Here is a 144,179-nt window from a genome sequence, read left to right as displayed (position 1 = left end):
AGTGTAGTTCAAGAAGTCCCTGTTTCATAACCATATACCCTCTTCAATAGATCCTGTTAAAATGTTTTTCAACCCAATGCACTGTAAGAAACAATAGGATATATCATCATTTCATATACAAAACAATGAACAATTGGGTTTAACTATGCTCTTAGCACAAAATCAACAAACTGCAGTAGAGAAGCAGTTACATTTTGCAGAATTTGTGCATTTGACAAAAGATTTTTTTTCCATGTTCCAAGATCTACATGTGATACGAAATGTATGAATTCTTGCAATGGAAACCTCACTGTATTTTACCAAGGCAGATAAAGGACATCCTTCGCACCCCTTATACTTATAAGGAGGGTTTGGTTGCTGAACATGCATTGCTTTGATGGTGATTGCATGTTGCTTCCACTTTGTACATATTACTGAATAAATAAAAGTGAACATTTCAGAACTGGGGGTGTAGCTCAGGGGTAGAGCATTTCACTGCAGATCAAAAGGTCCCTAGTCCAAATCTGGGTGCCCACTTGTGCAACTGTTTTACCTGTAGAAATATTTTTTAATTAAATAAATTGAAGTAAACATTTACAATCTTAGCATTTTATGTAATGAGCAACACATTTCTACATTTGAAATACTCCTGATCATCACCTGAAACATAGGGTAAACACCATTAAGCTGTTTAGGATTTCTTCATATGATACAAGCTGTGTTTTACATTCACCCAAGTTCTACTGGTGATATGATTAGTTTGAAATAGTCCATTGGAAGCTCATATGAATGTTATAAAACTGTGGTGGAAACCAATAATATGCCCTTAATGAAATGTATTAATTTGTAGAGCTGACCTGAAGTGCACTGATGTCATTAGTTCTACAAGTTCCATAGAGTCACCCACTATATCACCTTTTTAAAAAAGGGCAGTTTTCAACATTGAAGGGTTTATGTCAGTGGTAGAGCGTAGGAGTGTACTTCAAGAAGTCCCTGTTTCATAACCATATACCCTCTTAAATAGATCCTGTTAAAATGTTTTTCAACCCAATGCACTGTAAGAAACAATAGGATATATCATCATTTCATATACAAACCAATGAACAATTGGGTTTAACTATGCTCTTAGCACAAAATCAACAAACTGCTGTAGAGAAGCAGTTACATTTTGCAGAATTTGTGCATTTGACAAAAGTTTTTTTTCCATGTTCCAAGATCTACATGTGATACGAAATGTATGAATTCTTGCAATGGAAACCTCACTGTATTTTACCAAGGCAGATAAAGGACCACTTTTGTTCCCCTTATCCTTATAAGGAGGGTTTGGTGGCTGAAAATACATTGCAATGATGGTGACTGCATGTTGCGTGCACTTTGTACATATTACTGAATTAATAAAGGTGAATTTTTAAGAAGTGGGGGTATAGCTCAGTGGTAGAGCATTTGACTGCAGATCAAGAAGTCCCTAGTTCAAATCTGGGTGCCCCCTTGTCCAACTGTTTTACCTGTAGAAATATTTTTTTAATTAAATACATTTTAGAAAACATTTACAATCTTAGCATTTTATGTAATGAGCAACACATTTCTACATTTGAAATACTCCTGATCATCTCCTGAAACATAGGGTAAGCACCATGAAACTGTTTAGGATTTCTTAGTATGATACAAGCTGTGTTTTACATTCACCCAAGTTCTACTGGTGATATTATCAGTTTGAAATAGTCCATTGGAAGCTCATATGAATGCTATAAAACTGTGGTGGAAACAAATAATATGCCCTTAATGAAATGTATTAATTTGTACAGCCGACCAGAAGTGCACTGATGTCATTAGATCTACAAGTTCCATACAGGCACCCACTCTATCACCTTTTTAAAAAAGGGCAGTTTTCAGCAATCAAGGGTTTATGTCAGTGGTAGAGCGTACGAGTGCTTTTCAAGAAGTTCCTGTTTCATGACCATATACCCTCTTCAATAGATCCTGATAAAATGTATTTTTTAACCCAATGCACTGTAAGAAACAATAAGATATATCATAATTTCATATACAAAACAATGAACAATTGGGTTTAACTATGCTCTTTGCACAAAATCAACAAAATGCAGTAGAGAAACAGTTACGTTTTGCAGAATTTGTGCATTTGACAAAAGTTTTTTTCCATGTTCCAAGATCTACATGTGATATGAAATGTATGAATTCTTGCAATGGAAACATCGCTGTATTTTACCAAGGCAGATAAAGGACATCTTTTGTACCCCTGATACTTATAAGGAGGGTTTGGTGGCTGAAATGCATTGCTTTGATGGTGATTGCATGTTGGTTCCACTTTGTACATATTACTGAATAAATAAAGGTGAACATTTCAGAAATGGGGGTATAGCTAAGGGGTAGAGCATTTCACTACAGATCAAAATGTCCCTAGTTCAAATCTGGGTGCCCCCTTGTCCAACTGTTTTACCTGTAGAAATATTTTTTTAATTAAATAAAATGAAGTAAACATTTACAATCTTAGCATTTTATGTAATGAGCAACACATTTCTACATTTGAAATACTCCTGATCATCACCTGAAACATAGGGTAAACACCATTAAGCTGTTTAGGATTTCTTCATATGATACAAGCTGTGTTTTACATTCACCCAAGTTCTACTGGTGATATGATTAGTTTGAAATAGTCCATTGGAAGCTCATATGAATGTTTTAAAACTGTGGTGGAAACCAATAATATGCCCCTAATTAAATGTATTAATTTGTACAGCTGACCTGAAGTGCACTGATGTTATTAGTTCTACAAGTTCCATAGAGTCACCCACTATATCACCTTTTTAAAAAAAGGGCAGTTTTCAACATTGAAGGGTTTATGTCAGTGGTAGAGCGTAGGAGTGTAGTTCAAGAAGTCCCTGTTTCATAACCATATACCCTCTTCAATAGATCCTGTTAAAATGTTTTTCAACCCAATGCACTGTAAGAAACAATAGGATATATCATCATTTCATATACAAAACAATGAACAATTGGGTTTAACTATGCTCTTAGCACAAAATCAACAAACTGCAGTAGAGAAGCAGTTACATTTTGCAGAATTTGTGCATTTGACAAAAGATTTATTTTCCATGTTCCAAGATCTACATGTGATACGAAATGTATGAATTCTTGCAATGGAAACCTCACTGTATTTTACCAAGGCAGATAAAGGACATCTTTTGTACCCCTTATACTCATAAGGAGGGTTTCGTGGCTGAAAATGCATTGCATTGATGGTGACTGCATGTTGCTTGCACTTTGTACATATTACTGAATTAATAAAGGTGAACATTTAAGAACTGGGGTTATAGCTCAGTGGTAGAGCATTTGACTGCAAATCAAGAGGTCCCTAGTTCAAACCTGGGTGCTCCCTTGTCCAACTGTTTTACCTGTAGAAATATTTTTTTAATTAAATACATTTTAGAAAACATTTACAATCTTAGCATTTTCTGTAATGAGCAACACATTTCTACATTTGAAATACTCCTGATCATCTCCTGAAACATAGGGTAAGCACCATGAAACTGTTTAGGATTTCTTCGTATGATACAAGCTGTTTTACATTCACCCACATTCTACTGGTGATATTATCAGTTTGAAATAGTCCATTGGAAGCTCATATGAATGCTATAAAACTGTGGTGGAAACCAATAACATGCCCTTAATGAAATGTATTAATTTGTACAGCTGACGAAAAGTGCACTGATGTCATTAGTTCTACAAGTTCCATACAGTCACCCACCCACTCTATCACCTTTTTAAAAAAGGGCAGTTTTCAGCATTCAAGGGTTTATGTCAGTGGTACAGCGTAGGAGTGCTTTTCAAGAAGTTCCAGTTTCATAACCATATACCCTCTTCGATAGATCCTGTTAAAATGTATTTTTTAACCCAATGCACTGTAAGAAACAATAAGATATATCATAATTTCATATACAAAACAATGAACAATTGGGTTTAACTATGCTCTTGGCACAAAATCAACAAAATGCAGTAGAGAAACAGTTATGTTTTGCAGAATTTGTGCATTTGACAAAAGTTTTTTTCCATGTTCCAAGATCTACATGTGATACGAAATGTATGAATTCTTGCAATCGAAACATCACTGTATTTTACCAAGGCAGATAAAGGACATCTTTTGTACCCCTTATACTTATAAGGCGGGTTTGGTGGCTGAAAATGCATTGCTTTGATGGTGATTGCATGTTGCTTCCACTTTTTACATATTACTGAATAAATAAAGGTGAACATTTCAGAAATGGGGGTATAGCTCAGTGGTAGAGCATTTCACTACAGATCAAAAGGTCCCTAGTTCAAATCTGGGTGCCCCCTTGTCCAACTGTTTTACCTGTAGAAATATTTTTTTAATTAAATAAATTGAAGTAAACATTTACAATCTTAGCATTTTATGTAATGAGCAACACATTTCTACATTTGAAATACTCCTGATCATCACCTGAAACATAGGGTAAACACCATTAAGCTGTTCAGGGTTTCTTCATATGATACAAGCTGTGTTTTACATTCACCCAAGTTCTACTGGTGATATGATTAGTTTGAAATAGTCCATTGGAAGCTCATATGAATGTTATAAAACTGTGGTGGAAACCAATAATATGCCCTTAATGAAATGTATTAATTTGTACAGCTGACCAGAAGTGCACTGATGTCATTAGTTCTACAAGTTCCATAGAGTCACCCACTCTATCACCTTTTTAAAAAAGGGCAGTTTTCAACATTGAAGGGTTTATGTCAGTGGTAGAGAGTAGGAGTGTAGTTCAAGAAGTCCCTGTTTCATAACCATATACCCTCTTCAATAGATCCTGTTAAAATGTTTTTCAACCCAATGCACTGTAAGAAACAATAGGATATATCATCATTTCATATACAAAACAATGAACAATTGGGTTTAACTATGCTCTTAGCACAAAATCAACAAAGTGTAGTAGAGAAGCAGTTACATTTTGCAGAATTTGTGCATATGACAAAAGATTTTTTTTCCATGTTCCAAGATCTACATGTGATACGAAATGTTTGAATTCTTGCAATGGAAACCTCACTGTATTTTACCAAGGCAGATAAAGGATATCCTTCGCACCCCTTATACTTATAAGCAGGGTTTAGTGGCTGAGCATGCATTGCTTTGATGGTGATTGCATGTTGCTTCCACTTTGTACATATTACTGATTAAATAAAGGTGAACATTTCAGAAATGGGGTATAGCTCAGGGGTAGATCATTTCACTACAGATCAAAAGGTCCTAAGTTCAAATCTGGGTGCCCCCTTGTCCAACTGTTTTACTTGTAGAAATATTTTTTTAATTAAATAAATTGAAGTAAACATTTACAATCTTAGCATTTTATGTAATGAGCAACATATTTCTACATTTGAAATACTCCTGATCGTCACCTGAAACATAGGGTAAACACCGTTAGGCTGTTTAGGTTTTCTTCATATGGTACAAGCTGTGTTTTACATTCACCCAAGTTCTACTGGTGATATGATTTGTTTGAAATAGTCCATTGGAAGCTCATATGAATGCTATAAAACTGTGGTGGAAACCAATAATATGCCCACAATGAAATGTATTAATTTGTACAGCTGACCAGAAGTGCACTGATGTCATTAGTTCTACAAGTACCATACAGTCACCCACCCACTCTATCACCTTTTTAAAAAAAGGGCAGTTTTCAGCATTCAAGGGTTTATGTCAGTGGTACAGCGTAGGAGTGCTTTTCAAGAAGTTCCTGTTTCATAACCATATACCCTCTTCGATAGATCCTGTTAAAATGTATTTTTTAACCCAATGCACTGTAAGAAACAATAAAATATATCATCATTTCATATACAAAACTATGAACAATTGGGTTTAACTATGCTCTTAGCACAAAATCAACAAACTGCTGTAGAGAAGCAGTTACATTTTGCAGAATTTGTGCATTTGGCAAAAGATTTTTTTTCCATGTTCCAAGAGCTACATGTGATACGAAATGTATGAATTCTTGCAATGGAAACCTCACTGTATTTTACCAAGGCAGATAAAGGACATCCTTAGCACCCCATATACTTATAAGGAGGGTTTGGTGGCTGAAAATGCATTGCTTTGATGGTGATTGCATGTTGCTGACACTTTGTACATATTACTGAATTAATAAAGGTGAGCTTTTCAGAACTGGGGGTATAGCTCAGTGGTAGAGCATTTGGCTGCAGATCAAGAAGTCCCTAGTTCAAATCTGGGTGCCCCCTTGTCCAACTGTTTCACCTGTAGAAATATTGTTTTAATTAAATACATTTTAGAAAACATTTACAATCTTAGCATTTTATGTAATGAACAACACATTTCTACATTTGAAAAACTCCCGATCATCTCCTGAAACGTAGGGTAAACACCATGAAACTGTTTAGGATTTCTTCGTATGATACAAGCTGTGTTTTACATTCACCCAAGTTCTACTGGTGATATTATCAGTTTGAAATAGTCCATTGGAAGCTCATATGAATGTTATAAAACTGTGGTGGAAACCAATAATATGCCTTTAATGAAATGTATTAATTTGTCTAGATGACCAGAAGTGCACTGATGTCATTAGTTCTACAAGTTCCATACAGACACCCACTCTATCACCTTTTTAAAAAAGGGCAGTTTTCAGCATTCAAGGGTTTATGTCAGTGGTAGAGCGTAGGAGTGCTTTTCAAGAAGTTCCTGTTTCATGACCATATACCCTCTTCAATAGATCCTGTTAAAATGTATTTCTTAACCCAATGCACTGTAAGAAACAATAAAATATATCATCATTTCATGTATAAAACTATGAACATGTGGGTTTAACTATGCTCTTAGCACAAAATCAACAAACTGCTGTAGAGAAGCAGTTACATTTTGCAGAATTTGTGCATTTGGCAAAAGATTTTTTTCCATGTTCCAAGAGCTACATGTGATACGAAATGTATGAATTCTTGCAATGGAAACCTCACTGTATTTTACCAAGGCAGATAAAGGACATCCTTAGCACCCCATATACTTATAAGGAGGGTTTGGTGGCTGAAAATGCATTGCTTTGATGGTGATTGCATGTTGCTTGCACTTTGTACATATTACTGAATTAATAAAGGTGAACTTTTCAGAACTGGGAGTATAGCTCAGTGGTAGAGCATTTGGCTGCAGATCAAGAGGTCCCTAGTTCAAATCTGGTTGCCCCCTTGTCCAACTGTTTCACCTGTAGAAATATTGTTTTAATTAAATAAATTTTAGAAAACATTTACAATCTTAGCATTTTATGTAATGAGCAACACATTTCTACATTTGAAAAACTCCCGATCATCTCCTGAAACGTAGGGTAAACACCATGAAACTGTTTAGGATTTCTTCGTATGATACAAGCTGTGTTTTACATTCACCCAAGTTCTACTGGTGATATTATCAGTTTGAAATAGTCCATTGGAAGCTCATATGAATGCTATAAAACTGTGGTGGAAACCAATAATATGCCCTTAAGGAAATGTATTCATTTGTCTAGATGACCAGAAGTGCACTGATGTCATTAGTTCTACAAGTTCCATACAGACACCCACTCTATCACCTTTTTAAAAAAGGGCAGTTTTCAGCATTCAAGGGTTTATGTCAGTGGTAGAGCGTAGGAGTGCTTTTCAAGAAGTTCCTGTTTCATGACCATATACCCTCTTCAATAGATCCTGTTAAAATGTATTTTTTAACCCAATGCACTGTAAGAAACAATAAGATATATCATAATTTCATATACAAAACAATGAACAATTGGGTTTAACTATGCTCTTGGCACAAAATCAACAAACTGCAGTAGAGAAGCAGTTACATTTTGCAGAATTTGTGCATTTGACAAAAGTTTTTTTTCCATGTTCCAAGATCTACATGTGATACGAAATGTATGAATTCTTGCAATGGAAACCTCACTGTATTTTACCAAGGCAGATAAAAGATATCCTTCGCACCCCTTATACTTATAAGCAGGGTTTAGTGGCTGAGCATGCATTGCTTTGATGGTGATTGCATGTTGCTTCCACTTTGTACATATTACTGAATAAATAAAGGTGAACATTTCAGAAATGGGGTATAGCTCAGGGGTAGATCATTTCACTTCAGATCAAAAGGTCCCTAGTTCAAATCTGGGTGCCCCCTTGTCCAACTGTTTTACTTGTAGAAATATTTTTTTAATTAAATAAATTGAAGTAAACATTTACAATCTTAGCATTTTATGTAATGAGCAACATATTTCTACATTTGAAATACTCCTGATCATCACCTGAAACATAGGGTAAACACCATTAAGCTGTTTAGGATTTCTTCATATGGTACAAGCTGTGTTTTACATTCACCCAAGTTCTACTGGTGATATGATTTGTTTGAAATAGTCCAATGGAAGCTCATATGAATGCTATAAAACTGTGGTTGAAACCAATAATATGCCCACAATGAAATGTATTAATTTGTACAGCTGACCAGAAGTGCACTGATGTCATTAGTTCTACAAGTTCCATACAGTCACCCACCCACTCTATCACCTTTTTAAAAAAGGGCAGTTTTCAGCATTCAAGGGTTTATGTCAGTGGTACAGCGTAGGAGTGCTTTTCAAGAAGTTCCTGTTTCATAACCATATACCCTCTTCGATAGATCATGTTAAAATGTATTTTTTAACCCAATGCACTGTAAGAAACAATAAAATATATCATCATTTCATATACAAAACTATGAACAATTGGGTTTAACTATGCTCTTAGCACAAAATCTACAAACTGCTGTAGAGAAGCAGTTACATTTTGCAGAATTTGTGCATTTGGCAAAAGATTTTTTTTCCATGTTCCAAGAGCTACATGTGATACGAAATGTATGAATTCTTGCAATGGAAACCTCACTGTATTTTACCAAGGCAGATAAAGGACATCCTTAGCACCCCATATACTTATAAGGAGGGTTTGGAGGCTGAAAATGCATTGCTTTGATGGTGATTGCATGTTGCTTGCACTTTGTACATATTACTGAATTAATAAACGAGAACTTTTCTGAACTGGGGGTATAGCTCAGTGGTAGAGCATTTGGCTGCAGATCAAGAAGTCCCTAATTCAAATCTGGGTGCCCCCTTGTCCAACTGTTTCACCTGTAGAAATATTGTTTTAATTAAATACATTTTAGAAAACATTTACAATCTTAGCATTTTATGTAATGAGCAACACATTTGTACATTTGAAATACTCCTGATCATCACCTGAAACATAGGGTAAACACCATTAAGCTGTTTAGGATTTATTCATATGGTACAAGCTGTGTTTTACATTCACCCAAGTTCTACTGGTGATATGATTTGTTTGAAATAGTCCATTGGAAGCTCATATGAATGCTATAAAACTGTGGTGGAAACCAATAATATGCCCACAATGAAATGTATTAATTTGTACAGCTGACCAGAAGTGCACTGATGTCATTAGTTCTACAAGTTCCATACAGTCACCCACCCACTCTATCACCTTTTTAAAAAAGGGCAGTTTTCAGCATTCAAGGGTTTATGTCAGTGGTACAGCGTAGGAGTGCTTTTCAAGAAGTTCCTGTTTCATAACCATATACCCTCTTCGATAGATCCTGTTAAAATGTATTTTTTAACCCAATGCACTGTAAGAAACAATAAAATATATCATCATTTCATATACAAAACTATGAACAATTGGGTTTAACTATGGTCTTAGCACAAAATCAACAAACTGCAGTAGAGAAGCAGTTACATTTTGCAGAATTTGTGCATTTGGAAACCTCACTGTATTTTACCATGGCAGATAAAGGACATCCTTAGCACTCCATATACTTATAAGGAGGGTTTGGTGGCTGAAAATGCATTGCTTTGATGGTGATCGCATGTTGCTTGCACTTTGTACATATTACTGAATTGATAAAGGTGAACTTTTCAGAAATGGGGGTATAGCTCAGTGGTAGAGCATTTGACTACAAATCTAGAGGTCCCTAATTCAAATCTGGTTGCCCCCTTGTCCAACTGTTTCACCTGTAGAAATATTGTTTTAATTAAATAAATTTTAGAAAACATTTACAATCTTAGCATTTTATGTAATGAGCAACACATTTCTACATTTGAAATACTCCTGATCATCTCCTGAAACATAGGGTAAACACCATGAAACTGTTTAGGATTTCTTAGTATGATACAAGCTGTGTTTTACATTCACCCAAGTTCTACTGGTGATATTATCAGTTTGAAATAGTCCATTGGAAGCTCATATGAATGTTATAAAACTGTGGTGGAAACCAATAATATGCCCTTAATGAAATGTATTAATTTGTACAGCTGACCAGAAGTGCACTGATGTCATTAGTTCTACAAGTTCCATACAGTCACCCACTCTATCACCTTTTTAAAAAAGGGCAGTTTTCAGCATTCAAGGGTTTAACTCAGTGGTAGAGCGTAGGAATGCAGTTCAAGAACTCCCTGTTTCATAACCATATACCCTCTTCAATAGATCCTGTTAAAATGTTTTTCAACCCAATGCACTGTAAGAAACAATAGGATATATCATCATTTCATATACAAAACAATGAACAATTGGGTTTAACTATGCTCTTAGCACAAAATCAACAAACTGCAGTAGAGAAGCAGTTACATTTTGCAGAATTTGTGCATTTGACAAAAGATTTTTTTTCCATGTTCCAAGATCTACATGTGATACGAAATGTATGAATTCTTGCAATGGAAACTTCACTGTATTTTACCAAGTCAGATAAAGGACATCCTTCGCACCCCTTATACTTATAAGGAGGGTTTTGGTGGCTGAACATGCATTGCTTTGATGGTGATTGCATGTTGCTTCCACTTTGTACATATTACTGAATAAATAAAGGTGACAATTTCAGAAATGGGGTTATAGCTCAGAGGTAGAGCATTTCACTGCAGATCAAAAGGTCCCTAGTTCAAATCTGGGTGCCCCCTTGTCCAACTGTTTAACCTGTAGAAATATTTTTTTAATTAAATAAATTGAAGTAAACATTTACAATCTTAGCATTTTATGTAATGAGCAACACATTTCTACATTTGAAATACTCCTGATCATCACCTGAAACATAGGGTAAACACCATTAAGCTGTTTAGGATTTCTTCATATGATACAAGCTGTGTTTTAGATTCACCCAAGTTCTACTGGTGATATGATTAGTTTGAAATAGTCCATTGGAAGCTCATATGAATGTTATAAAACTGTGGTGGAAACCAATAATATGCCCTTAATGAAATGTATTAATTTGTACAGCTGACCAGAAGTTCACTGATGTCATTAGTTCTACAAGTTCCATACAGTCACCCACTCTATCCTTTTTATAAAAGGACAGTTTTCAGCATTCAAGGGTTTAACTCAGTGATAGAGCGTAGGAGTGCAGTTCAAGAAGTCCCTGTTTCATAACCATATACCCTCGTCAATAGATCCTGTTAAAATGTTTTTCAACCCAATGCACTGTAAGAAACAATAGGATATATCATCATTTCATATACAAAACAATGAACAATTGGGTTTAACTATGCTCTTAGCACAAAATCAACAAACTGCAGTAGAGAAGCAGTTACATTTTGCAGAATTTGTGCATTTGACATAAGATTTTTTTTCCATGTTCCAAGATCTACATGTGATTCGCAATGTATGAATTCTTGCAATGGAAACCTCACTGTATTTTACCAAGGCAGATAAAGGACATCCTTCGCACCCCATATACTTATAAGGAGGGTTTGGTGGCTGAAAATGCATTGCTTTGATGGTGATTGCATGTTGCTTGCGCTTTGTGCATATTACTGAATTAATAAAGGTGAACTTTTCAGAGCTTTGGGTATAGCTCAGTGGTAGAGCATTTGACTGCAAATCAAGAGGTCCCTAGTTCAAATCTGGTTGCCCCCTTGTCCAACTGTTTCACCTGTAGAAATATTGTTTAATTAAATAAATTTTAGAAAACATTTACAATCTTAGCATTTTATGTAATGAGCAACACATTTCTACATTTGAAATACTCCTGATCATCTCCTGAAACATAGGGTAAACACCATGAAACTGTTTAGGATTTCTTAGTATGATACAAGCTGTGTTTTACATTCACCCAAGTTCTACTGGTGATATTATCAGTTTGAAATAGTCCATTGGAAGCTCATATGAATGTTATAAAACTGTGGTGGAAACCAATAATATGCCCTTAATGAAATGTATTAATTTGTACAGCTGACCAGAAGTGCACTGATGTCATTAGTTCTACAAGTTCCATACAGTCACCCACTCTATCACCTTTTTAAAAAAGGGCAGTTTTCAGCATTCAAGGGTTTAACTCAGTGGTAGAGCGTAGGAATGCAGTTCAAGAACTCCCTGTTTCATAACCATATACCCTCTTCAATAGATCCTGTTAAAATGTTTTTCAACCCAATGCACTGTAAGAAACAATAGGATATATCATCATTTCATATACAAAACAATGAACAATTGGGTTTAACTATGCTCTTAGCACAAAATCAACAAACTGCAGTAGAGAAGCAGTTACATTTTGCAGAATTTGTGCATTTGACAAAAGATTTTTTTTCCATGTTCCAAGATCTACATGTGATACGAAATGTATGAATTCTTGCAATGGAAACTTCACTGTATTTTACCAAGTCAGATAAAGGACATCCTTCGCACCCCTTATACTTATAAGGAGGGTTTTGGTGGCTGAACATGCATTGCTTTGATGGTGATTGCATGTTGCTTCCACTTTGTACATATTACTGAATAAATAAAGGTGAAAATTTCAGAAATGGGGTTATAGCTCAGAGGTAGAGCATTTCACTGCAGATCAAAAGGTCCCTAGTTCAAATCTGGGTGCCCCCTTGTCCAACTGTTTAACCTGTAGAAATATTTTTTTAATTAAATAAATTGAAGTAAACATTTACAATCTTAGCATTTTATGTAATGAGCAACACATTTCTACATTTGAAATACTCCTGATCATCACCTGAAACATAGGGTAAACACCATTAAGCTGTTTAGGATTTCTTCATATGATACAAGCTGTGTTTTAGATTCACCCAAGTTCTACTGGTGATATGATTAGTTTGAAATAGTCCATTGGAAGCTCATATGAATGTTATAAAACTGTGGTGGAAACCAATAATATGCCCTTAATGAAATGTATTAATTTGTACAGCTGACCAGAAGTTCACTGATGTCATTAGTTCTACAAGTTCCATACAGTCACCCACTCTATCCTTTTTATAAAAGGACAGTTTTCAGCATTCAAGGGTTTAACTCAGTGATAGAGCGTAGGAGTGCAGTTCAAGAAGTCCCTGTTTCATAACCATATACCCTCGTCAATAGATCCTGTTAAAATGTTTTTCAACCCAATGCACTGTAAGAAACAATAGGATATATCATCATTTCATATACAAAACAATGAACAATTGGGTTTAACTATGCTCTTAGCACAAAATCAACAAACTGCAGTAGAGAAGCAGTTACATTTTGCAGAATTTGTGCATTTGACATAAGATTTTTTTTCCATGTTCCAAGATCTACATGTGATTCGCAATGTATGAATTCTTGCAATGGAAACCTCACTGTATTTTACCAAGGCAGATAAAGGACATCCTTCGCACCCCATATACTTATAAGGAGGGTTTGGTGGCTGAAAATGCATTGCTTTGATGGTGATTGCATGTTGCTTGCGCTTTGTGCATATTACTGAATTAATAAAGGTGAACTTTTCAGAGCTTTGGGTATAGCTCAGTGGTAGAGCATTTGACTGCAAATCAAGAGGTCCCTAGTTCAAATCTGGTTGCCCCCTTGTCCAACTGTTTCACCTGTAGAAATATTGTTTAATTATATAAATTTTAGAAAACATTTACAATCTTAGCATTTTATGTAATGAGCAACACATTTCTACATTTGAAATACTCCTGATCATCTCCTGAAACATAGGGTAAACACCATGAAACTGTTTAGGATTTCTTAGTATGATACAAGCTGTGTTTTACATTCACCCAAGTTCTACTGGTGATATTATCAGTTTGAAATAGTCCATTGGAAGCTCATATGAATGTTATAAAACTGTGGTGGAAACCAATAATATGCCCTTAATGAAATGTATTAATTTGTACAGCTGACCAGAAGTGCACTGATGTCATTAGTTCTACAAGTTCCATACAGTCACCCACTCTATCACCTTTTTAAAAAAGGGCAGTTTTCAGCATTCAAGGGTTTAACTCAGTGGTAGAGCGTAGGAATGCAGTTCAAGAAGTCCCTGTTTCATAACCATATACCCTCTTCAATAGATCCTGTTAAAATGTTTTTCAACCCAATGCACTGTAAGAAACAATAGGATATATCATCATTTCATATACAAAACAATGAACAATTGGGTTTAACTATGCTCTTAGCACAAAATCAACAAACTGCAGTAGAGAAGCAGTTACATTTTGCAGAATTTGTGCATTTGACATAAGATTTTTTTTCCATGTTCCAAGATCTACATGTGATTCGCAATGTATGAATTCTTGCAATGGAAACCTCACTGTATTTTACCAAGGCAGATAAAGGACATCCTTCGCACCCCATATACTTATAAGGAGGGTTTGGTGGCTGAAAATGCATAGCTTTGATGGTGATTGCATGTTGCTTGCGCTTTGTGCATATTACTGAATTAATAAAGGAGAACTTTTCAGAGCTTGGGTATAGCTCAGTGGTAGAGCAATTGACTGCAGATCAAGAGGTCCATAGTTCAAGTCTGGGTGCCCCTTTGTTCAACTGATTTACCTGTAAAATATGTTTTTAATTAAATAAATTGAAGAAAACATTTACAATCTTAGCATTTTATGTAATGAGCAACACATTTCTACATTAGAAATACTCCTGATCATCTCCTGAAACATAGGGTAAACACCATGAAACTGTTTAGGATTTCTTCATATGATACAGGCTGTGTTTTACATTCACCCAAGTTCTACTGGTGATATTATCAGTTTGAAATAGTCCATTGGAAGCTCATATGAATGTTATAAAACTGTGGTGGAAACCAATAATATGCCCTTAATGAAATGTATTAATTTGTACAGCTGACTAGAAGTGCACTGATGTCATTAGTTCTACAAGATCCATACAGTAACCCACTCTATCACCTTTTTAAAAAAGGGCAGTTTTCAGCATTCAAGGGTTTATGTCAGTGGTAGAGCGTACGAGTGCTTTTCAAGAAGTTCCAGTTTCATGACCATATACCCTCTTCAATAGATCCTGTTAAAATGTATTTTTTTAACCCAATGCACTGTAAGAAACAATAGGATATATCATCATTTCATATAAAAAACAATGAACAATTGGGTTTAACTATGCTCTTAGCACAAAATCAACAAACTGCAGTAGAGAAGCAGTTACGTTTTGCAGAATTTGTGCATTTGACAAAAGTTTTTTTTCCATGTTCCAAGATCTACATGTGATACGAAATGTATGTATTCTTGCTATGGAAACCTCACTGTATTTTACCAAGGCAGATAAAGGACATCTTTTGTACCCCTTATACTTATAAGGAGGGTTTGGTGGCTGAAAATGCATTGCTTTGATGGTGATTGCATGTTGCTTCCACTTTGTACATATTACTGAATAAATATAGGTGAAAATTTCAGAAATTGGGTTAGTGCTCAGGGGTAGAGCATGTCACTGCAAATCAAGAGGTCCCTAGTTCAAATCTGGGTGTCCCCTTGTCCAACTGTTATACCTGTAGAAATATTTTTTTAATTAAATACATTGAAGTAAACATTTACAATCTTAGCATTTTATGTAATGAGCAACACATTTCTACATTTGAAATACTCCTGATCATCACCTGAAACATAGGGTAAACACTATTAAGCTGTTTAGGATTTCTTCATATGATACAAGCTGTGTTTTACATTCACCCAAGTTCTACTGGTGATATGATCAGTTTGAAATAGTCCATTGGAAGCTCATATGAATGTTATAAAACTGTGGTGGAAACCAATAATATGCTCTTAATGAAATGTATTAATTTGTACAGCTGACCAGAAGTGCACTGATGTCATTAGTTCTACAAGTTCCATACAGTCACCCACTCTATCACCTTTTTAAAAAAGGGCAGTTTTCAGCATTCAAGGGTTTAACTCAGTGGTAGAGCGTAGGAGTGCAGTTCAAGAAGTCCCTGTTTCATAACCATATACCCTCTTCAATAGATCCTGTTAAAATGTTTTTCAACCCAATGCACTGTAAGAAACAATGAGATATATCATCATTTCATATACAAAACAATGAACAATTGGGTTTAACTATGCTGTTAGCACAAAATCAACAAACTGCAGTAGAGAAGCAGTTACGTTTTGCAGAATTTGTGCATTTGACAAAAGTTTTTTTTCCATGTTCCAAGATCTACATGTGATACGAAATGTATGAATTCTTGCAATGGAAACCTCACTGTATTTTACCAAGGCAGATAAAGGACATCTTGTGTACCCCTTATAGTTATGAGGAGGGTTTGGTGGCTGAAAATGCATTGCTTTGATGGTGATTGCATGTTGCTTCCACTTTGTACATATTACTGAATTAAAATAGATGGGGGTATAGCTCCGTGGTAGAGCGTTTGGCTGCAGATCAAGAGGTCCCTAGTTCAAATCTGGGTGCCCCCTTGTCCACTTGTTTTACCTGTAGAAATATTTTTTTAATTAAATAAATTGAAGAACACATTTACAATCTTAGCATTTTATGTAATGAGCAACACATTTCTACATTTGAAATACTCCTGATCGTCACCTGAAACATAGGGTAAACACCATTAAGCTGTTTCGGATTTCTTCGTATGATACAAGCTGTGTATTATGAAGTGGGAGAATGGGAGAAAAGACTCCCCCCAGTCTCCTCGCGCCCCTGACCTAGAGGATCGTGACCCAGACACCCGCCACGAGATGAATTTGCCTATCTACCAGACGACCAAATACCCTGGTACAGGAACATACGGATGTGCCCATCAGCCTGCCCACCAGCCTGCCCTGCTCAAGCCGACACCTGCGGCATGGATGAACTCGACTAAACCCTTCAACGGTAAATAAACACATCGTTAGAGATGCCATGACGACCTAGCCAACTGTCAGAACACTCGTGCAACCATGCACACTGGACACCCCCACACCAATCTACATGAAGAACATACTCAGTGCTATGACGTAGGTGACAGACTCACCCACTGACGCGCATCTTTATTATTTTTCACATAGGTTTTTCAAAATGCAGAAACGCAAGACGCACAAAGCACTCATCTAAATGCTTGCAGACGCTTCTCCTAACCCTTGCATTGTGATGAAAATACAACGTAGACATGGTTCTGCCTATGAAGCAATGTGATACCGCAACTTAAAGTGCCGTGCATTAAACATCCCCACCTATGCACCAGGCCCAAGTAGGCCGCAAGCAAGAGCCTCCATGAACATTGAACGAGCAAGAGTACAATTGCTGACCCTGCAGAACGCGCCCAGCGAGAACTGACAGCCAAGGGAGCGATGTTGCAACTCGCATGCCACCAGCCGACGCCAAGGTCGCACCTGCAAGCTAAGCCAGACACACAGTGGAAAGTACAACTTAAATGTGCAGAATTCTGCCTCAACCACGGTCTCTCCTCACGTGACCAAGCCAAACCTGACAGGGCGCTAGACCCAGGAGGGAGAAGTCGCCTGGGTCCCACGTTTCAGATACAGGCTGCAACAATGAAATGACCTAATGGACACCTACATCAATGGGAATGGTCTGCTCTCAGGCATATGAGCAAATCCACGCATTGTCTGCACAAACACATAGTTACATATTGTTGCAAATGACAGGTACACCGCGAGTAGGGAACAACGATGGTCCCTGGCTGGGGGGCTCCGAGTCGACCAATCAGAACATGGGGCACTCATCACTGACGCCACTAACATTAGCCAATCATTAGGGGTCTTTGTGTAACAATTTTCAAGTATCTAATAGAAGGGACAACCTAAGTATACCACCTGACTGACCCTTAACCACTAACAGCGTTCTCTATACGTATGCTATACTAACCCTACCACTCTAGCGACCAATCCAGAGTGGCGATAGGTTTTTTGCTAACTTTCCCAGGTGACGCAAGTAGCGCGTCATACTGAGGCAAAAAGGGGCCTGCGAGCCCCCCGAATTTCGAGAGTCTGGACGGACGCGTACGATCCTAGACCCATCCCTGCCGTTATTCAATAAACAGCAGTAACACCTTGCTTCTTGTGTGTGTCTCATACTCATTTTTGGGATACGCGGGAGGAGTTGGGGCCTCCCAGCCCGGAGGTCCGCGGAAGGCCCAGCCGACCCCGGGAGAAACCCCCCGACAATTACATTCACCCAGGTTCTACTGGTGATATTATCAGTTTGAAATAGCCCATTGGAAGCTCATATGAATGTTATAAAACTGTGGTGGAAACCAATAATATGCCCTTAATGAAATGTATTAATTTGAGCAGTTTTCAGCATTCAAGGGTTTATGTCAGTGGTAGAGGGTAGGAGTGCAGTTCAAGAAGTCCCTGTTTCATAACCATATAACCTCTTCAATAGATCCTGATAAAATGTTTTTCAACCCAATGCACTGTAAGAAACAATAAGATATATCATCATTTCATACAAAAAACAATGAACAATTGGGTTTAACTTTGCTCTTAGCACAAAATCAAAAAACTGCAGTAGAGAAACAGTTACGTTTTGCAGAATTTGTGCATTTGACAAAAGTTTTTTTCCATGTTCCAAGATCTACATGTGATACGAAATCTATGAATTCTTGCAATGGAAACCTCACTGTATTTTACCATGGCAGATAAAGGACATCTTTTGTACCCCTTATACTTATAAGGAGGGTTTGGTGGCGGCTGAAAATGCATTGCTTTGATGGTGATTGCATGTTGCTTCCACTTTGTACATATTACTGAATAAATAAACGTGAGCATTTCAGAACTGGGGGTATAGCTCAGTGGTAGTGCATTTGACTGCAGATCAAGAGGTCCCTAGCTCAAATCTGGGTGCCCCCTTGTCCAGCTCTTTTACCTGTAGAAATATTTTTTTAAATAAATTGAAGAAAACATTTACAATCTTAGCATTTTATGTAATGAGCAACACATTTCTACACTTGAAATACTCATGATCATCACCTGAAACATAGGGTAAACACAATGAAGCTGTTTAGGATTTCTTCATATGATACAAGCTGTGTTTTACATTCACCCAAGTTCTACTGGTGATATGATCAGTTTGAAATAGTCCATTGGAAGCTCATATGAATGTTATAAAACTGTGGTGGAAACCAATAATATGCCCTTAATGAAATGTATTAATTTGTACAGCTGACCAGAAGTGCACTGATGTCATTAGTTCTACAAGTTCCATAGAGTCACCCACTCTAACACCTTTTTCAAAAAGGGCAGTTTTCAGCATTCCAGGGTTTAACTCAGTGGTAGAGCATAGGAGTGCAGTTCAAGAAGTCCCTGTTTCATAACCATATACCCTCGTCAATAGATCCTGTTAAAATGTTTTTCAACCCAATGCACTGTAAGAAACAATAGGATATATCATCATTTCATATACAAAACAATGAACAATTGGGTTTAACTATGCTCTTAGCACAAAATCAACAAACTGCAGTAGAGAAGCAGTTACATTTTGCAGAATTTGTGCATTTGACAAAAGATTTTTTTTCCATGTTCCAAGATCTACATGTGATACGAAATGTATGAATTCTTGCAATGGAAACTTCACTGTATTTTACCAAGTCAGATAAAGGACATCCTTCGCACCCCTTATACTTATAAGGAGGGTTTTGGTGGCTGAACATGCATTGCTTTGATGGTGATTGCATGTTGCTTCCACTTTGTACATATTACTGAATAAATAAAGGTGAAATTTACAGAAATGGGGTTATAGCTCAGGGGTAGAGCGTTTCACTGCAGATCAAAAGGTCCCTAGTTCAAATCTGGGTGGCCCCTTGTCCAACTGTTTAACCTGTAGAAATATGTTTTTAATTAAATAAATTGAAGTAAACATTTACAATCTTAGCATTTTATGTAATGAGCAACACATTTCTACATTTGAAATACTCCTGATCATCACCTGAAACATAGGGTAAACACCATTAAGCTGTTTCAGATTTCTTTGTATTATACAAGTTGTGTATTACATTCACACAACTTCTACTGGTGATATTATCAGTTTGAAATAGTCCATTGGAAGCTCATATGAATGTTATAAAACTGTGGTGGAAACCAATAATATGCCCTTAATGAAATGTATTAATTTGTACAGCTGACCAGAAGTTCACTGATGTCATTAGTTTGACAAGTTCCATACAGTCACCCACTCTATCACTTTTTTAAAAAAGGGCAGTTTTCAGCATTCAAGGGTTTATGTCAGTGGTAGAGGGTAGGAGTGCAGTTCAAGAAGTCCCTGTTTCATAACCCTATACCCTCTTCAATAGATCCTGTTAAAATGTTTTTGAACCCAATGCACTGTAAGAAACAATAAGATATATCATCATTTCATATACAAAACAATGAACAATTGGGTTTAACTATGCTCTTAGCACAAAATCAACAAACTGCAGTAGAGAAGCAGTTACGTTTTGCAGAATTTGTGCATTTGACAAAAGTTTTTTTTCCATGTTCCAAGATCTACATGTGATACAACATGTATGAATTCTTGCAATGGAAACCTCACTGTATTTTACCAAGGCAGATAAAGGAAATTTTTTGTACCCCTTATACTTATAAGGAGGGTTTGGTGGCTGAAATTGCATTGCTTTGATGGTGATTGCATGTTGCTTCCACTTTTTACATATTACTGAATTAATATAGGGGAATATTTCGGAATTGGGGGTATAGCTCAGTGGTAGAGCATTTGACTGCAGATCAGGAGGTCCCTAGTTCAAACCTGGGTGCCCCCTTCTTCAACTGTTTTACCTGTAGAAATAAATTGAAGAAAACATTTACAATCTTAGCATTTTATGTAATGAGCAACACATTTCTACATGTGAAAGACTCCTGATCATCTCCTGAAACATAGGGTAAACACCATTAAGCTGTTTAGGATTTCTTCATATGATACAAGCTGTGTTTTACATTCACCCAAGTTCTACTGGTGATATTATCAGTTTGAAATAGTCCATTGAAGGCTCATATGAATGTTATAAACTGGGGTGGAAACCAATAATATGCCCTTAATGAAATGTATTAATTTGTACAGCTGACCAGAAAGTGCACTGATGTCATTAGTTCTACAAGTTCCATACAGTCACCCAATCTATCACCTTTTTTAAAAAGGGCAGTTTTCAGCATTCAAGGGTTTAACTCAGTGGTAGAGTGTAGGAGTGCAGTTCAGGAAGACCCTGTTTCATAATCATATACCCTCTTCAATAGATCCTGTTAAAATGTTTTTAACCCAATGCACTGTAAGAAACAATAAGATATATCATCATTTCATAAACAAAACAATGAACAATTGGGTTTAACTATGCTCTTAGCACAAAATCAACAAACTGCAGTAGAGAAGCAGTTACGTTTTGCAGAATTTGTGCATTTGACAAACGATTTTTTTTCCATGTTCCAAGATCTACATGTGATACGAAATGTATGAATTATTGCAATGGAAACCTCACTGTATTTTACCAAGGCAGATAAAGGACATCCTTCGCAACCCTTATACTTATAAGGAGGGTTTAGTGGCTGAATTTGCATTGCTTTGATGGTGATTGCATGTTGCTTGCACTTTGTACATATTACTGAATAAATAAAGGCGAACATTTCAGAAAGGGGGTATAGCTCAGTTGTAGAGCATTTGACTGCAGATCAAGAAGTCCCTAGTTTAAATCTGGGTGCCCTCTTCTCCAACTGTTTTACCTGTAGAAATAAATTGAAGAAAACATTTACAATCTTAGCATTTTATGTAATGAGCAACACATTTCTACATTTGAAAGACTCCTGACCATCTCCCGAAACATAGGGTAAACACCATGAAACTGTCTAGGATTTCTTCATATGATACAAGCTGTGTTTTACATTCACCCAAGTTCTACTGGTGATATTATCAGTTTGAAATAGTCCATTGGAAGCTCATATGAATGTTATAAAACTGTGGTGGAAACCAAAATTATGCCCTTAATGAAATGTATTAATTTGTACAGCTGACCAGAAGTGCACTGATGTCATTAGTTCTACAAGATCCATACAGTCACCCACTCTATCACCTTTTTAAAAAAGGGCAGTTTTCAGAATTCAAGGGTTTATGTCAGTGGTAGAGCGTACGAGTGCTTTTCAAGAAGTTCCGGTATCATGACCATATACCCTCTTCAATAGATCCTGTTAAAATGTATTTTTTTAACCCAATGCACTGTAAGAAACCATAAGATATATAATAATTTCATATACAAAACAATGAACAATTGGGTTTAACTATGCTCTTAGCACAAAATCAACAAAATGCAGTAGAGAAACAGTTACGTTTTGCAGAATTTGTGCATTGACAAAAGGTTTTTTCCAGGTTCCAAGATCTACATGTGATACGAAATGTATGAATTCTTGCAATGGAAACCTCACTGTATTTTACCAAGGCAGATAAATGACATCTTTTGTACCCCTTATACTTATAAGGAGGGTTTAGTGGCTGAAAATGCATTGCTTTGATGGTGATTGCATGTTGCTTCCACTTTGTACATATTACTGAATAAATAAAGGTGAACATTTAAGAAATTGGGTTATAACTCAGGGGTAGAGCATTTCACTGCAGATCAAGAGGTCCCTAGTTCAAATCTGGGTGCCCCCTTGTCCAACTGTTTTACCTGTAGAAATATTTTTTTAATTAAATAAATTGAAGAAAACATTTACAATCTTAGCATTTTATGTAATGAGCAACACATTTCTACATTTGAAATACTCCTGATCATCACTTGAAACATAGGGTAAACACTATTAAGCTGTTTAGGATTTCTTCATATGATACAAGCTGTGCTTTACATTCACCCAAGTTCTACTGTTGATATGATTAGTTTGAAATAGTCCATTGGAAGCTCATATGAATGTTATAAAACTGTGGTGGAAACCAATAATATGCCCTTAATGAAATGTATTAATTTGTACAGCTGACCAGAAGTGCACTGATGTCATTAGTTCTACAAGTTCCATACAGTCACCCACTCTATCACCTTTTTAAAAAAGGGCAGTTTTCAGCATTCAAGGGTTTAACTCAGTGGTAGAGCGTAGGAGTGCAGTTCAAGAAGTCCCTGTTTCATAACCATATACCCTCGTCAATAGATCCAGTTAAAATGTTTTTCAACCCAATGCACTGTAAGAAACAATAGGATATATCATCATTTCATATAAAAAAAAAATGAACAATTGGGTTTAACTATACTCTTAGCACAAAATTAACAAACTGCAGTAGAGAAGCAGTTACGTTTTGCAGAATTTGTGCATTTGACATAAGATTTTTTTCCATGTTCCAAGATCTACATGTGATACGAAATGTATGAATTCTTGCAATGGAAACCTCACTGTATTTTACCAAGGCAGATAAAGGACATCCTTCGCACCCCATATACTTATAAGGAGGGTTTGGTGGCTGAAAATGCATAGCTTTGATGGTGATTGCATGTTGCTTGCACTTTGTACATATTACTGAATTAATAAAGGTGTACTTTTCAGAGCTTGGGTATAGCTCAGTGGTAGAGCATTTGACTGCAGATCAAGAGGTCCCTAGTTCAAAACTGGGTGCCCCTTTGTTCAACTGATTTACCTGTAGAAATATTTTTTTAAATAAATTGAAGAAAACATTTACAATCTTAGCATTTTATGTAATGGGCAACACATTTCTACATTAGAAATACTCCTGATCATCTCCTGAAACATAGGGTAAACACCATGAAACTGTTTAGGATTTCTTCATATGATACAAGCTGTGTTTTACATTCACCCAAGTTCTACTGGTGATATTATCAGTTTGAAATAGTCCATTGGAAGCTCATATGAATGTTATAAAACTGTGGTGGAAACCAATAATATGCCCTTAATGAAATGTATTAATTTGTACAGCTGACCAGAAGTTCAATGATGTCATTAGTTTGACAAGTTCCATACAGTCACCCACTCTATCACTTTTTTAAAAAAGGGCAGTTTTCAGCATCCAAGGGTTTATGTCAGTGGTAGAGGGTAGGAGTGCAGTTCAAGAAGTCCCTGTTTCATAACCCTATACCCTCTTCAATAGATCCTGTTAAAATGTTTTTGAACCCAATGCACTGTAAGAAACAATAAGATATATCATCATTTCATATACAAAACAATGAACAATTGGGTTTAACTATGCTCTTAGCACAAAATCAACAAACTGCAGTAGAGAAGCAGTTACGTTTTGCAGAATTTGTGCATTTGACAAAAGTTTTTCTTCCATGTTCCAAGATCTACATGTGATACAACATGTATGAATTCTTGCAATGGAAACCTCACTGTATTTTACCAAGGCAGATAAAGGAAATCTTTTGTACCCCTTATACTTATAAGGAGGGTTTGGTGGCTGAAATTGCATTGCTTTGATGGTGATTGCATGTTGCTTCCACTTTGTACATATTACTGAATTAATATAGGGTAATATTTCAGAATTGGGGGTATAGCTCAGTGGTAGAGCATTTGACTGCAGATCAAGAAGTCCCTAGTTTAAATCTTGGTGCCCTCTTCTCCAACTGTTTTACCTGTAGAAATAAATTGAAGAAAACATTTACAATCTTAGCATTTTATGTAATGAGCAACACATTTCTACATTTGAAAGACTCCTGACCATCTCCCGAAACATAGGGTAAACACCATGAAACTGTCTAGGATTTCTTCATATGATACAAGCTGTGTTTTACATTCACCCAAGTTCTACTGGTGATATTATCAGTTTGAAATAGTCCATTGGAAGCTCATATGAATGTTATAAAACTGTGGTGGAAACCAATAATATGCCCTTAATGAAATGTATTAATTTGTACAGCTGACCAGAAGTGCACTGATGTCATTAGTTCTACAAGATCCATACAGTCACCCACTCTATCACCTTTTTAAAAAAGGGCAGTTTTCAGAATTCAAGGGTTTATGTCAGTGGTAGAGCGTACAAGTGCTTTTCAAGAAGTTCCGGTTTCATGACCATATACCCTCTTCAATAGATCCTGTTAAAATGTATTTTTTTAACATAATGCACTGTAAGAAACCATAAGATATATAATAATTTCATATACAAAACAATGAACAATTGGGTTTAACTATGCTCTTAGCACAAAATCAACAAAATGCAGTAGAGAAACAGTTACGTTTTGCAGAATTTGTGCATTGACAAAAGGTTTTTTCCAGGTTCCAAGATCTACATGTGATACGAAATGTATGAATTCTTGCAATGGAAACCTCACTGTATTTTACCAAGGCAGATAAATGACATCTTTTGTACCCCTTATACTTATAAGGAGGGTTTGGTGGCTGAAAATGCATTGCTTTGATGGTGATTGCATGTTGCTTCCACTTTGTACATATTACTGAATAAATAAAGGTGAACATTTCAGAAATTGGGTTATAACTCAGGGGTAGAGCATGTCACTGCAGATCAAGAGGTCCCTAGTTCAAATCTGGGTGCCCCCTTGTCCAACTGTTTTACCTGTAGAAATATTTTTTTAATTAAATAAATTGAAGAAAACATTTACAATCTTAGCATTTTATGTAATGAGCAACACATTTCTACATTTGAAATACTCCTGATCATCACTTGAAACATAGGGTAAACACTATCAAGCTGTTTAGGATTTCTTCATATGATACAAGCTGTGCTTTACATTCACCCAAGTTCTACTGTTGATATGATTATTTTGAAATAGTCCATTGGAAGCTCATATGAATGTTATAAAACTGTGGTGGAAACCAATAATATGCCCTTAATGAAATGTATTAATTTGTACAGCTGACCAGAAGTGCACTGATGTCATTAGTTCTACAAGTTCCATACAGTCACCCACTCTATCACCTTTTTAAAAAAGGGCAGTTTTCAGCATTCAAGGGTTTAACTCAGTGGTAGAGCATAGGAGTGCAGTTCAAGAAGTCCCTGTTTCATAACCATATACCCTCGTCAATAGATCCTGTTAAAATGTTTTTCAACCCAATGCACTGTAAGAAACAATAGGATATATCATCATTTCATATAAAAAAAAATGAACAATTGGGTTTAACTATACTCTTAGCACAAAATTAACAAACGGCAGTAGAGAAGCAGTTACGTTTTGCAGAATTTGTGCATTTGACATAAGATTTTTTTCCATGTTCCAAGATCTACATGTGATACGAAATGTATGAATTCTTGCAATGGAAACCTCACTGTATTTTACCAAGGCAGATAAAGGACATCCTTCGCACCCCATATACTTATAAGGAGGGTTTGGTGGCTGAAAATGCATAGCTTTGATGGTGATTGCATGTTGCTTGCACTTTGTACATATTACTGAATTAATAAAGGTGTACTTTTCAGAGCTTGGGTATAGCTCAGTGGTAGAGCATTTGACTGCAGATCAAGAGGTCCCTAGTTCAAAACTGGGTGCCCCCTTGTCCAACTGTTTTACCTGTAGAAATATTTTTTTAATTAAATAAATTGAAGAAAACATTTACAATCTTAGCATTTTATGTAATGGGCAACACATTTCTACATTAGAAATACTCCTGATCATCTCCTGAAACATAGGGTAAACACCATGAAACTGTTTAGGATTTCTTCATATGATACAAGCTGTGTTTTACATTCACCCAAGTTCTACTGGTGATATTATCAGTTTGAAATAGTCCATTGGAAGCTCATATGAATGTTATAAAACTGTGGTGGAAACCAATAATATGCCCTTAATGAAATGTATTAATTTGTACAGCTGACCAGAAGTTCACTGATGTCATTAGTTTGACAAGTTCCATACAGTCACCCACTCTATCACTTTTTTAAAAAAGGGCAGTTTTCAGCATTCAAGGGTTTATGTCAGTGGTAGAGGGTAGGAGTGCAGTTCAAGAAGTCCCTGTTTCATAACCCTATACCCTCTTCAATAGATCCTGTTAAAATGTTTTTGAACCCAATGCACTGTAAGAAACAATAAGATATATCATCATTTCATATACAAAACAATGAACAATTGGGTTTAACTATGCTCTTAGCACAAAATCAACAAACTGCAGTAGAGAAGCAGTTACGTTTTGCAGAATTTGTGCATTTGACAAAAGTTTTTCTTCCATGTTCCAAGATCTACATGTGATACAACATGTATGAATTCTTGCAATGGAAACCTCACTGTATTTTACCAAGGCAGATAAAGGAAATCTTTTGTACCCCTTATACTTATAAGGAGGGTTTGGTGGCTGAAATTGCATTGCTTTGATGGTGATTGCATGTTGCTTCCACTTTGTACATATTACTGAATTAATATAGGGGAATATTTCAGAATTGGGGGTATAGCTCAGTGGTAGAGCATTTGACTGCAGATCAGGAGGTCCCTAGTTCAAACCTGGGTGCCCCCTTCTCCAACTGTTTTACCTGTAGAAATAAATTGAAGAAAACATTTACAATCTTAGCATTTTATGTAATGAGCAACACATTTCTACATGTGAAAGACTCCTGATCATCTCCTGAAACATAGGGTAAACACCATTAAGCTGTTTAGGATTTCTTCATATGATACAAGCTGTGTTTTACATTCACCCAAGTTCTACTGGTGATATTATCAGTTTGAAATAGTCCATTGAAGGCTCATATGAATGTTATAAACTGTGGTGGAAACCAATAATATGCCCTTAATGAAATGTATTAATTTGTACAGCTGACCAGAAAGTGCACTGATGTCATTAGTTCTACAAGTTCCATACAGTCACCCAATCTATCACCTTTTTTAAAAAGGGCAGTTTTCAGCATTCAAGGGTTTAACTCAGTGGTAGAGTGTAGGAGTGCAGTTCAAGAAGACCCTGTTTCATAATCATATACCCTCTTCAATAGATCCTGTTAAAATGTTTTTTAACCCAATTCACTGTAAGAACCAATAAGATATATCATCATTTCATACACAAAACAATGAACAATTGGGTTTAACTATGCTCTTAGCACAAAATCAACAAACTGCAGTACAGAAGCAGTTACGTTTTGCAGAATTTGTGCATTTGACAAAAGATTTTTTTTCCATGTTCCAAGATCTACATGTGATACGAAATGTATGAATTATTGCAATGGAAACCTCACTGTATTTTACCAAGGCAGATAAAGGACATCCTTCGCAACCCTTATACTTATAAGGAGGGTTTAGTGGCTGAATTTGCATTGCTTTGATGGTGATTGCATGTTGCTTGCACTTTGTACATATTACTGAATAAATAAAGGCGAACATTTCAGAAAGGGGGTATAGCTCAGTTGTAGAGCATTTGACTGCAGATCAAGAAGTCCCTAGTTTAAATCTGGGTGCCCTCTTCTCCAACTGTTTTACCTGTAGAAATAAATTGAAGAAAACATTTACAATCTTAGCATTTTATGTAATGAGCAACACATTTCTACATTTGAAAGACTCCTGACCATCTCCCGAAACATAGGGTAAACACCATGAAACTGTCTAGGATTTCTTCATATGATACAAGCTGTGTTTTACATTCACCCAAGTTCTACTGGTGATATTATCAGTTTGAAATAGTCCATTGGAAGCTCATATGAATGTTATAAAACTGTGGTGGAAACCAATAATATGCCCTTAATGAAATGTATTAATTTCTACAGCTGACCAGAAGTGCACTGATGTCATTAGTTCTACAAGATCCATACAGTCACCCACTCTATCACCTTTTTAAAAAAGGGCAGTTTTCAGAATTCAAGGGTTTATGTCAGTGGTAGAGCGTACGAGTGCTTTTCAAGAAGTTCCGGTTTCATGACCGTATACCCTCTTCAATAGATCCTGTTAAAATGTATTTTTTTAACCCAATGCACTGTAAGAAACCATAAGATATATAATAATTTCATATACAAAACAATGAACAATTGGGTTTAACTATGCTCTTAGCACAAAATCAACAAACTGCAGTAGAGAAGCAGTTACGTTTTGCAGAATTTGTGCATTTGACAAAAGTTTTTCTTCCATGTTCCAAGATCTACATGTGATACAACATGTATGAATTCTTGCAATGGAAACCTCACTGTATTTTACCAAGGCAGATAAAGGAAATCTTTTGTACCCCTTATACTTATAAGGAGGGTTTGGTGGCTGAAATTGCATTGCTTTGATGGTGATTGCATGTTGCTTCCACTTTGTACATATTACTGAATTAATATAGGGGAATATTTCAGAATTGGGGGTATAGCTCAGTGGTAGAGCATTTGACTGCAGATCAAGAAGTCCCTAGTTTAAATCTTGGTGCCCTCTTCTCCAACTGTTTTACCTGTAGAAATAAATTGAAGAAAACATTTACAATCTTAGCATTTTATGTAATGAGCAACACATTTCTACATTTGAAAGACTCCTGACCATCTCCCGAAACATAGGGTAAACACCATGAAACTGTCTAGGATTTCTTCATATGATACAAGCTGTGTTTTACATTCACCCAAGTTCTACTGGTGATATTATCAGTTTGAAATAGTCCATTGGAAGCTCATATGAATGTTATAAAACTGTGGTGGAAACCAATAATATGCCCTTAATGAAATGTATTAATTTGTACAGCTGACCAGAAGTGCACTGATGTCATTAGTTCTACAAGATCCATACAGTCACCCACTCTATCACCTTTTTAAAAAAGGGCAGTTTTCAGAATTCAAGGGTTTATGTCAGTGGTAGAGCGTACAAGTGCTTTTCAAGAAGTTCCGGTTTCATGACCATATACCCTCTTCAATAGATCCTGTTAAAATGTATTTTTTTAACATAATGCACTGTAAGAAACCATAAGATATATAATAATTTCATATACAAAACAATGAACAATTGGGTTTAACTATGCTCTTAGCACAAAATCAACAAAATGCAGTAGAGAAACAGTTACGTTTTGCAGAATTTGTGCATTGACAAAAGGTTTTTTCCAGGTTCCAAGATCTACATGTGATACGAAATGTATGAATTCTTGCAATGGAAACCTCACTGTATTTTACCAAGGCAGATAAATGACATCTTTTGTACCCCTTATACTTATAAGGAGGGTTTGGTGGCTGAAAATGCATTGCTTTGATGGTGATTGCATGTTGCTTCCACTTTGTACATATTACTGAATAAATAAAGGTGAACATTTCAGAAATTGGGTTATAACTCAGGGGTAGAGCATTTCACTGCAGATCAAGAGGTCCCTAGTTCAAATCTGGGTGCCCCCTTGTCCAACTGTTTTACCTGTAGAAATATTTTTTTAATTAAATAAATTGAAGAAAACATTTACAATCTTAGCATTTTATGTAATGAGCAACACATTTCTACATTTGAAATACTCCTGATCATCACTTGAAACATAGGATAAACACTATCAAGCTGTTTAGGATTTCTTCATATGATACAAGCTGTGCTTTACATTCACCCAAGTTCTACTGTTGATATGATTATTTTGAAATAGTCCATTGGAAGCTCATATGAATGTTATAAAACTGTGGTGGAAACCAATAATATGCCCTTAATGAAATGTATTAATTTGTACAGCTGACCAGAAGTGCACTGATGTCATTAGTTCTACAAGTTCCATACAGTCACCCACTCTATCACCTTTTTAAAAAAGGGCAGTTTTCAGCATTCAAGGGTTTAACTCAGTGGTAGAGCATAGGAGTGCAGTTCAAGAAGTCCCTGTTTCATAACCATATACCCTCGTCAATAGATCCTGTTAAAATATTTTTCAACCCAATGCACTGTAAGAAACAATAGGATATATCATCATTTCATATAAAAAAAAATGAACAATTGGGTTTAACTATACTCTTAGCACAAAATTAACAAACGGCAGTAGAGAAGCAGTTACGTTTTGCAGAATTTGTGCATTTGACATAAGATTTTTTTCCATGTTCCAAGATCTACATGTGATACGAAATGTATGAATTCTTGCAATGGAAACCTCACTGTATTTTACCAAGGCAGATAAAGGACATCCTTCGCACCCCATATACTTATAAGGAGGGTTTGGTGGCTGAAAATGCATAGCTTTGATGGTGATTGCATGTTGCTTGCACTTTGTACATATTACTGAATTAATAAAGGTGTACTTTTCAGAGCTTGGGTATAGCTCAGTGGTAGAGCATTTGACTGCAGATCAAGAGGTCCCTAGTTCAAAACTGGGTGCCCCCTTGTCCAACTGTTTTACCTGTAGAAATATTTTTTTAATTAAATAAATTGAAGAAAACATTTACAATCTTAGCATTTTATGTAATGGGCAACACATTTCTACATTAGAAATACTCCTGATCATCTCCTGAAACATAGGGTAAACACCATGAAACTGTTTAGGATTTCTTCATATGATACAAGCTGTGTTTTACATTCACCCAAGTTCTACTGGTGATATTATCAGTTTGAAATAGTCCATTGGAAGCTCATATGAATGTTATAAAACTGTGGTGGAAACCAATAATATGCCCTTAATGAAATGTATTAATTTGTACAGCTGACCAGAAGTTCACTGATGTCATTAGTTTGACAAGTTCCATACAGTCACCCACTCTATCACTTTTTTAAAAAAGGGCAGTTTTCAGCATTCAAGGGTTTATGTCAGTGGTAGAGGGTAGGAGTGCAGTTCAAGAAGTCCCTGTTTCATAACCCTATACCCTCTTCAATAGATCCTGTTAAAATGTTTTTGAACCCAATGCACTGTAAGAAACAATAAGATATATCATCATTTCATATACAAAACAATGAACAATTGGGTTTAACTATGCTCTTAGCACAAAATCAACAAATTGCAGTAGAGAAGCAGTTACGTTTTGCAGAATTTGTGCATTTGACAAAAGTTTTTCTTCCATGTTCCAAGATCTACATGTGATACAACATGTATGAATTCTTGCAATGGAAACCTCACTGTATTTTACCAAGGCAGATAAAGGAAATCTTTTGTACCCCTTATACTTATAAGGAGGGTTTGGTGGCTGAAATTGCATTGCTTTGATGGTGATTGCATGTTGCTTCCACTTTGTACATATTACTGAATTAATATAGGGGAATATTTCAGAATTGGGGGTATAGCTCAGTGGTAGAGCATTTGACTGCAGATCAGGAGGTCCCTAGTTCAAACCTGGGTGCCCCCTTCTCCAACTGTTTTACCTGTAGAAATAAATTGAAGAAAACATTTACAATCTTAGCATTTTATGTAATGAGCAACACATTTCTACATGTGAAAGACTCCTGATCATCTCCTGAAACATAGGGTAAACACCATTAAGCTGTTTAGGATTTCTTCATATGATACAAGCTGTGTTTTACATTCACCCAAGTTCTACTGGTGATATTATCAGTTTGAAATAGTCCATTGAAGGCTCATATGAATGTTATAAACTGTGGTGGAAACCAATAATATGCCCTTAATGAAATGTATTAATTTGTACAGCTGACCAGAAAGTGCACTGATGTCATTAGTTCTACAAGTTCCATACAGTCACCCAATCTATCACCTTTTTTAAAAAGGGCAGTTTTCAGCATTCAAGGGTTTAACTCAGTGGTAGAGTGTAGGAGTGCAGTTCAAGAAGACCCTGTTTCATAATCATATACCCTCTTCAATAGATCCTGTTAAAATGTTTTTTAACCCAATTCACTGTAAGAACCAATAAGATATATCATCATTTCATAAACAAAACAATGAACAATTGGGTTTAACTATGCTCTTAGCACAAAATCAACAAACTGCAGTACAGAAGCAGTTACGTTTTGCAGAATTTGTGCATTTGACAAAAGATTTTTTTTCCATGTTCCAAGATCTACATGTGATACGAAATGTATGAATTATTGCAATGGAAACCTCACTGTATTTTACCAAGGCAGATAAAGGACATCCTTCGCAACCCTTATACTTATAAGGAGGGTTTAGTGGCTGAATTTGCATTGCTTTGATGGTGATTGCATGTTGCTTGCACTTTGTACATATTACTGAATAAATAAAGGCGAACATTTCAGAAAGGGGGTATAGCTCAGTTGTAGAGCATTTGACTGCAGATCAAGAAGTCCCTAGTTTAAATCTGGATGCCCTCTTCTCCAACTGTTTTACCTGTAGAAATAAATTGAAGAAAACATTTACAATCTTAGCATTTTATGTAATGAGCAACACATTTCTACATTTGAAAGACTCCTGACCATCTCCCGAAACATAGGGTAAACACCATGAAACTGTCTAGGATTTCTTCATATGATACAAGCTGTGTTTTACATTCACCCAAGTTCTACTGGTGATATTATCAGTTTGAAATAGTCCATTGGAAGCTCATATGAATGTTATAAAACTGTGGTGGAAACCAATAATATGCCCTTAATGAAATGTATTAATTTGTACAGCTGACCAGAAGTGCACTGATGTCATTAGTTCTACAAGATCCATACAGTCACCCACTCTATCACCTTTTTAAAAAAGGGCAGTTTTCAGAATTCAAGGGTTTATGTCAGTGGTAGAGCGTACGAGTGCTTTTCAAGAAGTTCCGGTTTCATGACCGTATACCCTCTTCAATAGATCCTGTTAAAATGTATTTTTTTAACCCAATGCACTGTAAGAAACCATAAGATATATAATAATTTCATATACAAAACAATGAACAATTGGGTTTAACTATGCTCTTAGCACAAAATCAACAAAATGCAGTAGAGAAACAGTTACGTTTTGCAGAATTTGTGCATTGACAAAAGGTTTTTTCCAGGTTCCAAGATCTACATGTGATACGAAATGTATGAATTCTTGCAATGGAAACCTCACTGTATTTTACCAAGGCAGATAAATGACATCTTTTGTACCCCTTATACTTATAAGGAGGGTTTGGTGGCTGAAAATGCATTGCTTTGATGGTGATTGCATGTTGCTTCCACTTTGTACATATTACTGAATAAATAAAGGTGAACATTTCAGAAATTGGGTTATAACTCAGGGGTAGAGCATTTCACTGCAGATCAAGAGGTCCCTAGTTCAAATCTGGGTGCCCCCTTGTCCAACTGTTTTACCTGTAGAAATATTTTTTTAATTAAATAAATTGAAGAAAACATTTACAATCTTAGCATTTTATGTAATGAGCAACACATTTCTACATTTGAAATACTCCTGATCATCACTTGAAACATAGGGTAAACACTATTAAGCTGTTTAGGATTTCTTCATATGATACAAGCTGTGCTTTACATTCACCCAAGTTCTACTGTTGATATGATTAGTTTGAAATAGTCCATTGGAAGCTCATATGAATGTTATAAAACTGTGGTGGAAACCAATAATATGCCCTTAATGAAATGTATTAATTTGTACAGCTGACCAGAAGTGCACTGATGTCATTAGTTCTACAAGTTCCATACAGTCACCCACTCTATCACCTTTTTAAAAAAGGGCAGTTTTCAGCATTCAAGGGTTTAACTCAGTGGTAGAGCGTAGGAGTGCAGTTCAAGAAGTCCCTGTTTCATAACCATATACCCTCGTCAATAGATCCTGTTAAAATGTTTTTCAACCCAATGCACTGTAAGAAACAATAGGATATATCATCATTTCATATAAAAAAAAAATGAACAATTGGGTTTAACTATACTCTTAGCACAAAATTAACAAACTGCAGTAGAGAAGCAGTTACGTTTTGCAGAATTTGTGCATTTGACATAAGATTTTTTTCCATGTTCCAAGATCTACATGTGATACGAAATGTATGAATTCTTGCAATGGAAACCTCACTGTATTTTACCAAGGCAGATAAAGGACATCCTTCGCACCCCATATACTTATAAGGAGGGTTTGGTGGCTGAAAATGCATAGCTTTGATGGTGATTGCATGTTGCTTGCACTTTGTACATATTACTGAATTAATAAAGGTGTACTTTTCAGAGCTTGGGTATAGCTCAGTGGTAGAGCATTTGACTGCAGATCAAGAGGTCCCTAGTTCAAAACTGGGTGCCCCTTTGTTCAACTGATTTACCTGTAGAAATATTTTTTTAAATAAATTGAAGAAAACATTTACAATCTTAGCATTTTATGTAATGGGCAACACATTTCTACATTAGAAATACTCCTGATCATCTCCTGAAACATAGGGTACACACCATGAAACTGTTTAGGATTTCTTCATATGATACAAGCTGTGTTTTACATTCACCCAAGTTCTACTGGTGATATTATCAGTTTGAAATAGTCCATTGGAAGCTCATATGAATGTTATAAAACTGTGGTGGAAACCAATAATATGCCCTTAATGAAATGTATTAATTTGTACAGCTGACCAGAAGTGCACTGATGTCATTAGTTCTACAAGTTCCATACAGTCACCCACTCTATCACCTTTATAAAAACAGGGCAGTTTTCAGCATTGAAGGGTTTATGTCAGTGGTAGAGCGTAGGAGTGTAGTTCAAGAAGTCCCTGTTTCATAACCATATACCCTCGTCAATAGATCCTGTTAAAATGTTTTTCAACCCAATGCACTTTAAGAAACAGTAGGATATATCATCATTTCATATACAAAACAATGAACAATTGGGTTTAACTATGCTCTTAGCACAAAATCAACAAACTGCAGTAGAGAAGCAGTTACATTTTTCAGAATTTGTGCATTTGACAAAAGATTTTTTTTCCATGTTCCAAGATCTACATGTGATACGAAATGTATGAATTCTTGCAATGGAAACCTCACTGTATTTTACCAAGGCAGATAAAGGACATCCTTCGCACCCCATATACTTATAAGGAGGGTTTGGTGACTGAAAATGCATTACTTTGATGGTGATTGCATGTTGCTTGCACTTTGTACATATTACTGAATTAATAAAGGTGAACTTTTCAGAACTGGGGTATAGCTCAGTGGTAGAGCATTCGACTGCAGATCAAGCGGTCCCTAGTTCAAATCTGGGTGCCCCCCTTGTTCAACTGTGTTACCTGTAGAAATATGTTTTTTATTAAATAAATTGAAGAAAACATTTACAATCTTAGCATTTTATGTAATGAGCAACACATTTCTACATTAGAAATACTCCTGATCATCTCCTGAAACATAGGGTAAACACCATGAAACTGTTTAGGATTTCTTCATATGATACAAGCTGTGTTTTACATTCTCCCAAGTTCTACTGGTGATATTTTCAGTTTGAAATAGTCCATCGGAAGCTCATATGAATGTTATAAAACTGTGGTGGAAACCAATAATATGCTCTTAATGAAATGTATTAATTTGTACAGCTGACCAGAAGTGCACTGATGTCATTAGTTCTACAAGTTCCATACAGTCACCCACTCTATCACCTTTTTAAAAAAGGGCAGTTTTCAGCATTCAAGGGTTTAACTCAGTGGTAGAGCGTAGGAGTGCAGTTCAAGAAGTCCCTGTTTCATAACCATATACCCTCGTCAATAGATCCTGTTAAAATGTTTTTCAACCCAATGCACTGTAAGAAACAATAGGATATATCATCATTTCATATACAAAACAATGAACAATTGGGTTTAACTATGCTCTTAGCACAAAATCAATAAACTGCAGTAGAGAAGCAGTTACATTTTGCAGAATTTGTGCATTTGACATAAGATTTTTTTCCATGTTCCAAGATCTACATGTGATACGAAATGTATGAATTCTTGCAATGGAAACCTCACTGTATTTTACCAAGGCAGATAAAGGACATCCTTCGCACCCCATATACTTATAAGGAGGGTTTGGTGGCTGAAAATGCATAGCTTTGATGGTGATTGCATGTTGCTTGCACTTTGTACATATTACTGAATTAATAAAGGTGAACTTTTCAGAGCTTGGGTGTAGCTCAGTGGTAGAGCATTTGACTGCAGATCAAGAGGTCCCTAGTTCAAAACTGGGTGCCCCTTTGTTCAACTGATTTACCTGTAGAAATATTTTTTTAAATAAATTGAAGAAAACATTTACAATCTTAGCATTTTATGTAATGAGCAACACATTTCTACATTAGAAATACTCCTGATCATCTCCTGAAACATAGGGTAAACACCATGAAACTGTTTAGGATGTCTTCATATGATACAAGCTGTGTTTTACATTCACCCAAGTTCTACTGGTGATATTATCAGTTTGAAATAGTCCATTGGAATCTCATATGAATGTTATAAAACTGTGGTGGAAACCAATAATATGCCCTTAATGAAAGGTATTAATTTGTACAGCTGACCAGAAGTGCACTGATGTCATTAGTTCTACAAGTTCCATACAGTCACCCACTCTATCACCTTTATAAAAAAAAGGGCAGTTTTCAGCATTGACGGGTTTATGTCAGTGGTAGAGCGTAGGAGTGTAGTTCAAGAAGTCCCTGTTTCATAACCATATACCCTCGTCAATAGATCCTGTTAAAATGTTTTTCAACCCAATGCACTTTAAGAAACAGTAGGATATATCATCATTTCATATACAAAACAATGAACAATTGGGTTTAACTATGCTCTTAGCACAAAATCAACAAACTGCAGTAGAGAAGCAGTTACATTTTGCAGAATGTGTGCATTTGACAAAAGATTTTTTTTCCATGTTCCAAGATCTACATGTGATACGAAATGTATGAATTCTTGCAATGGAAACCTCACTGTATTTTACCAAGGCAGATAAAGGACATCCTTCGCACCCCATATACTTATAAGGAGGGTTTGGTGGCTGAAAATGCATTACTTTGATGGTGATTGCATGTTGCTTGCACTTTGTACATATTACTGAATTAATAAAGGTGAACTTTTCAGAACTGGGGTATAGCTCAGTGGTAGAGCATTTGACTGCAGATCAAGCGGTCCCTAGTTCAAATCTGGGTGCCCCCCTTGTTCAACTGTGTTACCAGTAGAAATATTTTTTAATTAAATAAATTGGAGAAAACATTTACAATCTTAGCATTTTATGTAATGAGCAACACATTTCTACTTTAGAAATACTCCTGATCATCTCCTGAAACATAGGGTAAACACCATGAAACTGTTTAGGATGTCTTCATATGATACAAGCTGTGTTTTACATTCACCTAATTTCTACTGGTGATATTATCAGTTTGAAATAGTCCATTGGAATCTCATATGAATGTTATAAAACTGTGGTGGAAACCAATAATATGCCCTTAATGAAATGTATTAATTTGTACAGCTGACCAGAAGTGCACTGATGTCATTAGTTCTACAAGTTCCATAGAGTCACCCACTCTATCACCTTTTTTAAAAAGGGCAGTTTTCAACATTCAAGGGTTTAACTCAGTGGTAGAGCGTAGGAATGCAGTTCAAGAAGTCCCCGTTTCATAATCATATACCCTCTTCAATAGATCCTGTTAAAATGTTTTTCAACCCAATGCACTGTAAGAAACAATAAGATATATCATCATTTCATATACAAAAGAATTAAGAATTGGGTTTAACTATGCTCTTTTTTTTTTTTTTTTTTTAACTTCTTTTTATTGGTTTTACAACATAAAAGGAATGGGAGAGAACAAACAAAACAGAAACAAAAGTCCCCCTCCCATTTTCCTTTCCCCCTTCCCCCCCCTCCCTCTCCCCAAAGGCTGCCGCAGTATGTTCGTGGTCCGTTGCCGCCTCGGGGCCGGCGCCGGCCGTTGTCAAGTTCGTAGCGGAGGGGCCAGTCTCCCGGTGGCCTCCCTCCTTTCCCTGGGAATTTCCCTTGGTCTTGTCTTTGCATGTGTTTGCTGGTCTTTCCCAGTTGGAGTTGCACTGTTCAGAGTCTGCGCTGGTCACGACCTCGTCTCTCTCTTCCCGTTAGTTCTCTTCTTCTGAATTATGTAGTGCCTCCCGACGTGGGCGGTTCAATTTCATCGTTTCCTGAGTCACCTGGATCGGTAATGTCAGTCGTATCGTCCTCGCCTCCGCTGCCAAACAGGTCTTGCACCAGGGAGTTCCATGCTTGTAGTCTGGCTCCACTGTCGCTCTCTCCCCCTTGTGTAGCTCTCGCCCAGACTGCCGTCTCTGCTATTGCCCATTTTTGTAGGTCGGCCCACCATCCTTCCTTCGAGGGGCCTTCGCTCTTGTTCCATGCCATCGATATGCGGCGTTTCGCTAGTATTGTCATTAAATCCTTCATTTTTGCCACGTGTGTCATCTACCGGTGCCCCCTTGGGAACAGTCCCAATAGGTATGTTGCTGGCGTTCTTGCTGGCATCTGTATGTCTGCTGTCAACGCCTTTTCTCTCACCGTGTTCCAGAAGTCTGCTATTTGCGGGCACGACCAGAACATGTGCACCATGTCGGCCTGTTCGTCTCCGCACCGCGGGCAGCTCCGGGTTTGTCCTTCTCCCATCTTTGACATTCTCTTGGGGGTTAGATATGCTCTGTGTACTATGTATATCTGCAGTTGTCTGAACCTGGCGTTTCTGGACACCTTTTTTGCGTACATGAGGACTTTGTTCCATTCCTCGTCTTCGAAGGGTTGTTGCAGTTGCTCTTCCCACTTCATCCGTGCTGTTAGTGTTTTTTTGTTGGTGTGTCCCAGTATTTGCTCATAGAGTCTGGACACCGTATGACCTCCTTCGGATATATCGTACCATGCCTCTAGTTCCCCTTCGGTGTCCTCAGGCTCTGGCATAGTGCTCCACCTCTTCTTTATTGTCTGAACTAGGCTATTGTGCAGGATGAATTGGCCCCTGTGTACATCTTGTTCGTCCATCAGGGTCTGGAATTCAACCCACTGTCCATCACGCCACAGGTCCCCAATTTGGGCCACACCTTTGTCTTCCCATTGTGCCCTGTACGTGGTCAGGCTGGCCACTCGGGTGTCCACCAGCCCCGCCAGTGGGATATGTCTTGAGCAGGGGTCTCGTATGCCCTGTGTCTTCCAGGCTCTTTTCCATAGTGTTCGGCCTAGTTGGGCTATTTTGGGTAGGTCTTTGGCTTGGGCGGCATTGACCCATAATAATTCTCTCAGGTGGTACCTCCGGAGTGCTGGCCCAATAATTATTGCATCTATTGAGGTCTCCTCGCCCAGCCATCGCACCACAAATTGGAGTTGTGCTGCCAAATAGTAATATTCAAAATCTGGGAGTTTGATGCCCCCCCACTCATAGCTTCTCTGTAGTGTGCTTAGTGCCACCCTGTTTCGTCCCCCTCCCCATAGGAAGGTTCTCGCCATAGTGTGTAGGCGCTTGAAGAAGGGCCTTGGTATGTTGTATGGGATGTTCGTGAAGTAATATAAGAGTCGGGGTAGGACTGTCATTTTTAGTAGTGCCGCCCGGCCTATCATGCCCAACGGTAGCGTCTGCCAGAATTTCATAGCCTTTTCAATTTTGTCTAAAGCTATTTGTGTGTTACCTGCGTGTGTTTCCCTGGTGTCGTGATAGATCTCCACTCCTAGGTATTTGAAGGTGTTCGGGGCCCACGTGATGCCCAGAGGCGGTAATTGATCTGACGGCACTGCGCGTAGGCCTGCCAGGGGAAACAGCACGGATTTTTCTCTGTTGACCACTATTCCGGATAACCTACCAAACGCGCGCAGCGCCTCTAGTAAGTCCTGCAGGTGGGTGCGTGGGTTCTGTATGTAAAGGAGTATATCGTCTGCGTATATGGATATCTGGTGTGTTTCTCCGTCTATCTCTATGCCCGTGTCTTTGTAATCCGTTCTTAGGAATACTGCGAACGGCTCCAGGGCCAGGATATATAACATTGGGGACAGGGGGCATCCCTGCTTTGTGCCTCGCTCTATGCCCCATTCCCTAGAAACTTGTCTACCCGTCTTGACTCTCGCTCTCGGGTCTTTGTATAGTAGTTCTATCCATCTTGTAAACCCTTGTCCAATCCCATAGTGGGTGAGCGTTCCCAGGAGCCAGTCCCATCCCACCGAATCGAATGCTTTGATTGCATCCAGTGAGGCTACAGCACACTCCCCTCCCTCCTGGTTTGTCCTTTCTATAACATAGTGGAGTCTGCGCAGGTTCCAGGACGTGTTCCGTTCTGGCACGTACCCTGTCTGGTCCGTGTGGATCAGGGTGGGTAGCACTCTTTTCAGGCGGTTGGCTAGTGCCGCCGTCAGGATCTTGGAGTCCTGGTTTATTAGGGAAATCGGTCTATAGGAACCGCATTCGAGGGGGGGCTTGTCCGGTTTAAGGATCGGGATTATTATAGATTCTGACATACTACTCGGGAGTCTTCCTTTCTCGTATGCTTCCTCTAGTGTTTCTAGCAGTCTCGGGGCTATGTCATTTTTATATTGTTTGTAAAATTCCCCCGGGAGCCCATCTGGCCCCGGAGATTTCCCTGTCGGGAGCTGGGCGATTACCTCCGTTAGTTCCTCTACAGTGAGAGGGGCGTCTAATATTTGGGCCTGTTCCTCCGTCAATTGTGGGAGTCTAATTTCCGCGAGGGCTTCCTTCAGGTCCCCCTCCTCTGCCTCCTGGACCCTGGAGTATAAGTCCTCGTAAAACTGCGAGAACACCTCGTTTATTCCCTCTTGGGACCTTATCACCTCTCCTTTGCTGTTCTGAATTTCATTGATTGGCTCCCGCTTAGTCTCCTGCTTGGTTAGCCAGGCCAGGAGTCTGCTAGGCTTGTCCCCCTCAGCATGTAGTTTCTGTATATATTTCCCGTAGTCTAGTCGTCCCAATCTTTCCCAGGTCTCCACGCACTGTTGTCGCAGGGTGGTGAGGTTCTCTTGTTCCGCCCCCTTCTCCCCCGCTTGTCTCTCAGCCTTCTCGATTTTCCTTTCTAACTCATCTAGTTGTGCTAGGGTTTCTCGTCTGAGACCTCCCATTTTCCCCATCGCCTCCCCTCTGACTACCACCTTGAAGGCCTCCCAGACCGTTCCTGTGCTTTCCACACTACCCTCATTATGTTCAAAATAGTCTTCTATTACGCTTTGGATGTGTTCCTGGAAGCCCGCGTCCAATAATGCCTCTGCCCTCAACCTCCATGTTGGTATAGGGGCTCTCCTGTGTGTGTGCGCCCATGTGATCGTCTGGGGGGCGTGGTCAGATAGGGTTCGCGCGTGTATGTATGCCTCAGTGAATTCCCCCAGTGTCTCCTTGCCCGTAAACAGGTAGTCTATCCGTGTGAATGTCTTGTGTGGGGCACTATAATGCGTGTATCCCCTCTCTTCCCCATGTACCTTCCTCCAGACGTCCTCGAGTCCGAGCTGGTCTAGTATCTGTTGTAGTGCTCTCGCTGGCGGCGCCGCTCTCTTGTGCTTATTATCCGACCTGTCCAGCCGGGGGTCCAGTGTGCAATTATGGTCGCCTGCCCAAATCATCGTTGCATTCCTGTACGGGGCCAGCCGGGGCGGGAGCGTTCTGAAGAAGGCCGTAGCGTCGTGATTAGGGGCATAGGTGTTCACGAGGCATATCTCCCGATTTTCTAGCATCCCATGGACTACCAGGATTCTCCCTTCCGTGTCTTTCTCTTGGTTGATGAGCTGGAATGGGACGCCCGGGGCGACCCAGGTTATGACTCCTCTGGCGTAGTTGGAGTATGTTGCACTATACATCTGGCCTCCCCATTTTTTCTTTATTTTGGCCTGTTTTTCCGCCGTCAGGTGCGTCTCTTGCAACAGTGCAATGTGGGTCCTTGTTTTATTTAACCAGGTATAAATCCTTAGCCTCTTGACGTATGCGTTCATCCCCCTGACATTCCACATGACAATTCTTAAGACATCTCGGTCCTTGTGGGGACTAGCGCTTGCGGCCTGTTCTTTCCCATGGGCTCGCTCGGTGTCTTATTCTCTCGGTGTGTTCCTGCCGGGGATCTGTGTCCCTTCTTCTGGCTGTTGAGTTTTGAATCGTCCGTTCGTTTTCTCTCTCGGGTCGGTTCTCTCTCTGTTGGCCGCTCTTTGTTGTGGGCGGTCTTGCCTCGTGCTTCCCGCCAGCTTTTTGTTTGTGGGTACTGTCCCCTGAATTTGTTTTCCTTGCCGATTCTTTGTGTGTGACAACTGTTATTTCCTCTTCCGCTCTCCTCCTCTCTTTGCGGGCTTTGCCTTAACTTCCCAACTGTTATAACTGTTAACCCAAATAACGTCAACAAACGCCCAGCCTCCCCTCCTCTGCTCGGGCTCCACCGCTTTCCAGGTGCCGCTTTTTCCTCCTCGGCCTTGCCTGTCGCGGCGTAGTGTCTTGAAACTGACACTATAAACATTGTTTTTACTGGGGCTTCTCTGTGGGTCTTGGCGGTTCCCTCTCCCCGAGTCTTGTGCTCCCTTTGTAAGTCTCTTTACTGTGGGCTTTTCAACTTGGTGGCTGTCGGTTGCTCCTTTTCGTTACTTCCCGGTAGGGCATCTCTACCGTCTTGTTCTTGCTCCTGTAGCGTTGGGTATACTTGTCGTGCCCGGTTCTAGTCTCTATTTTGCTGGGGGTGGTTTCTGTTTCGCTCGTTCCTCTCTGCCGACTGTGGAATCCCACGCTGGTCCATCCACTCCTGGGCGTCGGTCGTTGTCTCGAAGATCTGTGTTTTTCCGTCATGCAGTATTTTTAGTTTGGCTGGATACAGCAGCATGAATTTCACCCCTGCCGCTCGAAGGCGCTCTTTGGTCTGCCAGAACTGGGCTCTCTGCTTTTGCACAAGTACCGTATAGTCTGGATATATCGTTATCCTGGCCCCGTTCCTTGTGATGTTCCCTCCTTCTCTCGAGAAAGTCAGGATTTTTTCCCTATCCTTAAAGTTCATAATTTTTGCGATCATTGGTCTTGGTGGTGCTCCTGGGCGCGGTCTTCTAGTCAGCGCCCGGTGTGCCCTTTCTACCACGAAGCCTTGGGATAGGGTCTCTGCTCCCACTTCTTGGATCAGGAGGTTCTCTATGTAGTTCGTGGGGTCCCTTCCTTCCTCCCCCTCTGGCAGCCCCACTATTCGTACGTTGTTGCGCCGGGCCCTGCCTTCTGCGTCTTCAGCTCTGCGTTCTAGTATATTAATTCTTTCCAGTGCTTCCGACATTTGTGTTCGCGAGGCGGACACTTCCACTGAGTTACTCTGTGCTTGTTGTTCCACTGTTGTCATCCTTTCCGCCAGGTTTCTCGTATCTTGTCTAAGAAGTCCCACAACTACCATCACTGCGTCTAACTTGCCTTCTATCGACGTCTTTAACGCCCCTATGGCTTCCAGTATGCTGCTTTCCACTTGCCTGATCTCTCCTTGCGTGGCGTATGACTCCGGCGTGTCTTTCTCCCCAGCCCCTGGCTGCTGGTCGTCGTTCTTCCGGGTGAATGTCTCCATGACTGTTTGTCTCCCTCTGCCGCTTTTAGGCTTGTCTGGCATGTTAGTACCCACTGCTCTTGGCCTGTAGTTGGGCCCTATTCAGTCTGGTTTCGTTTGTGCTTCAGTGGGTCCTTGCTCAATTCCCACACTCGCTTCCACTCTTCCTGCGTGTGTTACCTTTTCATTAAGCGATTTCTCTCTGTGTCTTTACCCTCTTTGTCCGTTTGCCGTGTCTCTCTCCGGTGTTCTCTTCCCTCTCGCTTTTGGGTGGTTGGAGTCTGTGCCTTGCGTGAGGCGGCTCTTCCCCCAGCTTCTGCCTGTGTGGGGGGGGGTCTGTTTGTGCTGGGTGGATTTGTGGTTTGTAGTGACTGTTACGTTCTCTCCCCCGCTTGCTGGTTATCTGTGAGGCAGCTGGTTGGGGTGGTGTCCGGGTCTATATGTAATTCTTTTGCTCTCCTCGTTACTACGGCGGCTACCTTCTTCTCTTATGTCGTCTCTGTTAGGTCTCGGGTTTCCTGACCCGCCCCGCGGTATGTCTCTTGTTCCCTGGGCCTGGTTCCTGTGTCTCGGCGTTACCTCCCTGCTCGGGATCTCCCGCTGCTTTGCCGGCTCTGCTAGTCACCTCTGCGGCAGGGAAGGGCTCTTCTTCGGTTCGATCTGTGGGCCGCTTCCTGTCCGTGGGTCTCGGCGCCTTCTTCCTTCCCCGTTTGGTGTCGCGCTGTTTCTGTAGTGCTGTCTCGGGCTTCTCTTCCTGTTGCTGCCGTCGGTGCCTTGTCTCGCTGCCGGTCGGGTGATGCTCCGATCCTGCTTGGGCTGGGCGTTGATCTGCTGTCTCCCTCGGTTCCGCTCCGGACTGGCAGGTTAGGGCTCTTCTTCAACGATCCGATCTGTGGGCTGCCTCGTATTCTTCCCTGCTTCTCCTATCGGGTTCCGCTGCTGCTGCTACGCACCTCCGCGTTGGCAGGGGGAGGGTTGTTTTGGGTCTAGTCTGTGGGCCGCCTCTCGTTCTCCGCTGTCTCTCCTCTCGAGGTCCCTCGTTGCACTGCTGGGTCTCCGTCGTTGCTGCTCACTTCCGTGTCGGTCGGGAGAGGCTCTTCTGCGGTCCGGCCTATGGATCGCTCTTCGCTCTCCGTTTCTTCTCGTTGTGGGATCCCTCGTTGCTCTGCTGCTGCTCACCTCCGCTTCGACGCGAGGGAATCTGCCTCGGTTCAGTCTGTAGGCCGCTTTCGATCCGTTCTGCCTCGCCTTCCGGGCTCTCCGGTTGTTCTGATGGGCCTCCGCCGCTTCTACACTCCTCCGCGTCAGGGGAGGGCTCTCTTGGTCCGGTCCACGGGTCGTCTCCCAGTCTCCGCCGCCTCGTCTCTCGGGGTCCTGCGTCGCTCTGTTGGCTCTCCGCCGTTGACGCTCACCTCCGCTCTTCTGGGGCTCGGTCTGTGGGTCGCCCCTCGCCTCCGCTGCCTCACCGCTCAGGTTCTTTCGTTGTTCCGCTAGGCCCCCGCTGCCGCTGCTCGTCTCCGCATCGGCTGGGGAAAGCTGTTCTCCAGCTCCGGTCCGTGGGCCGCTTCCTGTTCTTGAGCCGCGCCGTCTTCACCTTCTCCGGGTCGGTGTCGCGCGGCTATCTCTGCAGTTGGCGTCTCGGATTTCTGCCACTCTGGTGGTATTTCGGTCCTGCCTGCGCTGGATGTTAATCAGCTATCTCGCCCGGTTCTACTCCTTCCCTTCGGCCTTCTTCGTGTGTTGAGACGCGGGTCTCTTTTTCAGCGCTGCGCGCCCGCCATTTTGTTGGTGGTGCCGCGCGTCTCTGTCTCTTCTCGTTTTCGCTCTTCTGGCCTCCGTTTTTCGTCGGGTCTTCTCCCGTGTGTGCCTTGGGTCTTCCGACGCCTTTCCCTGGCGTTTGTTTGGGTTTTTTTTTTCCTAATATACGCCTTTCTCAGGATCTTTGGTCGGATCTGGTGGGAGCCTCTCGGAGTCTGCTCACTCTCGCATGGCCGCCAAGCCACGCCCCCGGGTTTAACTATGCTCTTAGCACAAAATCAACAAACTGCAGTAGAGAAGCAGTTACATTTTGCAGAATTTGTGCATTTGACAAAAGATTTTTTTTCCATGTTCCAAGACCTACATGTGATACGAAATGTATGAATTCTTGCAATGGAAACCTCACTGTATTTTACCAAGGCAGATAAAGGACATCCTTTGCACCCCATATACTTATAAGGAGGGTTTGGTGGCTGAAAATGCTTTGCTTTGATGGTGATTGCATGTTGCTTCCACTTTGTACATATTACTGAATAAATAAAGGTGAACATTTCAAAAATGGGGGTATAGCTCAGGGGTAGTGCATTTCACTGCAGATCAAAAGGTCCCTAGATCAAATCTGGGTGCCCCCTTGTCCAACTGTTTTACCTGTAGAAATATGTTTTTAATTAAATAAATGGAAGTAAACATTTACAATCTTAGCATTTTATGTAATGAGCAACACATTCCTACATTTGAAATACTCCTGATCATCTCCTGAAACATAGGGTAAACACTCTTAAGCTGTTTAGGATTTCTTCATATGATACAAGCTGTGTTATACATTCACCCAAGTTCTACTGGTGATATTATCAGTTTGCAATAGTCCATTGGAAGCTCATATGAATGCTATAAAACTGTGGTGGAAACCAATAATATGCCCTTAATGAAATGTATTAATTTGTACAGCTGACCAGAAGTGCACTGATGTCATTAGTTCTACAAGTTCCATAGAGTCACCCACTCTATCACCTTTTTTAAAAAGGGCAGTTTTCAACATTCAAGGGTTTATGTCAGTGGTAGAGCGTAGGAGTGTAGTTCAAGAAGTCCCTGTTTCATAACCATATACTCTCTTCAATAGATCCTGTTAAATGTTTTTCAACCGAATGCACTGTAAGAAACAATAAAATATATCATCATTTCATATACAAAACAATGAACAATTGGGTTTAACTATGCTCTTAGCACAAAATCAACAAAATGCAGTAGAGAAACAGTTACGTTTTGCAGAATTTGTGCATTTGACAAAGTTTTTTTTCCATGTTCCAAGATCTACATGTGATACGAAATGTATGAATTCTTGCAATGAAAACCTCACTGTATTTTACCAAGGCAGATAAAGGACATCTTTTGTACCCCTTATACTTATAAGGAGGGTTTGGTGGCTGAAAATGCATTGATTTGATGGTGATTGCATGTTGCTTCCACTTTGTACATATTACTGAATAAATAAAGGTAAACATTTCAGAAATGGGGGTATAGCTCAGGGGTAGTGCATTTCACTGCAAATCAAAAGGTCCCCAGTTCAAATCTAGGTGCCCCCTTGTCCAACTGTTTTACCTGTAGAAATATTTTTTTAATTAAATAAATGGAAGTAAACATTTACAATCTTAGCATTTTATGTAATGAGCAACACATTTCTACATTTGAAATACTCCTGATGATCGCCTGAAACATAGGGTAAACACCATTAAGCTGTTTAGGATTTCTTCATATGATACAAGCTGTGTTATACATTCACCCAAGTTCTACTGGTGATATTATCAGTTTGCAATAGTCCATTGGAAGCTCATATGAATGCTATAAAACTGTGGTGGAAACCAATAATATGCCCTTAATGAAATGTATTAATTTGGACAGCTGACCAGAAGTGCACTGATGTCATTAGTTCTACAAGTTCCATAGAGTCACCCACTCTATCACCTTTTTTAAAAAGGGCAGTTTTCAACATTCAAGGGTTTATGTCAGTGGTAGAGCGTAGGAGTGTAGTTCAAGAAGTCCCTGTTTCATAACCATATACTCTCTTCAATAGATCCTGTTAAATGTTTTTCAACCCAATGCACTGTAAGAAACAATAAGATATATCATCATTTCATATACAAAACAATGAACAATTGGGTTTAACTATGCTCTTAGCACAAAATCAACAAAATGCAGTAGAGAAACAGTTACGTTTTGCAGAATTTGTGCATTTGACAAAGTTTTTTTTCCATGTTCCAAGATCTACATGTGATACGAAATGTATGAATTCTTGCAATGAAAACCTCACTGTATTTTACCAAGGCAGATAAAGGACATCTTTTGTACCCCTTATACTTATAAGGAGGGTTTGGTGGCTGAAAATGCATTGATTTGATGGTGATTGCATGTTGCTTCCACTTTGTACATATTACTGAATAAATAAAGGTAAACATTTCAGAAATGGGGGTATAGCTCAGGGGTAGTGCATTTCACTGCAAATCAAAAGGTCCCCAGTTCAAATCTAGGTGCCCCCTTGTCCAACTGTTTTACCTGTAGAAATATTTTTTTAATTAAATAAATGGAAGTAAACATTTACAATCTTAGCATTTTATGTAATGAGCAACACATTTCTACATTTGAAATACTCCTGATGATCGCCTGAAACATAGGGTAAACACCATTAAGCTGTTTAGGATTTCTTCATATGATACAAGCTGTGTTATACATTCACCCAAGTTCTACTGGTGATATTATCAGTTTGCAATAGTCCATTGGAAGCTCATATGAATGCTATAAAACTGTGGTGGAAACCAATAATATGCCCTTAATGAAATGTATTAATTTGTACAGCTGACCAGAAGTGCACTGATGTCATTAGTTCTACAAGTTCCATAGAGTCACCCACTCTATCACCTTTTTTAAAAAGGGCAGTTTTCAACATTCAAGGGTTTATGTCAGTGGTAGAGCGTAGGAGTGTAGTTCAAGAAGTCCCTGTTTCATAACCATATACTCTCTTCAATAGATCCTGTTAAATGTTTTTCAACCCAATGCACTGTAAGAAACAATAAGATATATCATCATTTCATATACAAAACAATGAACAATTGGGTTTAACTATGCTCTTAGCACAAAATCAACAAAATGCAGTAGAGAAACAGTTACGTTTTGCAGAATTTGTGCATTTGACAAAGTTTTTTTTCCATGTTCCAAGATCTACATGTGATACGAAATGTATGAATTCTTGCAATGAAAACCTCACTGTATTTTACCAAGGCAGATAAAGGACATCTTTTGTACCCCTTATACTTATAAGGAGGGTTTGGTGGCTGAAAATGCATTGCTTTGATGGTGATTGCATGTTGCTTGCACTTTGTACATATTACTGAATTAAATAAAGGGGAATTTTTCAGTAATGGGGGTATAGCTCAGTGGTAGAGCATTTGACTGCAGATCAAGAGGTCCCTAGTTCAAATCTGGGTGCCCCCCTTGTTCAACTGTTTTACCTGTAGAAATATTTTTTTAAATAAATTGAAGAAAACATTTACAATCTTAGCATTTTATGTAATGAGCAACACATTTCTACATTTGAAATACTCCTGATCATCTCCTGAAACATAGGGTAAACACCATTAAGCTGTTTAGGATTTCTTCATATGATACAAGCTGTGTTGTGCATTCACCCAAGTTCTACTGGAGATATTATCAGTTTGAAATAGTCCATTGGAAGCTCATATGAATGTTATAAAACTGTGGTGGAAACCAATAATATGCCCTTAATGAAATGTATTGATTTGTACAGCTGACTAGAAGTGCACTGATGTCATTAGTTCTACAAGCTCCAAACAGTGACCCACTCTATCACCTTTTTAAAAAAGGGCAGTTTTCAGCATTCAATGGTTTAACTCAGTGGTAGAGCGTAGGAGTGCAGTTCAAGAAATCCCTGTTTCATAACCATATACCTTCTTCAATAGATCCTGTTAAAATGTTTTTCAACCCAATGCACTGTAAGAAACAATAAGATATATAATCATTTCATATACAAAACAATGAACAAATGGGTTTAACTATGCTCTTAGCACAAAATCAACAAACTGCAGTGGAGAAGCAGTTCCGTTTTGCAGAATTTGTGCATTTCACAAATGTTTTTTTTCATGTTCCAAGATCTACATGTGATACAAAATGTATGAATTCTTGCAATGGAAACCTCACTGTATTTTACCATGGCAGATAAAGGACATCTTTTCTACCCCTTATTCTTATAAGGAAGGAGGGTTTGGTGGCTGAAATTGCATTGCTTTGATGGTGATTGCATGTTGCTTCCACTTTGTACATATTACTGAATATATAAAGGTGAACATTTCAGAAAGGGGGGTATAGCTCAGTGGTAGAGCATTTTACTGCAGATTAAGAGGTCCCTAGTTCAAATCAGGGTGCCCCCTTATCCAACTGTTTTACCTGTAGAAATAAATTGAAGAAAACATTTACAATCTTAGCATTTTATGTAATGAGCAACACATTTCTACATTTGAAATACTCCTGATCGTCTCCTGAAAGATAGGGTAAACACCATTAAGCTGTTTAGGATTTCTTCATATGATACAAGCTGTGTTTTACATTCACCCAAGTTCTACTGGTGATATTATCAGTTTGAATTAGTCCATTGGAAGCTCATATGAATGTTATAAAACTGTGGTGGAAACCAATAATATGCCCTTAATGAAATGTATTACTTTGTACAGCTGATCAGAAGTGCACTGATGTCATTAGTTCTACAAGTTCCATACAGTCACCCACTCTATCACCTTTTTAAAAAAGGACAGTTTTCAGCATTCAAGGGTTTAACTCAGTGGTAGAGCGTAGTAGTGCAGTTCAAGAAGTCCCTGTTTCATAACCATATACCCTCTTCAATAGATCCTGTTAAAATGTTTTTCAACCTAATGCACTGTAAGAAACAATAGAATATATCATCATTTCATATACAAAACAATGAACAATTGGGTTTAACTATGCTCTTAGCACAAAATCAACAAACTGCAGTAGAGAAGCAGTTACGTTTTGCAGAATTTGTGCATTTGACAAAAGATTTTTTTCCATGTTCCAAGATCTACATGTGATATGAAATGTATGAATTCTTGCAATGGAAACCTCACTGTATTTTAACAAGGCAGATAAAGGACATCTTTTGTACCCCTTATACTTACAAGGAGGGTTTGGTGGCTGAAAATGCATTGCTTTGATGGTGATTGCATGTTGCTTCCACTTTGTACATATTACTGAATAAATAAAGGTGAACATTTCAGAACTGGGGGTATAGCTCAGTGGTAGAGCATTTGACTGCGGGTCAAGAGGTCCCTAGTTCAAATCTGGGTGCCCCTGTGTCCAACTGCTTTACCTGTAGAAAGAAATTGAAGAAAACATGTACAATCTTAGCATTTTATGTAATGAGCAACACATTTCTACATTTGAAATTCTCCTGATCATCTCCTGAAACATAGGGTAAACACCATTAAGCTGTTTTGGATTTCTTTGTATGATACAAGTTGTGTATTACATTCACCCAAGTTCTACTGGTGATATTATCAGTTTGAAATAGTCCATTGGAAGCTCATATGAATGTTATAAAACTGTGGTGAAAACCAATAATATGCCCTTAATGAAATGTATTAATTTGTACAGCTGACCAGAAGTGCACTGATGTCATTAGTTCTACAAGTTCCATACAGTCACCCACTCTATCACCTATTTAAAAAAGGGCAGTTTTCAGCATTCAAGGGTTTATGTCAGTGGTAGAGCATAGGAGTGCAGTTCAAGAAGTCCCTGTTTCATAACCATATACCCTCTTCAATAGATCCTGTTAAGAGGTTTTTCAACCCAATGCACTGTAAGAAACAATAAGATATATCATCATTTCATATACAAAACAATGAACAATTGGGTTTAACTATGCTCTTAGCACAAAATCAACAAACTGCAGTAGAGAAGCAGTTACGTTTTGCAGAATTTGTGCATTTGACAAAACTTTTTTTCCATGTTCCCAGATCTACATGTGATACGAAATCTATGAATTCTTGCAATGGAAACCTCACTGTATTTTACCAAGGCAGATAAAGGACATCTTTTGTACCCCTTATACTTACAAGGAGGGTTTGGTGGCTGAAAATGCATTGCTTTGATGGTGATTGCATGTTGCGTGCACTTTGTACTTATTTCTGAATACCTAAAGGAGAACAGTTCGGAAATGGGGCTAAAGCTCAGTTGTAGAGCATTTGACTGCAGATCAAGAGGTCCCTAGTTCAAATCTGGGTGCCCCCTTGCCCAACTGTTTTACCTGTAGAAATAAATTGAAGAAAACATTTACAATCTTAGCATTTTATGTAATGAGCAACACATTTCTACATTTGAAATACTCCTGATCATCTCCTGAAACATAGGGTAAACACCATTAAGCTGTTTAGGATTTCTTCATATGATGCAAGCTGTGTTGTACATTCACCCAAGTTCTACTGGTGATATTATCAGTTTGAAATAGTCCATTGGAAGCTCATATGAATGTTATACAACTGTGGTGGAAACCAATACTATGCCCTTAATGAAATGTATTGATTTGTACAGATGACCAGAAGTGCACTGATGTCATTAGTTCTACAAGTTCCATAAAGTCACCCACTCTATCACCTTTTTAAAAAAGGGCAGTTTTCAGCATTCAAGGGTTTAACTCAGTGGTAGAGCGTAGGAGTGCAGTTCAAGAAGTCCCTGTTTCATAACCATATACCCTCTTCAATAGATCCTGTTAAAATGTTTTTCAACCCAATGCACTGTAAGAAACAATAAGATATATCATCATTTCATATACAAAACAATGAACAATTGGGTTTAACTAAGCTCTTAGCACAAATTCAACAAACTGCAGTAGAGAAGCAGTTACGTTTTGCAGAATTTGTGCATTTGACAAAACTTTTTTTCCATGTTCCCAGATCTACATGTGATACAAAATGTATGAATTCTTGCAATGGAAACCTCACTGTATTTTACCAAGGCAGATAAAGGACATTTTTTCTACCCCTTATTCTTATAAGGAGGGTTTGGTGGCTGAAATTGCATTGCTTTGATGGTGATTGCATGTTGCTTCCACTTTGTACATATTACTGAATAAATAAAGGTGAACATTTCAGAAAGGTGGGTATAGCTCACTGGTAGAGCATTTGACTGCAGATCAAGAAGTCTCTAGTTCAAATCTGGGTGCCCCTTTGTCCAACTGTTTTACCTGTAGAAATAATTTGCAGAAAACATTTACAATCTTAGCATTTTATGTAATGAGCAACACATTTCTACATTTGAAATACTCCTAATCATATCCTGAAACATAGGGTAAACACCATTAAGCTGTTTAGGATTTCTTGTTATGATACAAGCTGTGTTTTACATTCACCCAAGTTCTACTGGTGATATGATCAGTTTGAAATAGTCCATTGGAAGCTCATATGAATGTTATAAAACTGTGGTGGAAACCAATAATATGCCCTTAATGAAATGTATTAATTTGTACAGCTGAACAGAAGTGCACTGATGTCATTAGTTCTACAAGTTCCATAGAGTCACCCACTCTAACACCTTTTTCAAAAAGGGCAGTTTTCAGCATTCCAGGGTTTAACTCAGTGGTAGAGCATAGGAGTGCAGTTCAAGAAGTCCCTGTTTCATAACCATATACCCTCGTCAATAGATCCTGTTAAAATGTTTTTCAACCCAATGCACTGTAAGAAACAATAAAATATATCATCATTTCATATACAAAACAATGAACAATTGGGTTTAACTATACTCTTAGCACAAAATCAACAAACTGCAGTAGAGAAGCAGTTACATTTTGCAGAATTTGTGCATTTGACAAAAGATTTTTTTTCCATGTTCCAAGATCTACATGTGATACGAAATGTATGAATTCTTGCAATGGAAACCTCACTGTATTTTACCAAGGCAGATAAAGGACATCCTTCGCACCCCATATACTTATAAGGAGGGTTTGGTGGCTGAAAATGCATTGCTTTGATGGTGATTGCATGTTGCTTGCACTTTGTACATATTACTGAATTAATAAAGGTGAATTTTTCAGAACTGGGGGTATAGCTCAGTGGTAGAGCATTTGACTGCAGATCAAGAGGTCCCTAGTTCAAATCTGGGTGTCCCCTTGTTCAATTGCTTTACCTGTAGAAATATTTTTTTCATTAAATAAATTGAAGAAAACATTTACAATCTTAGCATTTTATGTAATGAGCAACACATTTCTACATTTGAAATACTCCTGATCATCTCCTGAAACATAGGGTAAACACCATGAAACTGTTTAGGATTTCTTCATATGATACAAGCTGTGTTTTACATTCACCCAAGTTCTACTGGTGATATTATCAGTTTGAAATAGTCCATTGGAAGCTCATATGAATGTTATAAAACTGTGGTGGAAACCAATAATATGCCCTTAATGAACTGTATTAATTTGTACAGCTGACCAGAAGTGCACTGATGTCATTAGTTCTACAAGTTCCATACAGTCACCCACTCTATCACCTTTTTTAAAAAGGGCAGTTTTCAACATTGAAGGGTTTATGTCAGTGGTAGAGCGTAGGAGTGTAGTTCAAGAAGTCCCTGTTTCATAACCATATACCCTCTTCAATAGATCGTGTTAAAATGTTTTTCAACCCAATGCACTGTAAGAAACAATAGGATATATCATCATTTCATATACCAAAAAATGAACAATTGGGTTTAACTATGCTCTTAGCACAAAATCAACAAACTGCAGTAGAGAAGCAGTTACATTTTGCAGAATTTGTGCATTTGACAAAAGATTTTTTTCCATGTTCCAAGATCTACATGTGATACGAAATGTAGGAATTCTTGCAATGGAAACCTCACTGTATTTTACCAAGGCAGATAAAGGACATCCTTCGCACCCCATATACTTATAAGGAGGGTTTGGTGGCTGAAAATGCATTGCTTTGATGGTGATTGCATGTTGCTTGCACTTTGTACATATTACTGAATTAATAAAGATGGACTTTTCAGAACTGGGGGTATAGCTCAGTGGTAGAGCATTTGACTGCAGATCAAGAGGTCCCTAGTTCAAATCTGGGTGTCCCCTTGTTCAACTGTTTTACCTGTAGAAATATTTTTTTATTAAATAAATTGAAAAAAACATTTACAATCTTAGCATTTTATGTAATGAGCAACACATTTCTACATTTGAAATACTCCTGATCATCTCCCGAAACATAGGGTAAACACCATGAAACTGTTTAGGATTTCTTCTTATGATACAAGCTGTGTTTTACATTCACCCAAGTTCTACTGGTGATATGACCAGTTTGAAATAGTCCATTGGAAGCTCATATGAATGTTATAAAACTGTGGTGGAAACCAATAATATACCCTTTATGAAATGTATTAGTTTGTACAGCTGACCAGAAGTGCATTGATGTCATTAGTTCTACAGGTTCCATACAGTCACCCACTCTATCACCTTTTTAAAAAAGGGCAGTTTTCAGCATTCAAGGGTTTAACTCAGTGGTAGAGCATAGGAGTGCAGTTCAAGAAGTCCCTGTTTCACAAGCATATACCCTCGTCAATATATCCTGTTAAAATCTTTTTCAACCCAATGCACTGTAAGAAACAATAGGATATATCATCATTTCATATACAAAACAATGAACAATTGGGTTTAACTATGCTCCTAGCACAAAATCAACAAACTGCAGTAGACAAGCATTTACATTTTGCAGAATTTGTGCATTTGACAAAAGATTTTTTTTCCATGTTCCAAGATCTACATGTGATACGAAATGTATGAATTCTTGCAATGGAAACCTCACTGTATTTTACCAATGCAGATAAAGGACATCCTTCGCACCCCATATACTTATAAGGAGGGTTTGGTGGCTGAAAATGCATTGCTTTGATGGTGATTGCATGTTGCTTGCACTTTGTACATATTACTGAATTAATAAAGGTGAATTTTTCAGAACTGGTGGTATAGCTCAGTGGTAGAGCATTTGACTGCAGATCAAGAGGTCCCTAGTTCAAATCTGGGTGCCCCCTTGTTCAACTGTTTTACCTGTAGAAATATTTTTTTAATTAAATAAATTGAAGAAAACATTTACAATCTTAGCATTTTATGTAATGAGCAACACATTTCTACATTTGAAATACTCCTGATCATATCCTGAAACATAGGGTAAACACCATGAAACTGTTTAGGATTTCTTCATATGATACAAGCTGTGTTTTACATTCACCCAAGTTCTACTGGTGATATTATCAGTTTGAAATAGTCCATTGGAAGCTCAAATGAATGTTATAAAACTGTGGTGGAAACCAATAATATGCCCTTAATGAACTGTATTAATTTGTACAGCTGACCAGAAGTGCACTGATGTCATTAGTTCTACAAGTTCCATACAGTCACCCACTCTATCACCTTTTTAAAAAAGGGCAGTTTTCAACATTGAAGGGTTTATGTCAGTGGTAGAGCGTAGGAGTGTAGTTCAAGACGTCCCTGTTTCATAACCATATACCCTTTTCAATAGATCCTGTTTAAATGTTTTTCAACCCAATGCACTGTAAGAAACAATAGGATATATCATCATTTCATATACAAAAAAATGAACAATTGGGTTTAACTATGCTCTTAGCACAAAATCAACAAACTGCAGTAGAGAGGCAGTTACATTTTGCAGAATTTGTGTATTTGACAAAAGATTTTTTTTCCATGTTCCAAGATCTACATGTGATACGAAATGTATGAATTCTTGCAATGGAAACCTCACTGTATTTTACCAAGGCAGATAAAGGACATCCTTCGCACCCCATATACTTATAAGGAGGGTTTGGTGGCTGAAAATGCATTGCTTTGATGGTGATTGCATGTTGCTTGCACTTTGTACATATTACTGAATTAATAAAGGTGGACTTTTCAGAACTGGGGGTATAGCTCAGTGGTAGAGCATTTGACTGCAGATCAAGAGATCCCTAGTTCAAATCTGGGTGTCCCCTTGTTCAACTGTTTTACCTGTAGAAATATTTTTTTATTAAATAAATTGAAAAAAACATTTACAATCTTAGCATTTTATGTAATGAAGCAACACATTTCTACATTTGAAATACTCCTGATCATCACCTGAAACATAGGGTAAACACCATTAAGCTGTTTAGGATTTCTTCATATGATACAAGCTGTGTTTTACATTCACCCAATTTCTACTGGTGATATGATCAGTTTAAAATAGTCCATTGGAAGCTCATATGAATGTTATAAAACTGTGGTGGAAACCAATAATATGCCCTTAATGAAATGGATTAATTTGTACAGCTGACCAGAAGTGCACTGATGTCATTAGTTCCACAAGTTCCATAGAGTCACCCACTCTATCACCTTTTTAAAAAAGGGCAGTTTTCAACATTCAAGGGTTTATGTCAGTGGTAGAGCGTAGGAGTGTAGTTCAAGAAGTCCCTGTTTCATAACCATATACCCTCTTCAATAGATCCTGTTAAAATGTTTTTCAACCCAATGCACTGTAAGAAACAATAGGATATATCATCATTTCATATACAAAACAATGAAAAATTGGGTTTAACTATGCTCTTAGCACAAAATCAACAAACTGCAGTAGACAAGCATTTACATTTTGCAGAATTTGTGCATTTGACAAAAGATTTTTTTTCCATGTTCCAAGATCTACATGTGATACAAAATGTATGAATTCTTGCAATGGAAACCTCACTGTATTTTACCAAGGCAGATAAAGACATCCTTCGCACCCCATATACTTATAAGGAGGGGTTGGTGGCTGAAAATGCATTGCTTTGATGGTGATTGCATGTTGCTTGCACTTTGTACATATTACTGATTTAATAAAGGTGAACTTTTCATAACTGGAGGTATAGCTCAGTGGTAGAGCATTTGACTGCAGATCAAGAGGTCCCTAGTTCAAATATGGGTGCCCCCTTGTTCAACTGTTTTACCTGTAGAAATATTTTTTTAATGAAATAAATTGAAGAAAACATTTACAATCTTAGCATTTTATGTAATGAGCAACACATTTCTACATTTGAAATACTCCTGATCATCTCCTGAAACATAGGGTAAACACCATTAAGCTGTTTAGGATTTCTTCATATGATACACGCTGTGTTTTACATTCACCCAAGTTCTACTGGTGATATGATCAGTTTAAAATAGTCCATTGGAAGCTCATATGAATGTTATAAAACTGTGGTGGAAACCAATAATATGCCCTTAATGAAATGTATTAATTTGTACAGCTGACCAGAAGTGCACTGATGTCATTAGTTCTACAAGTTCCATACAGTCACCCCCTCTATCACCTTTTTAAAAAAGGGCAGTTTTCAGCATTCAAGGGTTTATGTCAGTGGTAGAGCGTAGGAGTGTAGTTCAAGAAGTCCCTGTTTCATAACCATATACCCTCTTCAATAGATCCTGTTAAAATGTTTTTCAACCCAATGCACTCTAAGAAACAATAGGATATATCATCATTTCATATACAAAACAATGAACAATTGGGTTTAACTATGCTCTTAGCACAAAATCAACAAACTGCAGTAGACAAGCATTTACATTTTGCAGAATTTGTGCATTTGACAAAAGATTTTTTTTCCATGTTCCAAGATCTACATGTGATACCAAATGTATGAATTCTTGCAATGGAAACCTCACTGTATTTTACCAAGGCAGATAAAGGACATCCTTCGCACCCCATATACTTATAATGAGGGTTTGGTGGCTGAAAATGCATTGCTTTGATGGTGATTGCATGTTGCTTGCACTTTGTACATATTACTGAATTAATAAAGGTGAACTTTTCAGAACTGGGGGTATAGCTCAGTGGTAGAGCATTTGACTGTAGATCAAGAGGTCCCTAGTTCAAATCTGGGTGCCCCCTTGTTCAACTGTTTTACCTGTAGAAATATTTTTTTAATTAAATACATTGAAGAAAACATTTACAATCTTAGCATTTTATGTAATGAGCAACACATTTCTACATTTGAAATACTCCTGATCATCTCCTGAAACATAGGGTAAACACCATGAAACTGTTTAGGATTTCTTCATATGATACAAGCTGTGTTTTACATTCACCCAAGTTCTACTGGTGATATTATCAGTTTGAAATAGTCCATTGGAAGCTCATATGAATGTTATAAAACTGTGGTGGAAACCAATAATATGCCCTTAATGAACTGTATTAATTTGTACAGCTGACCAGAAGTGCACTGATGTCATTAGTTCTACAAGTTCCATACAGTCACCCACTCTATCACCTTTTTAAAAAAGGGCAGTTTTCAATATTGAAGGGTTTATGTCAGTGGTAGAGCGTAGGAGTGTAGTTCAAGAAGTCCCTGTTTCATAACCATATACCCTCTTCAATAGATCCTGTTAAAATGTTTTTCAACCCAACGCACTGTAAGAAACAATAGGATATATCATCATTTCATATACAAAAAAATGAACAATTGGGTTTAACTATGCTCTTAGCACAAAATCAACAAACTGCAGTAGAGAAGCAGTTACATTTTGCAGAATTTGTGCATTTGACAAAAGATTTTTTTTCCATGTTCCAAGATCTACATGTGATATGAAATGTATGAATTCTTGCAATGGAAACCTCACTGTATTTTACCAAGGCAGATAAAGGACATCCTTCGCACCCCATATACTTATAAGGAGGGTTTGGTGGCTGAAAATGCATTGCTTTGATGGTGATTGCATGTTGCTTGTACTTTGTACATATTACTGAATTAATAAAGGTGAATTTTTCAGAACTGGGGGTATAGCTCAGTGGTAGAGCATTTGACTACAAATCAAGAGGTCCCTAGTTCAAATCTGGGTGCCCCCTTGTTCAACTGTTTTACCTGTAGAAATATTTTTTTAAATAAATTGAAGAAAACATTTACAATCTTAGCATTTAATGTAATGAGCAACACATTTCTACATTTGAAATACTCCTGATCATCTCCTGAAACATAGGGTAAACACCATGAAAATGTTTAGGATTTCTTCATATGATGCAAGCTGTGTTTTACATTCACCCAAGTTCTACTGGTGATATTATCAGTTTGAAATAGTCCATTGGAAGCTCATATGAATGTTATAAAACTGTGGTGGAAACCAATAATATGCCCTTAATGAACTGTATTAATTTGTACAGCTGACCAGAAGTGCACTGATGTCATTAGTTCTACAAGTTCCATACAGTCACCCACTCTATCACCTTTTTAAAAAAGGGCAGTTTTCAGCATTCAAGGGTTTAACTCAGTGGTAGAGCATAGGAGTGTAGTTCAAGAAGTCCCTGTTTCATAACCATATACCCTCTTCAATAGATCCTGTTAAAATGTTTTTCAACCCAATGCACTGTAAGAAACAATAGGATATATCATCATTTCATATACAAAACAATGAACAATTGGGTTTAACTATGCTCTTAGCACAAAATCAACAAACTGCAGTAGAGAAGCAGTAACATTTTGCAGAATTTGTGCATTTGACAAAAGATTTTTTTCCATGTTCCAAGATCTACATGTGATACGAAATGTATGAATGCTTGCAATGGAAACCTCACTGTATTTTACCAAGGCAGATAAAGGATATCCTTCGCACCCCATTTATAAGGATGGTTTGGTGGCTGAAAATGCATTGCTTTGATGGTGATTGCATGTTGCTTGCACTTTGTACATATTACTGAATTAATAAAGGTGAACTTTTCCGAACTGGGGGTATAACTCAGTGGTAGAGCATTTGACTGCAGCTCAAGAGGTCCCTAGTTCAAATCTGGGTGTCCCCTTGTTCAACTGTTTTACCTGTAGAAATATTTATTTTATTAAATAAATTGAAGAAAACATTTACAATGTTACCATTCTATGTAATGAGCAACACATTTCTACATTTGAAATACTCCTGATCATCACCTGAAACATAGGGTAAACACCATTAAGCTGTTTAGGATTTCTTCATATGATACAAGCTGGGTTTTACATTCACCCAAGTTCTACTGGTGATATGATCAGTTTGAAATAGTCCATTGGAAGCTCATATGAATGTTATAAAACTGTGGTGGAAACCAATAATATGCCCTTAATGAAATGTATTAATTTGTACAGCTGACCAGAAGTGCACTGATGTCATTAGTTCTACAAGTTCCATAGAGTCACCCACTCTATCACCTTTTTAAAAAGGGCAGTTTTCAACATTCAAGGGTTTATGTCAGTGGTAGAGCGTAGGAGTGCAGTTCAAGAAGTCCCTGTTTCATAACCATATACCCTCTTCAATAGATCCTGTTAAATGTTTTTCAACCCAATGCACTGTAAGAAACAATAGGATATATCATCATTTCATATACAAAACAATGAACAATTGGGTTTAACTATGCTCTTAGCACAAAATCAACAAACTGCAGTAGAGAAGCAGTTACATTTTGCAGAATTTGTGCATTTGACAAAAGATTTTTTTTCCATGTTCCAAGATCTACATGTGATACGAAATGTATGAATGCTTGCAATGGAAACCTCACTGTATTTTACCAAGGCAGATAAAGGATATCCTTCGCACCCCATTTATAAGGATGGTTTGGTGGCTGAAAATGCATTGCTTTGATGGTGATTGCATGTTGCTTGCACTTTGTACATATTACTGAATTAATAAAGGTGAACTTTTCCAAACTGGGGGTATAGCTCAGTGGTAGAGCATTTGACTGCAGATCAAGAAGTCCTTAGATCAAATCTGGGTGCCCCCTTGTTCAACTGTTTTACCTGTAGGAAAAAAACATTTACAATCTTAGCATTTTATGTAATGAGCAACACATTTCTACATTTGAAATACTCCTGATCATCTCCTGAAACATAAGGTAAACACCATGAAACTGTTTAGGATTTCTTCATATGATACAAGCTGTGTTTTACATTCACCCAAGTTCTACTGGTGATATTATCAGTTTGAAATAGTCCATTGGAAGCTCATATGAATGTTATAAAACTGTGGTGGAAACCAATAATATGCCCTTAATGAACTGTATTAATTTGTACAGCTGACCAGAAGTGCACTGATGTCATTAGTTCTACAAGTTCCATACAGTCACCCACTCTATCACCTTTTTAAAAAAGGGCCGTTTTCAGCATTGAAGGGTTTAACTCAGTGGTAGAGCGTAGGGATGCAGTTCAAGAAGTCACTGTTTCATAACCATATACCCTCTTCAATAGATCCTGTTAAAATGTTTTTCAACCCAATGCACTGTAAGAAACAATAAAATATATCATCATTTCATATACAAAACAATGAACAATTGGGTTTAACTATACTCTTAGCACAAAATCAACAAACTGCAGTAGAGAAGCAGTTACATTTTGCAGAATTTGTGCATTTGACAAAAGATTTTCTTTCCATGTTCCAAGATCTACATGTGATACGAAATGTATGAATTCTTGCAATGGAAACCTCACTGTATTTTACCAAGGCAGATAAAGGACATCCTTCGCACCCCATATACTTATAAGGAGGGTTTGGTGGGTGAAAATGCATTGCTTTGATGGTAATTGCATGTTGCTTGCACTTTGTACATATTACTGAATTAATAAAGGTGAATTTTTCAGAACTGGGGGTATAGCTCAGTGGTAGAGCATTTGACTGTAGATCAAGAGGTCCCTAGTTCAAATCAGGGTGCCCCCTTGTTCAACTGTTTTACCTGTAGAAATATTTTTTTAATTAAATAAATTGAAGAAAACATTTACAATCTTAGCATTTTATGTAATGAGCAACACATTTCTACATTTGAAATACTCCTGATCATATCCTGAAACATAGGGTAAACACCATGAAACTGTTTGGGATTTCTTCATATGATACAAGCTGTGTTTTACATTCACCCAAGTTCTACTGGTGATATTATCAGTTTGAAATAGTCCATTGGAAGCTCATATGAATGTTATAAAACTGTGGTGGAAACCAATAATATGCCCTTAATGAACTGTATTAATTTGTACAGCTGACCAGAAGTGCACTGATGTCATTAGTTCTACAAGTTCCATACAGTCACCCACTCTATCACCTTTTTAAAAAAGGGCAGTTTTCAATATTGAAGGGTTTATGTCAGTGGTAGAGCGTAGGAGTGTAGTTCAAGAAGTCCCTGTTTCATAACCATATACCCTCTTCAATAGATCCTGTTAAAATGTTTTTCAACCCAACGCACTGTAAGAAACAATAGGATATATCATCATTTCATATACAAAAAAATGAACAATTGGGTTTAACTATGCTCTTAGCACAAAATCAACAAACTGCAGTAGAGAAGCAGTTACATTTTGCAGAATTTGTGCATTTGACAAAAGATTTTTTTTCCATGTTCCAAGATCTACATGTGATACGAAATGTATGAATTCTTGCAATGGAAACCTCACTGTATTTTACCAAGGCAGATAAAGGACATCCTTCGCACCCCATATACTTATAAGGAGGGTTTGGTGGCTGAAAATGCATTGCTTTGATGGTGATTGCATGTTGCTTGTACTTTGTACATATTACTGAATTAATAAAGGTGAATTTTTCAGAACTGGGGGTATAGCTCAGTGGTAGAGCATTTGACTACAAATCAAGAGGTCCCTAGTTCAAATCTGGGTGCCCCCTTGTTCAACTGTTCTACCTGTAGAAATATTTTTTTAAATAAATTGAAGAAAACATTTACAATCTTAGCATTTAATGTAATGAGCAACACATTTCTACATTTGAAATACTCCTGATCATCTCCTGAAACATAGGGTAAACACCATGAAAATATTTAGGATTTCTTCATATGATGCAAGCTGTGTTTTACATTCACCCAAGTTCTACTGGTGATATTATCAGTTTGAAATAGTCCATTGGAAGCTCATATGAATGTTATAAAACTGTGGTGGAAACCAATAATATGCCCTTAATGAACTGTATTAATTTGTACAGCTGACCAGAAGTGCACTGATGTCATTAGTTCTACAAGTTCCATACAGTCACCCACTCTATCACCTTTTTAAAAAAGGGCAGTTTTCAGCATTCAAGGGTTTAACTCAGTGGTAGAGCATAGGAGTGTAGTTCAAGAAGTCCCTGTTTCATAACCATATACCCTCTTCAATAGATCCTGTTAAAATGTTTTTCAACCCAATGCACTGTAAGAAACAATAGGATATATCATCATTTCATATACAAAACAATGAACAATTGGGTTTAACTATGCTCTTAGCACAAAATCAACAAACTGCAGTAGAGAAGCAGTAACATTTTGCAGAATTTGTGCATTTGACAAAAGATTTTTTTCCATGTTCCAAGATCTACATGTGATACGAAATGTATGAATGCTTGCAATGGAAACCTCACTGTATTTTACCAAGGCAGATAAAGGATATCCTTCGCACCCCATTTATAAGGATGGTTTGGTGGCTGAAAATGCATTGCTTTGATGGTGATTGCATGTTGCTTGCACTTTGTACATATTACTGAATTAATAAAGGTGAACTTTTCCAAACTGGGGGTATAGCTCAGTGGTAGAGCATTTGACTGCAGCTCAAGAGGTCCCTAGTTCAAATCTGGGTGTCCCCTTGTTCAACTGTTTTACCTGTAGAAATATTTATTTTATTAAATAAATTGAAGAAAACATTTACAATGTTACCATTTTATGTAATGAGCAACACATTTCTACATTTGAAATACTCCTGATCATCACCTGAAACATAGGGTAAACACCATTAAGCTGTTTAGGATTTCTTCATATGATACAAGCTGGGTTTTACATTCACCCAAGTTCTACTGGTGATATGATCAGTTTGAAATAGTCCATTGGAAGCTCATATGAATGTTATAAAACTGTGGTGGAAACCAATAATATGCCCTTAATGAAATGTATTAATTTGTAGAGCTGACCAGAAGTGCACTGATGTCATTAGTTCTACAAGTTCCATACAGTCACCCACTCTATCACCTTTTTAAAAAAAGGGCAGTTTTCAGCATTCAAGGGTTTAACTCAGTGGTAGAGCATAGGAGTGCAGATCAAGAAGTCCCTGTTTCATAAGCATATACCCTCGTCAATAGATCATGTTAAAATGTTTTTCAACCCAATGCACTGTAAGAAACAATAGGATATATCATCATTTCATATAAAAAACAATGAACAATTGGGTTTAACTATACTCTTAGCACAAAATCAACAAACTGCAATAGAGAAGCAGTTACGTTTTGCAGAATTTGTGCATTTGACAAACGTTTTTTTTCCATGTTCCAAGATCTACATGTGATACGAAATTTATGAATTCTTGCAATGGAAACCTCACTGTATTTTACCAAGGCAGATAAAGGACATTTTTGTACCCCTTATACTTATAAGGAGGGTTTGGTGGCCGAAAATGCATTGCTTTGATGTTGATTGCATGTTGCTTGCATTTTGTACATATTACTGAATTAATAACGATGAACTTTTCAGAACTGGGGGTATAGCTCAGTAGTAGAGCATTTGACTGCAGATCAAGAGGTCCCTAGTTCAACTCTGGGTGCCCCTTGTTCAACTGTTTTACCTGTAGAAATATTTATTTTATTAAATAAATTGAAGAAAACATTTACAATCTTAGCATTTTATGTAATGAGCAACACATTTCTACATTTGAAATACTCCTGATCATATCCTGAAACATAGGGTAAACACCATGAAACTGTTTAGGATTTCTTCATATGATACAAGCTGTGTTTTACATTCACCCAAGTTCTACTGGTGATATTATCAGTTTGAAATAGTCCATTGGAAGCTCATATGAATGTTATAAAACTGTGGTGGAAACCAATAATATGCCCTTAATGAACTGTATTAATTTGTACAGCTGACCAGAAGTGCACTGATGTCATTAGTTCTACAAGTTCCATACAGTCACCCACTCTATCATCTTTTTAAAAAAGGGCAGTTTTCAATATTGAAGGGTTTATGTCAGTGGTAGAGCGTAGGAGTGTAGTTCAAGAAGTCCCTGTTTCATAACCATATACCCTCTTCAATAGATCCTGTTAAAATGTTTTTCAACCCAACGCACTGTAAGAAACAATAGGATATATCATCATTTCATATACAAAAAAATGAACAATTGGGTTTAACTATGCTCTTAGCACAAAATCAACAAACTGCAGTAGAGAAGCAGTTACATTTTGCAGAATTTGTGCATTTGACAAAAGATTTTTTTTCCATGTTCCAAGATCTACATGTGATACGAAATGTATGAATTCTTGCAATGGAAACCTCACTGTATTTTACCAAGGCAGATAAAGGACATCTTTTGTACCCCTTATACTTATAAGGAGGGTTTGGTGGCTGAAAATGCTTTGCTTTGATGGTGATTGCATGTTGCTTGCACTTTGTACATATTACTGAATTAATAAAGGTGAACTTTTCCAAACTGGGGGTATAGCTCAGTGGTAGAGCATTTGACTGCAGCTCAAGAGGTCCCTAGTTCAAATCTGTGTGCCCCCTTGTTCAACTGTTTTACCTGTAGAAATATTTTTTTAAATAAATTGAAGAAAACATTTACAATCTTAGCATTTAATGTAATGAGCAACACATTTCTACATTTGAAATACTCCTGATCATCTCCTGAAACATAGGGTAAACACCATGAAAATGTTTAGGATTTCTTCATATGATGCAAGCTGTGTTTTACATTCACCCAAGTTCTACTGGTGATATTATCAGTTTGAAATAGTCCATTGGAAGCTCATATGAATGTTATAAAACTGTGGTGGAAACCAATAATATGCCCTTAATGAACTGTATTAATTTGTACAGCTGACCAGAAGTGCACTGATGTCATTAGTTCTACAAGTTCCATACAGTCACCCACTCTATCACCTTTTTAAAAAAGGGCAGTTTTCAGCATTCAAGGGTTTAACTCAGTGGTAGAGCATAGGAGTGTAGTTCAAGAAGTCCCTGTTTCATAACCATATACCCTCTTCAATAGATCCTGTTAAAATGTTTTTCAACCCAATGCACTGTAAGAAACAATAGGATATATCATCATTTCATATACAAAACAATGAACAATTGGGTTTAACTATGCTCTTAGCACAAAATCAACAAACTGCAGTAGAGAAGCAGTAACATTTTGCAGAATTTGTGCATTTGACAAAAGATTTTTTTCCATGTTCCAAGATCTACATGTGATACGAAATGTATGAATGCTTGCAATGGAAACCTCACTGTATTTTACCAAGGCAGATAAAGGATATCCTTCGCACCCCATTTATAAGGATGGTTTGGTGGCTGAAAATGCATTGCTTTGATGGTGATTGCATGTTGCTTGCACTTTGTACATATTACTGAATTAATAAAGGTGAACTTTTCCAAACTGGGGGTATAGCTCAGTGGTAGAGCATTTGACTGCAGCTCAAGAGGTCCCTAGTTCAAATCTGGGTGTCCCCTTGTTCAACTGTTTTACCTGTAGAAATATTTATTTTATTAAATAAATTGAAGAAAACATTTACAATGTTACCATTTTATGTAATGAGCAACACATTTCTACATTTGAAATACTCCTGATCATCACCTGAAACATAGGGTAAACACCATTAAGCTGTTTAGGATTTCTTCATATGATACAAGCTGGGTTTTACATTCACCCAAGTTCTACTGGTGATATGATCAGTTTGAAATAGTCCATTGGAAGCTCATATGAATGTTATAAAACTGTGGTGGAAACCAATAATATGCCCTTAATGAAATGTATTAATTTGTAGAGCTGACCAGAAGTGCACTGATGTCATTAGTTCTACAAGTTCCATACAGTCACCCACTCTATCACCTTTTTAAAAAAAGGGCAGTTTTCAGCATTCAAGGGTTTAACTCAGTGGTAGAGCATAGGAGTGCAGATCAAGAAGTCCCTGTTTCATAAGCATATACCCTCGTCAATAGATCATGTTAAAATGTTTTTCAACCCAATGCACTGTAAGAAACAATAGGATATATCATCATTTCATATAAAAAACAATGAACAATTGGGTTTAACTATACTCTTAGCACAAAATCAACAAACTGCAATAGAGAAGCAGTTACGTTTTGCAGAATTTGTGCATTTGACAAACGTTTTTTTTCCATGTTCCAAGATCTACATGTGATACGAAATTTATGAATTCTTGCAATGGAAACCTCACTGTATTTTACCAAGGCAGATAAAGGACATTTTTGTACCCCTTATACTTATAAGGAGGGTTTGGTGGCCGAAAATGCATTGCTTTGATGTTGATTGCATGTTGCTTGCATTTTGTACATATTACTGAATTAATAACGATGAACTTTTCAGAACTGGGGGTATAGCTCAGTAGTAGAGCATTTGACTGCAGATCAAGAGGTCCCTAGTTCAACTCTGGGTGCCCCTTGTTCAACTGTTTTACCTTTAGAAATATTTATTTTATTAAATAAATTGAAGAAAACATTTACAATCTTAGCATTTTATGTAATGAGCAACACATTTCTACATTTGAAATACTCCTGATCATATCCTGAAAATAGGGTAAACACCATGAAACTGTTTAGGATTTCTTCATATGATACAAGCTGTGTTTTACATTCACCCAAGTTCTACTGGTGATATTATCAGTTTGAAATAGTCCATTGGAAGCTCATATGAATGTTATAAAACTGTGGTGGAAACCAATAATATGCCCTTAATGAACTGTATTAATTTGTACAGCTGACCAGAAGTGCACTGATGTCATTAGTTCTACAAGTTCCATACAGTCACCCACTCTATCATCTTTTTAAAAAAGGGCAGTTTTCAATATTGAAGGGTTTATGTCAGTGGTAGAGCGTAGGAGTGTAGTTCAAGAAGTCCCTGTTTCATAACCATATACCCTCTTCAATAGATCCTGTTAAAATGTTTTTCAACCCAATGCACTGTAAGAAACAATAGGATATATCATCATTTCATATACAAAACAATTGGGTTTAACTATGCTCTTAGCACAAAATCAACAAACTGCAGTAGAGAAGCAGTTACATTTTGCAGAATTTGTGCATTTGACAAAAGATTTTTTTTCCATGTTCCAAGATCTACATGTGATACGAAATGTATGAATTCTTGCAATGGAAACCTCACTGTATTTTACCAAGGCAGATAAAGGACATCCTTCGCACCCCATATACTTATAAGGAGGGTTTGGTGGCTGAAAATGCATTGCTTTGATGGTGATTGCATGTTGCTTCCACTTTGTACATATTACTGAATTAATAAAGGTGAACTTTTCCAAACTGGGGGTATAGCTCAGTGGTAGAGCATTTGACTGCAGCTCAAGAGGTCCCTAGTTCAAATCTGGGTGTCCCCTTGTTCAACTGTTTTACCTGTAGAAATATCTTTTTAATTAAATAAATTGAAGAAAACATTTACAATCTTAGCATTTTATATAATGAGCAACACATTTCTACATTTGAAATACTCCTGATCATATCCTGAAACATAGGGTAAACACCATGAAACTGTTTAGGATTTCTTCATATGATACAAGCTGTGTTTTACATTCACCCAAGTTCTACTGGTGATATTATCAGTTTGAAATAGTCCATTGGAAGCTCATATGAATGTTATAAAACTGTGGTGGAAACCAATATTATACCCTTAATGAACTGTATTAATTTGTACAGCTGACCAGAAGTGCACTGATGTCATTAGTTCTACAAGTTCCATACAGTCACCCACTCTATCACCTTTTTAAAAAAGGGCAGTTTTCAACATTGAAGGGTTTATATCAGTGGTAGAGCGTAGGAGTGTAGTTCAAGAAGTCCCTGTTTCATAACCATATACCGTCTTCAATAGATCCTGTTAAAATGTTTTTCAACCCAATGCACTGTAAGAAACAATAGGATATATCATCATTTCATATACAAAAAAATGAACAATTGGGTTTAACTATGCTCTTAGCACAAAATCAACAAACTGCAGTAGAGAAGCAGTTACATTTTGCAGAATTTGTGTATTTGACAAAAGATTTTTTTTCCATGTTCCAAGATCTACATGTGATACGAAATGTAGGAATTCTTGCAATGGAAACCTCACTGTATTTTACCAAGGCAGATAAAGGACATCCTTCGCACCCCATATACTTATAAGGAGGGTTTGGTGGCTGAAAATGCTTTGCTTTGATGGTGATTGCATGTTGCTTGCACTTTGTACATATTACTGAATTAATAAAGGTGAACTTTTCCAAACTGGGGGTATAGCTCAGTGGTAGAGCATTTGACTGCAGCTTAAGAGGTCCCTAGTTCAAATCTGGGTGTCCCCTTGTTCAACTGTTTTACCTGTAGAAATATTTATTTTATTAAATAAATTGAAGAAAACATTTACAATGTTACCATTTTATGTAATGAGCAACAAATTTCTACATTTGAAATACTCCTGATCATCACCTGAAACATAGGGTAAACACCATTAAGCTGTTTAGGATTTCTTCATATGATACAAGCTGTGTTTTACATTCACCCAAGTTCTACTGGTGATATGATCAGTTTGAAATAGTCCATTGGAAGCTCATATGAATGTTATAAAACTGTGGTGGAAACCAATAATATGCCCTTAATGAAATGTATTTAATTTGTAGAGCTGACCAGAAGTGCACTGATGTCATTAGTTCTACAAGTTCCATACAGTCACCCACTCTATCACCTTTTTAAAAAAAAAGGGCAGTTTTCAGCATTCAAGGGTTTAACTCAGTGGTGGAGCATAGGAGTGCAGTTCAAGAAGTCCCTGTTTCATAAGCATATACCCTCGTCAATAGATCCTGTTAAAATGTTTTTCAACCCAATGCACTGTAAGAAACAATAGGATATATCATCATTTCATAAAAAAAACAATGACCAATTGGGTTTAACTATACTCTTAGCACAAAATCAACAAACTGCAATAGAGAAGCAGTTACGTTTTGCAGAATTTGTGCATTTCACAAACGTTTTTTTTCCATGTTCCAAGATCTACATGTGATACGAAATTTATGAATTCTTGCAATGGAAACCTCACAGTATTTTACCAAGGCAGATAAAGGACATTTTTGTACCCCTTATACTTATAAGAAGGGTTTGGTGGCCGAAAATGCATTGCTTTGAAGGTGATTGCATGTTGCTTGCATTTTGTACATATTACTGAATTAATAAAGATGGACTTTTCTGAACTGGGGGTATAGCTCAGTGGTAGAGCATTTGACTGCAGATCAAGAGGTCCCTAGTTCAAATCTGGGGGTCCCCTTGTTCAACTGTTTTACCTGTAGAAATATTTTTTTATTAAATAAATTGAAGAAAACATTTACAATGTTACCATTTTATGTAATGAGCAACAAATTTCTACATTTGAAATACTCCTGATCATCTCCTGAAACATAGGGTAAACACCATGAAACTGTTTAGGATTTCTTCATATGATACAAGCTGTGTTTTACATTCACCCAAGTTCTACTGGTGATATTATCAGTTTGAAATAGTCCATTGGAAGCTCATATGAATGTTATAAAACTGTGGTGGAAACCAATAATATGCCCTTAATGAACTGTATTAATTTGTACAGCTGACCAGAAGTGCACTGATGTCATTAGTTCTACAAGTTCCATACAGTCACCCACTCTATCACCTTTTTAAAAAAGGGCAGTTTTCAACATTGAAGGGTTTATGTCAGTGGTAGAGCGTAGGAGTGTAGTTCAAGAAGTCCCTGTTTCATAACCATATACCCTCTTCAATAGATCCTGTTAAAATGTTTTTCAACCCAATGCACTGTAAGAAACAATAGGATATATCATCATTTCATATACAAAAAAATGAACAATTGGGTTTAACTATGCTCTTAGCACAAAATCATCAAACTGCAGTAGAGAAGCAGTTACATTTTGCAGAATTTGTGCATTTGACAAAAGATTTTTTTTCCATGTTCCAAGATCTACATGTGATACGAAATGTAGGAATTCTTGCAATGGAAACCTCACTGTATTTTACCAAGGCAGATAAAGGACATCCTTCGCACCCCATATACTTATAAGGAGGGTTTGGTGGCTGAAAATGCATTGCTTTGATGGTGATTGCATGTTGCTTGCACTTTGTACATATTACTGAATTAATAAAGATGGACTTTTCAGAACTGGGGGTATAGCTCAGTGGTAGAGCATTTGACTGTAGATCAAGAGGTCCCTAGTTCAAATCTGGGTGTCCCCTTGTTCAACTGTTTTACCTGTAGAAATATTTTTTTATTAAATAAATTGAAAAAAACATTTACAATCTTAGCATTTTATGTAATGAGCAACACATTTCTACATTTGAAATACTCCTGATCATCTCCTGAAACATAGGGTAAACACCATGAAACTGTTTAGGATTTCTTCATATGATACAAGCTGTGTTTTACATTCACCCAAGTTCTACTGGTGATATGACCAGTTTGAAATAGTCCATTGGAAGCTCATATGAATGTTATAAAACTGTGGTGGAAACCAATAATATACCCTTTATGAAATGTATTAATTTGTACAGCTGACCAGAAGTGCATTGATGTCATTAGTTCTACAAGTTCCATACAGTCACCCACTCTATCACCTTTTTAAAAAAGGGCAGTTTTCAGCATTCAAGGGTTTAACTCAGTGGTAGAGCATAGGAGTGCAGTTCAAGAAGTCCCTGTTTCATAAGCATATACCCTCGTCAATATATCCTGTTAAAATGTTTTTCAACCCAATGCACTGTAAGAAACAATAGGATATATCATCATTTCATATACAAAACAATGAACAATTGGGTTTAACTATGCTCCTAGCACAAAATCAACAAACTGCAGTAGACAAGCATTTACATTTTGCAGAATTTGTGCATTTGACAAAAGATTTTTTTTCCATGTTCCAAGATCTACATGTGATACGAAATGTATGAATTCTTGCAATGGAAACCTCACTGTATTTTACCAAGGCAGATAAAGGACATCCTTCGCACCCCATATACTTATAAGGAGGGTTTGGTGGCTGAAAATGCATTGCTTTGATGGTGATTGCATGTTGCTTCCACTTTGTACATATTACTGAATTAATAAAGGTGGACTTTTCAAAACTGGGGGTATAGCTCAGTGGTAGAGCATTTGACTGCAGATCAAGAGGTCCCTAGTTCAAATCTGGGTGTCCCCTTGTTCAACTGTTTTACCTGTAGAAATATTTTTTTAATTAAATAAATTGAAGAAAACATTTACAATCTTAGCATTTTATATAATGAGCAACACATTTCTACATTTGAAATACTCCTGATCATATCCTGAAACATAGGGTAAACACCATGAAACTGTTTAGGATTTCTTCATATGATACAAGCTGTGTTTTACATTCACCCAAGTTCTACTGGTGATATTATCAGTTTGAAATAGTCCATTGGAATCTCATATGAATGTTATAAAACTGTGGTGGAAACCAATATTATACCCTTAATGAACTGTATTAATTTGTACAGCTGACCAGAAGTGCACTGATGTCATTAGTTCTACAAGTTCCATACAGTCACCCACTCTATCACCTTTTTAAAAAAGGGCAGTTTTCAACATTGAAGGGTTTATGTCAGTGGTAGAGCGTAGGAGTGTAGTTCAAGAAGTCCCTGTTTCATAACCATATACCCTCTTCAATAGATCCTGTTAAAATGTTTTTCAACCCAATGCACTGTAAGAAACAATAGGATATATCATCATTTCATATACAAAAAAATGAACAATTGGGTTTAACTATGCTCTTAGCACAAAATCAACAAACTGCAGTAGAGAAGCAGTTACATTTTGCAGAATTTGTGTATTTGACAAAAGATTTTTTTTCCATGTTCCAAGATCTACATGTGATACGAAATGTAGGAATTCTTGCAATGGAAACCTCACTGTATTTTACCAAGGCAGATAAAGGACATCCTTCGCACCCCATATACTTATAAGGAGGGTTTGGTGGCTGAAAATGCATTGCTTTGATGGTGATTGCATGTTGCTTGCACTTTGTACATATTACTGAATTAATAAAGGTGAATTTTTCAGAACTGGCGGTATAGCTCAGTGGTAGAGCATTTGACTGCAGATCAAAAGGTACCTAGTTCAAATCTGGGTGCCCCCTTGTTCAACTGTTTTACCTGTAGAAATATTTTTTTAATTAAATAAATTGAAGAAAACATTTACAATCTTAGCATTTTATGTAATGAGCAACACATTTCTACATTTGAAATACTCCTGATCATATCCTGAAACATAGGGTAAACACCATGAAACTGTTTAGGATTTCTTCATATGATACAAGCTGTGTTTTACATTCACCCAAGTTCTACTGGTGATATTATCAGTTTGAAATAGTCCATTGGAAGCTCATATGAATGTTATAAAACTGTGGTTGAAACCAATAATATGCCCTTAATGAACTGTATTAATTTGTACAGCTGACCAGAAGTGCACTGATGTCATTAGTTCTACAAGTTCCATACAGTCACCCACTCTATCACCTTTTTAAAAAAGGGCAGTGTTCAACATTGAAGGGTTTATGTCAGTGGTAGAGCGTAGGAGTATAGTTCAAGAAGTCCCTGTTTCATAACCATATACCCTCTTCAATAGATCCTGTTAAAATGTTTTTCAACCCAATGCACTGTAAGAAACAATAGGATATATCATCATTTCATATACAAAAAAATGAACAATTGGGTTTAACTATGCTCTTAGCACAAAATCAACAAACTGCAGTAGAGAAGCAGTTACATTTTGCAGAATTTGTGCATTTGACAAAAGATTTTTTTTCCATGTTCCAAGATCTACATGTGATAGGAAATGTATGAATTCTTGCAATGGAAACCTCACTGTATTTTACCAAGGCAGATAAAGGACATCCTTCGCACCCCACATACTTCTAAGGAGGGTTTGGTGGCTGAACATGCATTGCTTTGATGGTGATTGCATGTTGCTTGCACTTTGTACATATTACTGAATTAATAAAGGTGGACTTTTCAAAACTGGGGGTATAGCTCAGTGGTAGAGCATTTGACTGCCGATCAAGAGGTCCCTAGTTCAAATCTGGGTGTTCCCTTTTTCAACTGTTTTACCTGTAGAAATATTTTTTTAATTAAATAAATTGAAGAAAACATTTACAATCTTAGCATTTTATGTAATGAGCAACACATTTCTACATTTGAAATACTCCTGATCATATCCTGAAACATAGGGTTAACACCATGAAACTGTTTAGGATTTCTTCATATTATACAAGCTGTGTTTTACATTCACCCAAGTTCTACTGGTGATATTTTCAGTTTGAAATAGTCCATTGGAAGCTCATATGAATGTTATAAAACTGTGGTGGAAACCAATAATATACCCTTTATGAAATGTATTAATTTGTACAGCTGACCAGAAGTGCATTGATGTCATTAGTTCTACAAGTTCCATACAGTCACCCACTCTATCACCTTTTTAAAAAAGGGCAGTTTTCAACATTGAAGGGTTTATGTCAGTGGTAGAGCGTAGGAGTGTAGTTCAAGAAGTCCCTGTTTCATAACCATATACCCTCTTCAATAGATCATGTTAAAATGTTTTTCAACCCAATGCACTGTAAGAAACAATAGGATATATCATCATTTCATATACAAAAAAATGAACAATTGGGTTTAACTATGCTCTTAGCACAAAATCAACAAACTGCAGTAGAGAAGCAGTTACATTTTGCAAAATTTGTGGATTTGACAAAAGATTTTTTTTCCATGTTCCAAGATCTACATGTGATACGAAATGTATGAATTCTTGCAATGGAAACCTCACTGTATTTTACCAAGGCAGATAAAGGACATTTTTGTACCCTTTATACTTATAAGGAGGGTTTGGTGGCCGAAAATGCATTGCTTTGATGGTGATTGCATGTTGCTTGCATTTTGTACATATTACTGAATTAATAACGATGAACTTTTCAGAACTGGGGGTATAGCTCAGTAGTAGAGCATTTGACTGCAGATCAAGAGGTCCCTAGTTCAACTCTGGGTGCCCCTTGTTCAACTGTTTTACCTGTAGAAATATTTATTTTATTAAATAAATTGAAGAAAACATTTACAATGTTACCATTTTATGTAATGAGCAACACATTTCTACATTTGAAATACTCCTGATCATCTCCTGAAACATAGGGTAAACACCATGAAACTGTTTAGGATTTCTTCATATGATGCAAGCTGTGTTTTACATTCACCCAAGTTCTACTGGTGATATTATCAGTTTGAAATAGTCCATTGGAAGCTCATATGAATGTTATAAAACTGTGGTGGAAACCAATAATATGCCCTTAATGAACTGTATTAATTTGTACAGCTGACCAGAAGTGCACTGATGTCATTACTTCTACAAGTTCCATACAGTCACCCACTCTATCACCTTTTTAAAAAAGGGCAGTTTTCAACATTGAAGGGTTTATGTCAGTGGTAGAGCGTAGGAGTGTAGTTCAAGAAGTCCCTGTTTCATAACCATATACGCTCTTCAATAGATCCTGTTAAAATGTTTTTCAACCCAATGCACTGTAAGAAACAATAAAATATATCATAATTTCATATACAAAACAATGAACAATTGGGTTTAACTATACTCTTAGCACAAAATCAACAAACTGCAGTAGAGAAGCAGTTACATTTTGCAGAATTTGTGCATTTGACAAAAGATTTTTTTTCCATGTTCCAAGATCTACATGTGATACGAAATGTATGAATTCTTGCAATGGAAACCTCACTGTATTTTACCAAGGCAGATAAAGGACATCCTTCGCACCCCATATACTTATAAGGAGGGTTTGGTGGCTGAAAATGCATTGCTTTGATGGTGATTGCATGTTGCTTGCACTTTGTACATATTACTGAATTAATAAAGATGGACTTTTCAGAACTGGGGGTATAGCTCAGTGGTAGAGCATTTGACTGCAGATCAAGAGGTCCCTAGTTCAAATCTGGGTGTCCCCTTGTTCAACTGTTTTACCTGTAGAAATATTTTTTTATTAAATAAATTGAAGAAAACATTTACAATGTTACCATTTTATGTAATGAGCAACACATTTCTACATTTGAAATACTCCTGATCATCTCCTGAAACATAGGGTAAACACCATGAAACTGTTTAGGATTTCTTCATATGATACAAGCTGTGTTTTACATTCACCCAAGTTCTACTGGTGATATTATCAGTTTGAAATAGTCCATTGGAAGCTCATATGAATGTTATAAAACTGTGGTGGAAACCAATAATATGCCCTTAATGAACTGTATTAATTTGTACAGCTGACCAGAAGTGCACTGATGTCATTAGTTCTACAAGTTCCATACAGTCACCCACTCTATCACCTTTTTAAAAAAGGGCAGTTTTCAACATTGAATGGTTTATGTCAGTGGTAGAGCGTAGGAGTGTAGTTCAAGAAGTCCCTGTTTCATAACCATATACCCTCTTCAATAGATCCTGTTAAAATGTTTTTCAACCCAATGCACTGTAAGAAACAATAGGATATATCATCATTTCATATACAAAAAAATGAACAATTGGGTTTAACTATGCTCTTAGCACAAAATCAACAAACTGCAGTAGAGAAGCAGTTACATTTTCCAGAATTTGTGCATTTGACAAAAGATTTTTTTTCCATGTTCCAAGATCTACATGTGATACGAAATGTAGGAATTCTTGCAATGGAAACCTCACTGTATTTTACCAAGGCAGATAAAGGACATCCTTCGCACCCCATATACTTATAAGGAGGGTTTGGTGGCTGAAAATGCATTGCTTTGATGGTGATTGCATGTTGCTTGCACTTTGTACATATTACTGAATTAATAAAGATGGACTTTTCAGAACTGGGGGTATAGCTCAGTGGTAGAGCATTTGACTGTAGATCAAGAGGTCCCTAGTTCAAATCTGGGTGTCCCCTTGTTCAACTGTTTTACCTGTAGAAATATGTTTTATTAAATAAATTGAAAAAAACATTTACAATCTTAGCATTTTATGTAATGAGCAACACATTTCTACATTTGAAATACTCCTGATCATCTCCTGAAACATAGGGTAAACACCATGAAACTGTTTAGGATTTCTTCATATGATACAAGCTGTGTTTTACATTCACCCAAGTTCTACTGGTGATATGACCAGTTTGAAATAGTCCATTGGAAGCTCATATGAATGTTATAAAACTGTGGTGGAAACCAATAATATACCCTTTATGAAATGTATTAATTTGTACAGCTGACCAGAAGTGCATTGATGTCATTAGTTCTACAAGTTCCATACAGTCACCCACTCTATCACCTTTTTAAAAAAGGGCAGTTTTCAGCATTCAAGGGTTTAACTCAGTGGTAGAGCATAGGAGTGCAGTTCAAGAAGTCCCTGTTTCATAAGCATATACCCTCGTCAATATATCCTGTTAAAATGTTTTTCAACCCAATTCACTGTAAGAAACAATAGGATATATCATCATTTCATATACAAAACAATGAACAATTGGGTTTAACTATGCTCCTAGCACAAAATCAACAAACTGCAGTAGACAAGCATTTACATTTTGCAGAATTTGTGCATTTGACAAAAGATTTTTTTTCCATGTTCCAAGATCTACATGTGATACGAAATGTATGAATTCTTGCAATGGAAACCTCACTGTATTTTACCAAGGCAGATAAAGGACATCCTTCGCACCCCATATACTTATAAGGAGGGTTTGGTGGCTGAAAATGCATTGCTTTGATGGTGATTGCATGTTGCTTGCACTTTGTACATATTACTGAATTAATAAAGGTGAATTTTTCAGAACTGGCGGTATAGCTCAGTGGTAGAGTGTTTGACTGCAGATCAAGAGGTCCCTAGTTCAAATCTGGGTGTCCCCTTTTTCAACTGTTTTACCTGTAGAAATATTTTTTTAATTAAATAAATTGAAGAAAACATTTACAATCTTAGCATTTTATGTAATGAGCAACACATTTCTACATTTGAAATACTCCTGATCATATCTTGAAACATAGGGTAAACACCATGAAACTGTTTAGGATTTCTTCATATGATACAAGCTGTGTTTTACATTCACCCAAGTTCTACTGGTGATATTATCAGTTTGAAATAGTCAATTGGAAGCTCATATGAATGTTATAAAACTGTGGTGGAAACCAATAATATGCCCTTAATGAACTGTATTAATTTGTACCGCTGACCAGAAGTGCACTGATGTCATTAGTTGTACAAGTTCCATACAGTCACCCACTCTATCACCTTTTTAAAAAAGGGCAGTTTTCAACATTGAAGGGTTTATGTCAGTGGTAGAGCGTAGGAGTGTAGTTCAAGAAGTCCCTGTTTCATAACCATGTACCCTCTTCAATAGATCATGTTAAAATGTTTTTCAACCCAATGCACTGTAAGAAACAATAGGATATATCATCATTTCATATACAAAAAAATGAACAATTGGGTTTAACTATGCTCTTAGCACAAAATCAACAAACTGCAGTAGAGAAACAGTTACATTTTGCAGAATTTGTGCATTTGACAAAAGATTTTTTTTCCATGTTCCAAGATCTACATGTGATACGAAATGTATGAATTCTTGCAATGGAAACCTCACTGTATTTTACCAAGGCAGATAAAGGACATCCTTCGCACCCCATATACTTATAAGGAGGGTTTGGTGGCTGAAAATGCATTGCTTTGATGGTGATTGCATGTTGCTTGCACTTTGTACATATTACTGAATTAATAAAGGTGGACTTTTCAAAACTGGGGGTATAGCTCAGTGGTAGAGCATTTGACTGCAGATCAAGAGGTCCCTGGTTCAAATCCAGGTGTCCCCTTGTTCAACTGTTTTACCTGTAGAAATATTTTTTTAATTAAATAAATTGAAGAAAACATTTACAATCTTAGCATTTTATGTAATGAGCAACACATTTCTACATTTGAAATACTCCTGATCATATCCTGAAACATAGGGTTAACACCATGAAACTGTTTAGGATTTCTTCATATGATACAAGCTGTGTTTTACATTCACCCAAGTTCTACTGGTGATGTTATCAGTTTGAAATAGTCCATTGGAAGCTCATATGAATGTTATAAAACTGTGGTGGAAACCAATAATATGCCTTTAATGAACTGTATTAATTTGTACAGCTGACCAGAAGTGCACTGATGTCATTAGTTCTACAAGTTCCATACAGTCACCCACTCTATCACCTTTTTAAAAAAGGGCAGTTTTCAACATTGAAGGGTTTATGTCAGTGGTAGAGCGTAGGAGTGTAGTTCAAGAAGTCCCTGTTTCATAACTATATACCCTCTTCAATAGATCCTGTTAAAATGTTTTTCAACCCAATGCACTGTAAGAAACAATAGGATATATCATCATTTCATATACAAAAAAATGAACGATTGGGTTTAACTATGCTCTTAGCACAAAATCAACAAACTGCAGTAGAGAAGCAGTTACATTTTGCAGAATTTGTGCATTTGACAAAAGATTTTTTTTCCATGTTCCAAGATCTACATGTGATACGAAATGTATGAATTCTTGCAATGGAAACCTCACTGTATTTTACCAAGGCAGATAAAGGACATCCTTCGCACCCCATATACTTATAAGGAGGGTTTGGTGGCTGAAAATGCATTGCTTTGATGGTGATTGCATGTTGCTTGCACTTTGTACATATTACTGAATTAATAAAGATGGACTTTTCAAAACTGGTGGTATAGCTCAGTGGTAGAGCATTTGACTGCAGATCAAGAGGACCGTAGTTCAAATCTGGGTGTCCCCTTGTTCAACTGTTTTACCTGTAGAAATATTTTTTTATTAAATAAATTGAAAAAAACATTTACAATCTTAGCATTTTATGTAATGAGCAACACATTTCTACATTTGAAATACTCCTGATCTTCTCCTGAAACATAGGGTAAACACCATGAAACTGTTTAGGATTTCTTCATATGATACAAGCTGTGTTTTACATTCACCCAAGTTCTACTGGTTATATGACCAGTTTGAAATAGTCCATTGGAAGCTCATATGAATGTTATAAAACTGTGGTGGAAACCAATAATATGCCCTTTATGAAATGTATTAATTTGTACAGCTGACCAGAAGTGCATTGATGTCATTAGTTCTACAAGTTCCATACAGTCACCCACTCTATCACCTTTTTAAAAAAGGGCAGTTTTCAGCATTCAAGGGTTTAACTCAGTGGTAGAGCATAGGAGTGCAGTTCAAGAAGTCCCTGTTTCATAAGCATATACCCTCTTCGATAGATCCTGTTAAAATGTTTTTCAACCCAATGCACTGTAAGAAACAATAGGATATATCATCATTTCATATACAAAAAAAATGAACAATTGGGTTTAACTATGCTCTTAGCACAAAATCAACAAACTGCAGTAGAGAAGCAGTTACATTTTGCAGAATTTGTGCATTTGACAAAAGATTTTTTTTTTCATGTTCCAAGATCTACATGTGATACGAAATGTATGAATTCTTGCAATGGAAACCTCACTGTATTTTACCAAGGCAGATAAAGGACATCCTTTGCACCCCATATACTTATAAGTAGGGTTTGGTGGCTGAAAATGCATTGCTTTGATGGTGATTGCATGTTGCTTCCACTTTGTACATATTACTGAATTAATAAAGGTGAACATTTTAGAAATGGGGGTATAGATCAGGGGTAGAGCATTTCACTGCAGGACAAAAGGTTCCTAGTTCAAATCTGGGTGCCCCCTTGTCCAACTGTTTTACCTGTAGAAATATTTTTTTAATTAAATAAATTGAAGTAAACATTTAGAATCTTAGCATTTTATGTAATGAGCAACACATTTCTACATTTGAAATACTCCTGATCATCACCTGAAATATAGGGTAAACACCACTAAGCTGTTTAGGATTTCTTCATATGATAAAAGCTGTGTTTTACATTCACCCAGGTTCTACTGGTGATATGATCAGTTTGAAATAGTCCACTGGAAGCTCATATGAATGTTATAAAACTGTGGTGGAAACCAATAATATGCCCTTAATGAAATGTATTAATTTGTACAGCTGACCAGAAGTGCACTGATGTCATTAGTTCTACAAGTTCCATAGAGTCACCCACTCTATCACCTTTTTTAAAAAGGGCAGTTTTCAACATTGAAGGGTTTATGTCAGTGGTAGAGCATAGGAGTGTAGTTCAAGAAGTCCCTGTTTCAGAACCATATACCCTCTTCAATAGATCCTGTTAAAATGTTTTCCAACCCAATGCAATGTAAGAAACAATAGGATATATCATCATTTCTTATAAAAAACAATGAAGTATTGGGTTTAACTATGCTCTTAGCACAAAATCGACAAACTGCAGTAGAGAAGCAGTTACATTTTCCAGAATGTGTGCATTTGACAAAAGATTTTTTTCCATGTTCCAAGATCTACATGTGATACGAAATGTATGAATTCTTGCAATGGAAACCTCACTGTATTTTACCAAGGCAGATAAAGGACATCCTTCGCACCCCATATACTTATAAGGAGGGTTTGGTGGCTGAAAATGCATTGCTTTGATGGTGATTGCATGTTGCTTCCACTTTGTACATATTACTGAATTAATAAAGGTGAACATTTCAGAAATGGGGGTATAGCTCAGTGGTAGAGCATTTCACTGCAGATCAAAATGTCCCTAGTTCAAATGTGGGTGCCCCCTTGCCCAACTGTTTTACCTGTAGAAATATTTTTTTATTAAATAAATTGAAAAAAACATTTACAATCTTAGCATTTTATGTAATGAGCAACACATGTCTACATTTGAAATACTCCTGATCATCTCCTGAAACATAGGGTAAACACCATGAAACTGTTTAGGATTTCTTCATATGATACAAGCTGTGTTTTACATTCACCCAAGTTCTACTGGTGATATGACCAGTTTGAAATAGTCCATTGGAAGCTCATATGAATGTTATAAAACTGTGGTGGAAATCAATAATATGCCCTTTATGAAATGTATTAATTTGTACAGCTGACCAGAAGTGCATTGATGTCATTAGTTCTACAAGTTCCATACAGTCACCCACTCTATCACCTTTTTAAAAAAGGGCAGTTTTCAGCATTCAAGGGTTTAACTCAGTGGTAGAGCATAGGAGTGCAGTTCAAGAAGTCCCTGTTTCATAAGCATATACCCTCGTCAATATATCCTGTTAAAATGTTTTTCAACCCAATGCACTGTAAGAAACAATAGGATATATCATCATTTCATATACAAAACAATGAACAATTGGGTTTAACTATGCTCCTAGCACAAAATCAACAAACTGCAGTAGACAAGCATTTACATTTTGCAGAATTTGTGCATTTGACAATAGATTTTTTTTCCATGTTCCAAGATCTACATGTGATACGAAATGTATGAATTCTTGCAATGGAAACCTCACTGTATTTTACCAAAGCAGATAAAGGACATCCTTCGCAACCCATATACTTATAAGGAGGGTTTGGTGGCTAAAAATGCATTGCTTTGATGGTGATTGCATGTTGCTTGCACTTTGTACATATTACTGAATTAATAAAGGTGAATTTTTCAGAACTGGGGGTATAGCTCAGTGGTAGAGCATTTGACTGCAGATCAAGAGGTCCCTAGTTCAAATCTGGGTGCCCCCTTGTTCAACTGTTTTACCTGTAGAAATATTTTTTTAATTAAATAAATTGAAGAAAACATTTACAATCTTAGCATTTTATGTAATGAGCAACACATTTCTACATTTGAAATACTCCTGATCATATCCTGAAACATAGGGTAAACACCATGAAACTGTTTAGGATTTCTTCATATGATACAAGCTGTGTTTTACATTCACCCAAGTTCTACTGGTGATATTATCAGTTTGAAATAGTCCATTGGAAGCTCATATGAATGTTATAAAACTGTGGTGGAAACCAATAATATGCCCTTAATGAACTGTATTAATTTGTACAGCTGACCAGAAGTGCACTGATGTCATTAGTTCTACAAGTTCCATACAGTCACCCACTCTATCACCTTTTTAAAAAAGGGCAGTTTTCAACATTGAAGGGTTTATGTCAGTGGTAGAGCGTAGGAGTGTAGTTCAAGAAGTCCCTGTTTCATAACCATATACCCTCTTCAATAGATCCTGTTAAAATGTTTTTCAACCCAATGCACTGTAAGAAATAATAGGATATATCATCATTTCATATACAAAAAAATGAACAATTGGGTTTAACTATGCTCTTAGCACAAAATCAACAAACTGCAGTAGAGAAGCAGTTACATTTTGCAGAATTTGTGCATTTGACAAAAGATTTTTTTTCCATGTTCCAAGATCTACATGTGATACGAAATGTATGAATTCTTGCAATGGAAACCTCACTGTATTTTACCAAGGCAGATAAAGACATCCTTCGCACCCCACATACTTATAAGGAGGGTTTGGTGGCTGAAAATGCATTGCTTTGATGGTGATTGCATGTTGCTTGCACTTTGTACATATTACTGAATTAATAAAGGTGAACTTTTCAGAACTGGGGGTATAGCTCAGTGGTAGAGCATTTGACTGCATATCAAGAGGTCCCTAGTTCAAATCTGGGTGCCCCCTTCTTCAACTGTTTTACCTGTAGAAATATTTTTTTAATTAAATAAATTGAAGAAAACATTTACAATCTTAGCATTTTATGTAACGAGCAACACATTTCTACATTTGAAATACTCCTGATCATCTCCTGAAACATAGGGTAAACACCATGAAACTGTTTAGGATTTCTTCATATGATACAAGCTGTGTTTTACATTCACCCAAGTTCTACTGGTGATATTATCAGTTTGAAATAGTCCATTGGAAGCTCATATGAATGTTATAAAACGGTGGTGGAAACCAATAATATGCCCTTAATGAAATGTATTAATTTGTACAGCTGACCAGAAGTGCACTGATGTCATTACTTCTACAAGTTCCATACAGTCACCCACTCTATCACCTTTTTAAAAAAGGGCAGTTTTCAACATTGAAGGGTTTATGTCAGTGGTAGAGCGTAGGAGTGTAGTTCAAGAAGTCCCTGTTTCATAACCATATACCCTCTTCAATAGATCCTGTTAAAATGTTTTTCAACACAATGCACTGTAAGAAACAATAGGATATATCATCATTTCCTATACAAAACAATGAACAATTGGGTTTAACTATGCTCTTAGCACAAAATCAACAAACTGCAGTAGACAAGCATTTACATTTTGCAGAATTTGTGCATTTGACAAAAGATTTTTTTTCCATGTTCCAAGATCTACATGTGATACGAAATGTATGAATTCTTGCAATGGAAACCTCACTGTATTTTACCAAGGCAGATAAAGGACATCCTTCGCACCCCATATACTTATAAGGAGGGTTTGGTGGCTGAAAATGCATTGCTTTGATGGTGATTGCATGTTGCTTGCACTTTGTACATATTAATGAATTAATAAAGGTGAATTTTTCAGAACTGGGGGTATAGCTCAGTGGTAGAGCATTTGACTGCAGATCAAGAGGTCCCTAGTTCAAATCTGGGTGCCCCCTTGTTCAACTGTTTTACCTGTACAAATATTTTTTTAATTAAGTAAATTGAAGAAAACATTTACAATCTTAGCATTTTACGTAATGAGCAACACATTTCTACATTTGAAATACTCCTGATCATCTCCTGAAACATAGGGTAAACACCATGAAACTGTTTAGGATTTCTTCATATGATACAAGCTGTGTTTTACATTCACCCAAGTTCTACTGGTGATATGATCAGTTTGAAATAGTCCATTGGAAGCTCATATGAATGTTATAAAACTGTGGTGGAAACCAATAATATGCCCTTAATGAAATGAATTAATTTGTACAGCTGACCAGAAGTGCATTGATGTCATTAGTTCTACAAGTTCCATACAGTCACCCACTCTATCACCTTTTTAAAAAAGGGCAGTTTTCAGCATTCAAGGGTTTAACTCAGTGGTAGAGCATAGGAGTGCAGTTCAAGAAGTCCCTGTTTCATAAGCATATACCCTCGTCAATATATCCTGTTAAAATATTTTTCAACCCAATGCACTGTAACAAACAATAGGATATATCATCACTTCATATACAAAACAATGAACAATTGGGTTTAACTATGCTCTTAGCACAAAATCAACAAACTGCAGTAGACAAGCATTTACATTTTGCAGAATTTGTGCATTTGACAAAAGATTTTTTTCCATGTTCCAAGATCTACATGTGATACGAAATGTATGAATTCTTGCAATGGAAACCTCACTGTATTTTACCAAAAAAGATTAAGGACATCTTTTGTACCCCTTATACTTATAAGGAGGGTTTGGTGGCTGAAATGCTTTGCTTTGATGGCGATTGCATGTTGCTTGCACTTTGTACATATTACTGAATTAATAAAGGTGAACTTTTCAGAAATGGGGGTATAGCTCAGTGGTAGAGCATTTGACTGCAGATCAAGAGGTCCCTAGTTCAAATCTGGGTGTCCCCTTGTTCAACTATTTTACCTGTAGAAATATTTTTTTAATTAAATAAATTGAAGTAAACATTTACAATCTTAGCATTTTATGTAATGAGCAACACATTTCTACATTTGAAATACTCCTGATCATCACCTGAAACATAGGGTAAACACTATTAAGCTGTTTAGGATTTCTTCAAATGATACAACCTGTGTTTTACATTCACCCAAGTTCTGATGGTGATATTATCAGTTTGAAATAGTCCATTGGAAGCTCATATGAATGTTATAAAACTGTGGTGGAAACCAATAATATGCCCTTAATGAAATGCATTAATTTGTACAGCTGACCAGAAGTGCACTGATGTCATTAGTTCTACAAGTTCCATACAGTCACCCACTCTATCACCTTTTTAAAAAAGGGCAGTTTTCAGCATTCAAGGGTTTAACTCAGTGGTAGAGCATAGGAGTGCAGTTCAAGAAGTCCCTGTTTCATAAACATATACCCTCTTCAATAGATCCTGTTAAAATGTTTTTCAACCCAATGCCTTGTAAGAAACAATAGGATATATCATCATTTCATATACAAAACAATGAACAATTGGGTTTAACTATGCTCTTAGCACAAAATCAACAAACTGCAGTAGAGAAGCAGTTACATTTTGCAGAATTTGTGCATTTGACAAAAGATTTTTTTTCCATGTTCCAAGATCTACATGTGATACGAAATGTATGAATTCTTGCAATGGAAACCTCACTGTATTTTACCAAGGCAGATAAAGGACATTCTTCGCACCCCTTATACTTATAAGGAGGGTTTGGTGGCTGAACATGCATTGCTTTGATGGTGATTGCATGTTGCTTCCACTTTGTACATATTACTGAATAAATAAAGGTGAATATTTCAGAAATGGGGGTATAGCTCAGGGGTAGAGCATTTCACTGCAGATCAAGAGGTTCCTAGTTCAAATCTGGGTGCCCCCTTGTTCAACTGTTTTACCTGTAGAAATATTTTTTTTATTAAATAAATTGAAGAAAACATTTACAATCTTAGCATTTTATGTAATGAGCAACACTTTTCTACATTTGAAATACTCTTGATCATCTCCTGAAACATAGGGTAAACACCATGAAACTGTTTAGGATTTCTTCATATGATACAAGCTGTGTTTTACATTCGCCCAAGTTCTACTGGTGATATTATCAGTTTGAAATAGTCCATTGGAAGCTCAAATGAATGTTATAAAACTGTGGTGGAAACCAATAATATGCCCTTAATGAACGGTATTAATTTGTACAGCTGTCCAGATGTGCACTGATGTCATTAGTTCTACAAGTTCCATACAGTCACCCACTCTATCACCTTTTTAGAAAAGGGCAGTTTTCAGCATTCAAGGGTTGAACTCAGTGGTAGAGCGTAGGAATGCAGTTAAAAAGGTCACTGTTTCATAACCATATACCCTCTTCAATAGATCCTGTTAAAATGTTTTTCAACCCAATACACTGTAAGAAACAATAAGATATATCATCATTTCATATACAAAACAATGAACAATTGGGTTTAACTATGCTCTTAGCACAAAATCAACAAACCGCAGTAGAGAAGCAGTTACATTTTGCAGAATTTATGCATTTGACAAAAGATTTTTTTTCCATGTTCCAAGATCTACATGTGATACCAAATGTATGAATTCTTGCAATGGAAACCTCACTGCATTTTACCAAGGCAGAAAAAGGACATCCTTCGCACCCCATATACTTATAAGGAGGGTTTGGTGGTTGAAAATGCATTGCTTTGATGGTGATTGCATGTTGCTTGCACTTTGTACATATTACTGAATTAATAAAGGAGAACTTTTCAGAACTGGCCGTATAGCTCAGTAGTAGAGCATTTGACTGCAGATCAAGAGGTCCCTAGTTCAACTCTGGGTGCCCTTTGTTCAACTGTTTTACCTGTAGAAATATTTTTTTTATTAAATAAATTGAAGAAAACATTTACAATGTTAGCATTTTATGTAATGAGCAACACATTTCTACATTTGAAATACTCCTGATCATCACCTGAAACATAGGGTAAACACCATTAAGCCGTTTAGGATTTCTTTGTATGATACAAGCTGTGTTTTACATTCACCCAAGTTCTACTGGTGATATGATCAGTTTGAAATAGTCCATTGGAAGCTCATATGAATGTTATAAAACTGTGGTGGAAACCAATAATATGCCCTTAATGAAATGTATTAATTTGTACAGCTGACCAGAAGTGCACTGATGTCATTAGTTCTACAAGTTCCATACAGTCACCCACTCTATCACCTTTTTAAAAAAGGGCAGTTTTCAGCATTCAAGGGTTTAACTCAGTGGTAGTGCATAGGAGTGCAGTTCAAGAAGTCCCTGTTTCATAAGCATATACCCTCGTCAATAGATCCTGTTAAAATGTTTTTCAACCCAATGCACTGTAAGAAACAATAGGATATATCATCATTTCATATAAAAAACAATGGAACATTGGGTTTAATTATACTCTTAGCACAAAATCAACAAACTGCAGTAGAGAAGCAGTTACGTTTTGCAGAATTTGTGCATTTGTCAAACGTTTTTTTTTCATGTTCCAAGATCTACATGTGATACGAGATGTATGAATTCTTGCAATGGAAACCTCACTGTATTTTGCCAAGGCAGATAAAGGACATTTTTGTACCCCTTATACTTATAAGGAGGGTTTGGTGGTTGAAAATGCATTGCTTTGATGGTGATTGCATGTTGCTTGCACTTTGTACATATTACTGAATTAATAAAGATGGACTTTTCAGAGCTGGCCGTATAGCTCAGTAGTAGAGCATTTGACTGCAGATCAAGAGGTCCCTAGTTCAACTCTGGGTGCCCTTTGTTCAACTGTTTTACCTGTAGAAATATTTTTTTATTAAATAAATTGAAGAAAACATTTACAATGTTAGCATTTCATGTAATTAGCAACACATTTCTACATTTGAAATACTCCTGATCATCTCCTGAAACATAGGGTAAACACCATGAAACTGTTTAGGATTTCTTCAAATGATACAAGCTGTGTTTTACATTCACCCAAGTTCTACTGGTGATATTATCAGTTTGAAATAGTCCATTGGAAGCTCATATGAATGTTATAAAACTGTGGTGGAAACCAATAATATGCCCTTAATGAAATGTATTAATTTGTACAGCTGACCAGAAGTGCACTGATGTCATTAGTTCTACAAGTTTCATACAGTCACACACTCTATCACCTTTTTAAAAAAGGGCAGTTTTCAACATTCAAGGGTTTATGTCAGTGGTAGAGCGTAGGAGTGTAGTTCAAGAAGTCCCTGTTTCATAACCATATACCCTCTTCAATAGATCCTGTTAAAATGTTTTTCAACCCAATGCACAGTAAGAAACAATAAGATATATCATCATTTCATATAAAAAACAATGGAACATTGGGTTTAACTATGCTCTTAGCACAAAATCAACAAACTGCAGTAGAGAAGCAGTTACATTTTGCAGAATTTGTGCATTTGACAAAAGATTGTTTTTCCATGTTCCAAGATCTACATGTGATACGAAATGTATGAATTCTTGCAATGGAAACCTCACTGTATTTTACCAAGGCAGATAAAGGACATCTTTTGTACCCCTTATACTTATAAGGAGGGTTTGGTGGCTGGAAATGCATTGCTTTGATGGTGATTGCATGTTGCTTTCACTTTGTACATATTACTGAATAAATAAATGTAAACATTTCAGAAATGGGGCTATAGCTCAGGGGTAGAGCATTTCACTGTGGATCAAAAGGTCCCTAGTTCAAATCTAGGTGCCCCCTTGTCCAACTGTTTTACCTGTAGAAATGTGTTTTTAATTAAATAAATTGAAGTAAACATTTGCAATCTTAGCATTTTATGTAATGAGCAACACATTTCTACATTTGAAATACTCCTCATCATCACCTGAAACATAGGGTAAGCATTAAGCTGTTTAGGATTTCTTCATATGATACAAGCTGTGTTTTACATTCACCCAAGTTCTACTGGTGATATTATCAGTTTGACATAGTCCATTGGAAGCTCATATGAATGTTATAAAACTGTGGTGGAAACCAATAATATGCCCTTAATGAAATGTATTAATTTGTACAGCTGACCAGAAGTGCACTGATGTCATTAATTCTACAAGTTCCATACAGTCACCCACTCTAACACCTTTTTTTAAAAAGGGCAGTTTTCAGCATTTAAGGGTTTAACTCAGTGGTAGAGCATAGGAGTGGAGTTCAAGAAGTCCCTGTTTCATAACCATATACCCTCTTCAATAGATCCTGTTAAAATGTTTTTCAACCCAATGCACTGTAAGAAACAATAGGATATATCATCATTTCATATACAAAACAATGAACAATTGGGTTTAACTATGCTCTTAGCACAAAATCAACAAACTGCAGTAGAGAAGCAGTTACATTTTGCAGAATTTGTGCATTTGACAAAAGATTTTTTTTCCATGTTCCAAGATCTACATGTGATACGAAATGTATGAATTCTTGCAATGGAAACCTCACTGTATTTTACCAAGGCAGATAAAGGCCATTCTTCGCACCCCTTATACTTATAAGGAGGGTTTGGTGGCTGAACATGCATTGCTTTGATGGTGATTGCATGTCGCTTCCACTTTGTACATATTACTGAATAAATAAAGGTGAATATTTCAGAGATGGGGATATAGCTCAGGGGTACAGCATTTCACTGCAGATCAAAAGGTCCCTAGTTCAAATCTGGTTGCCCCCTTGTCCAACTGTTTTACCTGTAGAAATATTTTTTTAATTAAATAAATTGAAGTAAACATTTACAATCTTAGCATTTTATGTAATGAGCAACACATTTCTACATTTGAAATACCCCTGATCATCAACTGAAACATAGGGTAAACACCATTAAGCTGTTTAGGATTTCTTCATATGATACAAGCTGTGTTTTACATTCACCCAAGTTCTACTAGTGATATTACCAGTTTGAAATAGTCCATTGGAAGCTCATATGAATGTTATAAAACTGTGGTGGAAACCAATAATATGCCCTTAATGAAATGTATTAATTTGTACAGCTGACCAGAAGTGCACTGATGTCATTAGTTCTACAAGTTCCATACAGTCACCCACTCTATTACCTTTTTAAAAAAGGGCAGTTTTCAGCATTCAAGGGTTTAACTCAGTGGTAGAGCATAGGAGTGCAGTTCAAGAAGTCCCTGTTTCATAAGCATATACCCTCGTCAATAGATCCTCTTAAAATGTTTTTCAACCCAATGCACTGTAAGAAACAATAGGATATATCATAATTTCATATAAAAACAATGAAAAATTGGGTTTAACTATACTCTTAGCACAAAATCAACAAACTGCAGTAGAGAAGCAGTTACGTTTTGCAGAATTTGTGCATTTGACAAACGTTTATTTTCCATGTTCCAAGATCTAGATGTGATACGAAATTTATGAATTCTTGCAATGGAAACCTCACTGTATTTTACCAAGGCAGATAAAGGACATCCTTTGCACCCCATATACTTATAAGGAGGGTTTGGTGGCTGAAAATGCATTGCTTTGATGGTGATTGCATGTTGCTTCCACTTTGTACATATTTCTGAATAAATAAAGGTGAATATTTCAGAAATGGGGGTGTAGCTCAGGGGTAGAGCATTTCACTGCAGTTCAAAAGGTCCCTAGTTCAAATCTGGGTGCCCCTTGTTCAACTGTTTTACCTGTAGAAATATTTTTTTTATTAAATAAATTGAAGAAAACATTTACAATCTTAGCATTTTATGTAATGAGCAACACATTTCTACATTTGAAATACTCCTGATCATCTCCTGAAACATAGGGTAAACACCATTAAGCTGTTTAGGATTTCTTCATATGATACAAGCTGTGTTTTACATTCACCCAAGTTCTACTGGTGATATTATCAGTATGAAATAGTCCATTGGAAGCTCATATGAATGTTATAAAACTGTGTTGGAAACCAATAATATGCCCTTAATGAACTGCATTAATTTGTAGAGCTGTCCAGAAGTGCACTGATGTCATTAGTTCTACAAGTTCCATACAGTCACCCACTCTATCACCTTTTTAAAAAAGGGCAGTTTTCAACATTCAAGGGTTCAACTCAGTGGTAGAGCGTAGGAATGCAGTTCAAAAAGTCCCTGTTTCATAACCATATACCCTCTTCAATAGATCCTGTTAAAATGTTTTTCAACCCAATGCACTGTAAGAAACAATAAGATATATCATCATTTCATATACAAAACAATGAACAATTGGGTTTAACTATGCTCTTAGCACAAAATCAACAAACTGTAGTAGAGAAGCAGTTACATTTTGCAGAATTTATGCATTTGACAAAAGATTTTTTTTCCATGTTCCAAGATCTACATGTGATACGAAATGTATGAATTCTTGCAATGGAAACCTCACTGTATTTTACCAAGGCAGATAAAGGACATTTTTGTACCCCTTATACTTATAAGGAGGGTTTGGTGGCTGAAAATGCATTGCTTTGAGGTGATTGCCTGTTGCTTGCACTTTGTATATATTACTGAATTAATAAAGGTGAACATTTCAGAACTGGGGGTATAGCTCAGTGGTAGAGCATTTGACTGCAGATCAAGAAGTTCCCTAGTCCAAATCTGGGTGCCCACTTGTTCAACTGTTTTACCTGTAGAACATTTTTTTTAATTAAATAAATCGAAGAAATCATTTACAATCTTAGCATTTTATGTAATGAGCAACACATTTCTACATTTGAAATATTCCTGATTATCTCCTGAAACATAGGGTAAACACCATGAAACTGTTTAGGATTTCTTCATATGATACAAGCTGTGTTTTACATTCACCCAGGCACTACTGGTGATATTATCAGTTTGAAATAGTCCATTGGAAGCTCATTTGAATGTTATAAAACTCTGGTGGAAACCAATAATATTCCCTTAATTAAATGTATTAATTTGTACAGCTGACCAGAAGTGCACTGATGTCATTAGTTCTACAAGTTCCATACAGTCACCCACTCTATCACCTTTTTAAAAAAGCGCAGTTTTCAGCATTCAAGGGTTTAACTCAGTGGTAGAGCATAGGAGGGCAGTGCAATAAGTCCCTGTTTCATAAGCATATGCCCTCGTCAATAGATCCTGTTAAAATGTTTTTCAACCCAATGCACTGTAAGAAACAATAGGATATATCATCATTTCATATAAAAAACAATGAACAATTGGGTTTAACTATACTCTTAGCACAAAATCCACAAACTGCAGTAGAGAAGCAGTTACGTTTTGCAGAATTTGTGCATTGGACAAACGTTTTTTTTCCATGTTCCAAGATCTACATGTGATACGAAAGGTATGAATTCTTGCAATGGAAACCTCACTGTATTTTACCAAGGCAGATAAAGGACATTTTTGTACCCCTTATACTTATAAGGAGGGTTTGGTGGCTGAAAATGCATTGCTTTGATGGTGATTGCATGTTGCTTGCACTTTGTACATATTACTGAATTAATAAAGGTGGACTTTTCAGAACTGTGGGTATAGCTCAGTAGTAGAGCATTTGACTGCAGATCAAGAGGTCCCTAGTTCAACTCTGGGCGCCCCCTTGTCCAACTGTTTTACCTGTAGAAATATTTTTTTTATTAAATAAATTGAAAAAAACATTTACAATGTTAGCATTTTATGTAATGAGCAACAAATTTCTACATTTGAAATACTCCTGATCATCTCCTGAAACATAGGGTAAACACCATTAAACTGTTTAGGATTTCTTCATATGATATAAGCTGTGTTTTACATTCACCCAAGTTCTACTGGTGATATTATCAGTTTGAAATAGTCCATTGGAAGCTCATATGAATGTTATAAAACTGTGGTGGAAACCAATAATATGCCCTTAATGAAATGTATTAATTTGTAGAGCTGACCAGAAGTGCACTGATGTCATTAGTTCTACAAGTTCCATACAGTCACCCACTCTATCACCTTTTTAAAAAAGGGCAGTTTTCAGCATTCAAGGGTTTAACTCAGTGGTAGAGCATAGGAGTGCAGTTCAAGAAGTCCCTGTTTCACAACCATATACCCTCGTCAATAGATCCTGTTAAAATGTTTTTCAACCCAATGCACTCTAAGAAACAATAGGATATATCATCATTTCATATAAAAAACAATGAACAATTGGGTTTAACTATGCTCTTAGCACAAAATCAACAAACTTCAGTAGAGAAGCAGTTACATTTTGCAGAATGTGAGCATTTGACAAAAGATTTTTTTTCCATGTTCCAAGATCTACATGTGATACGAAATGTATGAATTCTTGCAATGGAAACCTCACTGTATTTTACCAAGGTAGATAAAGGACATCCGTTGCACCCCTTATACTTATAAGGAGGGTTTGGTGGCTGAACATGCATTGCTTTGATGGTGATTGCATGTTGCTTCCACTTTGTACATATTACTGAATAAATAAAGGTGAACATTTCAGAAATGGGGGTATAATTTAGGGGTAGAGCATTTCACTGCAGATCAAAAGGTCGCTAGTTTAAATCTGGGTGCACCCTTGTCCAACTGTTTTACCTGTAGAAATATTTTTTTATTAAATAAATTGAAGAAAACATTTACAATGTTAGCATTTTATGTAATGAGCAACACATTTCTACATTTGAAATACTCCTGATCATCTCCTGAAACATAGGGTAAACAACATGAAACTGTTTAGGATTTCTTCATATGATACAAGCTGTGTTTTACATTCACCCAAATTCTACTGGTGATATGATCAGTTTGAAATAGTCCATTGGAAGCTCATATGAATGTTATAAAACTGTGGTGGAAACCAATAATATGCCCTTAATGAAATGTATTAATTTGTAAAGCTGACCAGAAGTGCACTGATGTCATTAGTTCTACAAGTTCCATACAGTCACCCACTCTATCACCTTTTTAAAAAAGGGCAGTTTTCAGCATTCAAGGGTTTAACTCAGTGGTAGAGCATAGGAGTGCAGTTCAAGAAGTCCCTGTTTCATAACCATATACCCTCGTCAATAGATCCTGTTAAAATGTTTTTCAACCCAATGCACTGTAAGAAACAATAGGATATATCATCATTTCATATAAAAAACAATGAACAATTGGGTTTAACTATACTCTTAGCACAAAATCAACAAACTGCAGTAGAGAAGCAGTTACATTTTGCAGAATTTGTGCATTTGACAAAAGATTTTTTTTCCATGTTCCAAGATCTACATGTGATACGAAATGTATGAATTCTTGCAATGGAAACCTCACTGTATTTTACCAAGGCAGATAAAGGACATCCTTCGCACCCCATATACTTATATGAGGGTTTGGTGGCTGAAAATGCATTGCTTTGAGGTGATTGCCTGTTGCTTGCACTTTGTATATATTACTGAATTAATAAAGGTGAACATTTCGGAACTGAGGGTATAGCTCAGTGGTAGAGCATTTGACTGCAGATCAAGAAGTTTCCTAATTCAAATCTGGGTGCCCACTTTTTCAACTGTTTTACCTGTAGAACATTTTTTTTAATTAAATAAATCGAAGAAAACATTTACAATCTTATCATTTTATGTAATGAGCAACACATTTCTACATTTGAAATATTCCTGATCATCTCCTGAAACATAGGGTAAACACCATGAAACTGTTTAGGATTTCTTCATATGATACAAGCTGTGTTTTACATTCACCCAGGTTCTACTGGTGATATTATCAGTTTGAAATAGTCCATTGGAAGCTCATATGAATGTTATAAAACTCTGGTGGAAACCAATAATATTCCCTTAATGAAATGTATTAATTTGTACAGCTGACCAGAAGTGCACTGATGTCATTAGTTCTACAAGTTCCATACAGTCACCCACTCTATCACCTTTTTAAAAAAGGGCAGTTTTCAGCATTCAAGGGTTTAACTCAGTGGTAGAGCGTAGGAGTGCAGTTCAAGAAGTCCCTGTTTCATAACCATATACCCTCGTCAATAGATCCTGTTAAAATGTTTTTCAACCCAATGCACTGTAAGAAACAATAGGATATATCATCATTTCATATAAAAAACAATGAACAATTGGATTTAACTATGCTCTTAGCACAAAATCATCAAACTGCAGTAGAGAAGCAGTTACGTTTTGCAGAATTTGTGCATTTGACAAAAGTTTTTTTTCCATGTTCCAAGATCTACATGTGATACGAAATGTATGAATTCTTGCAATGGAAACCTCACTGTATTTTACCAAGGCAGATAAAGGACATCCTTCGCACCCCATATAATTATAAGGAGGGTTTGGTGGCTGAAACTGCATTGCTTTGATGGTGATTGCATGTTGCTTGCACTTTGTACATATTACTGAATTAATAAAGGTGAACATGTCAGAAGTGGGGGTATAGCTCAGTGGTATAGCATTTGACTGCTGATCAAGAGGTCAACTAGTTCAAATGTGGGTGCCCCCTTGTTCAACTGTTTTACGTGTAGAAATATTTTTTAAATTAGATAAATTGAAGAAAACATTTACAATCTTAGCATTTTATGTAATGAGCAACACATTTCTACATTTGAAATACTCCTCATCATCTCCTAAAACATAGGGTAAACACCATGAAACTGTTTAGGATTTCTTCGTATGATACAAGCTGTGTTTTACATTCACCCAAGTTCTATTGGTGATATTATCAGTTTGAAATAGTCCATTGGAAGCTCATATGAATGTTATAAAACAGTGGTGGAAACCAATAATTTGCCCTTAATGAAATGTATTAATTTGTACAGCTGACCAGAAGTGCACGGATGTCATTGTACTACAAGTTCCCTACAGTCACCCACTCTCTCACCTTTTTAAAAAAGGGCAGTTTTCAACATTCAAGGGTGTATGTCAGTGGTAGAGCGTAGGAGTGTAGCTCAAGAAGTCCCTGTTTCATAACCATATACCCTCTTCAATAGATCCTGTTAAAATGTTTTTCAACCCAATGCACTGTAAGAAACAATAGGATATATCATCATTTCATATACAAAACAATGAACAATTGGGTTTAACTATGATCTTAGCACAAAATCAACAAACTGCAGTAGAGAAGCAGTTACATTTTGCAGAATTTGTGCATTTGACAAAAGATTTTTTTTCCATGTTCCAAGATCTACATGTGTTACGAAATGTATGAATTCTTGCAAAGGAAACCTCACTGTATTTTACCAAGGCAGATAAAGGACATCCTTCGCACCCCATATACATATATGAGGGTTTGGGTGCTGAAAATGCATTGCTTTGATGGTGATTGCCTGTTGCTTGCACTTTGTATATATTACTGAATTAATAAAGGTGAATATTTCAGAACTGGGGGTATAGCTCAGTGGTAGAGCATTTGACTGCAGATCAAGCGGTACCCTAGTTCAAATCTGGGTGCCTGCTTGTTCAGCTGTTTTACCTGTAGAAAAATGTTTTTAATTAAATAAATTGAAGAAAACATTTACAATCTTAGCATTTTATGTAAAGAGTAACACATTTCTACATTTGAAATATTCCTGATCATCTCCTGAAACATAGGGTAAACACCATGAAACTGTTTAGGATTTCTTCATATGATACAAGCTGTGTTTTACATTTACCAAAGTTCTACTGGTGATATTATCAGTTTGAAATAGTCCATTGGAAGGTCATGTGAATGTTATAAAACTGTGGTGGAAACCAATAATATGCCCTAAATGAAATGTATTAATTTGTACAGCTGACCAGAAGTGCACTGATGTCATTAGTTCTACAAGTTCCATACAGTCACCCACTCTATCACCTTTTTAAAAAAGGGCAGTTTTCAGCATTCAAGGGTTTAACTCAGTGGTAGAGCGTAGGAGTGCAGTTCAAGAAGTCCCTTTTTCATAACCACATACCCTCGTCAATAGATACTGTTAAAATGTTTTTCAACCCAATGCACTGTAAGAAACAATAGGATATATCATCATTTCATATAAAAAACAATGAAAAATTGGGTTTAACTATGCTCTTAGCACAAAATCAACAAACTTCAGTAGAGAAGCAGTTACATTTTGCAGAATTTGTGCATTTGACAAAAGATTTGTTTTCCATGTTCCAAGATCTACATGTGACACGAAATGTATGAATTCTTGCAATGGAAACCTCACTGTATTTTACCAAGGCAGATAAAGGACATCCTTCGCACCCCATATACTTATAAGGAGGGTTTGGTGGCTGAAAATGCATTGCTTTGATGGTGATTGCATGTTGCTTGCACTTTGTACATATTACTGAATTAATAAAGGTACACATTTCAGAACTAGGGGTATAGCTCAGTGGTAGAGCATTTGACTGCAGTTCAAGAGGTCCCTAGTTCGAATTTGGGTGCCCCCTTGTCCAACTGTTTTACCTGTAGAAATATTTTTTTAATTAAATAAATTGAAGAAAACATTTACAATCTTAGCATTTTATGTAATGAGCAACACATTTCTACATTTGAAATATTCCTGATCATCTCCTGAAACATAGGGTAAACACCATGAAACTGTTTAGGATTTCTTCATATGATACAAGGTGTGTTTTACATTCACCCAAGTTCTACTGGTGATATTATCAGTTTGAAATAGTCCATTGGAAGCTCATATGAATGTTATAAAACTGTGGTGGAAACCAATAATATGCCCTAAATGAAATGTATTAATTTGTACAGCTGACCAGAAGTGCACTGATGTCATTAGTTCTACAAGTTCCATACAGTCACCCACTCTATCACCTTTTTAAAAAAGGGCAGTTTTCAGCATTCAAGGGTTTAACTCAGTGGTAGAGCGTAGGAGTGCAGTTCAAGAAGTCCCTGTTTCATAACTATATACCCTTGTCAATAGATCCTGTTAAAATGTTTTTCAACCCAATGCACTGTTAGAAACAATAGGATATATCATCATTTCATATACAAAACAATTAACAATTGGGTTTAACTATGCTCTTAGCACAAAATCAACAAACTGCAGTAGAGAAGCAGTTACATTTTGCAGAATTTGTGCATTTGACAAAAGATTTTTTTTCCATGTTCCAAGATCTACATGTGTTACGAAATGTATGAATTCTTGCAATGGAAACCTCACTGTATTTTACCAAGGCAGATAAAGGACATCTTGTGTACCCCTTATAGTTATAAGGAATGTTTGGTGGCTGAAAATGTATTGCTTTGATGGTGATTGCATGTTGCTTCCACTTTGTACATATTACTGAATTAAAATAGGTGAACATTTCAGAATTGGGGGTATAGCTAGTGGTAGAGCACTTGACTGTAGATCATGAGGTCCTTAGTTCAAATCTGGCTGCCCCCATGTCCAACCTTAAATTGAAGAAAATATTTGCAATCTTATCATTTTATGTAATGAGCAAAACATTTCTACATTTGAAATACTCCTGATCATCTCCTGAAACATAGGGTAAACACCATTATGCTGCATGATTCTATTCAGTATGGACAGTTGTGAGTGACTTCTTCGTATGATACAAGCTGTGTTTTACATTTACCCAAGTTCTACTGGTGATATTATCAGTTTGAAATAGTCCGCTGGAAGCTCATATGAATGTTATAAAACTGTGGTGGAAACCAATAATATGCCCTGTTGGGTATTTTGTGGATATTTGGGGCTTTGCTGTATTTTCTTACCGCCAAAATACCTTTAGCAATAATCACTCTCTGTATTCATATTGGGTCACACATGACAATAATACATTGCATTATTTCAGAATTCAGACCCATTTAGATGATGTGCGCGGTAGTTTGCGTGGTTGGTTGGTAAAGTGGTTGGTTTATTTGTGGCCCCAATATCCAACATCCCTTGTTTTTTATCTAGATTGTTCTTGATCACTAGAGAGACCTCAGGCCTACATTTTAGGGATACCACATTTTCAGTGTTAGTGTTGTGTGGCACCATGGGCTATTGTGGTATTTTTGTGGTAATTTCCACTACCTTGTATATGGTAGGGAACTATGTCCAGAGAGTCTCTCTTCCCGTTGACTCATGTACCTCCAACAGGCTATGCTACAAACAGTCACTCACAACTGTCCATACTGAATAGAATCATGCACACATCTGTTTTAAAATGACAATTGCACTGTTTGAAAATCTACCCACGTTTAAACCTTTTCCCATGCAAAATGAAAGAGAGAAATAATACACACTAGCTATCTGTTTTCAAATATTTTTGTATTATAGAAATTTCTTTTAAACACAGTTTAATTTTTTTTATAGAAATAAATGAAATGGTACAACATTATTTGTGATAAATGAACAGAGAGCTGCGAGAATATATTCAATTGGACTGAGACTCCCTTTAATAAACTGACTGAACAGTTTCGCACACTTTCGCACAGCTCCCACTCGCTTCTATAATTACCTTATCTGTACAGCATGAGTTTTCTCCGGCTATTCTCTTTCTGAATTTGGCTCCCTTGAAAATCAACCCCAGTGAGAACAAGCGTCTGCCGTTCTCAAACCGGGGTTATTGCCTGGAACTCTCAGCTTTTGCAGCAGGAATGCCCCAGCCAGTAAAAGACCCTTCTCCCAGCTCTGCCAGATCTCGATTGTTCTCCCCCTCTCCTCAAGCTTCTCCAGCAAAGTTCTAATCACAGCCTCTAGCATGATACTTGCTATGACGCTGCTCCAATCAGAATCAATCATATCATCTCCTCCCTCACTACACAATGGCTCACTTCTACAGTGGCAATTGTAACAAACTGATTTCCTGTTCCTTCGAGCTCTTTGCTTCCTGTAGTTATGTGGACAGAGCAGCAGAGAAAAAAAAATGAATGTGCGTTTAAAAGTTCACTTTCAGAGTAGGCCTAATTCTGCAGTGGAGACACATTTTTATTAGTGGGTTATGTTAAATGAAGTTTTATTAGTCAGTTAGTTATTAATAAGGTTAGTTATTAATTTTCAAATGTGTCTCTTTCGCCACATAGGCATTTCAGGTGATAAATAGTGTGCATTTTGAATGTGAACATGTGTGCTTTTAACTGTAAAAATAGATTTGCATCTTATATGTAAAAATCGTTTTTGACTGAATAGCCTGTCTTTACTTATATGTCCATGTTACTCTGGCAACACATATAGCAATGCACCACACCCATGTGGTGGTGCTGCATCAAAAAAAAATACTACCTGTGCAGTAGTGCTGTACTCTGTGCTGTAACACGCCAAATATCCTTACATACCCTCCTTTTGTTTTTAGAACTTGGCTACGATCCAAGCCAATTCCTAAAAACAACTTGTTCTTTTTTCTTTTAAAATGCATGTGTATTGGGATATCTTTCTCTTCCTGATGTAGCTACTAAAATCAGTAACATTTTCATTTTTACTGATAGCACAATCAACCATCCACCCATGATTAGCACCAGGACAGCCAAACCCACTATTGAGCGTTCCCCCCAGGTTCCCCAATTAAATCTTTCCACTTCTATTATCCCCAGATTACTAATTGTAATATTGTTTTTTTCTCAAATTAATTTTTATAACATGTCTTTTTTTGTGATTCAATAAATATTCCACATCCGGATCTATTGGAAAAGTATCCCTTTGAAAAAATCGATATTTTCCACTTGGCTTTCCCAAACATCATTTGTTACATGAAACAATGTTAACCCCCCAATTGACACAATTGTATCCTTTGGAACCTGTAAATAAAAAACATTATATTTCACCTGTTTAACCACGTATGTTCCATGGTTTAAATGTACTACCGTCATGTTCTTTAAACAGGTGCTGACCAACCATTTACCTCTGACCATCTTAGCCTGTGCCAGTTCTTCACTCCCCATATTACTAATAATCACTTCACATCCTTATGATATACTTTGGTCAGATTTCAAACCACAAACAGCATCTGTGGCATCAGGAACAAACGGTTTACCTGGACACATATAATTTTGTTCTTTAAATTTGACACATGTTTCCAGGTTTGGTATTAAATAAACTTCAGGTTCCCATGACTGAAATGCCACCACTTCTGGAGTCTTAATCTTAATAAATGTGTCCTCTTGCCAAAATCCCACGTTGTGTACCCACTTCGTTTGATAAATAAGTTCAGGAGCTACATATGGGATGCATAGCAAAAATCCGATCTCTAGTCTTTCCAAGTCCACGTATAACGGCATTGCATTACCCATTTCAAATGCAATTTTTACCTGTATTATATCAATTTCCCTCCTGGTCAATCTTTCTATCATTTGACGAATAATATCCTGCGAAACAAAATACAAGGGGATATGTCCTTGAATCAATTGTGAAACTGCAGTTTGAACTTCTCTCATATAATTTGTTAATAGTCTATCAACAGGACTCATTATGTTCAATATTTCATTCAAAGTTCTGTCATGCTTAAGTATTATTTTAGTCCCCCGTTGCATCACATCTGCTTGTTCATTTAGAATGATTGCAGTTTCATTTATGAATCTTACTTGTTCATCCAGTCCCCCTCTAATCCCATCTAATGTTTTTTGTATTATTTATAGGTCAATACTCAGTTGTTGCGCTTTAGTACTCAGTGTTCCTACCGAAATAGAATTGGCTGTTGATATTGTGGTACCTATTATGGCTCCAACTATAGACATTACCAATGATATCGCGCGCATCACTGCACCTCTCTTTCCTCTCCTCTTCTTAATGTCTGCTGAATTCACAAATGTTTTCTCCAACTGCATTAATATATCTCTTATTGACTGCTTTGTGTCCCCTTTTCTTATTTCCAGCCACTCTTTAGTCTGTTCAATCTTAATTCCGGTATTGTTCAAATGTTTTTCAATCAAAATCTCAGGATTCAATGGTATGTAGATATTTTGGAAAATCATCCTTCTATCACTCATGATGAATCCTGGTGCCTCTTCCACCGCGATACCAGATGCTGGTCCAGGTTCAATGACAACCTGTGCTTCTGAATTCTTGAAGATCCCTCCAAATATCATCATCATTAACCATATCATCGGTATCATCTTCAATGCTGATCGCTTTACAGCCTTGGTCTTCACCCCTCTTTGGGGCTTTCCCGGAATCCGTCCATGTGGGCTCCAGGACTCCATTGTCTCCCGTGACCTCCGGTATAAATAGTTAATGTTCTAAACCAAAATAGAAAAGAAACAGATTAAGTATATTGCACAATACTAACTTCACCCTTTTTCCAAAAATAAAACATGCTTGGTAAAAACATTTCGTTTTTTTTTTTTTTTTTTTTCTGAAATTAAACACAAGTTAAAAAGAAAACAAGCATATATAAAACAGCATTCAATATTTAATACATTTTCTCTCTGCACACCAACCATGAGCTTCGATTATATTTATTTATCTATTTATTTATTTATTTATTTATTTATTTATTTATTTTCTTATTTTATATTATATACTTTTACATATATTACAGTGTTTGTGTGCCATTATAACAATCAACTTTTTAACTTCTCTGTCACTGCCTCCTGATTGTATCTGTCGGGGGGAAATCCTGCCGGGGTCGGCCGGGCCGTCCGCAGACCTCCGGGCAGGGAGGCCCTAACTCCTTCCGTATATCCCAGATGAAATAGAGTATGAGACACACACAAGAAGCAAGGTGACTCTGCTGTTTATTAAACAAAAACGGCAGGGGTGGGTCAAGGATCGTACGTGTCCGTCCTGACACACACACAATCGTGGGGCTCGCAGGCCCTTTTTACCTTAGTATGACGCGCTACTTGCGTCACCTTAGAAAGTTAGCAAAAAACCTATCGCCACTCTTAATTGGTTGCTCGAGTGGTAGGGTTAGTATAGCATACGTATAGAGAACAATATTAGTGGACAAGGGTTAGTCAGGTGATATACTGGGTTGTCCCTACAATTAGATACATGAGAATTGTTACATGAAGACTCCTGATGATTGGTCAATGTTAATGGCATCAGTGATAAGAGCCCCATGTTCTGATTGGGGCGCCCGCAAGCTTCCCAGCCTGGGACCATCGCTGTTCCCAGCTCTCGGTGTACCTGTCATTTGCAACAATGTTTCACTATGAGTACGTGCAGACAATGTGAGGACTTATTCATGAGCGAGAAGGCCGACTACTCCCACTGTCGCAGATGTCCATTGAGCCTTTTAAGTGTGTCTGCCTGTGTCTTGTACCGAAGGATCCAGACGCCTTCTTTCTCCTGGGCTTGGCATCCTGTCAAGTTCAGATTGGTCACGTGAGGTGGGACCGTGTTTGAGGCAGACTTCTGCACAATTAATATTGTTTTTCCACTGTGTGCCTGGTTTAATTTGCAGGTGTGACTTTAACGTTGGTGCGCGGCGTGCGAGGTTGCAACATCGTGCCCTTGATGGTCTGCTTTCGGAATGTGGGTTTGCAACATTGCGACCTTGGCTGTCTGCTTTCACCGGGCTCATTCTGCAGGATCAGCAACATGACTCTTGTTCTTTTAACGTCCATGGAAGCTCTTGCTTGCGGCCTACTTAGGCCTGGTGTATAGGTGGAACCGTTTGGTGCACAGGCGCTTTAGGTTATAGTATCATATTGTCTTATAACCAGTATCGTGTCTTCGTTATATTTCTCATTATGGCACCTGGGTTTAGGAGAAGCGTAAGCAAGCTTTTTAGATGAGTTCATGATGCGTCTTGCGTTTTTGCATTTTGAGAGCCTATGTGAAAAATAATAAAGATGCACGTCCGTGAGTATGTCTGTCGCCTACGTCATAGCACTGAGTGTATTCTTCGTGTAGATTGGTGCGGGAGTGTCCAGTGTGTATATTTGCACAGGTGTGCTGACCGTTGGCTAGGTCGTCATGGCATCTCTAACGACGTGTAGGTTTTAATCTAGTTGATCCGTGCCGCAGGTGTCGGCATGGGCAGGGCGTGCTGCTGGGCAGGCAGATGGACACATCCGTATGTTCCTGTACCAGGGTATTTGGTCGTCTGGTAGATGGGCAAACTCTTCTCGTGGCGGGTGCCTGGGCCGTGATCCTTTAGGCCAGGCGCGAGAGGGGAAGGACTGGAGCCTGTTTTTCCATTCTCCCACTTCAGTCCCCCCTCTGGTCGACTTGTCGACCACAAACATATCCTTTTCGTTATCTCCTCTTTCTCTCCATATTTTAGTTATTCCTCCTAAATGTCCATAGTGGTTAACATGATCTTCAAATGACCAGTACATATATTCACATGTTCCTCCAGGAGTACAGTATACCCATTTCCCAATGTAACTCCTGGGGTTTCTTGGGTTCTCGATCTTCACCGATGGTGGGTCCAGGTGGTTGGTGATGATCTGGTTGCGCAATTTCTCTCTCTCTTGTATTATTATGCCTGTGTGTTGGCTGTCATCTGCTGGCATCAAGGGGTGCATACCGACCATTTCAAGCAACTCGTCGGTGGTGCGTGCCTTCCGGGCCTTCCAAAATCTTATTATGATCAGTGTAGCTCCAGCCAAAATAGTACAACCAACTATGATTTTCAGTCCATCTGACAGCCAAGATGGCATCCATGACCATAATAGCGAAAACCAGCTCTCATCCTTTTTTACACCATTACTTTCATCCATCATTTTGGAGTGCATCTGCGCCAATTGTTAAACTGCTTCTGTCAGTGTACCATTGTCAGCATCGTTGGCAGGAATGAACGTGCAGCATGATTGTCCTATCTTTGCGCTGACTCCTCCTTCCATGGCTGTGAGGAGGTCCAATACATATCTGTTCTGGAGTGCTACCATCCTTACAGCTCGCAGCTCCTCTTTTATTGCGTTGAATCCATTTACTGTAGAATTGATGGTCATCATTAGTTCCCATCTAGTTATCTGGAGCCATTTTGCGTTTGCGTAAACCTGCAGTCCCGGATGTATTATTGAGGAGAAGAACATTGCTGCTCTGCCGAATAGTCTGTGTTCTGGCGGAATTGAAGTGAGTGCCGTTTCCGACCTTCCCCATAGGTAATTTCCAGTCAGAGGTTCTCCTTGTCTTTTCCTTCTATTTAGGACGGTATTATTGCCATTGGTCCTGTTCCCTTGCTCCACCTGAGGTGGTGCAGATCTCTTCTTTCTCTTGTCCCCTTCATCCATTTTGGGAAAGTTCGCCACATTCACATGCTTCTTGGGTACCACTAGTGATGGTACATTGACGTGCACCATCGTGCACACACCATTCCACAGAGGGAGCAGTGTGTGGTATGCCTTTTCTCCACAGGCCCAGTAATGGTCCATTATCACTGCTGTTCCTGCTCCCCCCTCAGGTAACTCCATCACGCTTGCACAGTTGGTGTTGTATCCTACGTCCACCTTTCCTTTATGTTGGTAGCATACCTTAGGCGCAGTCTGTTATGGGTCGTCGTTCACCCCCCTCTGTGTGCAAAACCCAGCCACCTGCACCTCTAGCACTTCGACTTCCTAGTGCAACTACCAGAATGAAGGGGAGATTTGTTGCGCTCCCCAAAAGAATTCGGCATTATGCTGCCCCATTTCATGCACGATGGCAGCTGCCGTGGAAGTTAGCAAATCGTAAACTACATTCCCCAGAAAACCTGGCTCCGTACGGTAGTTTGCCGGTAGAGCCTCGCATTGGCTTGCCCCGCCTCTCTCACTGATGTAGTCCATGGAGGCAGCCAGGGCGCCGCTTCTGTTTACAGCTACTCCCGGCATTTAGAAGTTCCATCTTCAATTGCTAAACCTCCTTGTTCTTACGGATTCGACTCGGACTGTTTACTGGACCCTCTATTTTTGGAATACCCTTATTGAACTGCCTTCCCGTGTACCGAACCTGTTTTTGCTTCACGGACCCCGCTAGAAAAAGTTTGTCTTTGTTATTGCCTGCCTGTGTACCGAAAACCGATTTTCTGCTGGACTTCTTTTCTACGCGCTTTTGCCATAGTCCCTGTCCGCTAGTGTACCAGACCTTGCCTCCCTTCGACTTACCTATCTCAGGAATAGCCATCCCGACTGGTTGTTCTGCATCGCACCAGACCTTACCTGCCTTCCACTTACCTTCCCTGGAACTACCATCCCGACTGGTTGTTGTCATCATTCTTCGTTCATCAGTGGTAAGACTTTCTGCTTCACAAACGGAACATTTGGAATGCACCTGTTTAATCCGTGCACTCAAGGACGCTCTGCAGCTGTGCACCATCCCGAATCCAGTGCGACTCTCGTGCCGCCCGGGTATTAGCATCCTACTACTAACATTTCCTTTTTCTTATTTTATCCCTGTCGTTGTGTTCTAAGCTACTCAAATCCTCCATTCATTCTCCACTGGTAAGATCCTGTCCACCTCTTGAATTGTGTCATAGTTTAAGCCAGTTAAATACTAAGTCTTGTTATATTCCTAGGTGATTCCCGGATTGTGCTGTTCTTCTATCCTACACGGGGAAAAAGCCCAGGTATTCCATCAGTTAGTAAGGCTTACAGGGGACAACTGTTACCTTCGTATTACTCACTTGTTGTTCTTCCTTTACAGCCTGGTTCGTGGCGGTGCACTTTCTCCCCGCCCTTCTGGGTGATCAGTCCCCTTGTCTGGTTAAATACAGCAAGTGGTCATATCATTTTGAAGGTCTTATTCCCTCACAGAGAGGAGGCTTGGGTAGAGGCCCTACCCAAAGCTCTTCAAGCAACTTCCTGGGTTTTAGATACTCCCCGGTTCCACGCACTCATCTCACCGGTGAGTAACAAAAACAGAAGCCATGGATGAAGCTGATCCTTTGGCTGCTTTGTTTCGTTTGGTGTCTGAGTTACGATCTGACATGACATTAGCTCATGACGCCATGCATCAAAGGATCGACAGCTTACGGAGTATTCAAACCCCCCCGACACTCGGGGTAGACATGGCGGGTGCGGCCGCTTCAGGTTCTGGTCTACCTTCAGCTTCCGCCTCTGGGTTTTCTGCGACCCCGGTTTTGATGGCCACTCAATTCCCGTTGGCCCCTCCGGAACGCTTTACGGGAGATCCAAAGCAATATCGGACCTTCATGAATCAATGCAAATTGCATTTTTTGTGTCGGCCCACCACCTTTCCAAACTCCACCACCAAGGCAGCCTTTATTCTTTCCCATCTCGGGGGTACAGCGGCTGCGTGGGCCAACCCTTTACTTGAGTCCAACAGCTACGTCCTCTATGACTGTGACAAACTCATATTGGCCATGAATAAGGTTTTTGATAACCGTTACAAATCTCAAGCATCTGACCTGGAGTTGTTGAGTCTACGACAAGGCTCTTCTTCTCTTTTTTATTATCTAACCAGATTCAATCAGCTAGCTGCTGAGACAGACTGGCCTGAAGAGAAGAAATCAGCCGTATTCTACCAGGGGTTGTCCGAAGAATTAAAAGACATCCTAGCCACAGTACCGGTCGTTCCGACCTCCTTCGGTGAATTATTAGACTTGGTGTTGCAAATAGATGCCCGAAGGTCTGAAAGAAGAGGAGAACGTAAAACATCAATCCTTACCCCCATTCCAGCAGATGTAGTTACTCCTCCTGCTCTGACTCCAGAACCCATGCAGATAGGGGCGGTGAGGGGTCCTTTGACTCAGGCCCAACGTGAATATCGACGTTCACATAATTTGTGCATGTATTGTGGTTCTTCAGAACACCAATTGAAAGACTGTCCCAAAAGACCGGTCAAAAAGGCGGGAAACGCCAAATCCCGGCGATAGATAGAGTCCCTACGCCGGGAGTGTCTTCTTTGGACTCACAGGGTTTTTTGTCTGCTCCTGTCAGTCTTCCTGTGTTATTTACCACGGCCGAAGACGCTACGTTCCCCTCCTTGGCTATTATAGATTCCGGAGCTACGGGGAACTATAAGGACTTTGACTACGCTGGAAAAAACAAAGTGTCCATTCTACCAAAGGCTCAACCCGAGAGGGTCCATACTGTGGACGGTACAACTTTGGTATCCGGTTTGCTTACACAGAATACTTCCCTTGTCAGCATGAAGACCGAAGACGGACATGTTGAATCGATGTCATTCGATCTAATCAAAGCTCCTCAATATCAGGTCATATTGGGTATTCCATGGTTGCAACACCACAACCCTGCTATTGATTGGGTAAAGAAAAGTGTTCGATTCCCTTCTTTGGAGTGTAATGAAAACTGTTTTCAGGATACATATGTATGCCCGGAGTCTTCCTGTCAAGCTCTGGTGGCTTCCTTGTCTGTCATAGGTGCCATCGTTCGTGACACTAGTAAAGACATCCCTCCTGAATACGAATCCTTTCGGGATGTGTTCGATAAGGGCAGGGCAGATCGATTGCCGCCTCATAGGCCCTATGATTGTCCAACAGACCTGTTACCTGGGGCCAAGATACCAGCCAGAAGAGTCTATTCCCTTACCTTACCAGTAGACAAGGTTCTGAAAGAATACATAGATAAAGCCTTGGCCACGGGCTTTATTAGGCCTTCCAAATCCCCAGCGGCATCTCCATTATTCTTTGTCCCTAAGAAGGAGGGGGACCTGCGCACTTGTATAGATTACAGGGCATTGAATAATGTTACGGTAAAAAATCAGTACCCTCTTCCGTTGATATCAGTGCTTCTAGATCAACTTGGTTCGTCAGTGATGTTCACTAAACTTGACCTCAGGGGGGCCTATAATCTCGTTCGGATTAGAGCAGGGGACGAGTGGAAGACTGCCTTTAAGACACGTTATGGCTTGTTCGAATACTTAGTGATGCCGTTTGGACTTTGTAATGCCCCGGCCACCTTCCAGGCCTTCATGAATGACATCTTCCATGACTATCTGGATCAATTTGTCATAATTTATCTAGATGATATCCTTATCTACTCATCCTCTATGAAAGATCACTGCGTACATGTGCGTCTTGTGTTACAGAGGTTGAGGGAGAACCACCTGTACGTCAAGGCAGAGAAGTGTGTATTTAATTCCGCCGAGGTGGAATTTCTTGATTATGACTTGACCAGTCGTGGCATTCGTATGAGTCACTCTAAGGTTAGAGCGATTCTGGAATGGCCCGTTCCTGCTTCAGTTAAAGCACTGCAGTCCTTCTTGGGGTTCTCCAATTTTTATCGACGTTTCATCCATTCATTCTCATCGATCTCTTCTCCTTTAATAGCACTGACCAGCTCCAAGAAACCATATGCATGGAATCTGGAGGCACAGCGGGCCTTTGAAATCCTGAAGACCGCCTTTTCGACAGCACCGGTCTTGCAACACCCGGACCCTCTCCTTCCCTTCCTAGTGGAGGCAGACGCCTCTGGTTCAGCTGTTGGGGCAGTGTTGTCACAAGAATGTCCCGATTCAGGAGAAATCCATCCAGTGGCATATTTTTCCAGAAAATTGACCCCTTATGAACGCAATTATCCTATCACAGAACGTGAGTTATTAGCCATCAGAGATGCCTTTGCGGAATGGCGTCATCATCTGTTGGGGGCCCGTCATCAGGTTACTGTTTATTCGGATCATCGTAGCCTCCTTGCCTTCAAATCTATGAAGTGCCTTACGGCCCGACAAGCTCGTTGGCATCTTTTCTTTTCCCAGTTTAACTTTGTCATCACATATAGACCGGCTCGCCTCAATGCCTGTGCTGACGCTCTTTCAAGGTTATTCCACGGTTCCTGTGTTTCTAAGGCTGATCGTCCCCTGCTGTTACCTGAAAGGGTGGTCTGTGCCTGCACTCCTCAGCCTTCGCTCCGTGCCCTTATATCATCTTGGGTGACCTCAAATGATGAGGAATGTGAATCATTAAATCTCGACATCGTACAAGGCTTGCCTTATATCCAGGGTCGTCTCTTTATACCTCCTGGAGAAGCACGTCTTCGAGCTTTAGCCTGGTCACACGATTCCTTGATGGCGGCCCATCCGGGGCAGCAAAAGACGTTGGAGGCACTGCGCCGTTGGGCTTGGTGGCCGTCGATGTCCAGGGATATCATCGATTACGTGGCCTCTTGCTCAGTATGTGCTCAATGCAAAGTCTCGAGATCCAAGTCTGTGGGCCTTTTGCGACCCCTTCCGGTGCCACATAAACCATGGTATATGGTTTCCATGGATTTCATCGTGGATCTGCCTCCTCTAAGCGGTTATGATACCGTCTGGGTTGTCATCGACTACTTCTCCAAGATGGCTCTGTTTGTTCCCTGCTCGGGGTTACCTTCAGCCCCCCTCCTGGCTTCTTTGTTTCTCAAGCATGTCTTTCGTTTCTTTGGACTTCCCTCTATCATAGTTTCGGACCGCGGCCCTCAGTTTACTTCTCGCTTTTGGAGGGCTTTGACTTCTTCACTGCACATTGACGATCGTTTCAGCTCTGCATACCATCCACAAACCGATGGACAGACTGAGAGGGCTAACGCCACTCTGGAACAGTTCCTCCGATGCCTGTGTCTCCAATTTCAGTCTACCTGGTTAGAGACGCTCGCCACTGCCGAATTTGCCTACAATAATTCGGTACACTGTGCCTCGGGTGTATCACCGTTTTTTGCCTTGTATGGATTCCATCCACGTTCTTTGCCCTTGGATCCGGCACTCCCCATTGACAACCCGGCCGCTCAGGCTTGTGTAAGAGAATTGGACTCAGTCCGTAGGGGAGTTCGATCCCATCTTCTACTTGCGCAGGAGAGAGCGAAAAGATACGCTGACCGGCATAGGACTGCAGCTCCTGAATACAAAGTGGGCATGAAGGTTTGGCTGTCTACACGTAATCTACGTATTCCTGGCAGACGTATGCTGCTACCGAAGTTTGTGGGTCCTTTTCCCATTACGAAGGTTTTGAATCCTGTGGCAATGCGTCTTTCTTTGCCAACTTCACGGAAACTGCATCCTGTTTTCCACGTCAGTCTCCTCAAGCCTTGCCTTCCTTCCACGCGCCTACCTACGCGACCTTGCGCTATTCGCGTGGATGGCGAAGATGAATATGAGGTTGCTGATATATTGACTTCCAACTCTGCAGGGGTCGGCCCTTTTATCTGGTCGATTGGAAGGGGTATGGTCCTGAGGATAGGTCTTGGGAACCCTTGTGTAACATCCACTCACCTGTACTCCTGCGTCGTTTCCATGCCCGCAAGGGGTTGCCGCTGTCTTTGGGGGCGGATGCTGTTATGGGTCGTCGTTCACCCCCCTCTGTGTGCAAAACCCAGCCACCTGCACCTCTAGCACTTCGACTTCCTAGTGCAACTACCAGAATGAAGGGGAGATTTGTAGCGCTCCCCAAAAGAATTCGGCATTATGCTGCCCCATTTCATGCACGATGGCAGCTGCCGTGGAAGTTAGCAAATCGGAAACTACATTCCCCAGAAAACCTGGCTCCGTATGGTAGTTTGCCAGTAGAGCCTCGCATTGGCTTGTCCCGCCTCTCTCACTGATGTAGTCCATGGAGGCAGCCAGGGCGCCGCTTCTGTTTACAGCTACTCCGGCATTTAGAAGTTCCATCTTCAATTGCTAAACCTCCTTGTTCTTACGGATTTGACTCGGACTGTTTACTGGACCCTCTATTTTTGGAATACCCTTATTGAACTGCCTTCCCGTGTACCGAACCTGTTTTTGCTTCACGGACCCCGCTAGAAAAAAATTGTCTTTGTTATTGCCTGCCTGTGTACCGAAAACCGATTTTCTGCTGGACTTCTTTTCTACGCGCTTTTGCCATAGTCCATGTCCCCTAGTGTACCAGACCTTGCCTGCCTTCGACTTACCTATCTCAGGAATAGCCATCCCGACTGGTTGTTCTGCATCGCGCCAGACCTTACCTGCCTTCCACTTACCTTCCCTGGAACTACCATCCCGACTGGTTGTTGTCATCATTCTTCGTTCATCAGTGGTAAGACTTTCTGCTTCACAAACGGAACATTTGGAATGCACCTGTTTTATCCGTGCACTCAAGGACGCTCTGCAGCTGTGCACCATCCCGAATCCAGTGCGACTCTCGTGCCGCCCGGGTATTAGCATCCTACTACTAACATTTCCTTTTTCTTATTTTATCCCTGTCGTTGTGTTATAAGCTACTCAAATCCTCCATTCATTCTCCACTGGTAAGATCCTGTCCACCTCTTGAATTGTGTCATAGTTTAAGCCAGTTAGATACTAAGTCTTGTTATATTCCTAGGTGATTCCCGGATTGTACTGTTCTTCTATCCTACGGGGGGAAAAAGCCCAGGTATCCCATCAGTTAGTAAGGCTTACAGGGGACAACTGTTACCTTCGTATTACTCACTTGTTGTTCTTCCTTTACAGCCTGGTTCGTGGCGGTGCGCTTTCTCCCCTCCCTTCTGGGTGATCAGTCCCCTTGTCTGGTTAAATACAGCAAGTGGTCATATCATTTTGAATGTCTTATTCCCTCACAGAGAGGAGGCTTGGGTAGAGGCCCTACCCAAAGCTCTTCAAGCAACTTCCTGGGTTTTGGATACTCCCCGGTTCCACGCACTCATCTCACCGGTGAGTAACACAGTCAGCGGCAGTATTGTTATTGGGTCTTCATCCGTCTCTATCCACGTGAGCATGGGCACGTACTTGATCCAAGTCATCCAACATCTGTGGTTGTGTGCCTTGATAGTTGAGATAGTTTCCTTTGTTACCATGTTGCTGCCAATCACTCCTATCTCCCAATTGTTGTCCAAGTACACCTTCCCCGTTATCGTCACCAGTGGCCTCTCCCAGCATCCTAGTTTACCAGGAGCTTCAGTGGCGTACCAATCACATGGTAAATACTGCAGTGTTACTTTCTTTGTTTCCCCTTTTGCAGGCCCACTTGTTATGTATCTGAATGCTTCAGCATGTAAACTGCTCTTGTGGTAACTCAAATAAGTCTTGAGGAAGTTGTTTTCGTATGGGTATGAGTCTCGTGTTTTCCACACCATATGCACCACTGTCCCTTGAAATCTTCCTTTTGTTTGGAACAGTGCCAAGTATATTATGCATCGTGCTGTCTTTTCATCTATTTCTGCGGCAACAAATGTTCGGGGAGCGCTCATGGCATATGGTATTAATGAGCAAACGTAGCAGCTGTCTTCTGTTGTCTGCTTACCGATGCGGGTCATGTGTTGGTACCATATGTTGTTTGAGACGTGTGCTGAATCTTGTATATAATTATCAATACCTTTATTATCTGAGTATGTGCTGCGTTTAACTCTATTTTGCTTGTGTGTAATATTACTAGTATCACCTGACGTAACACCTGTTGCAGCTGGGGATGGGGGTGTATTAGGTTTGGGTACAGCAATAATATTGATAGCACAGCTGTACTGCCATACAGAGGCAGCCAAGAACCCGGTGATCATCAAAATCCCTATTATTTTTATTACATATGCTAATTTCACCGGCATTTTGCTCTTACCTTGCTGCGGTCCGGCAGCGTATTCTTGCGATGTTAAAGTTGCCCACCTGAAAATTCTCAATATGATGGTTATTAAATGTTAGTTGTTGTTATTTAAGCTCTCCCTATCAAATAGTCATTCAGTGCCCAGGCGAAGAGCTGTTCCCACGCTATTCTAAGCGTTCTATCTCTTAGGACAGGCAAGTATGGGTGGAGGTGGGGCATTGAATATTCTATGGCCAAGAGGAATGCTGTGTAGTAGACACGTACCCTTCTCCTTTTCAGGTACGTTGGCCTTTTTACTTCATATACAAATTGGTGTGACAATTCTTCTGGGTAGTTATCGTCTGAGGGTACCATCTACTCCTGGGCAGTGAATTTGTTAGTTATCTATTTTCTTAGCAGTACAATAATACGCAGTTCCTGCATGTGCGAGAGAAAAGAAAAGAGAGCATTCACGTGTTTACATGTGTACTTGTGCAACAAAATGTTCTTTAGTTCAGTTATTACTTGTAGTGGGGGTAGGGGTCAATGGGCAGGGGGGTTGGGCTCAACTGGCGGAAGTATTTTTACTCTTTGAGCGTGTGACCATGGGGTGGGCAGTATGGGGATCACCCTTTTCTTCTTCAGTTATTGTCTCTGGGGAATCTGGGGATTGACAGGGTATGGGAACACTTGGGTCGTTGGCTGTGGTAGAACTTTCTTCCTCCGTTGGTGATGTTGTTGCTGTTCTCCCAATGGACCTGTCGGTGGTGCTGGGGCGGGTCTGGAGTTTGTAGATCTTTACATCGTGTAGGTGGTTCCAGGCACGCTTGTCCTGTAGCTTTACTGCTCTCGTTGATACCTCCTCTACCAGATGGGGGCCAGTAAATCGTGCACTATTCCATTTCCTATTGAAATTGCGAAGTAGTACGTGGTCACCTTTAGCAACTTTACACAGTCTTTCCTTTTCCAATTCTTTATCCGCGTCTTCTTGTTGATTGCTGTTAGACCCGCCCCGTGTGCGCTCGAGCTGTTGAGACACAAACACTACACTAGTAATCAAAGAAGACACATATTGGTACATTTCATCACCAAGAACACTTGCTGTGCTTTCGTGGTCGGTAAATGCTCTTGATGTTGGCGTTAGGGGAAGGCGCATTTGACGTCCGGTAACCACCTCGTGTGGGGTGAGGTGGTGGTCGGACCCTGGTCTATTCCTTAGCTCAAATAGGGCTAATGGAAGGCAATATAACAACTCTTCTTTGTTGTTTGCTGTATCTTTGCAATTGCCTCCTTTAATAGGCCATTCAGGCGTTCACATACACCGTTGGCCTGTGGGTGGTATGCACATGCAAATTTATGCTTTATGTTCAGCAAGGAGGTGATGTGCTGGAACATTTCATTTGCGAAATGTGGGCCATTGTCTGACCTTAACACTTCGCACACTCCCCACCTTGGGAAGACCTCCCTCACTAGGAATTTAGCTGCTCTAAATGCATCTGGGTGTGAACAGGGCCCTGCTTCAATCCACCTAGAGAATGGGCATACTACTACAATCATATACCTATTTCCTTGACATATGTTGATCATATCAACATAGTCAATATGGAGATGCCGGAAAGGTCCCTCTGGCCGGGGTATAGTACCTCTTACCACCTTTAGAGTATGGCCGGCCTGTTGATATGTGAGACAATTACTGATAAAATTTGACACATGAGAATTTAACTCGGGGCAGAACCAGTCTTCCCTAATTCGTGCTGCAATTACTTCCTTGCCTGTGTGGGCTGGATGATGTAGTTGGCTCAGGGCAGTGTTCAAAAGTGCCAATGGTATTACAACCTTTCCAGTGCCACCCTGGTGCCATAGTGCGTCAGTTGGTGACATTGTGCATCCTCTTTTTACCCATATTTCTTTTTCGGCCATTGGTGCAGCCGCTTGTAGCTCCATAATCTGCGTGGCTGGGAGATGGGTGTACCCTTCTCTTATCAACATCTCCTTAGCCATTCCCCTCCCTCTCCCTCTCTGTGACTCTGGGGGGTTCCATATCTCACCAAAGTATGCAGCATACTTCGCATGTGCGTCTGCTGCTGCATTCCCCTTTGAGACGTGGTCTTCACCATTGGTGTGTGCGGTGCATTTTACTAAAGCTAATTCTTGGGGGTCATTTATTACTTCAATCAGTTCAGCCAATAAGAGAGCATGTTGCACTGGGGTGCCATCAGCTCTCCTAAACCCTCTTCTTCTCCATTTCGACAGCCCTGAGTGGACAGTGGATGTAACATATGCGCTGTCGGAGTATATGGTCACTCGTTTGTCAAAGCTTTCCTTCAATGCCAAGATCAGTGCAACTAATTCCGCTGCTTGAGCGGAGTAATGCTGTGGTAATTGTACACATTTTATTGCCACACACACCGGTACCTCCATCATTTTTACCACTGCTGCCCCGGTTCTCCTTATACCATCCCTTTGATCGATAGTTGATGACCAATCAATAAATAAGAGCTCACCACCCTCCAGTGCGTTTTCTTCAACCTTTCTAGTAAATGAGTACATTTCAGTTATTTCCGTACAGTCATGGGCATAATCTCCCTCCTCAATTACTTCTGCTAGGAACCTTGCAGGGTTGACCGTGCTACATCTAACAATTGATAGTTCAGCTCTGGATAAAATGATCTCATAACCTGATGCCCTCTGCGTGGTTAGGGTGGACTTAGGTTTATTCAATATCGCAAATAGTGCATGTTCCACAAACAGTGTAGTTGGGCACCCCATGGTGATTGCTGATGCCTTTTCCACCGCAAAAGCAGCTGCGGCGAGACCTTGTTCGCAAGGGAAGTGACCTAACATCACAGGATCTAAGTGGCCGCTGTAAAATGCTACTGGTTTGTAGCCCATGCTTGTTTTTTGAGCCAACACTGCTTTCATTACTGCTGAGTCGCAATGTGAAAATATAAAAAATTGTCGCTCATAGTTTGGGGATGCCAGTACTGGAGCAGTTGATATCGCATCTTTCAATTCATCAAAAGCCTCTTTCATTTCCATCGTCCACCCCAGCTTTTTCTCCCCTTTATTAGCTTCCCTTAACGCCTCAAGCAGGGCTCCTATGTACGAACTGTAATCAAATACCCACGCTCTACAGTAGTTGCACAGCCCCAGGAACTGCTGCAGTTCCCTCACAGTTTGTGGCATTGGAGTGTTTGAAATGGCCTGTGCTCTTTGTGGTGCAATCTTTCTTCCATGTTGGGATATAAACTCACCAATGTAAAGTACCTGTTCTTGACAGTACTGTATATTTTCCATGTCTACCTTGTAGCCTTTTTCAGCCAATATTGTCAACATCTTTAAGGAGTCCTCTCTGCATGTTCTTTCGTTTGTACTGCAAATTATTATGTCATCCACATACTGCAACACTGTGCTTTCCACTTCAATGTTACCCAAATCCATCTGTATTACTCTGTTGAAAATTGAGGGTGATTCGCAATACCTTTGTGGCAATCTATTGTGCTTCCACTTTGTGTTTCTGTAAGTGAAGCTCGTCAGATCTTGTGAGTCTGGGTGTAATGGTATTGAGAAAAAAGCATTTTTAAGGTCGATCACTGTAAATGTGATGCCTCTGCTGGAATGCCACACAATATCGTGGCCGGGTTTGCTGCTACAGGATATTCCGCTTCTACTATGTTGTTCAACGGCCTGAGATCCTGTATGAAGCACCAAGACCCCCCTTTAGCCTTGCGCACAGGGTACACAGCCGTGTTACATGGTGATTCCGAGGGGACCAATATCCCATTATTTATAAGGGCCATTATGGTTTCATATATGCCCTCATCTGCCTCTTTTGACAGTGGGTACTGTTTTACTCTGGGGAGTATTGCACCTTTTTTCAATTTTATCCTTACTCCCCCTATACTTTTTATGCACCCCACGTCAGAGGGGCCAGTAGTCCACAATGATTTGGGTACCTTTGACATATCCTCCTTAAAGAAGGGGACTGGGGTGCATGCGGATGCCTCAAGTGCCATTGCAATTTTCTGTGCTACTTGTTTGTAAGCCACTCTTAGCCATATTTCCACACTCATCATAAACACCATTTCACCTTCTTCCTTTTCATCTGAAAACAGCTCCTCATCTGACACCTGGGTGAGCCTACATCCTTCTGCTAATGCTATCACGGCCCTCCATGCTCTTCCTTCTCTGTCTTGGGCATGTACAGCAATGTAATCAGCTGTTGCAATAATGCTCTCAATGTCCATTAGGACCACCTTTCCTTCTGGTTCATTAACAGGTGTTTCTGGTCTGAACAGATAAGCTGCTGGCCTCCTCCATATTTTCCCGTCTATCCCTGGCATCCATGCAATTGCCATATCTGTTCCATACTGGAATAGTTCGCCATCTACTGGCTCCGCCCTAATCGCTGTCTGTCCGCAGTATGCTTGCATAATCTGTCATGCTGTGAGCATGTTAATCCCTGGAGTAGAGCAAATTATGCCGTCCTCAGTATAGGTCATATTCAACCTGTTCATTATGTCCCTCCCCAGTATATTTACTGGTGAGGCACTATAATATAGAAGTGGAACTGACAGATCATAATCTCCAATAGATAAGGGAATGTTATCAGTAAAGGGAACCAACCCTCTAGCCCCAGAGAATCCTTGGGTGTTCATGGCTTCGCCTGACATCTTAAATTTACCTTCCCTTATGCAGGACCGGGTTGCCCCGGTGTCAACAAGGAATGATAATTTTTTGTCACCTATCCTTACCTCTATGCGTGGCTCCTCCGCACTATTAGGTGTTACTGACAGGATGGGACACACCAAGGCCGTCTGTGGGCAGTCCTATTGAGGGTACAATGATTGGCCATTTCCTGTGTAAGGGTTGTGTCCCAAGACCGTCACCCTACCCAGTTGTGTTTGTTGTGCTTGGGGGTGTTGTGTCATCGCTACCTGTTGTTGTGGCAGTGAATATGTCTGTGGCTGTTGTTGTGTTATTTGTTGTTGTTGTTCATTTCCCTGTTGCAACGGCTGCTGTTTTTGTAGGCCCTGCTGTTCCTGTGAGGGCCTTGGTTGTCCCTGTTCACTCCATGATGGTGTTCCTGGTCTAACTCTACACGTGCGTGACATGTGCCCCAATAGTCCACAACTCCAACACACCGGTGGTTCCCTACTCTGCCATGGGAAGCTCCCTGTGTTGTCCTGGTATACTGGTTGCCCTGTGGGGTAGGGATTTCTAAGTCCTCCCCCCTGTTGTTGGGTGTTATATCCGTATCCTCTCCCCCTCATAAATCCTCCTCTCCCCCTGTTATAATTATAATACCCAACTCCCGCCATTGTATGTCCTCCTCCCATGTTGGTCGTGTATGGTAGTTTTGGCGGCGCCTGTTGTGTTACATTCTGTGAAGGTGGTATTTGGGCGGAATCTGGTGCAGCCACTACTTGTGTGGGGCTTTGGGTCATTGTTGTGGGCGTAGTTATTAGTGCCCCTTCCATTGTGTATTTAGTAAGTTTTTTCTGTACTAGTTTAGCCTCTTCCGTTTTCCTGTCCTCTTCCTTTTGTTTCATTTTTCCTTGCCATGTCCTGCAATGATGCACTATAGTCAGTTGTATTTCTGGCCATGGTTTTGCTTCCATTCCCACTACTTTCTTTAGTTGTTTCTGAACTCCTTCTGGGAGCCCTTGTACTAGTATATGATAGAATATTGCTGGTGTTTTATCCCATTGCTCTCTAGTTTCCATGTGCCACTTCTCTTGGATCTCCTGGATATAATCAACAGAGTCTTCATTCTCACGCATCTTGCGTGAGGTAATTGCTCCTATGTCTGATGTGTCTGGGTACTGTACCCTCAGTGCCTGCCATAGTGCATGTCTGCAGTTTGCGAATGGTGCCCCATCATGCAATGTGTTTGTTATTGTTACCCCATGGAATCCCGCTCTCTTCCAAATGTCATCCGCTCTATCCCCTAATATTGATATTAACAGGCCCTTTACATCTCCTACTGCCAGTTTCTGTCCTGCGGTGTGTTTTTCCATTTCATATATCCACTTACCCGCACCTCCACTTAATGATGGGAGCCTGCATTTTATATTTTCTTTATCGCTATGCTTCCAAGGGACATACTGCGGTCTAACCCCTCCTCTCTCTAAAGGTGGCATTAGGTTATGTCTCGTTTCACCCTTTGTGTTCCATAATATCGAGTCCTCACACCCTTCCTCCTCTTCCCTTTCTTCTACATCTTCAATTTCGTCCGTATTTCCCCTGCTCGTAACTCTTTCTTCTCCATCTTTTCCCCTTCTCCCATCTTTTCCTGTATTTAATGTGGGCATGTGTATTCGTCTTTCCTGCCTGCGACTAGGGAGGTCTCTAAGTCGACATGCATAGGGTGTCAGTTCATCTGTGAAGGGCGCGAGTTTTATTTTGCGTAACGAGCGTGAGGTGGTTGAGCATGTAGGGTGCGATGGGGGAGGGCGTGATGGGGATGGGGATGGTGCTGCCTCATGTGTCTGTCTTTCCACTATTCCTCGCTCTCCCTCCTCACTTCTCTCCAGCTCATCTTTTCTCCTACTGATCCATGGTGAGTCTGTGTTGGTCCGGGTGATGTATAGTTTATCTAAACTTTCCATTTCACTGTTTCTTCCTTCCTTCTCCACTCCTTCTTCTTCCTCACTACAAAAGTCAGTCATAAACGGCAACCCCCACTCGGTCTTTTTCCCCTTGATCGTTACTGTTTGTAAGTCTATTAGGTCCAGTTCTCCTGCGTCTCCTTTATCAACCGCTCCCCTTTGTGCTGATGTTGTTGCTACTTCTGTGTTTCTATATACATCCCCCCATGCTCCACTCTCCCTTCTCCTATCTTCGCTTTCTCCTTCATTTCTCTCCACCATCTCCCTACTATTTTCCTCCCTTTTCCTTTTTAATTCCTCCATTACTTCACTTCTCATCTGTTCTAGTATTCTTTCATCCACCTTCTTCCTTTCCCATTTCACCCTTTCTCTTTCTACTATACTCTCTATCACCCTCCCTTCTTCGTATTTCTTAGTTGTTTCTGATAGTAACCTCCTCTTCCACATTGCCATTTCTTTTTCTTTTTCTTCTTCTTCCCTTTTCTTTTCTCGCAGTACTACTCTTGATACCCTTTCTGCTGCTGCTTTTACCCTTTCAGCTTCTCTCCTTTGCTCCTCCGTTCGTTCCCGTATTTTCTCCAATTCGTTCTTACCTTCTTTCCTTTTCCTCGCTCTCTCTCTCTCTCCTCCCTCTCAAGCTGATTGATCAATTCATTCTGCTCATCCCTTAATTTTGCTAGTGTTCCTCCAAAATCTCTCCCTTTTGTCGTAACAGCTCATCCCCCCTCATTTCACTCTCCCTTGCATTATCCTCGTCTGTTTTCTTTACTACCTCCTTCTCTTCTCCTGTTAATGAACCTCGTAATTTTAATAATATCTGTGCAGCTACCCACTCATCATTTCCTATTTCCACAGTCTGATCTTCTCCAGTCCTGTCATGACCACTGCTTCCAAGGAGTCAGGACCAACCCAACACCCTTGGAAGCAGGCTCATAACATATACCATCAGCGCCAGCCAGTCCCAATGGGGACCCTTTGGACCCTGTCCTGGCACCGGTGGTGCCAGGCTCATAAAATGGACCAGTCCCGGCACAGGAAGCGCCGGGCTCATAACAAGTGTGAAAGTGCTTGGGTGGACCTACCTGCAGCAGACCATGCTGCTTACTTACCAGCAGAATGATGTTTCATTCTCCTCTGGCAGGGACTACTTTTTCTTCTGGGTGGGGCAGGCACCACTCCCTGGATCATTGATGCTGGAATCCTTCTGGAAGCAGGAACTCTTTTTTCCTGGGCGAGGCTGAGGAAGGAGACACCTAAGCACTCCTGTGGGCTATTTAAACCACACCCGATTGGTGCAACGTGCTTCGCGTTATTCTGCATCTGCAGCAGGACCCTCACCATGTCAGCTCCAGGGAATCTTCAGCTCCGGATCCTGTGAATAAGAAAATTACCTGCTGGAACCAATCTGCAGTCTTCAGCAACTCCTGCAAAAACAAAAGGCACAGGTTAGGCAAAAGCAAGGTTGGCGCTTCAACATACCCGATCCATCGGCAGCATCCAAGGCGTTTTTTCTGCATTTCTCGTCCGGCATCGGGCCTGCAAAGACAAAGAACATTGGTTACTAACGCTTAGTTGCAAAACGACTTACCTGCATTACGCTCGCCTCAACTCTGCTCGCGCCGCATTCCATCACCTGTAAAGACAAAAGGAGACATTAAGGTGCATTCTACAGCCCTAGAGCAGCCTTTCTTCTTACGTGCCATCCTATTCTCCACCTTCTTGCTTTATTCCTTGCCACGAACCGGGAGGGCATCTTCTTTGGCATCGGCAGCAACTGAAAAGGAAAAAGACATAGACATTATAAGAGAGCAATCTAAAAAGAACTTTAATACTTACAAGTCACGCTCGTGCAGCAAACGGCGGCATCACTCTCAAATCACCCTCTGCAATCAAGAGGCTGAACTCGAATCCAGTGAAGTAACTGGACCCAGCGCCCCTGCACAAGACGCAGGATGGAGAGCCCGGCATTCACCTATTTAAGGTGAGCGCGACTACAACCCAGTACCACGGGGAGAGAGGGAGAGAGGGGCTTGGAACTTCTCCCAGCCTTCCAGCCACTAATACCTAGATTTTCTACTTGCAGACACCTCACCCTTCGGGTCAAATTTTCAGTGAAGAAGGGGCCTAATCCGGGAGCCAAACGAATCCTACGCCTAACGCTGAAGACGGCTTCACCGCCCAGTCAAGACCCGCGCCTCCGAGGGAATCAGGTGAGTGTTACAAGTCCGCCCCTCCCCTGCTGGCATTTTCCTATGAGCCACATCTGGTGGAGGGCTGTATGCCGGGTTCGAGTATCCCTCAGCCGCCCTTAACTGTCCTCTTTCTATTTCTCCTAATTCTCTTAAAGGGTACAACCCCCCTCCCTCTGTTTTCACTCCCTTTGCTATGGGTATCTCGTTGCTCGGTTCCTTTTTTATCTCATCTGTTTTATTATTCTTTTCTCCTCCCTCTCCTCTGTTCCTCGTGTTCTTTGGGTCCTCACTCCCCTGTTTCCCATCCTCTCCTTCCTCCTTAATCTCTTTTTCTTCCGGTATTTTCCCCATAGTGAACATTCCATTTGGTCCTGGTCGGGACCCCTGGAACATCCTCCATAAGTTAAACACTTCCACGTGGTTTGCCAACTTCTTCCCTTTATATGTATTGTGCATATGGTTTAATAGCGAATGTTGGGCATATGGATCGAAGCTACCATTAGGCGGCCACGGTATTAGCATTTTGTTATCCGTCCCCTCGGTCCATTCTATGCTATACTTAATCAGTTTCTCCCTATGGGGTGGCAGTGTTGTGCATATGTGTTGTAGTGGGGTAGAGAGGGTGTTCCCCCACCCTCCCGATCCTGTCCCGTATGACATAGTAGCGCTCCACTTGCTACCCTTCCCCTATCTGGTAGCAATTTATCTCACTAGTAGTTTACAATATACAGCCTTATATTGTTACCTGGCCCCGTAAGTTTGGGGACTTACGATAGTCCGCTAAGGAAAATTATAAAAAATATAGTATGTTACATTTGTATATTTTCTTCTGTCTTTCTTTCTTTCTACAACACCCTTACAGCCCCCTGCGGCCGAGGCGCACGTAGCCCCCTGCGGCTGCGTACCCCTTTATGGCGTTCTTATACAGTTGTCCTACTTTCACGTGCTCCTCCCCCTTCTACACTTTGCCGTGGCCGGCGTTCTCCGTGCGCAGCCACGTCCCCCGTTTCGCCTTTCCCCGATCAACTCATTACCATTTATCTCCGTTTCCACTCCCTTACCACAGTTCTCTTCCCCACCACTCTCAAGACGAAGATTCCTTGTGCTCGCGATATCCTATGAAAGCCCTACTGGTGACGTCACCGATCTCTTCGAGCTACTGATAAGTTCTTTATATATTCTTTAAGTTCAAAATACACTTGCAATCTACCCCCGTTAACCCTACAGCTGTCTTCCTGTCACTCCTGGAACAAGGTAATCAAATCAATAATATAATCGGACTGCGCACACTGCGTCGCCTCGCGTGTGATACGCCCCTCGACAGGAGGGCTTAACCAGCCAATTATCTTCCATATTAGGCAACTAACTAGCTACCGCCTACAGGGAAACATCATCTATCTATCGGGTTTCCTGCTTGAACAATAGGGATCCTCATCTACTCATTGATCAATAAATGCCAAATCGTAGGAAACCACACACACCCACCCTTGCACGTAGTCGCTACCTAGGCCAATCAGTTTCTACGAGCGGCCGCACGTGATGTTTTCGTGCTCCGCCCCCCTCTCTCGCGTAACGTAGTCGACTGCTCTCGCACTTGTTCGACTACCATTCATTCTATTTCCAACACTAAGTTGTCAAACCTTCGCCGCGCACCTCTGCAACACCTCCCGCCTCCCGTATTTAATTCCTCCCCCCTCCCTCACAATTTCACATTGCTTGTTGTGCGTGGCATGCTCACCAAGTTCTCTTGATGCGGGGCCGCTCGACTGCGTGCACCCCTCCAAGCGGCTCGTCACCTCCCCTCGTCTGGACCACGTCTGGACACTTGCAAACCGCGGGCGGGATACTTCTCAACCGGCTCCCGAGGGCCAATATCCGGATTGCGCTGTCCGGTCTTCTCGCAGCTCTGCGATGGTCCTGTAGTCCTCAGAAGGGGGCGACGGCAGAGGGGGCCGCGCCGCCGGGCCTCCTCGCAACTGGAGTGCCTGGAAAAAGTAAAAAAATAAAAAGGCGGATCTTAAACAGATCTCAGCAGTGCCTCCAACTTGTCGGGGGGAAATTCTGCCGGGGTCGGCCGGGCCGTCCGCAGACCTCCGGGCAGGGAGGCCCCATCTCCTCCCGTATATCCCAGATGAGATAGAGTATGAGACATACACAAGAAGCAAGGTGACTCTGCTGTTTATTAAACAAAAACGGCAGGGATGGGTCAAGGATCGTACGCGTCCGTCCTGACACACACACAATCGTGGGGCTCGCAGGCCCTTTTTACCTTAGTATGACGCGCTACTTGCGTCACCTTAGAAAGTTAGCAAAAAACCTATCGCCACTCTTAATTGGTTGCTCGAGTGGTAGGGTTAGTATAGCATACGTATAGAGAACAATATTAGTGGACAAGGGTTAGTCAGGTGATATACTGTGTTGTCCCTACAATTAGATACATGAGAATTGTTACATGAAGACTCCTGATGATTGGTCAATGTTAATGGCGTCAGTGATAAGAGCCCCATGTTCTGATTGGTGCGCCCGCGAGCTTCCCAGCATGGGACCATCGCTGTTCCCAGCTCTCGGTGTACCTGTCATTTGCAACAATGTTTCACTATGAGTACGTGCAGACAATGTGAGGACTTATTCATGAGCGAGAAGGCCGACTACTCCCACTGTCGCAGATGTCCATTGAGCCTTTTAAGTGTGTCTGCCTGTGTCTTGTACCGAAGGATCCAGACGCCTTCTTTCTCCTGGGCTTGGCATCCTGTCAAGTTCAGCTTGGTCACGTGAGGTGGGACCGTGTTTGAGGCAGACTTCTGCACAATTAATATTGTTTTTCCACTGTGTGCCTGGTTTAATTTGCAGGTGTGACTTTAACGTTGGTGCGCGGCGTGCGAGGTTGCAACATCGTGCCCTTGATGGTCTGCTTTCGGAATGTGGGTTTGCAACATTGCGACCTTGGCTGTCTGCTTTCACCGGGCTCATTCTGCAGGATCAGCAACCTGACTCTTGTTCTTTTAACGTCCATGGAAGCTCTTGCTTGCGGCCTACTTAGGCCTGGTGTATAGGTGGAACCGTTTGGTGCACAGGCGCTTTAGGTTATAGTATCATATTGTCTTATAACCAGTATCGTGTCTTCGTTATATTTCTCATTATGGCACCTGGGTTTAGGAGACGCGTAAGCAAGCTTTTTAGATGAGTTCATGATGCGTCTTGCGTTTCTGCATTTTGAGAGCCTATGTGAAAAATAATAAAGATGCACGTCCGTGAGTATGTCTGTCGCCTACGTCATAGCACTGAGTGTATTCTTCGTGTAGATTGGTGCGGGAGTGTCCATTGTGTATATTTGCACAGGTGTGCTGACCGTTGGCTAGGTCGTCATGGCATCTCTAACGACGTGTAGGTTTTAATCTAGTTGATCCGTGCCGCAGGTGTCGGCATGGGCAGGGCGTGCTGCTGGGCAGGCAGATGGACACATCCGTATGTTCCTGTACCAGGGTATTTGGTCGTCTGGTAGATGGGCAAACTCTTCTCGTGGCGGGTGCCTGGGCCGTGATCCTTTAGGCCAGGCGCGAGAGGGGAAGGACGGGAGCCTGTTTTTCCATTCTCCCACTTCATATCCATTTATTTTCTCTTTTTGTGTTCAAGGGACTTTATGTTGTATTGTGTGCATCAGTGGGTAGTAGCCCCAGGGCTTTCTGTTTCTACATGCTCAAGCCGCCTGATCTCGTGTCTGGGATGGCATGGTTTGATCTGATTTACATGGACAAACTGCTCTATCGCCGTTTCACCTTCATTTTTCAAAATTGTATAAACCACAGGAGAGACCTTATCTATAATTCGAAATGGCCCCTGCCAGGCTGCTAGAAATTTAGAATTTTTCTGTTTACTTTTTCCAAAATGAAACTTGTACACCTGATCCCCTACACTGTATTCCTTTACTGATGTCTTTTTATCATAATAAGACTTTGCACTGTCAGCAGCTCTTTCCAGATTTCTCTGCACAAAAGCAAATGCATGTTGCAAATGCCTCCTCATTTCATCAATATATTCATGAACTGTGGATGCACTCACAAGTGTTTGCTCATGTTTTCTGTATAGTAGGTGTTGTGGTAACACCATTTTCCTACCTGTCAAGACCTCATGGGGGCTAACACCTGTTGCTTTGACAGGAGTTGATCTGATTGCCATCAAAACCAACGGTAAACGTAAATCCCAGCTGGAACCTGCTTCTGCCACGAATTTCTTTAAAATATCCACAACAGACCTATTGCTTCGTTCAACTCCACTTGAAGAGACCGCCCGATATGCAATATGTAGTTTTCTTTTCACACCCAGTATTTGCCATACCTTACTCGTTAGAATACTTGTGAAATGACTTCCTCTGTCTGACTCAATTCTTTGTGGCAACCCAAACCTTGAGAACACATGGTTCACCAGCAATGTGGCTGCTGTTTGCGCAGTACAATCTGGTGCAGGAATGCATTCAATCCACTTTGACATCAAACATACCACACTTAAAATATAACGGTTTCCTCTGCTCGACCTTTTTAAAGGCCCTACATAGTCTATTTGCAAATCTGACCATGGAAGAGTTAGGCCTCTTTTCATTAATGGGACTCTATGCATTGGTGAAGCAGCTTTAAATTGGGCGCATACTAGACACCCTCTAGTATATAATTCCACATCTTGGGACATATGTGGCCAGTAAGCATAATCTTTCAGTATTTCCAATGTTTTTTGTGAACCTCTATGGCCTGCAGTTATGGCATCATGTGCATGGTGTAGCATTAGCCCTCTGAATGAAAGGGGTACCACCCACTGTATTTGTCCTGTTATGGACTCTGTAATCTAATTCGTGTTTTGTTCTTTAATAGCACCCTCAACTCTTCTTTTCCCATACAATCATTTTCTGTTAAAGGATTTTGTTCAGGATCTATCAAATGATTATAATAGATTCCCAAAATTCGATCATTCTTTTGTGCCTCAATCAAATCTTGGTCTGGCGTGTCATGACTCCACTGTACCACTGGTTGATCTACCTCCTTTGGTGCTTTAGAACGTGTTACTGCATCAATTTTTATTCCACCCATTAAATAATCAATAGGTAGCAATTCTCCCATCACAGCCCCAATCTTAGCCAGGTGGTCTGCCTTATCATTTCCCTCCTTATCCTCTCCTGGTGTTTTTAAATGCCCACGAATTTTTCTCCAGTATATTGTTAAATTATTCTCTGACACCAATTTGTCTATGGCTTGTATCATTTTTCCATGTTTAAGTGGCTTTTTGTTGTATGTAACCATGCCTCTTGCTTTCCAACCAGGCAAATACTCCACAAAGCTATTCCGTGCATAGTCAGAATCAGTCACCAGGACAATTTCACTGAACTTTTTATCAACTGCAGTAGTAATTGCTTTATAAATGGCTGCCAATTCCGCCACCTGACTGCTCCTATCTCCAATCCTCATCCCTATACTGGGGACGCCTTCACATTTCAACCAGACATTTCCTATTCCTGCCACTAATTGTTTATTACGGTCATTTTCAATGTGAAAAGCACAACCATCCACATATACAGTTGGCAAATCCTTGCATGTTTTTTCATCAAAAGCTTTGTGTGGTGATTGTTCAAATTCCTGCAAACTAGTTTCCACTTCCATTTCATTTGGTATTTGTTCAGCTGCGCAGTCATGTAAGTCAGCTAACCCTTGAGCAATTGGGTTCTTTTTATTTTGTCCATATCTCACTTCTACAGGAAAACCTTGTAATGCCAGCGTCCATGAAGTGAATCTGGACTGCGCTAGATTACCTGATCTAATTCTTTTACTCTCTAAAAATTGCAAAGGTTGATGATTTGTTTCAATAATCACCTTTTCTCCCTGAACAATGGGGCGGAAATGTTGTTGCGCCCACACAGTGGTTAATAGGGCCTTTTCACATTCATTAAATTTCATTTCAACTTGGGACAATGCCTTACTTGCACAGGCAATGGTTTTGTGATTCAAATCGTGTTTTTGTGATAAGACTGCTGACATACAATGTTCAGAAAAACCTATTTCTATAAAGAAATCCCTGTACTTTATGGGATATGCCAAACATGGTGCCTTTACAAGACATTACTTTAATTTAGCCACTGCATCAGACTGCTCTTTTTCCCATTTCCAGGGAGTATTCAGTTTAAGCAGTTTAGTCAATGGTTGAGTGATTTCTGCATAATTTTCAATGAACTTTCTGTTATAGCCTGTCATCCCTAATAAACTTTTTACTCCTTTCACATTTTTAGGATCTTTTAATCTTTGTATGGCCTCTATTTTCTTCTTTTGTGGATTTAGCCCATGTTCAGTCACTTCATGCCCTAGAAAGTTCACTTTTTTCTTGCACCATTGTGCTTTTTGCAAAGATACTTTGGCGCCTGCTTTCTGCAATTGGCCAAGCACATGTCTTATTTCATCAAAATGGCTTTTCAGGCTTTCATTTTTTATCAGGACATCGTCCACGTAAACTATTGTTCCTCTTTCCGCTGCATCTGGCATGGCATTTCTCAAAAATATGCCAAATTCACTCCCACTATTGATGTACCCGAACTGAGCTCTAAGCCAGGCGTATTGAGTCCTGTCAAATGTAAAGGAAAATAAATGTTGTATCTCCTCTGCCAATGGCACGCACCAATATCCAGAGGTGAGATCTTATGTGGTAAATACTTTTGAACCATGTACCTGAGCTAGGCCCTGATCAAGGAATGGCAGTGGCCATCTAGATACTGGTACTCTTTTATTTAACTCTCTCAAGTCTGCACATAGCCGCCATTGACCATTTGGCTTTAACACACCTAAAATAGGTGTATTCGATGTGCTATGAATGGGCCTGATGATTCCCCGCGATTCCAAATTTTTAATAATCTCTGCCAATGATTCTAAACATGCCAGCGGTAGTCTATACTGGCGTACAAACACTGGGCTTCTGCTACACCCTTCTGGTAGTGTGGCCACATGTATATCAGTTAAACCACAATCATAAGCATCTTTTGCAAATACATCCTTAAACTCCATAAATATCTCCCTCAGATTGTCGCTATCCTCATTGCTGTCACACGCATCTGCTAAGGAGATCTGCTCTTCTACCATTTTGGAAAATTCTGGAAAATCTTCTGGTAAGGGAATCTCGGCGCTTTCCTCTAACTGTGTGGCTGTGTCTTTTTGTAAAGCTGCCACTTTTAAATATTTTGGCATATCAGCTTCCACTTCAATGGGCTGATTTTCTGTTTCATTTTCATTTAAATTAATATTATGCAATCCTCTTGATGGCAGCACACTGTCTCATTTGAATCATAAGGATACACAGAATGAATTTTAAATATTCCTTTGGGCTGGGAGTCCAGGTGTTCTGGCAACTCACCCTTGGCATCTACATACTTTTCAGGGATATTTTCAATCACCATGTTATTTAAATCTGCCGTATAATGTGATTTTTGTATGGCCATTCCTAATGGGGTGTTTTTCTCTAAATGAATATCCTGACAACCTTTATTATTTACCATAATTTTTACAGATCCTTCACCAATATCTACCAATGTAATGTATTCATAATCCAGGCCTTGCTGTTTTATGGATTCATTCAGGCATACAAATGCATCAGAGTCTTTCATCTGCTCTCCATTTTTGCATTTCAGTGTTATTGCAAACTGTTTTGTAAATGCAGGAATAATAGTATCTTTCCTCATTTGTAATTCAATTGCATAAGAAACCAGTTGTGCACAATGATAAGCCCTTCTTTTGTCTTCAAATTCAGGTGCCGGACCACCTAGGCGTGACCATTTTTTTGATTAAGGAAATCTAACACCATACACATTCTGTGCATGATGTCATTGCCCATGTAAAATTCATTTTGTGCTCCACTCACTATCCATACATTATGGTAAATTGTTTTCTGCCCAATGCTAATTTTAAGCATGCATCTGCCTGCAATTCGGTTTTTAAAGTCTGGACTGTCCAACCCAGAAACATATTGGTTTTTAATCCTAAATTTCGGGATTTCTTCCCTCTCCATTATTTTTTGCAACAATTTCTCATTAATGAAACTCCTTTCATGTCCAAGCGCTAAAGTGCCTTTTATTGTTTTAAAATAGTCATTTATACCAACATGAATCCATGGTTGCTCATCTTCCATGTGTATTTCTGCCAGAGTGGTAATGTGTTTTTCTGAATCTGTTTTAGGAGCAATATTCTGTTTGCATGTTTTCTCTTTTAAATAAAAACATAATGTGTGCTCATCTATGGCAGTCTGCCAATTTTTCCTTGGGTCCAAGTATATTTGTACAGGTAGTTTTTCATTGTCGCTCTGCATTTTGTCTTGACACATTAATATAACAGTGACACTAGGTATGCAACTATTCTGGAGATATACCTCCACAGCATCATTTGTTTTGGCAACGGTGTGACATTCATTTATGTTGCTGTTTTGTGATTTTAGTTTCTTAGGCCTCAATGGTTTTTTGGTTAAGGACCACAGCACTCCATTCACCCCATCTATGAGAGGAGACAATCTTTTCAAGCAACCTGTCCCCATCAGAAATGGAATTTCACAAATAGATGTGATCAATACCTCTTGTTTCATTCTGTGCTTTCCTATTTTTATGTCAACCTCAGTTACACCTATGATGGGCACCTCCTCCCCATTAAAGTTATGCACTGGACCTTGATTTTCCTTCACTGTGATCTGACTCTGTGGGGATCTCCCTTCATTGATACTCTTTACCAGCTCCTTGGACATAATTGTGGCCTGTGTGCCAGTGTCAATCATAGCAAAGGTGTGGCATTTTTCTTCTACAGTGATGGGTGCATAATATTTGTGCTCAACTTCCTCTAATATACATAAGAAGTGTGAATTCTTACTGATTTCAGGGCTCACCTTTCTCAGGCCTTTTTCACTTTTGGCTAAGCACATTGGTAAATGGAAAGACATGTTTCCCTCCTTTTTACCCATTTCTGCGCGAGAGACTTTATTCATTTCTCCATGATCAGAGGTTTTTTGGAGTGTGGCCACTGTTCGCCCATCCATCTGGGTAACATCAGAGACCACACTACAACCTTCCAACTGAACATGTGTAACAACATCATTCAGCAATTTGTCATTTTTTAATTCTGTGCATTTGTGATCATTTAGTGTGATACCAGCCCTTTCAGCCTCTTCAAAAATATGTGGCTCAAAGAATTCTTCAGGTGATTGACTTGTACCCTCCATTTGAGTATACCCTTTTTCTGCCTGTGTTTGGTCATTGTTTTGCTTGCCCAGGGAAGGAGCTATAGCATCCCCACTTACTCCCTGTTCACTGGTATTTCCCATGCATGAGTCATTTTTCTTAAATCTGTCCCTTTGTTCTTTTGGAATTCCTAATGTTTCTTTTTCATTTGTGCAAATCTTTACTGTTTTATTTAGCTCCAGGTTAAACCGTACCTCTTTTTTAGAAGTATTTGCACTTTCTGTCACATGTTCATTTACTGGCACTTTCATTTTTAATTCATTAGGCATCTCAGAGTCGTTAAGCAAAATTATATCAGAGCAATCTGTCATTTTGGCACTGCAGTTATCATGAGTACTTAGTCACTTTTCGGAAGCCCCCCGGTCATTGCTATGGCCATCAGCCCCCTCTTTGGAAGGTTGTTTTTGCGCTGTGTAGAGCTTTACTATTTGCTCAGCTAACATTTTCACTTGGGCCTCAAGGCACTGGAACCTTTCCATCTCTCTAGAATCCTCTTTCTGTGGCCTAGGTCGATATTGGTTGTTTTCCCCCTGATTGGATCTATTCTGATACCTCTCAGGTGATTGATGTCGGTTGGGATGGTTTCTGAACTCTTGATTCATTTGTGGAGGGGAGCGGGGTGCACCCATCCTTTGATTATAGTCCCCTGGTGGGGAATCATTGTACTGACGTGGATTGTAGTTCATGTTTTGCCTCATGTCCTGTCTCTCAGATTGTGGGTACTGGCCCCTATGTTGATTTCCATTATCAGTAAATCGATCCACATATCGGGGTCTATCCTGATTACCATATATCATGGTGTTGGGATCAAATCTGCTCTGTGTCCCCAATGACTGGTAGGGACCATCATTTCTTTGATCTTGATTTTGTCTCTGGTTATTGTTCATACCTGCCATATCAGGCCGATATCCTACCCGGGGTCTGTCCCTTAAATAACTAGGGCTGATGTAGCTCTCCCTATTACTAGGATCATGTGATTGGAACATTGGTACAGGAAATGGCGATCTTTGTTGATTACCCCTTTGTTCAGGTGTCACATTATTTTTACCTTGGCTTTGAGCAGACTCAAGGGACATTTTGGCTGACCTGATTTCCATTACTGTGGCTGAGGGTTCTTTGGATTTAGGTCTAGTATCTTTCATTTTATCACTTTCTCTACCCTGACAATAGAGTACCTCATATAGTTTTGTGCTTTGATGTACAATCCATTCAAGGGACTTGTCACGGTCAAATTCACGGACCAATTCGGATATGATGTCTTTCTGTAGCCCATAGAAGTATGCAGTTTTAAACTCATTGGAATTTGGGTCAAAAGATACATCAAAGCGAGAAAATGCTCTTTTTAAGTCTTGTAAAAATTGGCGAGGGGATGTATTAGGTCCAGCAGTGATTGTGTAAGCGACTTTCTTTGCCTCCTGCAATGACTGAAAAGGAGAAAAATGACGCCTAATTTCTTTTTCAAACTCCACCCAGGTCATATTCTGCTGTTCATTTAATCCCCTTATGATGCTGGCCGTCGGGGCATCTAAAGTTAAATGAAAATATTGCCTGTACTGTTCCTTAGGTATCTGGAGTGCTTTAAAAATGTCATGCACCTCTTCTAAATGATCCTCAATGCAGCATTCACCTCCCTTTTTAAATGGTTTGATCAGGGCTTTTTTGGATTTCATTATTTTTATGGGGCTACTTGTTGCAATGCATGGAATTGCACTACTTTGTGATTCAATCCTGTTTTCAGGTGTATGAGATTGGTGGCTGCCCCCAATGGGAGTATCAAATCCCCCAAGGGCGCTGCAACCAAGTTCAGTCACCGGCCCAGTCACTGGAGCACTAGCTCTTTGGGCAGAACTGAATTCACCTCCACTCCATTGAATGTGGTACCCTGCCGCCTCTCCTGGGACTTGGGAATGCACATTTGCTGTTCTAAGTCCTTACACTTTTTAAGGAGTCTGTTTGCTTCATTTTGCAAATAGTTGTTTTCATCACTCATCTTGAAAATCAACCCCAGTGAGAACAAGCGTCTGCCGTTCTCAAACCGGGGTTATTGCCTGGAACTCTCAGCTTTTGCAGCAGGAATGCCCCAGCCAGTAAAAGATCCTTCTCCCAGCTCTGCCAGATCTCGATTGTTCTCCCCCTCTCCTCAAGCTTCTCCAGCAAAGTTCTAATCACAGCCTCTAGCATGATACTTGCTATGACGCGGCTCCAATCAGAATCAATCATGTCATCTCCTCCCTCACTACACAATGGCTCACTTCTACAGTGGCAATTGTAACAAACTGATTTCCTGTTCCTTCGAGCTCTTTGCTTCCTGTAGTTATGTGGACAGAGCAGCAGAGAAAAATAAATGAATGTGCGTTTAAAAGATCACTTTCAGAGTAGGCCTAATTCTGCAGTGGAGACACATTTTTATTAGTGGGTTATGTTAAATGAAGTTTTATTAGTCAGGTTAGATATTAATAAGGTTAGTTATTAATTTTCAAATGTGTCTCTTGCAACACAGGCATTTCAGGTGAAAAATAGTGTGCATTTTGAATGTGCACATGTGTGCTTTTAACTGTAAAAATAGATTTGCATCTTATATGTAAAAATTGTCTTTGACTGAATAGCCTGTCTTTACTTATATGTCCATGTTACTCTGGCAACACATATAGCAATGCACCACACCCATGTGGTGGTGCTGCATCAAAAAAAATGCTACCTGTGCAGTAGTGCTGTACTCTGTGCTGTAACACGACAAATATCCTTACAACCCTTAATGAAATGTATTAATTTGTACAGCTGACAAGAAAGTGCACTGATGTCATTAGTTCTACAAGTTCCATACAGTCACCCACTCTATCACCTTTTTAAAAAAGGGCAGTTTTCAACATTCAAGGGTTTATGTCAATGGTAGAGCGTAGGAGTGCAGTTCAAGAAGTTCCTGTTTCATAACCATATACCCTCTTCAATAGATCATGTTAAATGTTTTTCAACCCAATGAACTGTAAGAAACAATAGGATATATCATCATTTCATATACAAAACAATGAACAATTGGGTTTAACTATGCTCTTAGCACAAAATCAACAAACTGCAGTAGAGAAGTAGTTACATTTTGCAGAATGTGTGCATTTGACAAAAGATTTTTTTTCCATGTTCCAAGATCTACATGTGATACGAAATGTATGAAATCTTGCAATGGAAACCTCACTGTATTTTACCAAGGCAGATAAAGGACATCTTGTGTACCCCTTATACTTATAAGGAGGGTTTGGTGACTGAAAATGCATTGTTTTCATGGTGATTGCATCTTATTTCCACTTTGTACATCATACTGAATAAATACAGGTGAACATTTAAGATCTGGGGGTATAGCTCAGTGGTAGAGCATTTAACTTCAGCTCAAGAGGTCCCTAATCCAAATCTGGGTGACCCCTTGTCCAACTGTTTTACCTGTAGAAATATTTTTTCAATTAAATAAATTGAAGAAAACATTTACAATCTTAGCATTTTATGTAATGAGCAACACATTTCTACATTTGAAATACTCCTGATCATCTCCTGAAACATAGGGTAAACACCATTATGCTGTTTATGATTTCTTCGTATGATACAAGCTGTGTTTTACATTTACCCAAGTTCTACTGGTGATATTATCAGTTTGAAATAGTCCATTGGAAGCTCATATGAATGTTATAAAACTGTGGTGGAAACCAATAATATGCCCTTAATGAAATGTATCAATTTGTACAGCTGACCAGAAGTGAACTGATGTCATTAGTTCTACAAGTTCCATACAGTCACCCACTCTATCACCTTTTTAAAAAAGGTCAGTTTTCAGCATTCAAGGGTTTATGTCAGTGGTAGAGCGTAGGAGTGCAGTTCAAGAAGTCCCTGTTTTATAACCATATACCCTCATCAATAGATCCTGTTAAAATGTATTTTTTAACCCAATGAACTGTAAGAAACAATACAATATATCATCATTTCATATACAAAACAATGAACAATTGGGTTTAACTATGCTCCTAGCACAAAATCAACAAAATGCAGTAGAGAAGCAGTTACGTTTTGCAGAATTTGTGCATTTGACAAACGTTTTTTTCCATGTTCCAAGATCTACATGTGATACAAAATGAATGAATTTTTGCAATGGAAACCTCACTGTATTTTACCAAGGCAGATGAAGGACATCTTTTGTACCCCTTCTACTTATAAGGAGGGTTTGGTGGCTGAAAATGCATTGCTTTGATGGTGATTGCATGTTGCTTGCACTTTGTACATATTACTAAATAAATAAAGATGAACATTTTAGACCTGTCGGTATAGCTCAGTGGTAGTGCTTTTGACTGCAGATCAAGAGGTCCCTAGTTCAAATCTGGGTGCCCCCTTGTCCAATTGTTTTACCTGTAGAAATATTTTTTTTATTAAATAAATTGAAGAAAACATTTACAATCTTAGCATTTTATGTAATGAGCAACACATTTCTACATTTGAAATACTACTGATCATCTCCTGAAACATAGGGTAAACACCATTAAGCTGTTTCAGATTTCTTTGTATGATACAAGCTGTGTATTACATTCACCCAAGTTCTACTGGTGATATTATCAGTTTGAAATATTCCATTGGAAGCTCATATGAATGTTATAAAACTGTGGTGGAAACCAATTATATGCCCTTCATGAAATGTATTAATTTGTACAGCTGACCAGAAGTACACTGATGTCATTAGTTCTACAAGTTCCATACAGTCACGCACTCTATCACTTTTTTAAAAAAGGGCAGTTTTCAGCATTCAAGGGTTTATGTCAGTGGTAGAGGCTAGGCGTGCAGTTCAAGAAGTCCCTGTTTCATAACCATATACCCTCTTCAATAGATCCTGTTAAAATGTTTTTCAACCCAATGCACTGTAGGAAAAAATAAGATATATCACCATTTCATATACAAAACAATGAAAAATTGGGTTTAACTATGCTCTTAGCACAAAATCAACAAACTGCAGTAGAGAAGCAGTTACGTTTTGCAGAATTTGTGCATTTGAGAAAAGATTTTTTTCCATGTTCCAAGATCTACATGTGAAACGAAATGTATGAATTCTTGCAATGGAAACCTCACTGTATTTTACCAAGGCAGATAAAGGACATCTTTTGTACCCCTTATACTTATAAGGAGGGTTTGGTGGCTGAAAATGCATTGCTTTGATGGTGATTGCATGTTGCTTCCACTTTGTACATATTACTGAATAAATAAAGGTGAACATTTCAAAAATGTGGGTATAGCTCAGTGGTAGTGCATTTCACTGCAGATTAAGAGGTCCCGAGTTCAAATCTGGGTTCCCCCTTGTCCAACTGTTGTACCTGCAGAAATATTTTTTTGATTAAATAAATTGAAGAAAACATTTACAATCTTAGCATTTTATGTAATGAGCAACACATTTCTACATTTGAAATACTCCTGATCATCTCCTGAAACATAGGGTAAACACCATTAAGCTGTTTATGATTTCTTCATATGATACAAGCTGTGTTTTACATTCACCCAAGTTCTACTGTGATATTATCAGTTTGAAATAGTCCATTGGAAGCTCATATGAATGATATAAAACTGTGGTGGAAACCAAAAATATGCCCTTAATGAAATGTATTAATTTTTACAGCTGACCAGAAGTGCACTGATGTCATTAGTTCTACAAGTTCCATACAGTCACCCACTCAATCACCTTTTTAAAAAAGGGCAGTTTTCAGCATTCAAGGGTTTAACTCAGTGGTAGAGCGTAGGAGTGCAGTTCAAGAAGTCCCTGTTTCATAGCCATATACCCTCTTCAATAGATCCTGTTAAAATGTTTTTGAACCCAATGCACTGTAAGAAACAATAAGATATATCATAATTTCATATACAAAACAATGAAAAATTGGGTTTAACTATGCTCTTAGCACAAAATCAACAAACTGCAGTAGAGAAGCAGTTACGTTTTGCAGAATTTGTGCATTTGACAAACGTTTTTTTTCGATGTTCCAAGATCTACATGTGATACGAAATGTATGAATTCTTGCAATGGAAACCTCACTGTATTTTACCAAGGCAGATAAAGGACATCTTTTGTACCCCTTATACTTATAAGGAGGGTTTGGTGGCTGAATTTGCATTGCTTTGATGGTGATTGCATGTTGCTTGCACTTTGTACATATTACTTAATTGATAAAGGAGAATGTTTCAGAACAGTGGGTATAGCTCAGTGGTAGAGAATTTGACTGCAGATCAAGAGGTCCCTAGTTCAAATCTGGGTGCCCCCTTGTCCAACTGTTTTACCTGTAGAAATATTTTTTAAATTAAATAAATTGAAGAAAACATTTAAAATTTTAGCATTTTATGTAATGAGCAACACATTTCTACATTGGAAATACTCCTGATCATCTCCTGAAACATAGGGTAAACACCATGAAACTGTTTAGGATTTCTTCATATGATACAAGCTGTGTTTTACATTCACCCAAGTTCTACTGGTGATATTATCAGTTTGAAATAGTCCATTGGAAGCTCATATGAATGTTATAAAACTGTGGTGGAAACCAATAATATGCCCTTAATGAAATGTATTAATTTGTACAGCTGACCAGAAGTGCACTGATGTCATTAGTTCTACAAGTTCCATACAGTCACCCACTCTATCACCTTTCTTAAAAAGGGCAGTTTTCAGCATTCAAGGGTTTAACTCAGTGGTAGAGCGTAGGAGTGCAGTTCAAGAAGTCCCTGTTTCATAACCATATACCCTCTTCAATATATCCTGTTAAAATGTTTTTCAACCCAATGCACTGTAAGAAACAATAAGATATATCATCATTTCATATACAAAACAATGAACAATTGGGTTTAACTATGCTCTTAGCACAAAATCAACAAACTGCAGTAGAGAAGCAGTTACGTTTTGCAGAATTTGTGCATTTGACAAAAGTTTTTGTTCCATGTTCCAAGATCTACATGTGATACGAAATGTATGAATTCTTGCAATGGAAACCTCACTGTATTTTACCAAGGCAGATAAAGGACATCTTTTGGACCCCTTATACTTATAAGAAGGGTTTGGTGGCTGCATTTGCATTGCTTTGATGGTGATTGCATGTTGCTTGCACTTTGTACATATTACTGAATTGATAAAGGAGAATGTTTCAGAACAGTGGGTATAGCTCAGTGGTAGAGAATGTGACTGCAGATCAAGAGGTCCCTAGTTGAAATCTGGGTGCCCCCTTGTCCAACTGTTTTACCTGTAGAAATATTTTTTAAATTGAAGAAAACATTTACAATCTTAGCATTTTCTGTAATGAGCAACACATTTCTACATTGGAAATACTCCTGATCATCTCCTGAAACATAGGGTAAACACCATGAAACTGTTTAGGATTTCTTCATATGATACAAGCTGTGTTTTACATTCACCCAAGTTCTACTGGTGATATTATCAGTTTGAAATAGACCATTGGAAGCTCATATGAATGTTATAAAACTGTGGTGGAAACCAATAATATGCCCTTAATGAAATGTATTAATTTGTACAGCTGACCAGAAGTGCACTGATGTCAATAGTTCTACAAGTTCCATACAGTCACCCACTCTATCACCTTTTTTAAAAAGGGCAGTTTTCAGCATTCAAGGGTTTAACTCAGTGGTAGAGCGTAGGAGTGCAGTTCAAGAAGTCCCTGTTTCATAACCATATACCCTCTTCAATAGATCGGGTTAAAATGTTTTTCAACCCAATGCACTGTAAGAAACAATAAGATATATCATCATTTCATATACAAAACAATGAAAAATTGGGTTTAACTATGCTGTTAGCACAAAATCAACAAACTGCAGTAGAGAAGCAGTTACGTTTTGCAGAATTTGTGCGTTTGACACAAGTTTCTGTTCCATGTTCCAAGATCTACATGTGATACGAAATGTATGAATTCTTGCAATGGAAACCTCACTGTATTTTACCAAGGCAGATAAAGGACATCTTTTGGACCCCTTATACTTATAAGGAGGGTTTGGTGACTGAATTTGCATTGCTTTGATGGTGATTGCATGTTGCTTGCACTTTGTACATATTACTGAATTGATAAAGTGGAATGTTTCAGAACAGTGGGTATAGCTCAGTGGTAGAGAATTTGACTGCAGATCAAGAGGTCCTTAGTTCAAATCTGGGTGCCCCCTTGTCCAACTGTTTTACCTGTAGAAATATTTTTTAAATTGAAGAAAACATTTACAATCTTAGCATTTTCTGTAATGAGCAACACATTTCTACATTGGAAATACTCCTGATCATCTCCTGAAACATAGGTTAAACACCATGAAACTGTTTAGGATTTCTTCATATGATACAAGCTGTGTTTTACATTCACCCAAGTTCTACTGGTGATATTATCAGTTTGAAATAGTCCATTGGAAGCTCATATGAATGTTATAAAATTGTGGTGGAAACCAATAATATGCCCTTAATGAAATGTATTGATTTGTACAGCTGACCAGAAGTGCACTGATGTCATTAGTTCTACAAGCTCCATACAGTGACCCACTCTATCACCTTTTTAAAAAAGTGCAGTTTTCAGAATTCAATGGTTTACCTCAGCGGTAGAGCGTAGGAGTGCAGTTCAAGAAGTCCCTGTTTCATAACCATATACCCTCTTCAATAGATCCTGTTAAAATGTTTTTCAACCCAATGCACTGTAAGAAACAATAAGATATATCATCATTTCATATACAAAACAATGAACAATTGGGTTTAACTATGCTCTTAGCACAAAATCAACAAACTGCAGTAGAGAAGCAGTTACATTTTGCAGAATGTGTGCATTTGACAAAAGATTTTTTTTCCATGTTCCAAGATCTACATGTGATACGAAATGTATGAATTCTTGCAATGGAAACCTCACTGTATTTTACCAAGGCAGATAAAGGACATCTTTTGTACCCCTTATACTTATAAGGAGGGTTTGGTGGCTGAAAATGCATTGCTTTGATGGTGATTGCATGTTGCTTCCACTTTGTACATATTACTGAATAAATAAAGGTGAACATTTCAGAACTGGGGCTATAGCTCAGTGGTAGAGCATTTGACTGCAGATCTAGAGAAGAGGTCCCTAGCTCAAATCTAGGTGCCCCCTTGTCCAGCTCTTTTACCTGTAGAAATATATTTTTAAATAAATTGAAGAAAACATTTACAATCTTAGCATTTTATGTAATGAGCAACACATTTCTACATTTGAAATACTCCTGATCATCTCATGAAACATAGGGTAAACACCATTAAGCTGTTTCCAATTTCTTCATATGATAAAAGCTTTGTTTTACATTCACCCAAGTTCTACTGGTGATATTATCAGTTTGAAATAGTCCATTGGAAGCTCATATGAATGTTATAAAACTGTGGTGGAAACCAATAATATGCCCTTAATGAAATTTATTAATTTGTACAGCTGACCAGAAGTGCACTGATGTCATTATATCTACAAGTTCCATACAGTCACCCACTCTATCACTTTTTTAAAAAAGGACAGTTTTCAGCATTCAAGGGTTTATGTCAGTGGTAGAGGGTAGGAGTGCAGTTCAAGAAGTCCCTGTTTCATAACCATATACCCTCTTCAATAGATCCTGTTAAAATGTTTTTCAACCCAATGCACTGTAAGAAACAATAAGATATATCATCATTTCATATACAAAACAATGAACAATTGGGTTTAACTATGCTCTTAGCACAAAATCAACAAACTGCAGTAGAGAAGCAGTTACATTTTGCAGAATTTGTGCATTTGACAAAAATGTTTTTTCCATGTTCCAAGATCTACATGTGATACGAAATCAATGAATTCTTGCAATGGAAACCTCACTGTATTTTACCAAGGCAGATAAAGGACATCTTTTGTACCCCTTATACTTATAAGGAGGGTTTGGTGGCTGAAAATGCATTGCTTTGATGGTGATTGCATGTTGCTTCCACTTTGTACATATTACTGAATAAATAAAGGTGAACTTTTCAGAACTGGGGCTATAGCTCAGTGGTAGAGCATTTGACTGCAGGTCTAGAGAAGAGGTCCCTAGCTCAAATCTAGGTGCCCCCTTGTCCAGCTCTTTTACCTGTAGAAATATATTTTTAAATAAATTGAAGAAAACATTTACAATCTTAGCATTTTATGTAATGAGCAACACATTTCTACATTTGAAATACTCCTGATCATCTCATGAAACATAGGGTAAACACCATTAAGCTGTTTCCAATTTCTTCATATGATAAAAGCTTTGTTTTACATTCACCCAAGTTCTACTGGTGATATTATCAGTTTGAAATAGTCCATTGGAAGCTCATATGAATGTTATAAAACTGTGGTGGAAACCAATAATATGCCCTTAATGAAATTTATTAATTTGTACAGCTGACCAGAAGTGCACTGATGTTATTATATCTACAAGTTCCATACAGTCACCCACTCTATCACTTTTTTAAAAAAGGACAGTTTTCAGCATTCAAGGGTTTATGTCAGTGGTAGAGGGTAGGAGTGCAGTTCAAGAAGTCCCTGTTTCATAACCATATACACTCTTCAATAGATCCTGTTAAAATGTTTTTCAACCCAATGCACTGTAAGAAACAATAAGATATATCTTCATTTCATGTACAAAACAATGAACAATTGGGTTTAACTATGCTCTTAGCACAAAATCAACAAACTGCAGTAGAGAAGCAGTTACATTTTGCAGAATTTGTGCATTTGACAAAAATGTTTTTTCCATGTTCCAAGATCTACATGTGATACGAAATGTAAGAATTCTTGCAATGGAAACCTCACTGTATTTTACCAAGGCAGATAAAGGACATCTTTTGTTCCCCTTATACTTATACGGAGGGTTTGGTGGCTGCAAATGCATTGCTTTGATGGTGATTGCATGTTGCTTCCACTTTGTACATATTACTGAATAAATAAAGGTGAACATTTCAGAAATGGGGGTACAGCTCAGTGGTAGAGCATTTTACTGCAGATTAAGAGGTCCCTAGTTCAAATCTGGGTGCCCCCTTGTTTAACTGTTTTAACTGTAGAAATATTTTTTTAATTAAATAAATTGAAGAAAACATTTACAATCTTAGTATTTTATGTAATGAGCAACACATTTCTACATTTGAAATACTCCTGATCATCTCCTGAAACATAGGGTAAACACCATTAAGCTGTTTCGGATTTCTTTGTATGATACAAGCTGTGTATTACATTCACCCAAGTTCTACTGGTGATATTATCAGTTTGAAATATTCCATTGGAAGCTCATATGAATGTTATA

At 38.8% G+C, this 144,179-nt stretch overlaps 30 non-coding genes across 30 annotated transcripts; all 30 read left to right on the top strand.

Moving 5' to 3' along the window:
• The first annotated feature begins 1,396 nt into the window (after nucleotides 1-1,396).
• On the top strand, nucleotides 1,397-1,468 carry TRNAC-GCA (transfer RNA cysteine (anticodon GCA)). Its single transcript has one exon. It is a non-coding gene; the product is annotated as a tRNA-Cys (tRNA).
• A 2,792-nt stretch (nucleotides 1,469-4,260) lies between these two features.
• Nucleotides 4,261-4,332, top strand: TRNAC-ACA (transfer RNA cysteine (anticodon ACA)). Its single transcript has one exon. It is a non-coding gene; the product is annotated as a tRNA-Cys (tRNA).
• A 5,605-nt stretch (nucleotides 4,333-9,937) lies between these two features.
• On the top strand, nucleotides 9,938-10,009 carry TRNAC-ACA (transfer RNA cysteine (anticodon ACA)). Its single transcript has one exon. It is a non-coding gene; the product is annotated as a tRNA-Cys (tRNA).
• Nucleotides 10,010-20,890: 10,881 nt separating this feature from the next.
• TRNAC-GCA (transfer RNA cysteine (anticodon GCA)) lies at nucleotides 20,891-20,962 on the top strand. The gene has a single exon. It is a non-coding gene; the product is annotated as a tRNA-Cys (tRNA).
• Nucleotides 20,963-27,509: 6,547 nt separating this feature from the next.
• On the top strand, nucleotides 27,510-27,581 carry TRNAC-GCA (transfer RNA cysteine (anticodon GCA)). Its single transcript has one exon. It is a non-coding gene; the product is annotated as a tRNA-Cys (tRNA).
• A 4,648-nt stretch (nucleotides 27,582-32,229) lies between these two features.
• On the top strand, nucleotides 32,230-32,301 carry TRNAC-GCA (transfer RNA cysteine (anticodon GCA)). Its single transcript has one exon. It is a non-coding gene; the product is annotated as a tRNA-Cys (tRNA).
• Nucleotides 32,302-49,494: 17,193 nt separating this feature from the next.
• Nucleotides 49,495-49,566, top strand: TRNAC-GCA (transfer RNA cysteine (anticodon GCA)). Its single transcript has one exon. It is a non-coding gene; the product is annotated as a tRNA-Cys (tRNA).
• Nucleotides 49,567-51,384: 1,818 nt separating this feature from the next.
• TRNAR-GCG (transfer RNA arginine (anticodon GCG)) lies at nucleotides 51,385-51,456 on the top strand. The gene has a single exon. It is a non-coding gene; the product is annotated as a tRNA-Arg (tRNA).
• A 2,738-nt stretch (nucleotides 51,457-54,194) lies between these two features.
• TRNAC-GCA (transfer RNA cysteine (anticodon GCA)) lies at nucleotides 54,195-54,266 on the top strand. The gene has a single exon. It is a non-coding gene; the product is annotated as a tRNA-Cys (tRNA).
• An 881-nt stretch (nucleotides 54,267-55,147) lies between these two features.
• Nucleotides 55,148-55,219, top strand: TRNAC-GCA (transfer RNA cysteine (anticodon GCA)). Its single transcript has one exon. It is a non-coding gene; the product is annotated as a tRNA-Cys (tRNA).
• An 881-nt stretch (nucleotides 55,220-56,100) lies between these two features.
• TRNAC-GCA (transfer RNA cysteine (anticodon GCA)) lies at nucleotides 56,101-56,172 on the top strand. Its single transcript has one exon. It is a non-coding gene; the product is annotated as a tRNA-Cys (tRNA).
• Nucleotides 56,173-57,054: 882 nt separating this feature from the next.
• Nucleotides 57,055-57,126, top strand: TRNAC-GCA (transfer RNA cysteine (anticodon GCA)). Its single transcript has one exon. It is a non-coding gene; the product is annotated as a tRNA-Cys (tRNA).
• Nucleotides 57,127-58,961: 1,835 nt separating this feature from the next.
• Nucleotides 58,962-59,033, top strand: TRNAY-GUA (transfer RNA tyrosine (anticodon GUA)). Its single transcript has one exon. It is a non-coding gene; the product is annotated as a tRNA-Tyr (tRNA).
• Nucleotides 59,034-59,915: 882 nt separating this feature from the next.
• Nucleotides 59,916-59,987, top strand: TRNAC-ACA (transfer RNA cysteine (anticodon ACA)). The gene has a single exon. It is a non-coding gene; the product is annotated as a tRNA-Cys (tRNA).
• A 3,704-nt stretch (nucleotides 59,988-63,691) lies between these two features.
• On the top strand, nucleotides 63,692-63,763 carry TRNAC-ACA (transfer RNA cysteine (anticodon ACA)). Its single transcript has one exon. It is a non-coding gene; the product is annotated as a tRNA-Cys (tRNA).
• Nucleotides 63,764-64,636: 873 nt separating this feature from the next.
• TRNAC-GCA (transfer RNA cysteine (anticodon GCA)) lies at nucleotides 64,637-64,708 on the top strand. Its single transcript has one exon. It is a non-coding gene; the product is annotated as a tRNA-Cys (tRNA).
• A 2,779-nt stretch (nucleotides 64,709-67,487) lies between these two features.
• Nucleotides 67,488-67,559, top strand: TRNAC-GCA (transfer RNA cysteine (anticodon GCA)). Its single transcript has one exon. It is a non-coding gene; the product is annotated as a tRNA-Cys (tRNA).
• Nucleotides 67,560-69,385: 1,826 nt separating this feature from the next.
• TRNAC-GCA (transfer RNA cysteine (anticodon GCA)) lies at nucleotides 69,386-69,457 on the top strand. The gene has a single exon. It is a non-coding gene; the product is annotated as a tRNA-Cys (tRNA).
• An 882-nt stretch (nucleotides 69,458-70,339) lies between these two features.
• Nucleotides 70,340-70,411, top strand: TRNAC-GCA (transfer RNA cysteine (anticodon GCA)). The gene has a single exon. It is a non-coding gene; the product is annotated as a tRNA-Cys (tRNA).
• Nucleotides 70,412-71,295: 884 nt separating this feature from the next.
• On the top strand, nucleotides 71,296-71,367 carry TRNAC-GCA (transfer RNA cysteine (anticodon GCA)). The gene has a single exon. It is a non-coding gene; the product is annotated as a tRNA-Cys (tRNA).
• Nucleotides 71,368-72,248: 881 nt separating this feature from the next.
• TRNAY-GUA (transfer RNA tyrosine (anticodon GUA)) lies at nucleotides 72,249-72,320 on the top strand. Its single transcript has one exon. It is a non-coding gene; the product is annotated as a tRNA-Tyr (tRNA).
• Nucleotides 72,321-73,201: 881 nt separating this feature from the next.
• TRNAC-GCA (transfer RNA cysteine (anticodon GCA)) lies at nucleotides 73,202-73,273 on the top strand. Its single transcript has one exon. It is a non-coding gene; the product is annotated as a tRNA-Cys (tRNA).
• A 3,742-nt stretch (nucleotides 73,274-77,015) lies between these two features.
• TRNAC-GCA (transfer RNA cysteine (anticodon GCA)) lies at nucleotides 77,016-77,087 on the top strand. Its single transcript has one exon. It is a non-coding gene; the product is annotated as a tRNA-Cys (tRNA).
• An 881-nt stretch (nucleotides 77,088-77,968) lies between these two features.
• TRNAY-GUA (transfer RNA tyrosine (anticodon GUA)) lies at nucleotides 77,969-78,040 on the top strand. The gene has a single exon. It is a non-coding gene; the product is annotated as a tRNA-Tyr (tRNA).
• Nucleotides 78,041-79,874: 1,834 nt separating this feature from the next.
• On the top strand, nucleotides 79,875-79,946 carry TRNAC-GCA (transfer RNA cysteine (anticodon GCA)). The gene has a single exon. It is a non-coding gene; the product is annotated as a tRNA-Cys (tRNA).
• A 3,743-nt stretch (nucleotides 79,947-83,689) lies between these two features.
• Nucleotides 83,690-83,761, top strand: TRNAC-GCA (transfer RNA cysteine (anticodon GCA)). Its single transcript has one exon. It is a non-coding gene; the product is annotated as a tRNA-Cys (tRNA).
• An 881-nt stretch (nucleotides 83,762-84,642) lies between these two features.
• On the top strand, nucleotides 84,643-84,714 carry TRNAC-GCA (transfer RNA cysteine (anticodon GCA)). The gene has a single exon. It is a non-coding gene; the product is annotated as a tRNA-Cys (tRNA).
• An 882-nt stretch (nucleotides 84,715-85,596) lies between these two features.
• On the top strand, nucleotides 85,597-85,668 carry TRNAC-GCA (transfer RNA cysteine (anticodon GCA)). The gene has a single exon. It is a non-coding gene; the product is annotated as a tRNA-Cys (tRNA).
• An 880-nt stretch (nucleotides 85,669-86,548) lies between these two features.
• Nucleotides 86,549-86,620, top strand: TRNAC-GCA (transfer RNA cysteine (anticodon GCA)). The gene has a single exon. It is a non-coding gene; the product is annotated as a tRNA-Cys (tRNA).
• Nucleotides 86,621-90,359: 3,739 nt separating this feature from the next.
• Nucleotides 90,360-90,431, top strand: TRNAH-GUG (transfer RNA histidin (anticodon GUG)). The gene has a single exon. It is a non-coding gene; the product is annotated as a tRNA-His (tRNA).
• Nucleotides 90,432-144,179: the final 53,748 nt, after the last annotated feature.

This window comes from Ambystoma mexicanum, unplaced genomic scaffold (genome assembly GCF_040938575.1).
Source record: "Ambystoma mexicanum isolate Mex_15411 unplaced genomic scaffold, UKY_AmexF1_1 Mex_scaf84, whole genome shotgun sequence".
Taxonomy (NCBI): Eukaryota; Metazoa; Chordata; class Amphibia; order Caudata; family Ambystomatidae; genus Ambystoma; species Ambystoma mexicanum.
The sequence above is the reverse complement of the archived record's forward strand: the minus strand, read 5'-3'. Positions and strand labels throughout refer to the sequence as shown.